Source organism: Trachypithecus francoisi, unplaced genomic scaffold, assembly GCF_009764315.1.
Source record: "Trachypithecus francoisi isolate TF-2019V2 unplaced genomic scaffold, Tfra_2.0 Contig01585, whole genome shotgun sequence".
NCBI lineage: Eukaryota > Metazoa > Chordata > Mammalia > Primates > Cercopithecidae > Trachypithecus > Trachypithecus francoisi.
The window spans coordinates 6,094,820-6,203,582 of record NW_022681444.1 but is presented as its reverse complement, the minus strand read 5'-3'; the positions used below and the strand labels follow the sequence as shown (position 1 = coordinate 6,203,582).

General features: G+C 51.5%; 2 protein-coding genes and 1 pseudogene across 35 annotated transcripts; all 3 read right to left on the bottom strand.

Moving 5' to 3' along the window:
* Positions 1–3,050: 3,050 nt before the first annotated feature.
* Positions 3,051–54,448, bottom strand: ODF2 (outer dense fiber of sperm tails 2). Of its 27 annotated transcripts, none has more exons than XM_033192645.1 (22): positions 53,356–53,555; positions 52,193–52,432; positions 49,652–49,742; positions 48,340–48,456; positions 47,939–48,064; positions 37,677–37,847; positions 35,479–35,639; positions 33,906–34,035; positions 33,207–33,338; positions 23,188–23,259; positions 21,961–22,032; positions 20,775–20,891; positions 19,940–20,125; positions 19,354–19,463; positions 17,163–17,298; positions 12,379–12,489; positions 12,110–12,214; positions 10,278–10,436; positions 7,841–7,941; positions 5,753–5,915; positions 5,186–5,311; positions 3,051–3,948 (listed from the first exon to the last, which is right to left on the bottom strand). In XM_033192645.1, exons 2-22 carry the CDS (start codon positions 52,222–52,224, stop codon positions 3,760–3,762), a joined length of 2,607 nt encoding a protein of 868 aa, XP_033048536.1. In that variant the 5' UTR covers positions 52,225–52,432; positions 53,356–53,555; the 3' UTR covers positions 3,051–3,759. The 27 variants fall into 27 exon arrangements, with proteins under 27 accessions (XP_033048536.1, XP_033048638.1, XP_033048529.1 ...); XM_033192747.1 differs by having other exon boundaries at positions 48,340–48,493; positions 53,356–53,510; XM_033192638.1 differs by lacking the exon at positions 53,356–53,555 and adding an exon at positions 53,039–53,189.
* Positions 54,449–64,321: 9,873 nt separating this feature from the next.
* LOC117070637 lies at positions 64,322–68,433 on the bottom strand (annotated as a pseudogene).
* Positions 68,434–73,651: 5,218 nt separating this feature from the next.
* On the bottom strand, positions 73,652–100,813 carry CERCAM (cerebral endothelial cell adhesion molecule). Of its 8 annotated transcripts, XM_033192588.1 has the most exons (16): positions 100,322–100,813; positions 93,343–93,462; positions 92,384–92,473; positions 89,627–89,737; positions 89,341–89,458; positions 88,017–88,151; positions 87,674–87,878; positions 83,661–83,780; positions 83,248–83,324; positions 83,046–83,152; positions 80,603–80,735; positions 77,453–77,554; positions 77,079–77,206; positions 76,684–76,887; positions 75,382–75,634; positions 73,652–74,149 (listed from the first exon to the last, which is right to left on the bottom strand). In XM_033192588.1, exons 4-15 carry the CDS (start codon positions 89,698–89,700, stop codon positions 75,382–75,384), a joined length of 1,656 nt encoding a protein of 551 aa, XP_033048479.1. In that variant the 5' UTR covers positions 89,701–89,737; positions 92,384–92,473; positions 93,343–93,462; positions 100,322–100,813; the 3' UTR covers positions 73,652–74,149. The 8 variants fall into 8 exon arrangements, with proteins under 8 accessions (XP_033048479.1, XP_033048480.1, XP_033048466.1 ...); XM_033192589.1 differs by lacking the exons at positions 93,343–93,462; positions 100,322–100,813 and adding an exon at positions 92,998–93,117; XM_033192575.1 differs by lacking the exons at positions 92,384–92,473; positions 93,343–93,462; positions 100,322–100,813 and adding exons at positions 91,153–91,284; positions 91,583–92,376.
* Between the last annotated feature and the right edge of the window lie 7,950 nt (positions 100,814–108,763).

The window sequence follows — 108,763 nt, the reverse complement described above, 5'->3', positions numbered from 1 at the left end:
TCCGGAAGAGACAAATCTATAGAGCCAGAGAAGCTTTATGACTAGTTGCCAGGGGCTGGGGGAGGGGAATGAGGACTGCTAATGGGTATAGGGTTTCTTTTTTGGGAGTGATGAAATTGGTTGGCTGGGCGTGGTGGCTCACGCCTGTAATCCCAGCACTTTGGAAGGCCCAGGCAGGCGTATCACCTGAGGTCATGAGTTTGAGATGAGCCTAGGCAACATGGCAAAACCCTGTCTCTACAAAAAATACAAAAATTAGCCGGGCACAGTGCCATGCACCTATAGTCCCAGAGGCTGATGCAGGAGGATCCCTTGAACCTGGGAGGCAGAGGCTGTAGTGAGCCTAGATGGTGCCACTGCACTGCAGCCTAGGTGACAGAGCGAGACTCTATTTCGAAAAAAGAAAAAACTAGATCTAGAATTAGATGATGGTGATGGCTGTACAACTTGGTGAATCTACTACAAACCACTGAATTATATATACACTTTATTTTTTCGAGACAGAATCTCACCATGTTGCCCAGGTAAGAGTGCGGTGGCATGATGTTGGATCACTGCAACCTCCACTTCCCGGGTTCAAGTGATTCTCCTGCTTCAGCCTCTCAAGTAGCTGGGACTACAGGCATCCACCACCACTCCCGGCTAATTTTTGTATTTTTAGTAGAGACAAGGTTTCACCATGTTGGCCAGGCTGGTCTTGAACTCCTGATCTCAGGTGATCCACCCACCTCGGCCTCCCAAAGTGCTGGGATTAGAGGTGTGAGTGACCATGCCTAGCCTATATATACAATTTAAAAGGGTGAATTCTAGGCCAGGTATGGTGGCTCATGCTTGTAATCCCAGTAGTTTGGGAGGCCAAGGTAGGATTGCTTGAGCCCAGGAGTTTGAGACCAACCTGGGCAACATGATGAGACCTGCCTCTACCAAAAAAAAATGCAAAATTAGCCAGGCATGGTGGTGTGCAGCTGTGGTCCCAGCTACTCAGAAGGCTGAGGCAGGAGGATCCCTTAAACCCAGGAGGTTGAGGCTGTAGTAAGCCATGATTATGCCACTGCACCAGCTTGGATGACAGAGGGAGACCCTGTTTCAAAAAAATAAAAGGAGTGAATTTTATGTGAATTATATCTCAATAAAAATGAGTCACAGTTGTCCAGAGATGGCCCTAACTGGGACCCCAGACTTTCTGACCCTTCCATTGTCACCACCTCGTGAGATCTCAGTTTGAGATAGGAAAGATTCTCTCTGGAGTATGAGCAATGTGAACATTTTTCATTTTCTGAGTTTTTAAAAATTCCCTGGACTTCTTGTAATAAAAATATTTTAAAAAGAAAAATTGTTGGAAGAGTCCCAGCAAGGGACTCCAAGAGAGGTTATAGAGCAGTGCCCTGCACTGAGGTTTTCTTTAGTTTGGCAAAAATAATAATGAGTTATACAGATATATATACATGTTGGTGGAAGTCTGTCAATTGTCCTTTCTTGGGAAGGCCTTTCACCTATTATAAGTTCATGTCCATTTACGTTAAGAGTGTGAAAATGGGCTTGGTTTTTTGGCAGTGGTAGCTAGTTACCTTCGTTGGAAAATCTGAAAGCTGGAAACTATAAATATCCTCAAAATTTGGTGGAGAAAAGAGATTTCTGGTCTTTGAAATCCAGATGCCTAGGTGGATTCAAGAACACAGAGAAGGCTGGGTACAGTGGCTCACACCTCTAATCCCAGCACTTTGGGGGGCCAAAGTGAAAGGTTCGTTTGAGCCCAGGAATTCAAGACCAACCTGGGCAATGTGGTGAGATCTGTCTCTACAAAAAATAATAAAATTAGTTGGGCATGGTGGCATACGCTTGTGCTCTCAGCTACTGTGGAGGCTGAGGTGGGAGGATTGCTTGAGCTAGGGAAGTCAAGGCTGCAGTGAGCCATGTTCCCGCCATTGCACTCAGCATGGGTGACAGAGACCCTGTCTCCAGAAGAAAAAAGAACACAGAAGAAATTCTCTAGAGTTGAGTTAGAGTGGCTGAGAGGTGAGAAGACTGGACCAGCCAGGCTAATACTAGCTAGAATCAGAAGGGCAGAAGTTAGCACGGTATGAACAAAAACGGTGAACAAAAATGGCCCAGATTCTTATTCAGAAACCAATTCACATTTTAAAAATATATACTGTACACTCTCCCATCCTCTTTCTAACAGCTGAAGTAATCTACCCTAAAACACCAAGCAATCCTTCTCACAGTTTGTTCCCTCCTGACAGTTCACTGATTATAATGTGAAAGCACCAACCTGAGCTAAAATGAAATGAAAGCCCGATGTTTCAGGCACCAAGTACTTTAAAAATGTCTGCTGGTTGCCGGGCGCGGTGGCTCAAGCCTGTAATCCCAGCAATTTGGGAGGCCGAGACGGGCGGATCACAAGGTCAGGAGATCGAGACCATCCTGGCGAACACAGTGAAACCCCGCCTCGACTAAAAATACAAAAAACTAGCCAGGCGAGGTGGCGGGCGCCTGTAGTCCCAGCTACTTGGGAGGCTGAGGCAGGAGAATGGCGGGAACCCGGGAGGCGGAGCTTGCAGTGAGCTGAGATCCGGCCACTGAACTCCAGCCTGGGCGACAGAGCAAGACTCTGCCTCAAATAAAAAAAAAATGTCTGCTGGCGGGGCCGGGCGCGGTGGCTCAAGCCTGTAATCCCAGCACTTTGGGAGGCCAAGACGGGCGGATCACGAGGTCAGGAGATCGAGACCATCCTGGCTAATACGGTGAAACCCTGTCTCTACTTAAAAATACAAAAAACTAGCCGGGCGAGGTGGCGGGCGCCTGTAGTCCCAGCTACTCGGGAGGCTGAGGCAGGAGAATGGCGTAAACCCAGGAGGCGGAGCTTGCAGTGAGCTGAGATCCGGCCACTGCACTCCAGCCTGGGTGGCAGAGCAAGACTCCGTCTCAAAAAAAAAAAAAAAAAAAGAAAAAAATGTCTGCTGGCTCTCCTGCAGCATTTTACTTAATCATTTTTCAGACGAGGGATGAGGAGTGGTTGGGTAAAGGAAATCATCAAATGGAGCCTTAAATAACTGATTATAAAAGCTTTTTGTAAAATCACACAAATATTTCAAGAATAAATGCATTCTGGAGATACAAACCAGGCAAAAAGAAACAAAAATCAATGAAATTGGCATTACACTGGTAAAAGGCCAAATGGACACGAGCCCTCGAGGGTCTATTGTGAAGTGCTTGGGGGCAAGTGGCCTCAAAGAAACTTGGGAGTGAGAGGTTTGCACTGAGCTTGGGAAGGGAGCCTTGGGAAAACACCACACTTGTGAAATCAGAAAAAAAAAAAAAAAGCAAGTGATGGTGCTCACAGCCCAGGATGACCTCCTGCTGGTTTAGGTCAGAGAAAACCTGAGAGAGAGATTCCTAAAACAATGAGGGTTGTAAGGGGACTGGTGGAAAAAATCCAGTGGAAATATTTTCTCCGGAAAGGAGGGAGCAAAGTCATGGTAAGTTAAAATCTGGTACCCTACTGTAGTAGTAAACTTAAGGCCTGTTGAGGAAATTTTAAAACTTCCATCAGGTGACTGTATCAGGGAGGAGAAAACCAAGTGCTTCTTGCTTCACCTTCTGCTGCTTCTGGGACTTTTCTAGAGCTAGTACCTAAGGACAAGACCCTGAACCCATTTTATCACTGGGAGAGGAAAACCACCAGGCTTCCCAGCTATGGCTTGGCAACTCCGGAGTTCCCACGGCTTCCGTCAGGGCTCCAGGCCCTGATAGGTGGCCTCAGGCAGGAGGAGATCGGGAACGGATGGGAGAGCTGGTCAAGAAGGTGGTATAGGGACCATCCCCAAACACGTTGGCGTATGATGATTTGAGGAACTGGACATAGTTCTGCATGCTGCGGTTGGTGCTCTCGGACTGCTCCAGGCGATCTTTCAGGTCTTGCAGCCGGCTCTGGTAGCGGCGATCCGCCTATGAGGAGAAACAGAGCATGGGTCCGCTGTGCAGTGTCCAAAATAGAAATCCATGGAGACACAGGGACTTTCTTAGGAGTTGCCAGGGGGTTGGGGGGGGCAAGTGCAGAGTGACTTCTAATGGGTAGAGGGTTTCTTTCTGAAAATATTCTAAGAGCCAGACACAGTGCCTCATGCCTATAATCCCAACACTTCCGGAGGCCAGGACAGAATCATCACCTGAGCCTGGGAGTTCAAGACCAGCATAGGGCTGGGCATGGTGGCTCACGCCTGTAATCCCAGCACTTTGGGAGGCCAAGGTGGGCGGATCACAAGGTCAGGAGATCGAGACCATCCTGGCTAACACGGTGAAACCCCATCTCTACTAAAAATACAAAAAATTAGCTGGGCGTGGTGGCACATGCCTGTAGTCCCAGCTACTCGGGAAGCTGAGGCAGGAGAATGGATGAACCCAGGAGGCGGAGCTTGCAGTGAGCTGAGATTGTGCCACGGCACTGCCACTGCACTCCAGCCTGGGTGAGAGCGAGACTCCATCTCAAAAAAGAAAAAAAAAGACCAGCACATGGGCAACATAGTGAAACTCTATCTCTACAAAAAATATAAAAATTAGCTGGGTGTGATGGTGTGTGCCTGTAGTCCTAGCTACTCAGGAGGCTGGGGTGGGAGGGCTGCTTAACCCCAGGAGTTTGGAGCTGCAGTGAGCTATGACAGCACCACTGCACTCTAGCCTGGGTGACAGAGTGAAACTTGGTCTAAAAAAAGAAAAGAGTCTGGGTGCAGTGGTTCACACCTGTAATCCCAGCACTTTGGGAGGCCAAGGTGGGCAGATCATTTGAGATCACGAGTTGAAGACCAGCCTGGCCAACATGGCGAAACCCCATCTCTACTAAAAATACACACAAAAAAGTAGCCAGGGATGGTAGCGCATGCTTGTAATCCCAGCTACTCGGGAGTCTGAGGGTGGGGTGGGGATCATATGAACCAAGGAGGTGCAGGTTGCAGTGAGCCGAGATCGTACCACTGCATTCCAGCCTGCGTGAAACATGGAGACTCTGTCTCTATAAGTAAATAAATATCTACCCAGGATATCCTTAAGGGATAGGAAAGTGATTGGAGAAAAATAAAACCATGTCATATTCACAAAAACAGTAACAACAAAACACCTTGGCCCACAGGCCCCACAGAAGTGGGCTCTGCTGCCCACTCTCCTAGCCCGGCCCACCAGCCTGACTCACATCCTCACGGCTCCGCCGCAGCTGGCTCAGTTCAGTTTTGGTTCTGCTCAGCTGAGTCTCAAGGTCCAGGATTTTGTTCTGGGCTGCTCGCTCCTTGGACAGCGCGTGCTCCTTGGTTTGTTCCACCTGCACATTCAAAGGCCCAGATATGAGGCTGGTTTACTGGACATGGGGAACACTTGGCAAAGAGAAGGCTGGGCCCCTCCCACTATCTGGTCTCACAGACAGCACTTGCACATCATTGTGGACTGTGTTCTCTAGAATGTTGGGGCAGGAACTAACTATGGGGATGATGCCTGCCACCCAGCTTTGCCTGCCCTTTCCCAATGCTCCAGGAGTCACCACCTAAGATGTGGTAAGCCTATGTGAAGCTCAAGAGGGTAGTGAGTAAATGAGCAATCGTCAGATATCAAGCATTGAGCCCTCTACAGTGAAAATGTGATCCTTACAACTAATTCATGAAGTGGGTACAACTGTGTGCCCATTTTTCAGATGGAGAAATAGGCTGAGAGGTTAGGTGATTTGCCCAAGGTCACAGAGCTAGTCACTCATAAAATCGGGACTGACCTGCCTCCTCGCGTCTTCAATGGCGCTCTCCAACTGCCTTGCCAGGGTCCCGCATTCGCGTGTTTTCTCCTCCAGCCGCAGCTGAGACTGGTGGATTGCCTCTTCCCTCTTGGCAATCACCTGTAGGAACTCGATATTCTGGGCACTGGTCGCCTCCAGTTTCCTAGGTGGAAGCACTCAATCAGATCCTGGGCATACCACAACCTGTCATGTTCCACCCCGCCAGGGGGCTGCCAGCCTCTCCTGGACTGGGGATCTTATCATGCCAAGAATCTCCAAGGAGCCACAGGAATAAGCCAAAGAAATCTGCAGATCAGTAAGGTGGCCAAAGAACTGTGCAGCTGGTGCAACTGGTTAGAGAACAGAGTGAAGGGTGGGAACGCAAGCAGAGACTGACCATGGACTGTGTTAAGTGTGGATAGCATCGCATGGAACACAGCAACTTGCAGCTCAGAAAAATGGCACCACTATTATCCCCACTTTAGAGATGAAGAGACCGAGCCTCAGAGAGGGGAATTCATTGGTCTGAATTCAGCACAGCTGGCAAGTCTGTAACCGAAACCTAAGCCCTCAACTTCTGCTGTTCACTGCTGCCTCCCACAGCAAAGGGACTTCAGCTACACCACTCAACATCTTGTGTGACCAGCCATAGGGCAGCTGTGGCCATTCTAATATACACACACTGTCCTCAATGCACTTCCAGGATGCCTTCCAATTTAAGGAGCTCTGCAGGGCCTGCAGGATCTAGCTGCATTTCCAAGGCCGGGAGGGCAGAGCGGGGGTGGAGCCTGGAAGGAGCCCACTTGGTTGTAGCCTCTTTGCAAGTGCACTGGTCACCTGGGGCACTTAGGGCCTCCTAGGACCTCAGGCACCTTCACCTCTGAAACTAAGGCTGGGATCAGGGCTGGAGGACTCTTGCCCACCTCTTACAGATGCTCATATAAGCTCTCAAGGAAGACAGTCATGGGTCTAAGTCATGCTTTGCCAGGTACCAACAGTGTGATGCTGGGAAAGTCACTTAACTTCTCCCCAAGCTCAGTTTCCTCATATTTAAAACTGGGATAATACCAGCTAACTAATAACATATGCTAAGCTATACTGAGTGCTCCTCTATGCCAGGTAACATGCTAGGACCTTTACCAGGATTGTATCATTGAAGATTCACACTACCACCATGAAAAGATTATTATCAGCCAGGTGTGGTGGCTCCTGCCTGTACTCCCAGCACTCTAGGAGGCCTAGATGGGTGGATCGCTTGAGCCCAGCAGTTCAGGAGCAGCCTGGGCAACACGGCGAAACACCTTCTCTACAAAAAATACAAAAATTAGCCAGGTGTGGTGGCGTACGTCTGTAGTCCTAGCTACTTGGGAGGTTGCGGCAGGAGAATCGCTTGAGCCGAGGAGGTCGAGGTTGCAGTGAGCTGAGATTGCACCACCGCACTCCAGCCTGGGTGACAGAGTGATTGATTGATTGATTGACTGATTGATAGACAGACAGAGAGATATAGATAAATTAACTCTACCTTGATCCTTTCCTCAAAAAGAGGAAATTGAGCTTCAAAGGAATTAAATGATTTGCTCAAGATCACAATGCCGGTAAGTGGCAGAGCTGGGCCCCAAGGCCAGGGCTTCTGATTCCCAAAGCTGTACCCTTCACCTCTGACTGCCTCCAACAATCCGTAAATAACAGAGAAGGGTCAGATCAGAAAGGTCTTTGGAAGGTTGACTGGCAAGAAAGGGCAGAAAAGAGTGGGGAAGTGGCCCCACCACAGTATACTGGCTGCTGCATTCAAACTGGGCCCTGCTGACATGCTTGGACCAGGCATGCCTTTTGGGACAGGTGGTGCCTACAGGTGGGCTGATCCTGATCACGCTGTCATGGAGTATCTCCCCAGGCTGAGAGGCCCCCTTGCTCTCTCCCACAATGCTTACCACTGAAAAGGAAGCAGCTTTTCCTCTGAGGTCTGCCTAGTACCTTCCAGGGCCTTGAGTCCCTCAAACACTTCCGCACACTAAGCAAAAAACAGCTAAGTGGCTGAAAGTCTCAGGTCCTAGGAAGAGGACAGAGATGGGACCAAGTGCCTCTAACCTCTCCAGTTCATCCACCTTCAGACTCAGCTGTTTATTTTCCTTCTGGGAAGCCTGATGTTTCTCTCTCGCCATCTCCAGCTTGTCCCCCTGGTGTTCGATCTAAAATGACAGGAACACAGACTGGTTTACAAAGGAATTTCCCGCTAGAGCCCTCCCCTCTCCCTATGACCTGTTGTCCACACCCAGGAAAGGGGTACAGTGCCCTCAGCAGGCGTCCAAGTCTCAACGCACAACCTAGAGGAGAAAGGACAGCAGGGATAGGTTAGGCCCAACTCCAAAGACAAAAGGCTCTCCCCACACTGGGAGAAACCAGGTTTGATGCTAAAGAATGACAAAAATGCTTTCTTGATCAGGGGAGGCCACTCAGAGAGGCCCAGCTAGGATCCAGGAAAGACATGAGAAGGCAGAAACAGCTGACAGGGCTAACTGGCCCATACAAACCAACCAGAGAGCTTTACCTGTTATGTTGCTGGTACTATTGATCTCAAACTCCTCTTAACTGGGGACAAGTGCAGGCAAGACCACAGGAAATCTGTCAATCCTTTTGAGTTGGCAAGTTTGAGAATGTACCCAGACCCAGAGGACTGCTTTATGCAGAAGCCTCAGCTATCAGGGCTAAAAGGCCCTGAGAATGCTCAGGTTCAACGGAGAAGGCAGGCACTGTAAGGTTACAGTACTGAGAACATCCGGTTGGGAACCAGACAGAGCTGGCTGGGTTCCAATCCCTGCTTACTAAGTACTAGCTCTGTGATGGTAGGGAATTACTTCTCTCTATGCCTTGGGCTGCTTTCTGTAAAATGGGGAAAATAACACATGCACCTCACAAAGTTCCTGATGGAATTACATGAGAGAATGCAGGAACACAAAAGAGGTGCTCAAAAAATGGTAGCTCCTTTTCTAATTATCACAAGTACACGTCAGGAGTGGGGAAGGGGCCAGCTGGGCGCAGTGGCTCACACCTGTAATCCTAGTACTTTGGGAGGCTAAGGCAGGCGGATCACGCGATCAGGAGATTGAGACCATCCTGGCTAACACGGTGAAACCCCGTCTCTACTAAAAATACAAAAAATTGGCCGGGCGCGGTGGCTCAAGCCTGTAATCCCAGCACTTTGGGAGGCCGAGACGGGCGGATCACGAGGTCAGGAGATCGAGACCCTCCTGGCTAATACAGTGAAACCCCGTCTCTACTAAAAAATACAAAAACTAGCCGGGCGAGGTGGCGGGCGCCTGTAGTCCCAGCTACTCGGGAGGCTGAGGCAGGAGAATGGCGTGAACCTGGGAGGCGGAGCGTGCAGTGAGCCGAGATCACGCCACTGCACTCCAGCCTGGGCGACAGAGCGAGACTCTGCCTCAAAAAAAAAAAAAAAAAATACAAAAAATTAGCTGGGCGTGGTGGCTCGCACCTGTAGTCCCAGCTACTCGGGAGGCTGAGGCAGGAGAATGGCGTGAACCTGGGAGGCGGAGCGTGCAGTGAGCCGAGATCACGCCACTGCACTCCAGCCTGGGCGACAGAGCGAGACTCCATCTAAAAAAAAAAAAAAAAGAGTGGGGGCCGGGCGCGGTGGCTCAAGCCTGTAATCCCAGCACTTTGGGAGGCCGAGGCGGGCGGATCACGAGGTCAGGAGATCGAGACCATCCTGGCTAACATGGTGAAACCTCGTCTCTACTAAAAAATACAAAAAACTAGCCGGGCGCGTTGGCAGGCGCCTGTAGTCCCAGCTACTTGGGAGGCTGAGGCAGGAGAATGGCGTGAACCCGGGAGGCGGAGCTTGCAGTGAGCTGAGATCCGGCCACTGCACTCCAGTCCCGGCGACAGAGCAAGACTCCGCCTCAAAAAAAAAAAAAAAAAAAAAAAAAAAAAAAAAAAGACTGGGGAAGGGGCCTTGCCCAGAGTCATGCTGCAAATGAGTGGTATATAATTTCTTGGACACTGTAGGACACTGTAGGCATGGTTCTAGAAACCCAGAGACAGACTGCTTCTGGGAGAAAGGGACTGCTTGCTTCTTTCAAGACAGAATCTCAGGCAGTGAATCTGTTAAGAGTCAGGAGAAGCAGCTGAAGCAAGAGAAAGAGAAAAAGAAATTCTACAGCTCGGTGTCTGCTAGCACCTCCCAGCTGTAGGTGTGGAGCTGAGGACAGCAGCAGAGCATACAGGCAGAGGCCGGCAGAGGCAGCAGTCTTGGGTGGCAGCAACAGCAGGAGGGCCCAGTGACTCCACGCAAGTGACGGCTCCTATAACTACAATCACTTTGTGCAAACACATGGCATTTGGCACACCAGACTTTTATTTCACAGCACTGATGATAGCTCATTCCTTTTAAAAAGCGGCAGCCAAGAAAAAGGAAGTAGTCCTCCCTTAGGGGGCATGCAGCTCATCTTGGTATGCGGGCCCCTGCTCGGGTCAGTTCGTGGGACCCTTTCTGCCAGTCCCTTACCCGGCTGCGCAGGTCTGATATGATGGCTGTGAGGTCGATGTTCTTCCGCTCATAGCCCTGCAGTTGGTCTTGGCACTCAGCCAGCTTCGCCTCCGTGATCTTCAGGATGTCAGGGAGCTGCTGCAGGTCAGCCAGCTGAGACTGGAACTGCCTTCGTGCCTGAAGCAGGAAGGAAAGACCCACAGTTAGGAAAGGCCTGGCTCCTAGTGGAGCCGGGCAGAGTCCTTTAGAGTTAGGGCAGGGCTGACACAGTCCCCACTGGAGGATCCTGCAAAATCCACAGCAGAAGTGTGGCCTACACTCCCTGCTGGCCACTGAGCAGGTGGCTTGCCATTCATTTAGTTATCCAGTAACAATGGCAACCACACAGTAAACACCAAGACCCAGGCGTTGTACTAGGGGCTCTGCACACTTGCTCATTTAATTCAGACAACCTGTAAAACAGGTGATGCTGTCCCCATATAAAGATAGTAAGGCTCAAGAGAACTAAGTCATCTGCCCAAGGTCATTCAGCTACAAACTGGTAAACACAGGATTAAAGTCTAGTCTAACTCCAAGCCAAGCACAGTGGCTCACGCCTGTAATCTCAGCACTCTGGAAAGCTAAGGGGGGCAGATCATTTGAGGTCAGGAGTTCGACACCATCCTGGCCAACATGGTGAAACCCCGTCTCTACTAAAAATACAAAAATTAGCTGGGAGTGGTGGCACATGCCTGTAGTCCCAGCTACTTGGGATGCTGAAGCAGGAGAACTGCTTGAACCCGGGAAGTGGAGGTTGCAGTGAGCCGAGATCACGCCACTGCACTCCAGCCTGAGTGACACAGCAAGACTCAGTCTCAAAAAAAAAAAAAAAATTTAAAAAGTCTAGTCTAACTCTAAAGCCCCTAGGAAAGCAGTCACAATGCTACAGGTTAGAGGGAAAGGTGAGAAATATCTGGTCTCAGTCCCTCCTTGTACTTAACATGGAGACTGAGGATCAGAGAGGAGCTTGACTTGCTCAAGATTATGAAACAAATTAGTGGCTGAGCCTGGACTCAGCCCATCTCCAAAGTAACCATTAAGATAATCCCCCTGCTCTAATCAGCCAAACCATCTGTAGAAGAATAAGGCTTTTTGGGAAGAGGATGGGAGACATATTTTCTGGTTGGTACAAAATAAAGACACCATATAGAATGAAATAGGCATGTCAAAGACCTGGCATAACTGTAGATTTCTGTCTACTTGAACGCTCCAAGCAGGAGTTTTTTTTTTTTGAGACAAGAGTTTTACTCCTGTTGCCCAGGCTGGAGTGCAATGGCACGATCTCGGCTCACTGCAACCTTCGCCTCCCAGGTTCAAGCGATTCTCCTGCCTCAGTCTCCCAAGTAGCTGGGATTACAGGCAAGTGCCACCATGCTCGGCTAATTTTGTATTTTAGTAGAGACAGGGTGTTTCGCCATGTTGGTCAGGCTGGTCTTGAACTCCCAACCTCAGTTGACCTGCCTGCCTCAGTCTCCCAAAGTGCTGGGATTACAGGTGTGAGCCACTGCGCCTGGCCAGGAGGGTTTTGTTGTTGTTGTTGTTTTAAGGAAATTGAAAAGGAGATAGAAGAAAACCAAGAGGGGGAAAAAAAAAAAAGACAAAGCAGCAGCATGAGAGAGAGAAGAGAGGAGACAAGAAAGACACAAAGGAGAGAGAGACACAGGGTAGAGTGGATCAGTCCACCAATGAGAAAATGAGCTCATCTTTGTTGCCCAAATCAGATAGGGTCAAAGCAAACAAGGGGAACAGACTCACAGTCATTGAGTTAGATATGGAATTGGGTAGAAGAAAGCAAGGAAGGAAAGCAGTACCGCCTCAATCTCTTTGTTCATCTCATCTTTAAGGATCTTGTTCTCTTTGTCACAGCGTTCTAGCTGGGCAGCTACTTCATCAGCCTCCAATCTGGTCTTCATCACCTAAGGACCAACAACACTGTGGTTCATCTTAGGCAGAGCCACGTTTTGGTGAAAACCATCTTCCATACCCAACCCTTCCTGGGGTTGGCCTGGTAGGGAGCCCCCAGTCTCATGGGGGCAGGGTGGGCACTGTTTGGAAGGGCCAGGGCCCCAGTGAGTCCTACCTGACTCTTATAGTTGTCAATCATCCCCTCATAGTTCTTCACTGAGGCCTTCAGCTGCTGGACCTCGAGGTGTGCCTGGTTGAGCTTGTCCTCCATTGGAGCAAAGCTGGCCTAGAAGGGATGGCTCATGAGTAACCCACAGGAAGGTTCTGCAACAGGTGGACCTCCTACCCTCAACTCTATCCAAGGAACCAGCAAAGGAAAGGCCCCCTACTCTAACCCACAAAGCACTTTGCCTGAGAGAAGCACCAAGAAGCAGGTAAGACTCCTAATGTTACCACCTCAGGTGAATAGAGATGCAAATCAATTACTTCTGTTTTTTCTTATTCCAAAAGCAATATATAATCATTAAAGAAAATGGAGATAAAACCAATACACACTAATCCTAATGCTTAATGACTTGGGATATGGCTTTATATCTATAGCTGCATAACTTTTTCGTTTCTGTCAAAAAGAATGAGACCATACTATACTTACTGCTATGTAATATACTTTTTCCCCACCAGGGGATCTGCCAGGTTGTATGTAACATACTTTTTGTTTAAATTTGTTTATTTATTTATTTATTTATGAGACAGAGTCTCGCTCTGTCACCCAGGCTGGAGTGCAGTGGCCTGATCTCAGCTCACTACAACCTCCGCCCCAGAGTTCAAGCAATTCTCCTGCCTCAGCCTCCCGAGTAGCTGGGACTACAGGCATCCGCCACCACGCCTGGCTAATTTTTATATTTTTAGGAGAGACAGGGTTTCACCATATTGGCCAGGCTCATCTTAAACTCCTGACCTTGTGATCCACCCGCCTCTGCCTCCCAAAGTGCTGGGATTACACGCGTGGGCCACCACGCCCGGCTGTTTATTTTTGAGATGGAGTCTCGCTCTGTCGCCCAGGCTGGAGTGCAAAGACACAATCTCAGTTCACTGCAACCTCTGCCTCCCAGGTTCAAGCTATTCTCCTGCCTCAGCCTCCGGAGTAGCTGGGATTACAGGCACACACCACCACACCTGGCTAATTTTTATATTTTTGGTAGAGATGGGGTTTTACCATGTTGGCCAGGCTGATATCAAACTCCTGAACTCACATGATCTGCCTGCCTTAGCCTCCCAAAGTGCTGAGATTATAGGCGTGAGCGACCATGTCCAGCTGTAACATACTTTATAAATTAACAATATGTTGTGGGCTGGGTGCGGTGGCTCATGCCTGTAATTCCAGCACTTTGGGAGGCCAAGGCGGGAGGACCACGAGGTCAGGAGTTCGAGACCAGCCTGGCCAATACTGTGACGCCGGGTCTCTACTAAAAATACAAAAACCAGCCAGATGTGCTGGCGTGCACCTGTAGTCCCAGCTACTTGGGAGGCTGAGGCAGAAGAATCGCTTGAACCTGGGAGGTGGAGGTTGGTTGCAGCGAGCCGAGATTGCACAACTGCACTCCAGCCTGGGTGACACAGTGAGACTCTGTCTCAAAAAAAAAAAAAAAAAAAAAAAAATTATGTTGTGAATTTCTCTCAAGTCAATAAATGTCCTCTCAACTTATAATGCAGGTGGGAAATTTAAAGAATAAAATAAATGTCTTCCTGTAACCAAAATACGCATCTTAGATGGAACAATATAAAATGGTGTATCAAATGAATAAAATAAGTAGTAGTCACTTAAAAGAGAGATAAAGCTCAAAAATCCAACCTTAACAGATGTCTGTAAATATGGTTAAATCAGAAAAGCAAGTGAAAGAATAATGGATGGATAAGTGGATGTGTATGTGCTTGATTATGTTAGTACCGGGGGAAAATCTAGAAAAATACATGTTCACGGCTAGTGGAGATCTTCACGTCTATATCACGTTTCTGTAATGTTTTGAACTTTTACTATGAGCATATTTAACTTTTATAATCATACTGGGAAAGGCCAGGTGTGGTGGCTCACGTCTGTAATCCCAACACTTTGGGAGGCGGAGGCAGGTGAATTATTTGAGGTCAGGAGTTCAAGACCAGCCTGACCAACGTGGTGAAACCCTGTCTCTACTAAAAATACAAAAAATTAGCTGGGCATAGTGGCAGACGCCTATAATCCCAGCTACTTGGGAGGCTGAGGCAGGAGAATCGCTTGATCCCGGAAGGTAGAGGTTGCAGTGAGCCGAGATCTGCCACTTCACTCCAGCCTGGACAACAGAGCAAGACTCTGTCTCAAAAAAAAAAAAAAATTAAACTAGGAAAATATACTTCTACAAACATCATTTTGAATGGCCACAATGTAATACACTACACAGATGCACCATACTATAACTAATCCCCTAAATAATTGTTGGCTTTTAAAATTTTTTTGTAGAAATGGGGTCTTCCTGGGGTTGCCCAGGCTGGTCTAGAATTCCTGGCCTCAAGCAGTCCTCCCGCATTGGGATTACAGGTGTGAGCCACCATGGCTGGCCTCCTAAATAACTGTTAAGACTTACATGTTACTTTTAATTTATCTGACAATTACACTATATAATGAGATACTAGTACACTCCCACCAGAGTAGCTAACATAAAATAGACACTCAGTACCAAGCATTGCCAAGGAGGCCAGAGCGACTGTTATCCTTTTTTTACTCACCACTGACAGGTGTGGAGATTTGTTCAACTACTTTACTATTCAGTAACATCTACCAATAACTACTTTACTACTTAGTAACATGCTTTACTATTCAGTGACATCTACCAAATATAGACTTATGCACACCCAGTGATGACCTGGCAGTTCTACTTCAAGGTATATAGACAATAAAGATGCACCAAATGTGTACACCTAAAGACATACAGAGATGTTCACAGCAACACTATGGAAACCCAAATGTCCACTGACAGTAGAATGGACAAATGTACTGTGGTGTATTCATATAATGGCATACCGTGGAGGGCTGAGGATGAATAAACTGCTACAAACAATGGGGCTGACTCAGCAAACTTGCGGAGTAGAAGCCAGGCCCAAGGGTGTTCAAACTACTCAAATCTCTAAAGTTAAAAGCAGGCAACTGGCCGGGCTCGGTGGCTCAAGCCTGTAATCCCAGCACTTTGGGAGGCCGAGACGGGTGGATCACAAGGTCAGGAGATCGAGACCATCCTGGCTAACCCAGTGAAACCCCGTCTCTACTAAAAAATACAAAAAACTAGCCGGGCGAGGTGGCGGCGCCTGTAGTCCCAGCTACTCGGGAGGCTGAGGCAGGAGAATGGCGTAAACCCGGGAGGCAGAGCTTGCAGTGAGCTGAGATCCGGCCACTGCACTCCAGCCCGGGCGACAGAGCAAGACTCCGTCTCAAAAAAAAAAAAAAAAAAAAGCTGGCAACTAACTTGTGGTGACAGGAGATGGGCTAGCAGTTACCTTTACAGGGGTATTAGTAACAAGAAAGGTCACTAGGGTGCAGGCAAGGTTCAATCAGAATGACTGATAAAGCATATTCACTTTATGAAGATTCTAGGATCTGTGTACTTTTTTCCATATGTTATTCTCCCTTACAATCAATCTTAACAAGAAAAAACAAAATCAGTGAAAACATAAAGCTAGATATTATTGCCCAGATCAACAAAAAAGCAAGATAAAACCTGTCTCTGAAATGTCAACCTCTGCTCAGGTGCCTCTCGCCCCGGCAGGCTTTGAAAGGAGGGTATGGTGAGGTTAAGAGCTAGGGCTCCAGAGTCAGACTCGGGTTCAAATCTCAACTCCGATACTTCCTCGGGCAAAATCTTGACAAGAAACTTGACCTCTCTCTCGGCCTCAGTTTCCTTATTCTCATTTCTTTTTTTTTTTTTGAGATGGAGTCTCACTCTGTTGCCCAGGCTGGAGTGCAGTGGCGCGATCTCAGCTCACTGCAACCTCCACTTCCCGGGCTCAAGCAGTTCTCCTGCCTCAGTCTCCTGAGTAGCTGGGATTACAGGCACACGCCACCATAGTAGAGATGGGGTTTCACTGTGTTGGCCAGGCTGGTCTTGACCTCCTGACCTCAGGTGATCCGCCTGCCTCAGCCTCCCAAAGTGCTGGATTACAGACGTGAGTCACCACGCCCGGCCCCTTATTCTCATTTCAAATGGAGATAATCATCATGTTACTGGCAGATTTTTTTTTTTTTTTTTTTTTTTGAGACGGAGTCTCCCTCTGTCGCCCAGGCTGGAGTGCAGTGGCGCGATCTCAGCTCACTGCAAGCTCTGCCTCTAGGGTTCACGCCATTCTCCTGCCTCAGCCTCCCGAGTAGCTGGGACTATAGGCGCCCGCCACCTCACCCGGCTAGTTTTTTTGTATTTTTTAGTAGAGACGGGGTTTCACCTTGTCTGCCAGGATGGTCTCGATCTCCTGACCTCGTGATCCGCCCGTCTCGGCCTCCCAAAGTGCTGGGATTACAGGCTTGAGCCACCGCACCCGGCCTACTGGCAGATTGTTTTCCAGGCTGGAGTGTAGCGGTGCGATCTTGGCTCACTGCAGCTTCAACCTCCCAGGCTCAAGCGATTCTCCCACCTCAGCCTCCTGAGTAGCTGGGATTATAGGCACATGCCTCCACACCTGGCTACTTTTTGTATGTTTTGTAGAGACAGTATTTCGCCATGTTGCCCATGGCTGCTTTCAAACTCCTATGCTCAAGTGATCCACCTGCCTTGGCCTCCCAAAGTGCTGGGATTACAGGCCTAAACCACCACGCCTTGTCAAATCCAGGCTTTTCTGACTCCCTCTTAGTCCGATGCCCCCAGGCCCACTTAAGACAAGACCCGGTCATCAGTTCGCTGGGCCCCACCCAGATGCCTGGTTCCCAGCTCTCATGCGAACCTTCAGTCTCTCATTCTCCAGCTTGAATGCGGAATACTCAGCAGTCTGACGGTGTAGTCTCTCCACCAGGCTATCCCGGTCTTCCCGCATCTTCTCCTCCAAGGTTTGTTGTTGGTTTACGAGATCTGTTACCCGGCTGGAAGATCACAAAGTGAAAGCAGACAGAGACAATCAATTACACAGGTTCTAAAGAACCCAGGTCATTGTGTGGTGAGGGACCAAGTGTTCTCACCACTCAACATACTGCCTGCCTGCTCCCCAGTCTCCATACTGAGAAGCAACTCTGCTGCCCTGCCTCGGCATTGCTGCTGTGGCACTCCCATGCCTGTGCCACCTCCGAACAACGTCCGTTAAGATGTGTCTCCCATACCTCCCCCTCCAACAAACCATCTACAATTCAACAACAAGCAATGACTTATTAAGAGAAGTGTGGGCTGGGTGTAGTGGCTCACACCTGTAGTCCCAGTGCTTTGGGAGGCCAAGGCGGGAGGACTGCTTGAGCCCAGCAGTTGAAGGTTGCAGTGAGCTATGCTGGTGCCACTGCACTATAGCCTGGGTGAAAGAGCAAGACCTTGTCTCCGCTTTAAAAATAAGAGAGAGAGAGGGATGTGTACCCATCTTGATCCTCTCATGAGACCAAGACACTCTTTGAAGGCAAGGACCAGGGACATGATCCCTTCCCAACTCCCTACGACACCTCCCTGAATCTCTCTGCTTATCAGGTCTTGGTGTTAGGACAGTCTCTTCTGGAATCCCGTCCTGGACTCCCAGGCTGGTGGGCAGGGATTATCACCTAGGCATTCCTCTCCAGCCAGGCCCTGAGCACCCTGGGCTTTTGTGCCCCCAGCAGGGGGCTGGTGCCATGATTGGCTCATTCACATATGAATACCCACCTAGCACAGGCAGGAACAGCAATGAGTGTGGTGTGGGAAAAAGGCACAAATAGAGAGAAAGACGCCAACTTAGGACGCCCGCCCCACCCCCAGTCCCTTCCGCTCCCTGCTGCTCCCTCAGTCACTCAGCAAAGCTATCATCAGTCAAAGAGCAGAGATTGTGGCCTCAAGAGGAGCCCTGGGGCTCACAGGTACTTACTCCTCTATCTTGACCACAGAGCCATCAAAAAACTTTTGCACAATACGTGCTCTCAGTATTGACCAATTACAGTCCACCACTGAACACTGACCAGGCCCAAGCAAACACGTCAGTTTGCTGGCAACTCAAGTTCACCTGGCAAACTCCTACTCACACTTAAAAACCCAGTTCAGACATCTTGTCCCTGACCCCTCCCCTGTACCATGTATGCTTCTGTCTTAGGTATCTATGTTCTCCTACTAGACAGAGAACTCCCTAAGGACAGCAGCTGGCATACAGCCTGGCACATAGTGGGTTCTCAGAACATGTTTGCTAAGTTGAGGTGAATATAGTAAGAGACTTTCCCGACCTGGGAGATTAAATGAGCTCCCCCATGACCTATCCTTAGTCCAGGGAGTCCGAGCCTCTTGTAGCCCTATCTCCTCTACAGAGTAGAGGGCAAGGCATGCATTTGTCTTCTTACTGCTATAACCCTGATGGCCAGCACACAGCAGCTTGGTATATGGTAGATGCTCAATACATATTTTTCCAATAAATGAAGGAACAAATGAGAATGATGGAATGGTCACTGCTCACAGTTCGCCAGTGGCAAGACAGGTGTCAGCTCAGTTACTTGCAACGTGGGGCCACTTTTGCCCCCTACTCCCATGCCATACCACTGACCTACTGACTGGCAGGCACTGGCAAACAGCTGCTGTCCCTGGGCAGACAACAGAGAGAAGACACTTGGGTCACCATCTGCCCCATTCCCCAAGAATAGGAATGAGGACACCAGGGTGCCCATTTCAAATGCTGTGTAGACTGGGGACAGGCTCAGGCCCAGGTGCTGAAGTCAGAGTCACACCTCTGTGACTAGAGACCCGGCCCCTACCCAGTGCCTAACAGTAGTGTAGGACCTCAGGACTAGGGCCAGAGCCTGCACCCCAGCTCCAACCAGAAAGCCCAGCTCAGGGCTACCCACATCACAGCCCAGTGCAGCCCCCAGCCCGGACAGTACAAACAGCAGTCATGTGGCCTTCCCTGAGCCACCAGGCTCCTCCCACCTGCACACCCAAATCCCTCAACAGCCCCACATTCCCTCTCCTACTCTAAGACGTACTCATTCAGGACAATAATTTCCAGCTCGAGGTCTCCCTTGTCTTTTACAACTTGGTTGTAGCGGCTTCTCCAGGACTCCAGAGTGGATAAAGCTTCAGCAACATAAAGATCCTGGGAACACGGGACAACAGCGCCTGTCAGCCTAGTGTCAGGGCTGAGGCTGCCAGGAGCTGGGAGCAGGCTCATCCTAGGTGGTTTCTCACCCTGGTAACCTAAACCTCATTCTGGAATTCACCTTTCTAGAGGGTGCTGGGAGTGACAGTGGGAGCTCAGCTAGTGCTCCCAGATTTCTAGCAATCAAATGTGTCCTGTTTGTAAATCCCTCCTTAACCATCATTCTCACCCACAAAGTTGACGTGGCTGAACTCTCCTACAAAGCCTCCAATCATCTCCAGCCACCCACCCATCCAGCTTTTATCCATTTGATCCCCTTAACTCCCTCTCCCTCCTCCCCAGTCATCTATCCTTTCCACCACTACCATCCCTCATCCACCCACCCCTCCACTACCCATCTGGCCAACCACCCCTCTGCCATCACGCAGCCCTCCTCAGGGCAGGTGAGGAGCTGGGCACCCCAGGCCTGCGACCTTGTCGGCGAGTTGCACGTGCAGCTGCTCAGCATACTCCTCGCTCTTCTCGGCTCGCTCCTTCTGGGCTCGGATGGCCTTCTTCAAGCTCTCTTTGTCTCGGTCTCCCTTCTGCTTCAACTCCTTCAGCTGCTCCATGATGGCCTCCACTTCTGCCTTGTGCTGATTCCCGCTGCGCTCCAGATTCTGGAAGGGGGGAAGGGGTGAGACAGAGAGGGAGAAGAGAGACAAGGAGGTTGTGGGAAGGCAAAGCAGAGGGTGAAGGAGAAAGGGAGGAAAAGGCAAGAGCAAAGAGGAAACGAGGAAGACAGAAACAGATGCTCAGCTGTGTGAGAGGCTCCCTTAACTCGGACCAGAGACACGGTCCCTCCCAGCTCCCCACGATACCTCCCTGGATCTCTCAGCCCATGGGGTCTTGATATTAGGTCAGAACTGCTCTGGAATCCTTCCCTCAACTCCCAGCCTTGTGTTCAAAGATAATTCCTTGGTCACTCAGCAGATGTATGACCTCAGAGGACCCCTGGGCTACAAAGAGACCATTCCTTTCTCTTGGGTAATTAGGAGAACTGAGGGCCTAGGGGATTAAGTGATAGGCCTGGGGACATAGCACACAACCCCGTCACTGCTGGGAAGGATGCCCAACACCTCCTGGGTCTCTGTCCATTGCTCATGCCACTATCCTAGAATGTCTCTGAGGCCTGAGTATTTTGTCATCAGCTGTCTCAGAAACCTTTGGAGGCACACTTCCTGAGTGTGAAACCTGGGCCAGGCCGCCACCACCATCAAATTGGCAGGCCTTGCCTCCTCTTTCCCCACTTGTGGGGCCAATAGGTACCTTGATCTGCATGCACAGGCGACTGTTCTCAGCTTCTTTGGACCGAAGCTGTGCCTGCAAATGCCCACGCATGGACTCCATGGATTTAGAAAGCTCAGAGGCTGTCTTTGCTTGAGCCTGTGGAGAGACAGAGAAAGTGATGGACGCACAGTATTTTTTTTGTTTTTTTCAGACGGAGTCGCGCTCTGTTTCCCAGGCTGGAGTGCAGTGGCGCAATCTCGGCTCACTGCAACCTCCACCTCTTGGGCTCCAGCAATTCTTCCGCCTCAGCCTCCTGAGTAGCTGGAGTTATAGGCACGTGCCATCAAACCCAACTAGTTTTTTGTATTTTTAATAGAGACAGGGTTTCACCATGTTGGCCAGACTGGTCTCCATCTCCTGACCTCAAGTGATCCACCCTCCTCGGCCTCCCAAAGTGCTAGGATTACAGGCGTGAGCCACCGTGACTGGTCAACAATTTTTTTTTTTTTTTTGATACAGGGTATCACTCTGTTGCCAAGGCTAGAGTGCAGTGGCGTGACCACGACTCATTGCAGCCTCAGTCTCCCAGGCTCAAGTGATCCTCCCATCTCAGCATCCAGAGTAGCTGGAACTACAGGTGCATGCCACCACACTTGGCTGATTTTTTTTAATTTTAATTTTTATTTTGTAGAGATGGGGTCTCCCTGTGTTGCCCAGGATGGTCTCGAACTCCTGGCCTCAATCAATCCTCCCAAACTGCTAGGGAGAGGCCTAGGCTGGTCTCAAAAAAAGTGCCAGACATGAGCCACTGCACCCGGCCCAAAGGCAGGATTTGAACCCAGCTCTCTGCATATCCATTATGTTCTACTGGCTCATAAAAATGCACAACTGCAGCTGGGCGCAGTGGCTCATGCCTGTAATCCCAGCATTTTGGGAGGCCGAGGCAGACAGATCACGAGGTCAAGAAATCAAGACCATCCTGGCCAACATGGTGAAACCCCATCTCTACTAAAAATACAAAAGTTAGATCGGCGTAGTGGCGCACACCTGTAGTCCCAGCTACTTGGGAGGCTGAGGCAGGAGAATCGCTCAAACCCAGGAGGCAGAGCTTGCAGTGAGCTGAGATTGCGCCAGTGCACTCCAGCCTGGCGACAGAGCGAGACTCTGTCTCAAAAAAAACAAAAAAAAAAGAACAAAAAAAAAGCACAACTGCTGGGGACAATACCTTCTCACATTGTATTTCCTGAAGGAGCTCTTCCACCTCCTTGTCCTTGTCTTGCAGCAGTAACAGCAGGCGCTGGAAGAGAACACAGGCTGTCAGGTGCCTCCTGGGAAGGGCAAAGAGGCCCAGCCCAGGGAGGACAGAGACTTCTGAGTGCCTGGCCACTGGGGCCCAAGGTCCTACGTATATTGGCCCATGTCAGATATCCTGGTAGGAAGCACCCAACACATGGATTTAAAAAATTTTTTTAAACAATGAACCTGTATTTATTTTACAATTTAAGAACAGTAATGTTAATTGTAGAAAACATTGAGAACACACCAAAAAACTCCTCCAAAGAAACCCCATAAACCCCCATGTAGAAATAACCAGTTAATGCATATTAAAAGTCATATGCTCAGCACCCTTTAAAAAAAAAAGTCATATACCTACTTTGTTCCATAGCCTAAAATCTCATTTTGACCACAATATGATTAAATCTTCTGTATCTTTCTAAGGAGCTGCTTGACGTTTCAAGTTACTGATGTATATCATAACTTAACAAGGGTTCTTGAGCTGGGAATGCATTATCGCCGAGCTTGCTGCATCTCCACTCCTTCCTTGACTAAGCATCAGAGGCACAGGCCACACCTTGGGAAACTGGGCCTCCATCTCCCTCCCCTCTCTTGGAGACTTACAAAAGCATTAATACAGCAGACACTCCAAAAAAGTCTTGGGAAAAGCTGTTGAACTTTATGTTTAGGCCAGCCTATGGTTTCCCAAATTTAACTGGCTATGGAACCTCCCCTTTGGTTTCTTGCACTCATTAACATCTCAAGGAACTTAGGGTTCCATAAATAGACTTTGAAACATGCTGCTTTGGGAGAGACTCCTAGAATTAGGATTACTGAGTCCAAAGGTGTGTACTTTTTGATGGCTTTCAATCCATAATATAACTAAGGAAATCCAGCTTTAACAGACACGGATGATTTACAAATCCAACATCATTATTACCTTCCCTCATGTTGGTGTCCAGCTTTGTGGTTCAAGGTCTCAAGTAACTAACTACACAAGCCTATCAGAGAACAGGCAGGACAGGAGGACATCAGCCCATTTTACGGATCATGAAACTAAGACCCAGCGAAATCCTCCAGCCCCTCCTGCCTTGATCCAAGCACCTCTACACTTTGTAGCAGAACAACACCCTTGCCACCTGTACCCACTAGGGTAGACAGGGGGAGCCATAGTTACCGCTTTCTCTGAGTCGGCCTCCGCCAGCCGTTTCAGTAGTGCTCCTTGTTGCTCCATTAGTCTTTCAGAATCCTTCAAAGAAAGGCAAAGGAAAAGGTCAAGTCATTAAGCAATAAACCCAGATGTCTACATTTTATTGATTCTTTACCTTTTCCAAAAATTGTATTTTTTTAATTAATTAATTTATTTATTTATTTTTTTTTTTGAGACAGAGTCTCGCTCTGTCGTCCAGGCTGGAGTGCAGTGGCCGGATCTCAGCTCACTGCAAGCTCCGCCTCCCGGGTTTACGCGATTCTCCTGCCTCAGCCTCCCGAGTAGCTGGGACTACAGGCGCCCGCCACCTCACCCAGCTAGTTTTTTGTATTTTTTAGTAGAGACGGGGTTTCACCATGTTAGCCAGGATGGTCTCGATCTGCTGACCTCGTGATCCGCCCGCCTCGGCCTCCCAAAGTGCTGGGATTATAGGCTTGAGCCACCGTGCCGGCCTTTTTTTTTTTTTTTTTTTAAGAGTCTTACTCTGGGCCGGGCACGGTGGCTCAAGCCTGTAATCCCAGCACTTTGGGAGGCCGAGACGGGCGGATCACGAGGTCAGGAGATCGAGACCATCCTGGCTAACACGGTGAAACCCCGTCTCTACTAAAAAAAAATATACAAAAAATTAGCCGAGCGAGGTGGCGGGCGCCTGTAGTCCCAGCTACTCGGGAGGCTGAGGCGAGAGAATGGCGTAAACCCGGGAGGCGGAGCTTGCAGTGAGCTGAGATCCGGCCACTGCACTCCAGCCTGGGCGACAGAGCGAGACTCCGTCTCAAAAAAAAAAAAAAAAAAGAGTCTTACTCTGTTGCCCAGGCTGGAGTGCAGTGATGCAATCACAGCTCACTGCAGCCTGGTCCTTCTGGGCTCAAGCCATCCTCCCATCTCAGCCGCCCTAGTAGCTGGAACCACAAGCATGCACTACCATGCCCGACTTTTTTTTTTTTTTTTGAGACGGAGTCTCGCTCTGTCACCCAGGCTGGAGTGCAGTGGCCAGATCTCAGCTCACTGCAAGCTCTGCCTCCCGGGTTCACGCCATTCTCCTGCCTCAGCCTCCCGAGTAGCTGGGACTACAGGCGCCTGCCACCTTGCCCGGCTAGTTTTTTGTATTTTTTAGTAGAGACGGGGTTTCACCATGTTAGCCAGGATGGTCTTGATCTCCTGACCTCGTGATCCGCCCGTCTTGGCCTCCCAAAGTGCTGGGATTACAGGCTTGAGCCACCGCACCCGGCCTCCATGCCCGACTTTTTAAACATTATTATTATTTGTAGAGTTGGAGGGTATCTCTGTTTGCCCAGGCTGGTCTTGAACTCCTGGGTTCAAACTATCTGCCTGCTTTGGCCTCCCCAAGTGCCAGGACAACAGGTGTGAGCCACCACACCTGGCCCAAAAAACTGTATTTCTAATTTGAAAAGTAATAGATGAATATATTCTCACTATGAAATACTGAATGCTAATAAAGCTACAGTTCCTCCTGTACCCACCTCCAAACCCTACTCTACTACTATTAGTTTGAGGAGTATCCTTCCCATCCTTTTTCTCTGCATCTACAGAGAGAAATACTGTATTTCTCTGTACTGAAAATACTTTACAGGCCGGGCGCAGTGGCTCACGCCTGTAATCCCAGCACTTTGGGAGGCCGAGGCGGGCGAATCATAAGGTCAGGAGATTGAGACCACGGTGAAACCTCGTCTCTATTAAAAATACAAAAAATTAGCCGGGCGCGGTGGCAGGCGCCTGTAGTCCTAGCTATTCAGGAGGCTGAGGCAGGAGAATGGCGTGAACCTGGGAGGCGGAGCGTGCAGTGAGCCGAGATTGCGTCACTGCACTCCAGCCTGGGCCACAGAGTGAGACTCTGCCTCAAAAAAAAAAAAAAAAGAAAAGAAAATACTTTACAGAATTCAATATTGTATTCAAATACTGTTTCTCTGTAATGAAACAGTATTTTGCTACATCAAGAGAAATACTGTTTTTCTCTGGGGGAAGGGAGAAGGGATTCAAGTGTAACTTTAGGAAAATAATATCATATTGTATTTATGTGTTACTTAATTTTTTTTTTATTTTTTTATTTTTTAGAGACATAGTCTCACTCTTGTCCCCCAGGCTGGAGTGCAATGGCATGATCTCGGCTCACTGCAACCTCCGCCTCCCGGGTTCAAGCGATTCTCCTGCCTCAGCCTCCCGAGTAGTTGGGATTACAGATAACTGCCACCATGCCTGGCTAATTTTTGTATTTTTAGCAGAGATGGGGTTTCACCATATTGGCCAGGCTGGTCTCAAACTCCTGACCTCAGGTGATCTGCCTGCGTTGGCCTCCCAAAGTGCTGGGATTACAGGCCTGAGCCACCATGCCCAGGCGTTACTTAATTTTTAAGAACAGCTTCATTGAGATATAAATTTGAACACCATTTTTTTTTTTTTTTTTTGAGACGGAGTCTCACTCTGTCGCCCAGGCTGGAGTGCAGTGGCCGGATCTCAGCTCACTGCAAGCTCTGCCTCCCGGGTTTACGCCATTCTCCTGCCTTAGCCTCCCGAGTAGCTGGGACTACAGGCACCCGCCACCTCGCCCAGCTATTTTTTTGTATTTTTTTAGTAGAGACGGGGTTTCACCGTGTTAGCCAGGATGAACACCATTTAAAGTGTACAGCATGGTGACTATAATTAATGATGTATTATACACTTGAAGTCTGCTAGGAGATCTTAAGTGTTCTCACCACACACAAAAAAAAGGTAACCATGTGACGTGATGGATGTGTGAATTAGCTTGATTGAGGTAGTCACTTTACAATGTATATCGGCATCAAATCATCACAATGAACATCTTAAAATATATACGACTTCTGTTTGTCAAATATACCTCAATAAAGCTATAAGAAAAATAAAGGGTACAATTAAATGACTTTGGTATATTCCATTATTAATTTTTTAAAATTGTGGTAAAATATATGTAACATTAAACTTGTCATTTTAACCTTCCTATTTCTTTTAGAGACACAGTCTAGCTCTGTCACCCAAGCTGGAGTACATGTTGTGATCATGGATCATAGCTCACTGCAAACTTGAAATCCTGGACTCAAATGATCCTCCCACCTCAACCTCCTCAGTAGCTGGGACCACAGGTGTGCGCTACCACACCTGGCTAACCATTTTTAAGCGTAAAATTCAGTGGCATTTAGTACATTCATCATACTTACAACCATCACCACTATCTAGCTCCACAACATTTTCACCATCCGAAAAAGAAACCCTACACCATTCGGCAGCCATTCCCATTCCCTCCCACTCCTGCCCCTAGCAACCACTGATCTGCTTTCTATCTCTAATATGCCATGGCATGTTGAACCTCTCCCTGTCTCTAATATGCCACTGCCATTTTTTTTTTTTTTTTTTGAGACGGAGTTTTCGCTCGTTGCCCAGGCTGGAGTGCAATGGCACAATCTCTGCTCACTGCAACCTCCACCTCCTGGGTTCAAGCGATTCTCCTGCCTCAGCCTCCCGGGTAGCTAGGATTACAGGTACCCGCCACCATGCCAGGCTAATTTTTGTATTTTCAGTAGAGACAGGGTTTCACCATGTTGACCAGGCTAGTCTCAAACTCCGGACCTGGTGATCCGCCCACCTCAGCCTCCCAAAGTGCTGGGATTGCAGGCCTGAGCCACCACGCCCGGCTGCCATTGCCATTTTTGACCTCTCTCCACAACCTTTGGACAATGAGGCTGTTCCCATGTTTTGCAACTACAAACGCTGCAGCAATAGATGTTGCTGGGCATATACAAAGTGCTTCTCTAGGTATGATACCAAGAAGAGGAATGGCCAGGTCAGAAGGTTTGAGAATTGTGGCTGAAATGCCTTGCAAAATGCCTGCACCAATTTGCTGGGCTACAAGCAGGACATGGGAGGACTCACTTCCCTGCACTCACCAGCACCAGGCAGCAGCCAACCTCTGCCTCTGTTGCCAGTATCTGCTAACAGCATTCCTGCGAAATGGTTTCATTTGCACTTTTCTAATTACCAGTGAGGATTAGCATCCTCTCACATGAGTCATTTGGGTTTACTCTTGCCTGAACTTCCTGCTCCCACCCTGGCCCATTTTCTCACTGGGCTGTGTCTTTGTGACTGTCCCTATTTTTTCTTGGCACCTGAACAAAGTATCCCTTGAGGGAGGGACATCTTGTTCACCCTCTTTCCCTCTCAGACCCACACATCCCCTTCATAAGCCAAGAGAAAAGGGCTCTCTGGTTCCCAAAGTTTCCTGGGGACCTAGCAACTGATAAAAGACAGTATTATGGTTTCTCTGGCAACAAGAGGCAAAGAACATGGGACAAAAGGCTTGGCCACGGATGCAGAACCTGAGGCTGTTCTCACTGCCCTCCAGGCCTCCCCTGGGGCACTGAAACCACTGCCCAACTCTTCTGCCATCCTATGTGCATGAACTCACCAAAGCCCCCTACTCTAAGAGCCATGCACTATCACCACTCCCGTCTCACAGAGGAGGAGACCGAGTCTGGAAGAAGTGAAGGCAAGTGAGGTCACACAGCTAGAAGGGGCAGCACTGGGCCCTGAGCCGATTCAGACTCCAGAGCCAGAGCAGTTCCCCACCACACTGAGCACTCCCCAGCAAACAGCGAGATGGTGAGGCAGCCCTGAGCACAGGCAGGCGCCAAGGAGCTGAGCCTGGACTAAGCAGGAAACACCACTTTTGGGTGGGAATTCAAATTAGCTGACCCTTCATCTCCAATTGAAGATGGGACTCCAGGATGATAGAAGCTACAAAATCAAAAAAGGAGAAAACTGGCTAGAGCAAGAGGCTTTTTTTCCCCCCCTTTTTGAGATGGAGCCTCACTCTTGTCACCCAGGCTGGAGAGCAGTGGTGGGATCTTGGCTCACTGCAACCTCTGCCTCCCGGGCTCAAGCGATTCTCCTGCCTCAGCCTCCCGAGTAGCTGGGACTACAGGAGCGTACCACCATGCTAGTGAATTTTTTCTATTTTAGTAAAGATGGGGTTTCACTGTGTTGCCCAGACTGGTCTCAAACTCCTGAGCTCAGGTGATCTGCCCACCTCAGCCTCCCAAAGTGCTAGGATCACAGGCGTGAGCCACCACACCCGGCTTTTTTCCCTTTTTGAGATAGTGTCTGGTTCTGTCATCCAGGCTGGAGTGCAACCCTTTCAGAAGCCAAGGCAGACAGATCACTTGAGGTCAGGAGTTCAAGACCAGCCTGGCCAACATAGCAAAACCCTGTCTTTACTAAAAGTACAAAAAATAAGCCAGGCGTGGTGATGCACTCCTATAATCCCAGCTACTCGGGAAGTTGAGGCAGGAGAATCGCTTGAACCCGGAAGGTAGAGGTTGCAGTGAGCTGAGACTATGCCACTTCAGCCTAGGTGACAGAGCGAGACTCTGTATCAAAACAAACAAAAAACTTAATAAAGTTTACCTCTGAGGGGAGGGAGACAAGGTTATTGCAAAATGACACACAAAAGGGATTCAACTATGTAGACACTTATTTTAAAAGCTGGTAGTGAGTGGCCGGGGGCAATGGCTCATGCCTGTAATCCCAGCACTTTGGGAGGCTGAGGCAGGTGGATCACCTGAAGTCAGGAGTTTGAGACCAGGCTGGACAACATGATGAAACCCCATCTCAACTAAAAATACAAAAATTAGCCGGGTTTGACACCTGTAATCCCAGCGGCTCAGGAGGCTGAGGTGGGAGAATCTCTTGAACCCGTGAGGGGGAGGTTGCAGAAAGCCGAGATTGTGCCACTGTACTCCAGCTGGGGCGACAGAGCGAGACTCTATCTCAAAAAAAAAAAAGCTGGGCAGGGAGTATACCACTTTACATTACTTGTTTTACATACATATGTAATTTTTTTTTCAGATACTCTTACTGTGTCACTCAGCCTGAGTGACACAATCACAGCTCACTGTAGCCTTGACCTCCAGGGCTCAAGCGATCCTCCCACCTCAGCCTCCCGAAGAGCTAGGACTAAAGGTGTGCGCCACCACACCTGGCTAAATTTAAAATGTTTTGTACAGATGAGGTCTCACTGTGTGGCCCAGGCTGGTCTCAAACTCCTGGCCTCAAGCAATTCTCCCACCTCGGCCTCCCAGAGTATGGGGATTACAGACGTGAGCCACCACACTCGGCCTTATTTTATATATTAATGGGTTTTTTTCTGAGACAGAGTCTCACTCTGTCACCCAGGCTGAGGTATAGTGGTATGATCTAGGCTCACTGCAACTTCTCCCTCCTGGGTTCAAGCAATTCTCCTGCCTCAGCCTCCTGATTAGTTGGGATTACCGGTGCCCACCACATTTTTGGATTTTTAGTAGAGACAGGGTTTCACCATGTTGGCCAGGCTGATCTTGAACTCCTGACCTCAAGTGTTCCACCTGCCTTGGCCTCTCAAAGTGCTGGGATTACAGGCATGAGCCACCACACCCAGCCAACATATTAATTTTTAAAGACAAGGCTGGGCGCGGTGGCACATGCCTGTAATCCCAGCACTTTGGGAGGCAGAGGCAGGCAGATTGCCTGAGCTCAGGAGTTCAAGACCAGCCTGGGCAACATGGTGAAACGTCGTCTCTACTAAAAATACAAAAATTATCTGGGCATGGTGGCATGCATCTGTAATCCCAGCTACTCAGGAGGCTGAGGCAGGAGGATTGCTTGAACCCAGGAGGTGGAAGTTGCAGTGAGCCGAGATCGTGTCACTGCACTCCAGCCCGGGCGACAGAGCAAGACTCTGTCTCAAGAAAAAAAATAAATAAATAAAGATAAAAATAAGGTTGACAATGTTTAAAACAAAACAAAACAAAACAAAAACAGGGCTTGGCGCGGTGGCCTATGCCTGTAATTATAGCACTCTGGGAGGCTGAGGCAGGTGGATCACCTGAGGTCATGAGTTCAAGACCAGCCTGACCAATATGATGAAACGCCATCTCTACTAAAACTACAAAAAGTAGCTGGGTGTGATGGCATGCACCTGTAATCCCAAGTACTAGGGAGGTTAAGACAGGAAAATCACTTGAACCCAGTTAGTGGAGGTTGCAGTGAGCCAAGATTGCACCACTGCACTCCAGCCTGGGCAACAAGAGCAAAATTCGTTCTCAAAAAAAAGGCAAAAATAAGAAAAATGTCACCATTTCATTAGCACTGGCATTTTGAGACTATTGTCATCTTTTGCTTTGAACCAAACAGGAAGACAACCATTTATACTGTCAGTCTTTTCTGAAATATTTGCTAATATATCATTATTCAGCAAGATACGGAATCAACCTAAGCGTCCAAAAACAGATGAATGAAGAAAACACAGTAGAGATACACAATGGACTACTGAGTCTTCAAATAGGAAATCCTTTCACAACATGCAAAAAACTAGAGGACATTACACTCAGTGAAATAAACCAGGCACAGAAAGACCACATGATTTCATTTATATGTGGAACTTAAAGAAGTCGAACTCGGCCGGGCGCGGTGGATCACACCTGTAATCCTAGCACTTTGGGAGGCTGAGGCGGGCGAATGACAAGGTCAAGAGATCGAGACCAGCCTGGCCAACATGGCAAAACCCCGTCTCTACTAAAAATACAAAAATTAGCCAGGCATGGTGGTACACGCCTGTAGTCCCAGCTACTTGGGAGGCCGAAGCAGGAGAATCACTTGAACCCAGGAGGTGGAGGTTGCAGTGAACCAAGATCGCGCCACTGCACTCCAGCCTGGGTGACAGAGCAAGACTGCATCTCAAAAAAGAAAAAAAAAAGAAATCGAACTGACAGAAGCAGAAAATGCTGGTTGCCAGAGATGGAATTGGGGGGCATTGGGGAAATATTGGTCAAAGGATGTAAGATTTCAGTTAGACAAGGAGAAATTGTTCAACATGGTGACTATAGTTACTGATCCATATACTTGAAAATTGCTAAGAGAACATTTTAAGTGTTTTCACCACAAATATCTTAGTATGTGAGGCAATGCATATGTTGATTACCTTGATTTAGCCATCTACATTGTGTACATGTCAAAACATGTTGTACATCATTAATTTTTATTTGACAATCAAAATAAGAAAAGAAATACAGTCATCCGTTGGTATTCATGGAGGACTGGTTCTAGGACATTCTGTGGATACCAAAATCCAAAGATGCTCTAATCCCTGATATAAAATGGCACAATATTTGTATATACCTATGTACCTCCTCCCATACACTTTAAATCATCTCTAGATTATTTATAATACCTCATACAAGGTAAACGCTATGTAAATAGTTGTTATATGATTCAGGGAATAATATCAAGAAAAACAGTCTATAGGTATTCAGTAAATATGTAATTTTTTTCAAATATCTTCAATCCAAAGTTGGCTGAATCCACAAATGTGGAACCCACAGATACAGAGGGTCGACTGTATTTGCTAACATATAATGTTCCGACAACTTTTTCTTTTTTTTTTTTTTTTTTTTTTTTTTTTTTGAGACGGAGTCTGGCTCTGTCACCCAGGCTGGAGTGCAGTGGCCGGATCTCCACTCACTGCAAGCTCCGCCTCCCGGGTTCACGCCATTCTCCTGCCTCAGCCTCCCGAGTAGCTGGGACTACAGGCTCCAGCCACCTCGCCCGGCTAGTTTTTTGTATTTTTTTAGTAGAGACGGGGTTTCACCGTGTTAGCCAGGATGGTCTCGATCTCCTGACCTCGTGATCCACCCGTCTCGGCCTCCCAAAGTGCTGGGATTACAGGCTTGAGCCACCGCGCCCGGCCCAACTTTTTTTTTTTTTAAAGAAAAGTCTCACTCTTGTCCCGTAGACTGGAGTACAATGGTACAATCTTGGCTCAATGCGACCTCCACCTCGTGGGTTCAAGAAATTCTCCGGCCTAAGCCTCCTGAGTAGCTGGGATTACAGGCGTCTGCCACCATGCCAGGCTCATTTTTGTATTTTTCAAGTAGAGATGGGGTTTCACCATGTTGGTCAGGCAGGTCTCGAACTCCTGACCTCAGGTGATCCACCCGCCTTGGTCTCCCAAAGTGCTGGGATTACAGGCATGAGCCACTGCACCCAGCCCAGACAATGTTTTTTTTTTGAGATGGAGTCTCGCTCTGTCACCCAGGCTGGAGTGGAGTGCCTCAATCTCAGCTCACTGCAAACTCCGCCTCCTGGGTTCAAGAAATTCTCCTGCTTCAGCCTCCCGAGTAGCTGAGATTACTGGCGCCCACCACCACACCTGGCTGGCTAATTTTTTTTTTTCCGTGATGGAATCTCGTTCTGTCACCCAAGCTGGAGTGCAGTGGCGCGATCTCAGCTCACTGCAACCTCCGCCTCCCGGGTTCAAGCAATTCTCCTGCCTCAACCTACGAAGTAGCTGGGATTACAGGCACATGCCACCATACCTGGCTAATTTTTGTATTTTTTTAGTAGAGACGGAGTTTCAACTTACTGGCCAGGCTGGTCTTGAACTCCTGACCTTGTGATCCACCCACCTTGGCCTCCCAAAGTGCTGGGATTACAGACATGAGCCACTGTGCCCAACCTAATTTTTGTATTTTTAGGAGAGACGGAGTTTCACCATGTTGGGCAGGCTGTTCTCAAACTCCTGACCTCAAGTAATCCACCATGCCCAGCCTCAGAGAACATATTTTAAGAAAACAAAATGAGACCACACGATGTGTGTCTGCCAGCCATTAATCATTCTCCTACCGAATAAAAAGCTCAAGTCTGGAACTCTCTTTCCTTTGCCCTGGGCTAAACCCCTCCCTGACTCCCCACTGCCCCTCTCCTGACTTTCAAGGTCATTCCGGTGCTTCCTGGCTCGGATTCAACACCATCTAAGACGGTACTTGTCTACTGGGGGCTGAGCACTTCATGTGAATGATTTCATTACATCTCTCTAAGGCCCTCTCAGGTGGGGCACCAATCTTACTTTCTTTTTACAGACAAAGAGAAAGGCTCCGAGGACGGGCATGCAGGGCTGGAGGGATAGAGCCGGACCCTGAGTTCACCTCTTTGCAGTGCTGTTCCCTCAGGAGGTCTCGGAGGGTGCGGTTGGTCTCCTCAAATGTGCTCAGCTTCTGCAGGAGAAGTTCCTTCTGCCTCGTCAGGGTGTTGATGTCCGTGCAGGTCATTTGTTTCTCCTGGAAGACAAGCAGGCAGTCTTATAGATGCAGGGGAAGAAGGGAAGAAGCAGGCCCCATGGGCACTCAAGAGGGCTGGTGCCAGAAAGCCCAGACAAGGAGAAACAGGCTGTGTACAGTGCCAAGGTGATCAAGGGCAGGCTTCCTGGAGGCGGTGGACCTAAAGAGACAAGCAGGAGCTAAGCCTGCTCTGAGCAAAGGTGGAGAAAGGGGTGGGAGGGCTCAGTGCAGGTGAGCACAGTCAGGGCAGACTTCCTGGAGGAAGCAAAGCAGGATGACAAGACCTGGTGGCTGATACTTGCAGGAATCAACCACATGCCTTGACTCACTGTGATCCCAGGTGACCCATGATGAGGTCTCCTTAGAGGCCCTGGTGACCAGAGGTCATCTTCAAGGGTCAAGGACCGGGAAGTGAGAGTGGTGGTTGGGGGCCTAGTTAAGCATGCCCTCCCCCAGCCTGAAGATGTCATAAAGTCTGCCTGATGATGTGTAAAGACCCTGCCCAGCCTGCAGCTGCCCCTTCCCTGGGTCAGTTCCATGGCTGGGGTCCTCCCACCTGCCACCTACCGTTTTCAGCTTCCCGATGGTATCCTTCAAGGCCATGACCTGCTTGGCAGCCGCAGCCCCGTCCATTTCAGCCTCCACCAGCTTGGACATGAGGCACTCCTTCTCCTGCTGTAGGTGTTTCTTCTGAAGTCTGGGGCCAGAAAGACAGGGCTCTGTGAGCCCTCCCAGGCCCCCGCATGCCCAGAGCTCCAAGGCTTGCCTCACAATGCCCTAGGGTGCTCACCTCTGGTCAGGGAAAAGTGGGGGAGGGGGCAGGGACAGCCCTTCTGGCCTGGGTGGCCTTCAGAAAGGACCAGAGCCAGAAGTTACATCTGCCTAGGCACCAGACCAGGGCCTCCACACCAGGAGACATTAACTACCTGTGGCCCTCTTTCTCTCAAACAGCCACCACTGTCATCTCTTCGCTGGCCCCCTACTGTCACGCCCTCCTACCCACCATCTTCAGATATGCTTTTGAGCCCTTCTACCTCTTCTCTACACTGGAGCCAAAGCTAGTCAGGCCACCTCCCTGCTTTTAAAACCTTTCCGTGGCTGTAGGCTGGGTACAGTGGCTAACGCCTGTAATCCCAGCACTTTGGGAAGCCGAGGCGGGCAGATCACTTGAGATCAGGTGTTATAGAGAGCCACCTGGCCAACAGGTGAAACCCCATCTCTACTAAAAATACAAAAGTTAGCCAGGCATGGTAGTGGGCACCTGTAATTCCAGCTACTTGGGAGGCTGAGGCAGGAGGATTGCTTTAGTCAAGGAGGTGGGGACTGCAGTGAGCCAAGATTACGCCACTGTACTCCAGCCTGGATGACAGAGCGAGACTCCATCTCAAAAATTTTGAGACACCTCCCAGGATCAAGCAATTCTCCTGCCTCAGCCTCCCGAGTAGCTAGGATTATAGGCACCCGCCATGAAGCCCAGCTAATTTTTTGTAATTTTAGTAGAGACGGGGTTTCGCCATGTTGGCCAGGCTGGTCTTGAACTCCTGACCTTGTGATTCACCTGCCTTGGCCTCCCAAAGGGCTGGGATTACAGGCGTGAGCCACTGTGCCTGGCTAAATAAATTAATTAAAATAAATCCTTTCCATGGCTTCCAAATGCCCTCAATGGAAATGCCTCAAAGTGGCTGCTGAGAGCTGAACCCCTGCCAACCTGTGTGGCCCCCTCATCCTCTGTCCACCCACTCTGGCCTGCTTTCCATTTCTCAGCTACAAATACCTTCCCACCTTCGGGCCTTCGCCTAAGAAGTTCCCACTGAGTAGCGTGTGTTCTTCCCCAGCACCCACCTGCCGAACACTTAACCATCCTGCAGGACACCCCTTAAATATCACTTGTTCCAGAAAGAGTTCCCTGCTACTCAGCCCCACACCGCAATCCACAGGGTCCTCCCTTTCCCTCATAGTATGAATCATAAGCACAATCAGGTAATTAACTGTAATTAACTGTGTGACTGTTGAATAAGCTCCAGGGCACAGGCACAGTACCTCTGCCCGCCCCCTCTGTTGCTTTCCATTATTGCCCAGCACTCAGGGCAGCCTAGCAGGGAGGAATAGATCAGCGGGGGCAGGGCAGGTGCCGCCTTACATGGTGTAGTCCTTCTCCTCCTTCATGCGCTCAATGTTGTGCCTCAGCACTGTGTTCTCATGTTCAGTCTCGGCCAGTTCATTGGCCACCTCCTCCAGCTCTTCCTTCCGCTCCTCCAGGAACCTTTTGGCCATCTGGCGCTCACCCTTCTGCATTTTGACCTGCGCAGGGGGACCCAGGCAGGAGCCACTGAGGGGAGGAGGTCCTTCCTCTATGCCACATTGCTAAGCTCAATGCTTTGGACGAAAATAAGGTCGCGGCCAGGCATGGTGGGATTACACGCCTGTAATCCCAGCACTTTGGGAGGCCAAGGTGGGTGGATCATTTGAGGTCAAGAGTTCAAGACCAGCCTGACCAACGTGGTGAAACCCTGTCTCTAGTAAAAATTAGCCAGATGTGGTGGCGCGTGCCTACGATCCCAGCTACTCTGGAAGCTGAGGCAGGATGGAATCACCTGAACCTGGGAGCCAGAGGTTGCAGTGAGCCGAGATCATGCCCACTGCACTCCAGCCTGGGCGACAAGAGCGAGACTCCATCTCAAAAATAAATAAATAAAATAAGGGGCCCTCCAATTGAGAACTACACAGGCTGTGTGCCAGGGCCTTATGGGGGCAATCTCAATTAACTGACATGAAGACTGACTCTCCTGGGATTCACCTGCCTTGGCCTCCCAAAGAGCTGGGATTACAGGCGTGAGCCACCGCTCCTGGCTAAATAAATTAACTAAAATAAATCCTTTCCATGGCTTCCAAATGCCCTCAATGGAAATGCCTCAAAGTGGCTGCAATGCTGATTCTTTTTGTAGATGAGGAAGCTCAGTAGAGAGAGCCCCAGTGACTTGTGGGTTGGGAACGAAGCCAGGTTGCAAACTGTGGTTTGGCTGGCACACCAAAGGAGGAGAGACGTCACAAGAAGGCTCCTGCACTTTAAGTTATAGGGGAAGAAGGGCTTTTATTGTTTTTTCTTTTGAGATGGTGTCTCACTCTGTCATCCAGGCTGGAGTGCAGTGGCACGATCTCAGCTCACTGTAACCTCCGCCTCCCAGGTTCAACAGATTCTCCTGCCTCTCCTACCCCAAGTAGCTGGGATTACCGGCGTGTGCCAACATGCCCGGCAAATTTCTGTATTTTTAGTAGAGACGGGTTTCACCATGTTGGCCAGGCTGGTCTTAAACTCCTAACCTCAAGTGATCTGCCCTCCTCAGTCTTCCAAAGTGCTGGGATTATAGACGTGAGCCACCGCACCCAGCCAAGAAGGGCCTATTGCCAGGCAGCTAGCCCTAGGTTCTCCAGGAGGTTTTCTGGACCTCAAGTACAGGGTGGAGGATTAAAGACACAGGTCGTGTTAGCAGTGAAGACATATGCTGAGACAGCAATCCAAGCTCAAGGCCTGGATTTTAATGACAACTCTGCCAACTTCCTAGCTGGGGACCTTGGACTTCCAGGTTCTATTTCCAATTTCATTGCCACATCCCACCCCAAGAGACAGCACAGCAACTGAGGACACACTTCCGTGGCCTCTTTGGGGCTTTGTTTTTGTTAATTTTTTTTTTTTTTTTTGAGACAGAGTCTCTCTCTGTTGCCCAGGCTGAGTGCAATCGCGCGTCTTGGCTCACTGCAACTCTGGCTTCTGGGTTCAAGCGATTCTACCACCTCAGCCTCCTGAGTAGCTGAGATTACAGGCGCATGCCACCACGCCTGCTAAGTTTTGTTTGTATTTTTAGTAGAGATGGGGTTTCACCATGTTGGTCAGGCTGGTCTTGAATTCCTGACCTCAGGTGATCCACCTGCCTCAGCCTCCCAAAGTGCTGGGATTGCAGGCGTGAGCCACCACGCCCAGCCTGTTTTTGTTAAACTTTATATAAAGTGGAAGGCATAGGCCCTAGTTTCCCAGGTGTTTCATCTCTAATGAGGACAATACCACCACTGGCTTCACATGCTGTTTTAAAAAGTCAAATCAGACCACCCATGTAGAGCACCAGGACAGCTACGTGCTCAATAGAGAGGGCCCTTGTTGGTGGGATGGGATCCCATGCTGCCCCAGCTACCTCCCTGGGTAGGCACCTGAAGCCCAGGACAACCCTGCAGAGGAGGTCAGAAGGCCTGCAGAGGCAGGCTGAGGGACCAGGCAGGAAATCCACCTGGGTGCTCCTGCACATCCTCAGGGTACCAGCTGTCCCAGCCCCCTACCTCCCTCACCTCAGACTTCAGACAACCAACTGCATTCATTAGACTATCAATCTTCTTATCATAACGGTTCATTTTACAGTGACCTGAATCATCATCTTCTGTAGAGAGGTCACTTAACCGCATCACTGAGACCAGCTTTTCTGAAGATGGTGGCGTGATCTCCAGGCAATGAGGTGGATTCTGATGTAGAGGAGGGAGAAACACATGAACTCAGAAGGCAGAACCTTGACCATGAGTTCCACCACTGGAGGCTTATTTACTGATTAGACGGGAAAAGCTGTAACAGCTAACTTGGGGGCTCCAGGAAGAACCATACTCTGAACCGTCGTGATGGACCATTACCTATCCATGTTCAAATGATGGTGTTGGAGAATTCCCAACATCAAAATTAAAAGCTTGGGTTACAATGTTATGTTTAAAATAAAGAACATAGGCTGGATATCCTGTAAAGTCAGTATTTTGGGAGGCCAAGGTGGGAAGCCAAAACCAGCCTCAGCAACATAGCGAGAACTTGTCTCTACAAAAGTAAAAAACATTAGCTGGCGCTGCCACAGTGGCTCACACCTGCAATCCCAGTGCTTTGGGAGGCCGAGGAGGGGTGGATGACCAGAGGTTAGGAGTTCGAGACCAGCCTGACCAACATGGTGAAACCCCGTCTCTACTAAAATACAAAATTAGCCGGACATAGTGGTGCATGCCTATAATCTTAGCTACTCAGGAGGCTGAGGCTGGAGAATCGCTTGAACCCGGGAGGTGGAGGTTGCAGTGAGCTGAGATCGTGCCATTGCACTCCAACCTGGGCAACAAGAACGAAACTCCGTCTCAAAAAAAAAAAATCAGGTGGGTGTAGTGGTGCATGCCTGTGGTCCCAACTACTCAGGAGGCTGAGGCAGGGGATTCCTCTAGTCCAGGAGTTCAAGACTGCAGTGAGCTATGATAGCACCACTGCATGCCAGCCTGGGTGACAGAGAGAAACCCTGTCTCTAACAATGACAAGACTAATAAAGAAATAATATAACAAATCAGCAAAAATATTAATACCCAAAGTTGGCAAAAGTTTAGGGCAATACTTTTTTTTATACTTAGGGTAGAAATGAAATATGTCAAAAGTCTTTTAAATGAATATGAATACCTGATAGTGGATTAGTTACAAAGGTACATTAATGTGCTGAAAAGGTATTTTAGAAACAAGTGGGTAAATTGAAAAAGGACCAGATATTGTATGATATCAAGAAATGTTCTTAGGAGTAATCATTGTTATTTTGATGATATAGAAAAACATTATAAATGCACATGGTACAATACCTGGAAAATACTTTTTTAAATACGTCAGTATAAAAAAAATTTTAGCGGCCGGGCGCGGTGGCTCAAGCCTGTAATCCCAGCACTTTGGGAGGCCGAGATGGGCGGATCACGAGGTCAGGAGATCGAGACCATCCTGGCTAACACGGTGAAACCCCGTCTCTACTAAAAAATACAAAAATCTAGCCGGGCGAGGTGGCGGGCGCCTGTAGTCCCAGCTACTCGGGAGGCTGAGGCAGGAGAATGGCGTAAACCTGGGAGGCGGAGCTTGCAGTGAGCTGAGATCCGGCCACTGCACTCCAGCCCGGGCGACAGAGCGAGACTCCGTCTCAAAAAATATATATATATATATATTTTAGCTTTGGGAGGCCAAGGTGGGTGGATCAGGAGGTCAAGAGATCGAGACCAACCTGGCCAACATGGTGAAACCCCATCTCTACTAAAAATACAAAAATTAGCTGGGCATGGTGGCACGCGCCTGTAATCCCAGCTACTCGGAAGGCTGAGGCAGGAGAATCGCTTGAACCTGGGAGGCGGAGGTTGCAGTGAGCCAAGATCGCGCCACTGCACTCCAGCCTGGCAACAGAGCAAGACTCCATCTCAAGAAAAAAATAGGCCGGGCGCGGTGGCTCAAGCCTGTAATCCCAGCACTTTGGGAGGCCGAGACGGGCGGATCACGAGGTCAGGAGATCGAGACCATCCTGGCTAACACAGTGAAACCCCGTCTCTACTAAAAAATACAAAAAACTAGCCGGGCGAGGTGGCGGGCGCCTGTAGTCCCAGCTACTCCGGAGGCTGAGGCAGGAGAATGGCGTGAACCCGGGAGGCGGAGCATGCAGTGAGCTGAGATCCGGCCACAGTACTCCAGTCGGTGGGGGACAGAGCGAAACTCCGCCTCAAAAAAAAAAGAAAAATAAATTTAAAAAAATATTTTAGGGGCCGGGCACAGTGCATGCCTGTAATCCCAGCACTTTGGGAGGCCAAGGCGGGCAGATCATGCCCCAGCTGGGCATGGTAGCAGGCGCCTGTAGTCCCAGCTTTTTAAACATTTTAAAAAATATTTTTAAATGCATGTATGCTTCAGGAAACTTTATGCAAAGCTGTAAACACTTTGTTGTTTTTTTTTTTTTTGAGACAGGGTCTCACTCCACCGCTTAGGCTGGAGTACAGTGGTGTGATCTCGGCTCATTGCAACCTCCACCTCCCAGGTTCAAGCGATTCTCCTGCCTCAGCCTCCCGACTAGCTGGGATTACAGGTGCCTTCCACCATGCCCAGCTGATTTTTGTATTTTTAGTAGAGATGGGGTTTCACCATGTTGGCCAGGCTGTTCTCGAACTCCTGACCTCAAGTGATCTGCCTGTCTCAGTCTCTTAAAGTGCTGGGATTACAGGAGTGAGCCACCGTGCCTGGCCATATATTGCTTTTTTTTTTTTGAGACAGTTTTGCTCTTGTTGCCCAGGCTACAGTGCAATGGCACAATCTTGGCTCACTGCAAACTCTGCCTCCTGGGTTCATCAAGTGATTCTCCTGCCTCAGCCTCCCAAGTGGCTGGGATTACAGGTGCCCACCACCATACCCAGATAATTTTTGTATTTTTAGTAGACGTGGGGTTTCACCATGTTGGCCAGGCTGGTCTTGAACGCCTGATAAGCCCACCTCGGCCTCCCAAAGTGCTGGGATTTCAGGTATGAGAGCCACCATATACAACTATATATATATATATATATATATTGCTTTTTCTTTTTTTTTTTTTTGAGACAGAGTCTCGCTCTGCCGCCCAGGCTGGAGTGCAGTGGCTGGATCTCAGCTCACTGCAAGCTCCACCTCCTGGGTTTACGCCATTCTCCTGCCTCAGCCTCCCGAGTAGCGGGGACTACAGACGCCCGCCACCTTGCCCGGCTAGTTTTTTGTATTTTTTTAGTAGAGACGGGGTTTCACCGTGTTAGCCAGGATGGTCTCGATCTCTTGACCTCGTCGTGATCTGCCCGTCTCGGCCTCCCAAAGTGCTGGGATTACAGGCTTGAGCCACCGCGCCCGGCCTATACATTGCTTTTAAAAGAAAAAAAGTTACTTTTACTACGTAAAAGGACAAAAATAGGAAAATGTATAAACAGTCATGTGCCACGTAACATTTCAGTCAGCAATGGACTGCATATATGACAGTGATCCCAGAACACCATATTTTTACCATATATGACAGTGGTCCCAAAACACCGTATTTTTACCGTACCTTTTCCATATTTACTATGTTTCAATATGCAAGTACTTACCACTGTGTTACAGTTGCCTACAGTATTCTGTATGGCATCATGCTGCAGAGGTCTGCAGCCTAGGAGCAATAGGCTACACCATACAGCCCAGGTGTGGAGCAGGCTCTACCAATCTCAGTTTGTGTAAGTACACTCTATGATGTTTGCACAATGATGAAAGTGCCTAACAACACGTTTCTCAGAATATATCCCCATTGTTAACTGATACATGACTATTTATTTTTTAAAATGACAAAAAATATATATATAGGAGAAAGTGTGACTAGTTACTCCTTGTGATTGGGAGGCAGTGACATAGATAAAAGTCAGGGGCAGCTTCTAGGATGCTGGGTGATCGTTACATAGGTAACTTCAGTTTGTGAAAATTCATGGAGCAATACACTTCTGATGGGTGTACATCCCTGCACTTTTCCATTTTTTTTTTTTTGAGATGGGGTCTCACTCTGTCAACCAGCCTGGAATGCAGTAGCACAATTTTGGTTCACTGCAACCTCCGCCTCCCAGGATCAAGCGATCCTTACACCTCAGCCTCCCAAGTAGCTGGGAACACAGGCGCACACCACCACACCAGACTCATTTTTTGTATTTTTGGTAGAGGTATGGTTCATCACATTGTCCAAGCTGGTCTCCAACTCCTGAGCTCAGGTGAACCGCCTGCCTCAGCCTCCCAAAGTGCTGGGATTATAGGCGTGAGACACCAGGCCCGGCCCATCCTCTTTTCATTTTTCCTTTTTTTTTTTTTTTGAGATAGAGACTCGCTTTGTTGCCTAGGCTATAGTGCAGGCGCATGATCCTGGCTCCCTGCAACCTCCGCCTCGTGGGCTCAAGCAATTCTCCTGCCTCAGCCTTCTGTGCAGCTTGGATTAGTGGCGCCGACCACCACGCCAGGGTAATTTTTGTATTTTTAGTAGAGACGGGGGTCTCGCCATGTTGGCTAGGCTGGTCTCGAACTCCTGACCTCAGGTGATCTGCCTGCCTCGGCCTCCGAAAGTTTTGGGATTACAGGAGTGAGCCATTGCTCCCGGGCCTGTACTTTTCAACAAGAAGTTTTTGAAACTTAACAGCAGCCAGATTTGAGTAGATCTTTTTTTTTTTTTTTTTTTTTTGAGATGGAGTTGCCAGGCTGGAGTGCAGTGGCACAATCTCAGCTCACTGCAACCTCCGCCTAAAGGGTTCAAGCAGTTCTCCTGCCTCAGCCTCCCAAGTGGCTGGGACCACAGGCACATGCCACCATGCCCAGGTAATTTTTGTATTTTTAGTTGAGATGGGGTTTCACCATGTTGGCCAGGATGGTCTCAGTCTCTTGACCTCATGATTTGCCTGCCGTGGCCTCCCAAAGTGCTGGGATTACAAACATGAGCCACCGTGCCCGGCTGATCACTTTTAGTAACAGAGGCAAGAAAAAAACCTAGACCTTCTTTCTTCCAAAGATGATCTTATATTCCAGGAGTTGTAAGATATCAAACAAGAACCCCACATGCATACAGTAGCTTTTGGTCTTCATTTCCATATCTTCCCCAAACTTCCACCTCCAGGGGCTGTTCACCTTCTGTCCATGATGGACAGGGTTGAGTTAGGGCCTCTCAGGGTCACAGGAAGCCACTTGAAAGTGGAAAGGGGCAGACAGACCCAAGAATGAAAGCAGAAAAGACAGCTACTGTTTCAGCTGCCGAGAGAACCTGGGCAGGCCACCTCTCTGGGACCTTCCATCTCTAGGATTTGGCTGTGGGGCTGGAAGTGGCATTATGCTTTCCAGAGGGGATTATTACCCCTAGCAACCCACATCAACAGGAAAGTTTTTCATAGCAGCATCTCTGTGATGTGTACTTTGAAAACTACCAAGGAGGCCAGGCACAGTGGGTCACGCCTGTAATCCCAGCACTTTGGGAGCAGATCACTTGACATCAGTTCAAGATCAGCCTGGCAAACATGGTGAAACCCCATCTCTACGAAAAATACAAAAACTAGCTGGGTGTGGTAGTGCATGCCTGAGTCCCAGCTAACTCAGGAGGCTGAGGCAGGAGAATCACTTGAACCCGGGAGATGGAGGTTGCAGTGAACCAAGATCAGGCCACTGCACTCTAGCCTGGGCAACAGAACAAGAATCTCTCAAAAAAACAAAACAGAAAAACAAAAACTACCAAGGCTTTTTACTTTTTTAAAAGGCATTTTTGGGCCAGGAGCAATGGCTCACACCTGTAATCCCAGCACTTTGGGAGGCCGAGGCAGGCATATCACCGGGTCAGGAGATTGAGACCATCCTGGCTAACATGGTGAAACCCCATCTCTACTAAAAACACAAAAAATTAGCCGGGTGTGGTGGCGGGCACCTGTAGTCCCAGCTACTCAGGAGGCTGAGGCAGGAGAATGGCGTGACCCTGGGAGGTGGAGCTTGTAGTGAGCCGGGATCACACCACTGCACTCCAGCCTGGGCGACAAAGCAAGACTCTGTCTCAGAAAAAAAAAAAAAAAACAGAAAAGAAAAATTAGCCGGTCGTGGTGGCGCACACCTGTAGTCCCAGTTACTCAGGAGGCTGAGGCAGAAGAATCGCTTGAATCTGGGAAGTAGAGGTTGCAGTGAGCCGAGTTCGTGCCACTGCACACCAGACTGGAAGACAGAGCAGGGCTCCGTCTCAAAAAAAAAAAAAGGCATTTTTGGCTGTGCGTGCTGGTGGCTCACGCTTGTAATCCCAGTGCTTTGGGAGGCTGAGGTGGGTGGGTTACTTGAGGTCAGGAGTTTGAGACCAGCCTGGCCAACATAGCAAAACCCTGTCTCTACTAAAAATACAAACATTAGCCAGGTGTGGTGATGCATGCCTGTAATCTCAACTACTCGGGAGGCTGAGGCAGGAGAATCGCTTGTACCCAGGAGGTAGAGATCGCGCCACTGCACTCCAGCCTGGGTGATAAAACGAGACTATGTCTCAAAAAGTAAATAAATAAACAAAAATAAAGCATTAAACCTTGCCATACCTCAGAGGCAATCACTGCTTACCACTACTTGCATATTCTCCCAGAAAATGTTCTGTACATATAAACATATGCGTTTATACATGGATACAGACGCCCCTTTTCTTCACAAATAGGGCCGGCCAAATGTTATATGTTGTGCAGTTCCATGCTTCATTATCATGCATAAATATCTTCTCAATCTTTTTGTTCCTGAGACAGGGTCCTGTTCTGTAACCCAGGCTGCAGTGCAGTGGCATAATCACAGCATACTGAAGTCTCAACCTCCCCACCCCAAGTAACTAGGAGGACTACAGGTGCGAGCCACCACACTCAGCTAATTTTTTATCTTTTGTAGAGGCAGGATCTCGTTGTGTTGCCCAGGCTGGTCTTGAACTCCTAGGCTCAAGTGATCCCCCTGCCCTGGCCTCCCAAAGTGCTCGGATCACAGGTATAAGCCACGGCAACCGGCCTCGACCTCAGTCTTTGCATGGCTGCATGGTATTCCATTGTATGGATGTATCATATTTCTCTTTTGTTTTGTTTTGTTTGAGACAGAGTCTCACTGTGTCACACAGGCTATGCAGTGGCATGATCATGGCTCACTGCAGCCTTAACCTCCCCAGCTCAAGCGATCCTCCCACCTCAGCCTTCTGAGTAGCTGGAACTACAAGTGCATGCCACCATGCCCAACTAATTTTTTATTTTTTGTAGAGATAGGATCTCACTATGTTGCCCAGGCTGATCTCAAACTCCTGGGCCCAAGCGATCCTCCCTCCTGGGCCTCCTAAAAGTGTTGGGATTACAGGCATGAGCCCACCACGCCCAGCTGGATGTATTATAATTTAACCAACACTCTCCTGATGGACATTTAGGTTGCTTCCAATTTTTCTGTTACAAACAATGCTATAGCAAAAAATCTACAAAAAATCCCTGTACTTGTAATCCCAGCACTTTGTGAGGCTGAGGCAGGCAGATCATGAGGTCAGGAGATCAAAACCATCCTGGCTAACACGGTGAAAACCCGTCTCTACTACAAAAAAAAAATTAGCCAGGTGTGGTGGCGGGCACCTGTAGTCCCAGCTACTCAGGAGGCTGAGGCAGGAGAATGACGAGAACCCGGGAGGCGGAGCTTGCAGTGAGCAAAGATCGCGCCACTGCACTCCAGCCTGGACGATAGAGCAAGACTCCATCTCAAAAAAAAAAAAAAAATCCCTGTACTCTTCTGTGATATTTTTAGGACAGCTTCCTAGATTAAAAATTACAGAATCAATGTTTAGACAGGGGCTGCCAAACTGACTCCAGAACAGTTGAATCAGGTTCACAGTCCTATAAAAAATGTTTTAAAAGATTCAGGCCGGGCGCAGTGGCTCATACCTGTAATCCCAGCACTGTGGAAGCCCGAGGTGGGCTGATGGCCTGAGGTCAGGAGTTTCAGATCAGCCTGACCAACATGGAGAAATCCCATCTCTAATAAAAATACAAAACTAGCCGGGATGGTGGTGCATGCCTATAATCCCAGCTACTTAGGAGGCTGAGGCAGGAGAATCACTTGACCCAGGAGGCGGAGGTTGTGGTGAGCCAAGGTCGCGCCATTGTACTCCTGCCTGGGCAACAACAGCGAAACTCCATCTCAAAAAAAATAAAAATAAAAATAAAAAGATTCATTGATATCTCATATGCTTGCTGGCAGGAAAAGTTGTCATTTTTTAAACTTTTTCCATTCAAGAAAAAAGCTCATTGTTTTTGTTTTAAAAAAATATATACTGCCGGGCGCGGTGGCTCAAGCCTGTAATCCCAGCACTTTGGGAGGCCGAGGCGGGCGGATCACGAGGTCAGGAGACCGAGACCATCCTGGCTAACATGGTGAAACCCCGTCTCTACTAAAAAAAGACTAGCCGGGAGAGGTGGCGGGCGCCTATAGTCCCAGCTACTGGGGAGGCAGAGGCAGGAAAATGGCATGAACCCGGGAGGCGGAGCTTACAGTGAGCTGAGATCCGGGCACTGCACTCCAGCCCAGGCCACAGAGTGAGACTCCGTCTCAAAAAATATATCTATATATATATACATATATATATATATATATACTGCAGGCCGGGCATGGTGCCTCAAGCCTGTAATCCCAGCACTTTGGGAGGCCAAGACGGACGGATCACAAGGTCAGGAGATCGAGACCATCCTGGCGAACACGGTGAAACCCCGTCTCAACTAAAAAATACAAAAAAAAACCAGCCGGGCGAGGTGGCGGGCGCTTGTAGTCCCAGCTACTCGGGAGGCTGAGGCAGGAGAATGGCGTTTACCCGGGAGGCGGAGCTTGCAGTGAGCTGAGATCCGGCCACTGCACTCCAGCCTGGGCGACAGAGCGAGACTCCATCTCAAAAAAAAAAAAAAAAAATGTATATATATATATATTATATATATATATACATATACATACACTACTGCGGCTTTTAATTTATATTTCACTGATTATTAGTGAAGTGTATGTAGTAAAAAATGTAAGGCAGCATTTTAATCTCAATCCTTGTAATTTATTGTACTGGTCAGAGCAGTTTCCATTTAATCCTAAGAAGGCCCCCCATACTCCCTTTATCTCTAAGGGGGACAAAGGAGTCTCCTTTGTCTGGTAAGTCAAGGAGTCAAAACTATGAGGTATGACTATAAACTTTAAGAAGTTACTTTTGTTTTTCTTTTTTTTCTTTTTTTTTTTTTTGAGACGGAGTCTCGCTCTGCCACCCAGGCTGGAGTGCAGTGGCCAGATCTCAGCTCACTGCAAGCTCCGCCTCCTGGGTTTACGGCATTCTCCTGCCTCAGCCTCCCGAGTAGCTGGGACTACAGGCGCCCGCCACCTCGCCCAGCTAGTTTTTTTTGTATTTTTTTAGTAGAGACGGGGTTTCACCATGTTAGCCAGGATGGTCTCGATCTTCTGACCTCGTGATCCGCCCGCCTCGGCCTCCCAAAGTGCTGGGATTACAGGCTTGAGCCACCGCGCCCGGCCTTGTTTTTCATTTCTATTTTTTTTTCTTTTCGCTGCTGGTGTGAAAGATTTCTAATGTAATAAAGCTATAAGAAAAACAGGCTGGGTGCGGTGGCTCACACCTGTAATCTCAACACTTTGGGAGGCCGAGGTGGGCGGATCACCTGAGGTCAGGAGTTCGAGACCAGCCTGACCAACATGGTGAAACCCCATTTCTACTAAAAATACAAAAATTAGTCGGAAGTGGTGGCGGGTGCCTGTAGTCCCAGCTACTCGGGAGGCTGAGGCAGGAGAATCACTTGAACCTGGGAGGTGGAGATTGCAGTGAGCCAAGATCTTGCCACTGCACTCCAGCCTCAGCAACAGAGCAAGGCTCTGTCTGAAAAGAAAAGAAAAGAAAAGAGAAAAGAAAAGAGACAAGACAAGACATGTGATGTGGCTCCTCACAAGCAAAGCAGAGAGGCTAAGAGTACTGCCTCTAGAAAGAATCTTAACTCCAGCTCTGCTACCTTCTCTGTGACTCTGGGAAAATCACTTCTCTCTGAGGCCTGGTTCCTCATCTCTGCACTGGGACAGCAGGACTTCCCACACAGCAGTGTCATAAGAACTCAAGAAGATTATTCACACAGTTTCAGGGTTTAGCAAGGCCCTCAGTAAATGGGGTCTGCTAGGACATTCCAGTAGCTACAGCTGACCCTGAATCATACCGAGGCTGAGGCCTGCTAGGATCTGAGCAGTCCGAGAAGAAAAGCCTGGGCAAGGGTGAGCCTACCTCCCACTTGCATCCCACGGGCCGGGCAGATGATTTTCCAGGGGGCATCCAAGGTACCTTGGTTTTCACCCGGACACTCCGCCGCACATTCACAGTGTCCCCTTTCATTCCTCGCTTGTGAGATTTCTGTGGAAAGGGACAAATCCAGGGTCACTTCCACACCCAGCTGGCCATGGTGCCATGCTAGTGACATCCCTCTCCAACTGGCAGAGTTCCTCTTCTGACTAATGTTACTGCTGCTGCTCCTGGATGACAGGCCTGCCTACCTTCTAACCAGGAAACCGGCCTCCGAAAGAGTGTGTTTGTCTCCCAAACCTTTGGAGTCAGAGTGCGAGGAGGCTGGGCTTAGCAGGATCACCCAGATCCACAGCTGCTACCTCACCCCACTGGCATGCTCCTACCTGGCTGCTGGTCGCTGATGGTTTCGGGAGTTTTTTTATGTGGACGTGGACAGGGGTGTTCTCATCCACGTGAACATGTAAGGGGGGAGTTGAAGAGCGGTCCTTCATGGTTGGCTTCTGGCAGGTGGGGGAGGACAACACAAAAATGGTTGATCTGTGGATGAGTAAACTGGGCATAAAAACGGAGCTCACAGCCTCTGGGGGCCACCGAAAAGCCTAGCCAGCAAGCGAGCAGGACAGCTACCAACTACTGGCATGCAGGCAGGCAGCAAGGCGGGAGTATCATTCAGCAGGTTCCTGCAGAGATCCCAGCAGAAGACCACCAGGGAGATTCTGGTCCACTCAAGAGAGGGTCTGCAAGACCCACCCGTTCTAGAATAGATCCCAGACACAGGCCCCAGGGTCCTCAGGGCTGGATCTCCTCTAAACCTGCTGGAATGCATGGCTCCTCCTTGGATTTAGTGAAGCACAGCGGAAAGCAGGCGGATCCTTCTACACAGTGATCTCAAGCGGGCATGCAGATTGGCATGGGAAACACACAAAGTGCTCAGGGTGCAGAATAAATCAGACAGCAGGCAGATCAAAGACCATGAAAACAGAAAGCTGGAGAAAATCCTAAGGATGAGAAAGTTGTCTAGATTCTAAAGAAAACATGAGCAAGGCAGAACCGCAGCTACAAACCCCTCAACCACCACCAGCTCTTATCCTTCCACCCATTCTTTTTTTTTTTTTTTTTTTGAGACAGAGTCTCGCTCTGCCGCCCAGGCTGGAGTGCAGTGACCAGATCTCAGCTCACTGCAAGCTCCGCCTCCCGGGTTTACGCCATTCTCCTGCCTCAGCCTCCCGAGTAGCTGGGACTACAGGCGCCAGCCACCTCGCCCGGCTAGCTTTTTGTATTTTTTAGTAGAGACGGGGTTTCACCGTGTTAGCCAGGATAGTCTCAAACTCCCGACCTCGTGATCCGCCCGTCTCGGCCTCCCAAAGTGCTGGGATTACAGGCTTGAGCCACCGCGCCCGGCCCACCCATTCTTTAAACTTTTTTTTTCTCTTCTCTTTTCCTTTATTTTAAAACTCTCAAGATTTTAGGATTTGGCTGGAAGAATACGTCTAAGACAACTTCCTCACACCCGGCAGCCTTACCGCAGACAAAAATGATCATAATTAAAAATCAGCAGGCTATGCATAACAGCACCTAGCAGAGTAACTGGGCAGCGATGGTGCCCAGCAGGGTAAGGCATCTCCTGGAAATGGTGTGCAGAAGCATTTTTAGCACGGTGACCAAAGAGGGCTGCTACATGAGTGCATCACCTACCGTTACAGTTACACTGGGTGCGCCACAAGGTGCTCTCAAGACCTTTTTCTGCGTGAGACTCGTTACTCCGTTCTTCCCACACGATGGAAACCTGCACCCAGGCACAAGAACCAGATTGTAAGCAGAAAACTAGGGCTCTCTTATGTTTTAGATCTCATGAAATTACACACTGACTATGGTAGCCAACATGTTCAAGGCTAGGAAAACCAGCGTGGAATTCCTTGACTCCCCTGAGATGAGCACCAGATGTGCGTGGGAGCCCAGCAGTGGGACAGAAATAGGGTGACGGGCATTTGCAGGCTGGACTTGTAACATATCGTCACATCACATGTATTATGACCCTTACTGAAAAGCCAGGCGGACAGCCTGTCAGATGACAAAAAGCAAGCAGCACATGAACACAGCCAAGGTGCTGGTTTGGTTGAGGGTAGAAGCACCCAGGACAGTGCCTGGAGCAGAGGCGGCCCTGGAGAAAGGTGGAGTGAGTGAATGACAAAAATAGAGCATTAGTGACCACAAACCATGGCTCATGCCTGTAATTCCAACACTTTTGGAGGCCAAGGCGGGCAGATTGCTTGAGCCCAGGAGTTTGAGACCAGCCTGGGCAACATGGCAAGACCCCATCTCTACAAAACATACAAAAATTAGCTGGGCTTGGTGGCGTGTATCTGTAGTCCCAGCTATTTGGGAGGCTGAGGTGGGAAAATCACTTAAGCCTGGGAGGTGGAAGCTGCACTGAGCCATGACCGCGCCACTGCACTCCAGACTAGGTGGCAGAGGGAGATCCTGTTTCAAAACAACAACAAAAAAGAAAAAGAATTTTTTTCAAAAAGCATTAGGCTCAGGCACGAGAAGTCACTGTAACGCACACTCATCAAATTAAGGCTCAAATATTCCCCTAAGAGAATAAAAAAGTATCTGTTTCCCAAAAGATTCTACTTCCTATCCTTTAAGCTCCTAAGCAGCAGGGATTTTTTTTGTAATGCCATGTGTAATTCACATTGCTTACACATATACTGTACAGCCCCATCACCAGATCTGCAAAGACAGAAAAAAAAAAAAAATAGAGAGCAAAAGTTTAAAAGTTTAATTTGCTCCAAAATCTTTCAGCGGTACATCCAAGAACTCCAGGATGGGAAGGGACTTGGAATTACCATCTGATCCATCTCACTGCCCTTTTTTTTTTTTTTTTTTTTTTTTTTGAGATAGAGTCTTGCTCTGTCGCCAGGATGGAGTGCGGTGGCCCAATCTTTGCTCACTGCAAGCTCCGCCTCCCAGGTTCAAGCAATTCTCCAATTTTCCTGCCCCAGCCTCCTGAGTAGCTGGGATTACAGGGGTGTGCCACCATGCCCAGCTAATTTTTTATATTTCTAGTAGAGACGGGGTTTCACCATGTTGGTCAGGCTGGTCTCAAACTCCTGACCTCAGGTGATCCACCCACCTCGGCCTCTCAAAGTGCTAGGATTGCACAGACATGAGCCACCGCAACTGGCCCCCAAAGTGGGGAGAGATCAGAGAGGCTGAGCAACCAGGGGGAGGCAGGGAGGGTGGGGCAGAGACGGGGCGGTCCCAAATTATCATCCTGCCCTCTCTACAAATACTTGGGGAAAATAATGCAATATCAAAATGCAATGAAAAAATACTTGAGCACTGTGGTATGCGTTTTGCTGTATGTGTATTACATCCTGATTTTAAAAAGAGGGAATGGCCAGGCGCGGTGGCTCAAGCCTGCAATCCCAGCACTTTGGGAGGCCGAGACGGGCGGATCACGAGGTCAGGAGGATCAAGACCATCCTAGTTAACACGGTGAAACCCCGTCTCTACTAAAAAATACAAAAAAACTAGCTGGGCGAGGTGGCGGGCGCCTGTAGTCCCAGCTACTCGGGATGCTGAGGCCTGAGAATGGCGTAAATCCGGGAGGCGGAGCTTGCAGTGAACTGAGATCCGGGCACTGCACTCCAGCCTGGGAGACAGAGCGAGACACCGTCTCAAAAAAAAAAAAAAAAAAAAAAGAAGGGACTATGTGTGTGTATAGAGAGAGAGAGAGAGAGAGCGCGCGCTCTACTGATCCTTTAGCCAAGGAATACCAAAACTGAGAAGACAGGCTTTTTTCCCTAATCATTCAGAACACTGTTCACGTAAAGCCAATAGTTTTGGGAAATCTCTCAGTGGGTTTCTTGTCAAACCACCTGGATTCCATCATCTTGCTAACTGCCACATCCACCTCCTACATGTTATTTATTTACACCTCGACTCCCTTCAAAAAGGCTCTGAACCTAGTACTCTATTAAGACAACAAGAGTGACCCTGTTTGCTTCCAGGAAGCTGTGACATTTGGGGAGGGAAGGAGCGAGGGAGGTAGAGCTGGGATTGTGTAAACATTTCGTTCCCCCTTCCCTTTAAAAATGATTTTTAAATGTTTTGGTCCAGACTTTCAGCAAACACAATGAGGAAGCTGGAAGCCTCAGGCGAGCCTGCCCTGGGGACCCCTGGCCACCTTTCCCTGCCCTCCGGCGCAGGCGCCTCCCACATCGGCAGTACCTGGGGGAGCCGCCTGAGGATGAGGCAGACATGGCTAGGCATCAAAGCCGCAAAGGTGGGCAATTGGGTCAGCAGGCTCTGCTCAGGGGGACCCAGAGGGGCGGGCTTGTCAATGAGCCTCTCAAGGGGCCTGGCATCAAACGTCCTCTCTGAGGGGAGAAGGGTGGAAGCTTTGGGGTTGGCAGTTGGATGAAAACTTGGGAGGCGCTCCTCTACTGTCCAAGTCGCACAGCAACTGTCCTGCCAAAGTAGGGGGAGATAGGAGAGGCTGAGCGACCTGGGGGCAGAGGGGAGGAAGAGGAGGGGACGGGGCAGAACGGCGAGGGAAAGTACCACCGCGCCCAGGCCCCACGCGGAAGACGGCCGGTGGCTACTGGGGGAAACCTGAGGCGCCGGCGGACGTGCGGAGAGGGCAGGTGAGAACTGCTCCGCCCCAAGTGGGCCCCAGAGGGCCGGAACCGCGCAGGGAGCAGCGGGGATGCTGGGCGGGGTCGGCAACTGTCTCCTAGGAGAAGGGGCGTTCCCGGAAGAACAGGTGCCCGAGAGGACCAATAGTGTTTGAAAGAGGGAGGCGCGGGGCCGGGGGCCCCGCCGCGAGGGAAAACCGAACAACCGAGTTCTAAGCAGGTTAGACACCGGGCTGGGAGGGGGCGGCGGGGAACCCCGCGGGCGAGGGCCCTGGTGACCCGGAGAGGGTGCCCGGGGAACAGCGCTGCCTGCGGAGGGTGGGCAAGTGACTGCCGTGTGGAGGCCCGCGGAGAGGACGAGGCGGTCGGGGCGAGGCCGCCGGCGGGCAGCAGAGCGAGGGACAGCCTCTGTCGGCGGAGAGAAGGGACGGCCACCCACCAGCAGGCAGAAGGGTACCGGTTTCTGCCCATAGAAAGGCGAAGCCCTGCCCGCGGGCGGCAGAAGAGGGGCAGAGCCCCGCGGTAGCCAGGAGAGGAAGGAGGCGGCCGGCCGCCCGTTAGCGGGAGGAGGAGAGGCCCCGTGCCGGTGGGCGTGGCGGGGGCCCAGGTTCTGACAGGAGGGGGACGAGCGCGACGCGGCGGGGAACGCAGGACCCGACGGCCCCGCGGGGCCGACCGCGCCGGGGGTACGAAGGCGACGGTCTCGCCCGCGGTGCCCCGGAGCGCGCTGGATCCCGCCTGCCGGCGGCCTCTCACCAGGAGCGACACGGCTGAGCCCAGAAACGCCGCCTTATGAAGTCGTTGAAGTCGGAGGCCAGGGTCGTGCCATGGAGACGCCGCGGCGGATGCAGTCTGGCTCTGGCGGCCGCTCCTCCCGGCTTCCGCCTCCTTTTCCGACACCCGGTCGGCAGCTCGCCCATTGGCCAGTTCAAACCCCCCCGGGAGCCGCTTGGGTTTCGCCATCTAGGCGCAGCCCCTAGCGTCACAGAGATGCCCCGCCCCGCCAGAAGCACCGCCCACTTCCGGGCCAAGCGTCCCGTCACCAAGGAGACGTGCGACGCGTCCAGCGGGCCTGGCCTGGTCTCGCCCCCTGTTCAAGGGCTTTCCCGCTCGGCCCTGTTTCCCCTGCTTTGGGTCCTCCCGGATTCCCCTCACTCAAAGGAGCGTACGGTTCCGACGCGCTCCCCTTGGTACTCACCTAGGCTCACAGAGGACCCTAGGCTCACAGAGGACCCACGGAACACGTTATTGGGAGCTGCACACTGCCTCCGAAAATCCAACTCTGCCCCTAGTCCACTGTTAGTGCAGAGATGGAATCGGCTTCTGCGCATTCCCCGGCCTCTCTCCCCTGCCTACATCGCCTCTGTCTTGGCCCCAACAGGAAAAAGGGTCGGCATTCCCCTTGGGCTTCACTACCCTCCTGCACTCTTTTTTTTTTTTTTTTTTTGAGACAGAGTCTCTCTCTGTCGCCCAGGCTGGAGTGCAGTGGCGCGATCTCGGCTCACTGCAACCTCCGCCTCCCGGGTTCACGCCATTCTCCTGCCTCAGGCTTCCGAGTTGCTGGGACTACAGGCGCCCGCCACCACGCCCGGCTTTTTTTTTTTTTTTTTTGTATTTTTAGTAGAGACGGGGTTTCACCGTGTTAGGCGGGATGGTCTCGATCTCCTGACCTCATGATCCGCCCGCCTCGGCTTTCCAAAGTGCTGGGATTACAGGCGTGAGCCACCGCACCCGCCCGGCCTACTACCCTCCTGCACTCTATGCCGCTCTGTGTACAGACCTATTCTGATGAGGTCCTTGCTGGTCCGCCATCTTCTCAATTATGCTTCGCTGTCAGCCAGTCAGGGGAGGTCTGTCACGTGGCTCATAATGCCGCCCTGGAATCTGGGAGACCTGAACAACCTCCGAGCCACCTGGGCCACAGTCCCTTGACCTTTCTCCAGTGACCCCGCAGCACCTTAGCCACACACCTCCAGGGTCACACAAGTTTTTCACCTGCAATCCTAAAGTCAAACTCGCAAACAAAACCTGCTTTTCCGCCTCGCTTTCACAGTATTCTGCATACTGAATTTGTTCTGTAATGTCAGGGAGCTCCCCGATCCTTTGGTCCATTCATTGTCTCTCTCTCGAATAACTGACAGATTTCCTAATCCTCATTGTAACCCAACCTTTTAAGACTCTGCGGTGGCTCACGCCTGTAATTCCAGCACTTTGGGAGGCTGAGGCAAGCGGATCACGTAAGGTCAGAAGTTCAAGACCAGACTGCCCAACATAGTGAAACCCCATCTCTACTAAAAATATAAAAATTAACCGGGCATGGTGGTGTGTGCCTGTAATCCCAGCTACTAGAGAGGCGAAGGCAGGGAGAACTGCTTGAACCTGGAAGGCAGAGGTTGCAGTGAGCCAAAATCACCACTGCACTTCAGCCTGGGTGACAGAGCGAGACTCTGTCTCAAAAAAAGAAATACAGGTTCAAGGAAAAGAGGACAGGAAAAGGAGGACCCAGTCCTCCTGGCAGGCAGGAGATGGTTCCCAGAGGTGATGGCATTGGAACTGAGCCATGAGAGATGAGTGGAAGTTCGCCAAGCAAGCAGCAAAGGGAATTCTAAGCAGAGGGCAATAGGTACACAGTTACCACATGCAGGTACAAGAGAACACAGCATATTCTATGATGCATCATTACTGCAGTCCCTTGAAGTGTTACAGAGCCAATGATGAGAGAAATCCTGCCAAAGCAGGACCAGACTATGCAGCATCTGGTAGTCCAGCCTAAGGTGTTGGACTTCATCCCTCAGAAGCCTGGAAAGCCATGAGAGGGTTTTCAGTATTTCACTCTAGGTCGGGTGCTGTGGCTCACACCTGTAATCCCAGCACTTTGGGAGGCTGAGGCAGGTGGATCACTTGAGGTCAGGAATTCGAGACCAGCCTGGCCAACACGGTGAAACCTCGTATCTACTAAAAATACAAAAATTAGCCGGGCGTGGCAGCCGGCGCCTATAGTCCCAGCCACTCAGGAGGCTGAGGCAGGAGAATCACTTAAACCCAGGATTTAGAGGTTACAGTGAGCCAAGATCGCACCACTGCACTCCAACCTGGGCAACAGAGCACAACTCCGTCTCAAAAAAAAAAAAGTGGCCGAGCGCAGAGTGGCTCACACCTGTAATGCCAGCACTTTGGCACTTTGGGAGGCCGAAGCGGGCAGATCACCAGATCACCTGAGGTCAGGAGTTCCAGACCAGCCTGGCTGACATGTGGAAACCTCATCTCTACTAAAAATACAAAAATTATCCAGGCGTGGTGGTGCATGCCTGTAATCCCAGCTACTTGGGAGGCTGAGGCATGTGAATTGCATGAACCTGGAAGGCAGAGGTTGCAGTGAGCCAAGATTGCAACACTGCACTCCACCCTGGAGGATAGAGTGAGACTCCATCTCCAAAAATGCGGAGCATGGATCGGAAAGACAAGAAAGCATGTAGAGAGAGGAGGCCTTTGCAATATTAACTGTAAACAAAATTTGCCGGGGAGGGGGGTGGCAGGCATGGTAGCTCATGCCTGTAATCCCAGCACTTTGTGAGACTGAGGTCGGAGGATTACCTGAGTTCAGGAGTTTGAGACCAGCCTGAGTAACATGGGGAGGCCCCATCACTTAAAAAAAAAAAAAAAAAGGGTGGGGGGCTGTGCACAGTGTCTCACATCTGTAATCCCAGCACTTTGGGAGGCTGAGGCGGGCAGATGACTTGAGGTCAGGAGTTCCAGACCAGCCTGGCTAATGGGCGAAACCCCGTCTCTACTAAAAATACAAAAAAATTAGCCAGGCGTGGTAGCAGGCACCTGTAATCCCAGCTACTCAGGAGGCTGAGACAGGAGAATTGCTCAAACCCAGAAGGCAGAGGTTGCCGTGAGCAGGAATCCCGCCACTACACTCCAGCCTGGACCACAGAGTGAGACTCCGTCTCAAAAAAAAAAAAAAAAAAAAATTGTCAGGCATGGTGGCTCACGCCTGTAATCTCAGCACTTTTGGAGGCTGAGGTGGGAGGATTGCTTGAAACCTGGAGTTTGAAATCAGCCTGAGCGGCCGGGCGCGGTGGCTCAAGCCTGTAATCCCAGCACTTTGGGAGGCCGAGGCGGATGGATCACGAGGTCAGGAGATCGAGACCCTCCTGGCTAACACGGTGAAACCCCATCTCTACTAAAAATACAAAAAACTAGCCGGGCGCGGTGGCGGGCGCCTGTAGTCCCAGCTGCTCGGAGGCTGAGGCGGGAGAATGACGGGAACCCGGGAGGCGGAGCTTGCAGTGAGCCGAGATCGCGCCACTGCACTCCAGCCTGGGCGACACAGCGAGACTCCGCTCTCAAAAAAAAAAAAAAAAAAAGAAATCAGCCTGAGCAACATAGGGAGACACCATCTCTACAAAACATTTTTAAAAATTAGCTGGGCACGGTGGCACATGCCTGTAGTTCCAGCTATTCGGGAGGCTGAGGTGGGAGGGTCGCTTGAGCCTGGGAGTTCGAGACTACCGTGAGCCATGATTGTGCCACTGTACTCAAGCCTGGGTGAAACAGTGAGACTCTATCTCAAAAAATAAACATCAATAAATAGACATAAATACACACATATTTTTATACATATACATTTTTATACATATAGACACACACACATATATATATAAAACATACCCAGACTAGAGTACAGTGGCATGATTACAGCTTACGGCAGCCTCAAGCTCCTGAGCTCGAACGATCCTCCCTCCTCAGCCTCTTGAGTAGATAACACTGCTGGTGCAGGTCACCACGCCCGGCTAATTTTTTTTTTTTTTTTTTGAGAGAGTCTCACTGTGTTTCCCAGGCTGGTCTCAAACTCCTGGTGTCAAGTGATTCTCCCACCTCCCGAGGAGGTGCATCAGTCTCCCAAGTAGCTAGGATTACAAGCACAAGCCACTGCACCTGGTTGTAATAAAAACTTTTATGAGATTGCTCTATCACTGCCTGGTGGCCACCCTAATGTCCCCACTGGACCGTGGATTCCTTGTGGACTAGGGTGATATCACAGTCATTTCTGTATCTCCAATAGCCAAACCAACCTGTATACGGTAGACAATCAACAAAAAAAAGTTGTTGAATGAATGTATGGATTAATAATACTAATATGCCACCTAGTACATGAAGTGGGAGGGAGGTAGCATTCCAGAGAAGGCCCTGGGTACCCCTTGCAGACCTCATCCCCTCCCTGCAGGAGAGGATGTTAGCCAAACAGCATCCCAGCTCCCAATCCTCCCGTGAGCCATCAGTCAGGAACAGCTTCAGCCTCTTGGAGGTGAGCACGGAGCAGTCAGGAAAGGTGGACAGGGGTCGGGGGAGCCCAGGCTGGGCCCCGCTTCCCTGGGTCACCTGGAGTAAATATCACTATCAGTGGTTCTCAAACCAGAGTCACAGGCTTGTTAAAACACAGATTATAGGAACCAATTCTCTAAAAGTATCTGATTCAATAGGTTTAAGATGGGGCCAGAAAATTTGCATTTCTTTTTGTTGCTGCTGTTGCTGTTATTTCTGAGACAGAGTTTTGCTCTTGTGGCCAGGCTGGAGTGCAGTGGCATGATCTCAGCTCACTGCAACCTCTGCACCCCTGGGTTCAAGCGATTCTCCTGCCTCAGCCTCCTGAGTAGCTGGGATTACAGGCGCCTGCCACCACGCCTGGCTAATTTTTTGTATTTTTAGTAGAGACGGGGTTTCATCATATTGGCCAGGCTGGTTTCAAACTCCTGACCTCAGGTGATCCACCCGCCTCAGCCTCCCGAAGTCCGGGAATTACAAGAGTGAGCCACTGTGCTCGGCCGAAAATTTGCATTTCTAATAGATGTCCAGGTGATGCTGGTGCTACTGGCCAAGGATCACACTTGGAGAACCACAGAAGAATTCACCAGACCCACAGGCCACCCTGAACCTCTGAGGCTATGAGTCTGTCTGATATCTGCATCCCCCACCTCCCCGGTCCCCATGGAGAGTTGAGAGGAACTCCTGCTTTGGCCAAAATGGAGCAGATGGTTTACACAGAAACATCCAGGAGTATGTGCGTTTCAGAAAATAAGGGCAACCTGAGAAATTCCCTTGCCCCAGACACACAAACCACCCCAAACCAGAAACAGGGTTGATCCTCCACTCATCTCTAGAGTGTCCACTTCAGGAGCACAGGGGCTGGGCCTGGGCCAGGATCTCCAGTCCCTGCAACTGTGGGAACCCTCCAGGCCAAATTCAGATGCTGCCTCCTCCCTGAGGCCTGCTGTGGCTTCCGCTTCTCAGGATGCATTGATGGCTCCCTCCTGGGTATGGGTCCCAGTATCCCTGCTGTGGGCACTCGTGTGTGTGTGGAAATCTTGTGCCACCTCCTACTGGGTGCTCTCTTCAGGCAAGGGCCACTTCCTCATGTCCCACAGAACCTAGCCAAAATAGATGCTTTGAGAGTTTCACTTTAAAAGTTCCGGCCGGGCACAGTGGCTGAAGTCTGTAATCCCAGCACTTTGGGAGGCTGAGACGGGCGGATCACGAGGTCAGGAGCTCGAGACCGTCCTGGCGAACATGGTGAAACCCCATCTCTACTAAAAAAAATACAAAAAAAAAAAAAAAAAACTAGCCGGGCGAGGTGGCAGGCACCTGTAGTCCCAGCTACTGGGGAGGCTGAGGTGGGAGAATGGCGTAAACCCAGGAGGCGGAGCTTGCAGTGAGCTGAGATCCAGCCACTGCACTCCAGCCTGGGCAACAGAGCAAGACTTCGTCTCAAAAAAAAAAAAAAAATTCAATGAAGGATCAAACTTTAAAGACTTCTTTTGGGGGGCCGGGTACAGTGTGGCTCATGCCTGTGATCCTAGCACTTTAGGAGATGAGGCAGGCTTGAGCCCAGGAGTTCAAGACCAACCTGGAAACGTGGTGTCTCTATAAAAAACACAAAACTTGAAGCCAGGCGCAGTGGCTCATGCTTGTAATCCCAGCACTTTGGGAGGCTGAGGCGGGTAGATCATGAAGTCAGGAGATTGAGACCATCCTGGCTAACATGGTGAAACCCCGTCTCTACTAAAAATACAAAAAAACTAGCCAGGCGTGGTGGCGGCGCCTGTAGTCCCAGCTACTCAGCAGGCTGAAGCAAGAGAATGGTGTGAACCCAGGAGGCCAAGCTTGCAGTGAGCCAAGATTGTGCCACTGCACTCCAGCCTGGGCAAAAGAGCGACACTCAAAAAAAAAAAAAAGACAAGAAATCTTGCCAAAAGGGTTAGGCCAGTTTATACCCAATCAACAGTTTCTTTTTTTTTTTTTTTCAGATGTTAACCGCTGTTTTATTATTATTTATTAATTAGAGACGGAGTCTTGCTATGTTGCCCAGGCTGGTCACGAACTCCTGAGCTCAAGCAATCCTCCCGCTTCAGTCTCCCAAAGTGCTGGGATTACAGGAATGAGCCACTGCACTGACCTATTAACTGCTGTAGAACTTTTAATGTCCTCCTTACTGACTTTTCAAGGCAAATGAAAATATTTTTCACTTAAATCAACTCATGTTACACTTATTATTCAACAACCTTTTTCTCTGATTTAACATGGCACAGGTACAGCTGTCTTTCCATGTTGGATCCCCAACCAACAGTTTCTGAGACTGCGTGAACTCACCCAGTGTTTACTGTTATAAACAACAAGAGGGATTTTGCCAGTCTTTCAAGCAACAAATATGCCCTCTGCTAGACAAACTATCCCCGCGTACAGAAAACTGAAAGTCTCTCAATTCTCTTTAAGAGATTAGTTTCTTGGCCAGGTGCAGTGGCTCACGCCTGTAATCCCAGCACTTTGGGAGGCCAAGGCAGGTGGATCACGAAGTCAGGAGATCGAGACCATTCTGGCGAACACGGTGAAACCCCGTCTCTACTGAAAATACAAAAAAATTAGCCGGGCGTGCTGGCGGGCGTCTGTAGTCCCAGTTACTCGGGAGGCTGAGGCAGGAGAATGGCGTTAACTCTGGAGGCAGCAGAGCTTGCAGTGAGCGGAAATCGCACCACTGCACTCCAGCCTGGGCAACAGAGCAAGACTCTGTCTCAAAAAAAAAAAAAAAAAAGAGATTAGTTTCTTTGTATTGTTTTGTTTTGTTTTGTTTGAGACAGGGTCTCGCTTTTTCACCCAAGGTAGATAGGAGAATTGCTAGAACCTGAGAGGCAGAGGTTACAATGAGCTGAGATGGCACCACTGTACTCCAGCCTGGGTGACAGAGCCAGACTCTGTCTCAGAAAGAAAAAAAAAAAAAAGGAAATGTATGGCAGTTCTGGAGGCTGGAGTTCAAGATCAAGGTGTCTGCAGGGCTATGCTCCTTCTGAAGGTGCCAGGGAAGGATGTATTCCCAACCTTGTTCTAACTTCTGGTGGTTCCCTTGAGCGTAACTCCAAACTCCATCTGGTGCTCTGTGTGTGTGCCTGTGTCCAAATTTCCCCTTTTTGTAAGGACATCAGATATGCTGGATTAGGGACCCACTCTACTTCAGTAGGGCCCCATCTTAATGGATTACATTTATGATGACCCTATATCCAAATGAGCAGCTGGGCACAGTGGCTCACACCTGTAATCCCAGCACTTTCGGGAGGCGGAGGCGGGCAGATCATGAGGTAAGGAGTTCAAGACCAGCCTGGCCAACACGGCGAAACCCCGTCTCTACTAAAAATACAAAAATTAGCTGGGCGTGGTGGCATGCACCTGTAGTCCCAGCTACTTGAGGAGGCTGAGGCAGGAGAATTGCCTGAACCTGGAGGTGGTGGTTGCAGTGAGCCGAGATCGTGCCACTGCACTCCAGCCTGGGCAACAGAGCTAGACTTTCTCTCAAAAAAACAAAACAAAACAAAGTAAGGTCACATTCTGAGGTACTAGGGGTAAGATCTTCGACACATGAATTCAGGGAGGATGCAATTCAACCCGTAACAGAATGTGTAAGTTTAGTTTAAGAATCTATAATAAAATAAACACTAACATAGCCAGGACGCAGCTTAAGAAAGAAAAGAGGTGGCCGGGCGTGGTGGCTCAAGCCTGTAATCCCAGCACTTTGGGAGGCCGAGACGGGCGGATCACGAGGTCAGGAGATCGAGACCATTCTGGCTAACCCGGTGAAACCCCGTCTCTACTAAAAAATACAAAAAACTAGCCGGGCGAGGTGGCGGGCGCCTGTAGTCCCAGCTACTCGGAGGCTGAGGCAGAAGAATGGCGTAAACCCCGGAGGCGGAGCTTGCAGTGAGCTGAGATCTGGCCACTGCACTCCAGCCTGGGCGACAGAGAGACTCCGCCTCAGAAAAATAAAAAAAGAAAGAAAGAAAGAAAGAAAAGAGGCTGGGCGCAGTGGCTCAGGCCTGTAATCCCAGCACTTTGGGAGTTCAAGGAGGGCAGATCACTTGAGGTCAGGAGTTCGAGACCAGCCTGGCCAACATGGTGAAACCCCTGTCTCTACTTAAAAAAACACAAAAATTAGCCGAGCGTGGTGGCACGTGCCTGTAGTCCCAGCTATTCGGGAAGCTGAGGCAGGAGAATCGCTTGAACCCAGGAGGCGAAGGTTGCAGTGAGCCGAGATGGCATCACTGCACTCCAGCCTGGGCGACACAGCAAGACTCTATCTCAAAAAAAAAAAAAAAGAGAGAGAATAAAAAATCATTTCAGGCTGGATGTGGTGGTACACACCTATAATCGTAGCACTTTGGAGCCAAAGAGGGCAGATCACTTGAGCCCAGGAATTCAAGACCAGTCTAGGCAGCATAATGAGACTTCGTCTCTACAAAAAAATAAAAAACCCAGCCGTCAACCGGGTGCGGTGGCTCAAGCCTGTAATCCCAGCACTTTGGGAGGCCGAGACGGGCGGATCACGAGGTCAGGAGATCGAGACCATCCTGGCTAATACGGTGAAACCCCGTCTGTACTAAAAAAAACAAAAAACTAGCCGGGCGAGGTGGCGGCCACCTGTAGTCCCAGCTACTCGGGAGGCTGAGGCGGGAGAATGGCGTAAACCCGGGAGGCGGAGCTTGCAGTGAGCTGAGATCTGGCCACTGCACTCCAGCCTGGGCGACAGAGCAAGACTCCGTCTCAAAAAAATTAAAAAATTAAAAAAAAAAACAAAAACCCAGCTGTCACGGTGTGTGCCTGTGGTCCCAGCTACTTGGGAGGCTGAGGTAGGAAGATCATCTGAGACTGGGGAGTTGGAGGCTACAGTGAGCTGTGATCAAGCCACTGCACTCCTGCCTGGGTGATAGAATACTGTCTCAAAAAATCCAATTTTTTTTTTCTTTTTGAAACAGAGTTTTGCTCTTGTTGCCCAGGCTGGAGTGCAATGCCGCATGCGATCTCGGCTCACCACAACCACCACCTCCCAGGTTGAAGCAATTCTCCTGCCTCAGCCTCCCAAGTGGCTGGCATTACAGGCATGCGCCACCAAGCCCAGCTAATTTTGTATTTTTAGTAGAGATGGGGTTTCTCCACGTTGGTCAGGCTGGTCTCGAACTCCTGACCTCAGGTGATCTGCCCACCTTGGCCTCCTGAGGTGCTGGGATTACAGGCGTAAGCCACCAAGCCCACTCGGCTATTTTTAACTTATTTATTCATTTATTTATTTTGAGATGGAGTCTCGCCCTGTCACATAGGCTGGAGTGCACTGGTGCAATTTTGGCTCACTGCAACCTCTGCTTCCCAGGTTCAAACGATTCTCCTGCCTCAGCCTCCCAAGTAGCTGGGATTACACGTATGCACCACCATGTCTAGTTAATTTTTGTACTTTTAGTAGAGATGGGGTTTCACTATGTTGGCCAGGCTGGTCTCGAACTCCTGATCTCAAGTGATCCACCCGCCTCAGCCTCCCAAAGTGCTGGCATTACAAGAGTGAGCCAGGGTGCCTGGCCCTTGTGCGTCCTTCTTTATAAGGAAAGGTAGGTTCCTGGCTGTTATCAGGAGAATGTCAGTTGCTTGCTCTGTGGAGAGGAAAGGAAGAATACTGGCAACCATTCTCTTCCCTTTTCGGATACACATGATCTGCACAAAGTGGTCATCACTAGGCCTCTCTTGTCCAGGCAATTTCCCCCTTAAGTTGTCATACATGCTACACATTTTGTGCTTTCCCTCATCCATTCTAGCTTCAGGCAATAATGACTTTCACAGTCCTCCACATCAAGGAGTAATCTGTAGGTTTTCTCAATTATGACAGGGTTTTGTTTGTTTGAGACGGAGTCTCCCTCTGTCACCAGGCTGGAATGCAGTGGCATGATCTTGGCTCACTGCAACCTCCACCTCCCAGGTTCAAGCGATTCTCCTGCCTCAGCCTCCCGAGTAGCTGGGATTACAGGTGCCCACCACCATGCCCGGCTAATTTTTGTATTTTTAGTAGAGACGGGGTTTCACCGTGTTAGCCAGGATGGTCTCGATCTCTTGACCTCATGATCTGCCCGCCTCAGCCTCCCAAAGTGCTGGGATTACAGGTTTGAGCCACTGCGCTCGGCCATGACAAGGGTTTTCTCCTCTTGTCTCGAACTTTTCTTCTGTCTCATTATCCTCACTCCAAGATGTCACAAGAGCATCAATCATTTTTTGCTAATTATTTACACTAAAAACAGTCAGTTTTCCCAAAGTGCCCGCAAATTGCACTGGATTATAGGCGTGCTCAAGTTTGGCCACCTGAGGGGTGATGAGCTTGGTGCACTCCTTTTTAGGGCCATCACCTTATTTTTCTTCAGCAGCTGACAGTTTTTCCAAGTAATTCTGGTAATAAAAATCATCCAGGTAGGGATCAGTGGTTTGCAATTGCATCATCTGGATTTTAGGGACCCAATCCTTTTCCCGCTGCAACATGAGATTGGCATATGGATCCTTTCAGAGATTATCTTTTTTTTTTTTTTTGAGATGGAGTCTCGTGCTGTCACCCAGGCTGGAGTGCCGTGGCTGGATCTCGGCTCACTGCAAGCTCCGCCTCCTGGGTTTACACCATTCTCCTGCCTCAGCCTCCCGAGTAGCTGGGACTAGAGGCGCCCGCCACCTCGCCCGGCTAGTTTTTTGTATTTTTTAGTAGAGACGGGGTTTCACCGTGTTAGCCAGGATGGTCTCGATCTCCTGACCTCGTGATCCACCCGTCTCGGCCTCCCAAAGTGCTGGGATTACAGGCTTGAGCCACCGAGCCCGGCCATAGAGATTATCTTGATGAGTGTTCCATTGACTTCCTCTATCTTTTGCACCATTGAGATTCCCATGCTGATTTCTATTCTGTTGCTATCTCTGAAGCAAGAGTCAACAATGCTGTGGATGCAAGTGAGTTGTGTCCAGTATAAACATTGGGGCCTGAGATCTTAGGTTTTGCAGGTGAAGTCCTGGGCCAGGAGGGTGCTGCTGTGGAGGTAGAGCAGCAGGAGTGGAGCACTAAAGAAGGCACAGAAGCCTGGTGCTGGGGGAAGCATCTGCCCACTGGCCCTTGTAGTAACTTGGGATTCATGGCGGCAAACAGACTACCAACAAATCCAGGGACCCATGCGAACTGGCTGGGAGACATACATCCAGGCTGTAGCGGGACAAGCAGAGCTGGCTTGGAGATGTCCTGTCACCATAGGGAGCAGGATAATGCGGTGGTACTGGGGGCTGAACATGGACAGGCTTGGGACACAGAAAGTGTTGGGCAAGACTGGGTACAGTCATCTGCTTAGGTGGGGCGCCTATGGGGACAGCTCTAACAGGAGGACTACCAATGATAGATGAAGTTGACCGCCTTGGTAATGCATATTCAGAAAGGTCCTGAACATCTTCTGGACCCTGGGGGCCTCTGAGGCAAGGCACTTTTTTTTTTTTTTTTTTGAGACGGAGTCTCGCTCTGTCGCCCAGGCTGGAGTGCAGTGGCCGGATCTCAGCTCACTGCAAGCTCCGCCTCCCGGGTTTATGCCATTCTCCTGCCTCAGCCTTCCCAGTAGCTGAGACTACAGGCACCCGCCACATCGCCCGGCTAGTTTTTTGTATTTTTTAGTAGAGACGGGGTTTCACCGTGTTAGCCAGGATGGTGTCGATCTCCTGACCTTGTGATCCGCCCGTCTCGGCCTCCCAAAGTGCTGGGATTACAGGCTTCAGCCACCACGCCCGGCCTAGGCACATTCTAATACAGACACTGTAGGCACTTCCTGAGTGAGCAGTAGTCTTTGGATTCCCCTCAGAACTTCAGATTCATCCCAGATACTGGAATTCAGACTTCCTGATGGGGATTATAAAACTGGCCTGGTTTGCACTCTCCTCATGATTGCCGATCTTCTAGTTCATTTTCAATCACCATCTTACTGAACCTTTCTACCAGATTCTCCTCGTGGTCACCCAACAAGTCCATTTCATCCCTCTCTTTTTTTTTTTTTTTTTTTTTGAGACGGAGTCTCGCTCTGTCACCCAGGCTGGAGTGCAGTGACTGGATCTTGGCTCACTGCAAGCTCCGCCTCCCGGGTTTACGCCATTCTCCTGCCTCAGCCTCCCCAGTAGCTGGGACTACAGGTGCCCGCCACCTCGCCCAGCTAGTTTTTTTGTATTTTTTAGTAGAGACGAGGTTTCACTGGGTTAGCCAGGATGGTCTCGATCTCCTGACCTCGTGATCCGCCCGTCTCGGCCTCCCAAAGTGCTGGGATTACAGGCTTGAGCCACCGCGCCCGGCCATCCCTCTCTCCATTGCCTTTTTGTTCAATAACTGCCACTGGTTGCTTTTCTTCCAGTTCAGCCAGGCACTCATGTGCTTCCTGCCAATGATCATCAATTGCACCTGACCCGAATGTATTATCACTGAATTGATCAATTTCCTCATCTTCTTTTCCCAGGCCCTGAAATGCGTCTTCAACTTCATCCACAGGACAATCCTCCAAAGACTCTTGGGGAGGGAGGGAGTGGGGAGAAAAGTAGGAAAGAGAGGGAAGAAGCACGGACTCCCCGGGCTCGGGCCCTCCACCAACTCGGGACCTCTGGCCGCTGCCATACCCCCAGTTGCAATTATATTTAAAGACTTGGGCCAGCTGGGCACGGTGGCTCACGCCTGTAATTCCAGCTACTCCAGAGGCTGAGCCAGGAAAATTGCTTGAACCCAGGAGGCAGAGGTTGCAGTGAGCCAAAATCGCGCCACTGCACTCCAGCCTGGGTGACAAAGCAAGATTCTGTCTCAAAAAAAAAAAAGACAGGCCAGGCACGGTGGCTCACACCTGTAATCCCAGCACTGTGGGAGGCCAAGGTGGGTGTATCACTTGAGGTCAGAAGTTTGAGACCAGCCTGGTCAACACGGTGAAACTCCATCTCTACTAAAAATACCAAAAAAAAAAAAAAAATTAGCCAGGCGTGGTGGCACATGCCTGTATTCCCAGCTACTTGGGAGGCTGAGGTGGGAGGATTACTTGAACTGGGAGGCAGAGGTTGCAGTGAGCTGAAACTGCACCACTGCACCCCAGCCTGGGCAACTGAGTGAGGTTCCATCTCAAAAAAAAAAAAAAAAAAAAAAAAGCTGTCACAGATGCCAGTAGGAGAACAGGTTAGTTGCAAACGGATGGGAGGTATTAAAATTTGTGAAGATGGAGCTGGGGAACTACCCCCAGGAGAAATGCACACCAGCCTCCTCCTTCCTGGGCCAGCTGCACCTTGCACACACGGGACCAGAACTCCTCTAGCAGGAGGTCCATGGGTCCCCTGTCCAAGACAAGCAGTGGCACCCTCTGCAGCTGACGGCTTAAGTGGATGTCCAGGGTGTGGACCCCCACCTTGGCCGAGCCGGCTCATCAGAACAACATGTTCACTTTCCACAGGAACCATGGACATAAAATAGAACCCTGCCCCACATAGGCCACCATAGGCCCTGCCCAGCTGCCCCAAAGAGGGTGGTGATCAACATTTATTGGCTCACTTGCCAATAAATCACACTGAGTGTCCATGGCACACTGCTGCAAAGGAGGCTGAGCCCAGCCTGGTTCTGGGGATGAGTCTGCTTGGCCTGTTGATAATCTCACCTCCTTGTCAGTGATGGTCAACACTTGGTTCAGAAATGGACACGTGACTCCATTTGGGCCAATGTGGAGAGGCTGGCTGGGGTTCTTTCTTCAAAAGTATCTAGAAGTGAGTCTTTTTTTTTTTTTTTGAGATGGAGTCTCGCTCTGTCGCCCAGGCTGGAGTGCAGTGGCGCGATCTCAGCTCACTGTAAGCTCCGCCTCCTGAGTTCACACCATTCTCCCCCTCAACCTCCCAAGTAGCTGGGACTACAGGCACCCGCCACCACGCCCAGCTAAATTTTGCTTTTGTATTTTTAGTAGAGATGGAGTTTCACCGTGTTAGCCAGGATGGTCTCGATCGCCTGACCTTGTGATCCGCCCACCTCAGCCTCCTGAAGTGCTGGGGTTACAGGTGTGAGCCACCATGCCCAGCCTAGAAGTGACTCTTTTTTTTGAGATGGAGTCTCGCTCTGTCATCCAAACTGGAGTGCAGTGGCGCAATCTTGGCTCACTGCAACCTCTGCCTCTCGGGTTCAAGCGATTCTCCTGCCTCAGCCTCCTGAGTAGCTGAGATTACAGGTGCCCACCACCACGCCCAGCTAATTTCAGTATTTTTAGTAGAGATGGGGTTTCCCTATGTTGGCCAGTCTGGTCTCAAACTCCTGACCTCCAGTGATCCATCCACCTCAGTCTCCCAAAGTGCTGGGATTACAGCTTTGCACTCTGTGTTATGTCAGCCTGTACATGGTCTTCTTAAGCCAGTTTGAGTTGGTTCCTTAGAGCAAAAAGCATCCTTAGTCATGGCTCTGGGACAATCAGAAGACCAGATAATCAAATACCATTCACTGTGCCTTACCTGCATTCTACGAAGTAATATTGTCCTCACTTGAAGATGGAGAAATGAAGGTTCAGAGAGGCTAAGTAACATGCCCAAGGTCACACATTCCCCACGCCATGTCAGGACTACAGCCCACGTGGGACCCACTCCAGATTCCATGTTCTTTATCCTGGCAACATGCCAGCAAAGGAGGAAGCAAAAGAACTTTAAGCCGGGCGCGGTGGCTCAAGCCTGTAATCCCAGCACTTTGGGAGGCCGAGGCGGGTGGATCACGAGGTCAGGAGATCGAGACCCTCCTGGCGAACACGGTGAAACCCCGTCTCTACTAAAAATACAAAAAACTAGCCGGGCGCGGTGGCGGGCGCCTGTAGTCCCAGCTACTCGGGAGGCTGAGGCAGGAGAATGGCGTAAACCCGGGAGGCGGAGCTTGCAGTGAGCCGAGATCGCGCCACTGCACTCCAGCCCGGGCGATAGAGCCAGACTCCGTCTCAAAAAAAAAAAAAACTTTAAAAGCAGACAAAGGAGCTCAGGAAACTCCGCAGTTTGGGGCACTCAGCAAAGGGGCCAATAGCCGCTGACTTCAGCAGACAGGGAGCCAGAAGCACTTACAATTGGAGTTTACAAGAGAAGGTATTACTTGCTACTTAAAAAGTCAGGGAACAGATTTCTATAAAAGCCATCACCTTGGCAAGGCATGGTGGCTCACATCAGTCTCCAATAAAAGTTCAAAAATTAGGGGGACGTGGTGTCTCACACCTGTAATCCCAACTACTTGGGAGACTGAGGCAGGAGAATTACTTGAACCCAAGAGGTGGAGGTTGCAGTAAGCTGAGATCTTGCTACTGCACTCCAGCCTGAGCGACAGAGGGAGACTCGTCTCAAAACAAAACAGAACAAAACACCAGCCTGGGTGTGGTGGCTCACACCTGTAATCCCAGAACTTTAGGAGGCTGAGGCAGGAGGATTGTTTGAGCTCAGGATTCAAGACCAGCCTGGGTAATATACTGAGATCTCACCTCTACAAAAAATTTAAAAATTAGCCAGGGTGGTGGCAAGGGCCTGTAGATCCAGCTACTTGGGAGGCTGAGGCAGGAGGATCAGTTGAGCCCAGGAGGTCAAGGCTGCAATGAGCTGTGGTACAGAGTACAGAGCACCACTGTACTCTGGTGAGTACATCACTGCCTGGGTAACAGAGTAAGACAGAGTGATACTCTGTCTCAAAAATAAATACATAAAAATAAAAAAGGCTCATGCCTGTAATCACAGCACTTTAGGAGGCTGAGGCAGGAAGATCACTTGAGCTCAGGAGTTTGAGACCAGCCTGGGCAACACAGTGAGAACTGTGTCTCTACCAAAAAAAAAAAAAGAGAGAGAGAGAGTAAAAAACGTCAGGCCTCACCCATAGCCTACTAAATCAGAAACTTCAGAGAATTGGGAGGGGGCAGGAATGTGCCTTTTAACAGGGTCCCTGGGTAACTGGTGGAGGAGTATACAGCTTGAAGGGTTCCAAGCTTCTGTCTCCAGCCCAGACTAGGGCCCTGAATTCCAGACTTATGTATCCAACTACTTACCTGACATATCCTTTTGGATCTCAAATTTTATTTTTTCTTTTTGAGACAGTCTTACTCAGTCACTCAGGCTGGAGTACAATTGCATGATCACAGCTCACTGCAACCTCCGCCTCTGGGTTCAAGCGATTCTCCTACCTCAGCCTACTGAGTTGCTGAGACCACAGGTGCCCACCACCACTCTCACTTAATTTTTTTTTTTTGAAACTAAGTTTCACTCTTGTTGCCCAGGCTGGAATGCAGTGGTGTGATCTAGGCTCCCTGTAGCCTCTGCCTCCCAGGTTCAGGCAATTCTCCTGCCTCAGTCTCCCGAGTAGCTAGGATTATAGGCATCCGCCACCACGCCTGACTAATTTTTGTATTTTTAGTAGAGATGGGGTTTCACCATGTTGGCCAGGCTGGTCTCGAAATCCTGACCTCAGGTGATCCACCCACCTCGGCCTCCCAATGTGCTAGGATTATACGCGTGAGCCACCGTGCCCAGCCATGCTTGAATTATTACAGTGGGTTCCTAACTGGTCTCCCTGTTTCTTCCATAGACCTCCCTACAGTTTATTCTCAGCACAGTAGCCGGTGTGATCTTATAACACTATGTGAGATCATGCCACATCTCTGCCAGGGTGATCATGTAAAAATGTAAGTTAGATGGTTACTTCTTCGCCTCCATCTCTCTGGGGGCTCCATCTCAGAGTAAAAGCCAAAATGGCCTTCATGACCATCCCTGCTCTGGCCCCAGCCTTGGCTCTATCAACTCTAGACACTGGCTCCTCCTCTCTCTGTACTGTCAGTCCTGCTCCTCCCTTAGGACCTTTGCATATGCTGTTCCTTCTGCTTGGAAGCTCTTCCTTTTGCTATCCCCAAGGCTCAGCCCCTCCCCTCCTGCAAGTCTTTTTTTTTTTTTTTTTTTAGATGGAGTCTCGCTCTATCACCTATCACCCAGGCTGGAGTGCAGTGGTGTGATCTTGGCTCACTGCAACCTCCGCCTCCCACGTTCAAGCAACTCCTGCCTCAGCCTCCCAAGTAGCTGGGATTACAGGCGCCCACCACCATGCCCAGCTAATTTTTGTATTTTTAATAGAGACAGTGTTTTACCCTCTTGGCCAGGCTGGTCCTAAACTCCTGACCTCGTGATCCACCTGCCTCGGCCTCCCAAAGTGGTGGGCTTACAGGTGTGAGTCACCCCGCCCAGTGAAGTCTTTTGTTTTTGAGATGGAGTCTCACTGTCGCCCAGGCTGGAGTACAGTGGCACAAGCTCCGCTCACTGCAACCTCCACCTCCCGGGTTCAAGCAATTCTCCTGCTTCAGTCTCCCGAGTAGCTGGCATTACAGGCGCTCGCTACCACACCTGGCTAATTTTTGTATTTTTGATAGAGACAGGATTTCCCTGTGTTGGCCAGGCTGGTCTAAAACTCCTGGCCTCCAGTGATCCATCTGCTTAGGCTTTCCAAAGCGCTAGGATTACAGGCGTGAGCGACTATGCCTGGCCCACTCCTGTGTCTTTGTTCAGTTGTTAACTTCTTAGATCTTACTTTGTATCTCCCCCCTCCTCATTTTGCTCTATAGCAATTCAAACCCTCTAATCTTTCCTTGTTTTTGTCTGCATCCCTCATTAGGATGTCAGTTTTGGCTGGGTGTGGTGACAGAAGGTGACAGAATGAGACTCCGTCACAAAAAAAGAAAAAAAAAAGAATGTCAGCTTAATGAGGTCAGGAGTTTTTGTCAGTTTCATTCACTGCGGAATCCCCAGGGCCTGATCGTGGCCCATGGGAGGTGCTTAATAAAGGTTAACGAATGGGCCGGGCGCGGTGGCTCAAGCCTGTAATCCCAGCACTTTGGGAGGCCGAGATGGGCGGATCACGAGGTCAGGAGATCGAGACCATCCTGGCTAACACGATGAAACCCCATCTCTACTAAAAATACAAAAAAACGAGCCTGGCAAGGTGGCGGGCGCCTGTAGTCCCAGCTACTCAGGAGGCTGAGGCAGAAGAATGGCGTAAACCCAGGAGGCGGAGCTTGCAGTGAGCTGAGATCTGGCCACTGCACTCCAGTCCGGGCGACAGAGCGAGTCTCCGCCTCAAAAAAAAAAAAAAAAAAGGTTAACGAATGAAGGGGACACCTGGAGCCTGGAGAGAAGTGAGTTGCTCAAATTCATAGCCATCAAGAATGAATGGCTTTCATCTTAGAACAAATAAAGCACCGAGTCCACAGCTCCGGCCCAAGGTCCTTCTCACAGCTGTGCCAGGTACTGGACCTCATGCCCAGGACAGAGCCAAGGGATACCCCAACCTCAGGGAGTGCCTCTTGGACTCTGCCAAGACCAGGGTGCTCACACAACCAAGTCCGGGGGCCGCCATAAAAGAGGAGCAGGAACGGGGAGCCTGGAGATATCGGTGCCACAGTCCTGCACGGGTAGAGGCCAAGGCAGCCATGGCCAAGGCCAGGAGCCATCTCCCCTCCCACCCCTCCAGCTGTCTGAGTGCAGGCATGACAGACAGTGGCTGGGCGCAGAAGCCCGACCCTCTGGGGGTGGGGGAGAGGCCTGCAGTTCCCATCAGCTGCTGCGGGTCGCCCCAGCACCAAGGGGAGCTTCCCTATGACCCACGCTCCCTTCCTGGTGTTGACCCCAACCCAGAAGGGAGCATCCTGTCCAAGTACAGGCGCTGCCTCTTCGCGCCCTCTGGTGGCCACACCGGTTAGCGCCAGAGGGGAACCCAGGATCTCCCCCAGCCCCTCCCAGAGGGTTTCTCTTCCCCTAAGTCAGGATTTCAGGTGCACAAGAGATGATCCGAAGAGCTGGGGGATATCAGCAGCCCTTGGACTGGCTGGGCCCACCCTGACCAGCAAGGTGAGGCTGGTGATGACTTCGGGGATGACCACATCTGCCCCACTGGGTGAGCACTCACTGTGGGCCGGACTCAGGCCAGGCCACTCTATACCCAACCAGCCACAATGACCAAAAAGTAGACTAAGGCCCAGGAAGGGATGATATCCACCCAAGATCACCCAGCACAGAGGCGATGCTGGATCGGCCTGACTCCTCGCCTGTCCTCCCGTCTCTGCTCCTTTAATTGCTCAACCATAGATCAGGAAGCCTCCTCCCATGCCAGCTGCGATGCAGAGGCTCAGCCATGAGTTTAAAAATATGAACTAAAAATACAAAAATTAGCCGGGCGAGGTGGCGCATGCCTGTAATCCCAGCTACAAGGAAGGCTGAGGCAGGAGAATCACTCGAACCCAAGAGGCGGAGGCTGCAGTGAGCTGAGATCATGCCACTGCACTCCAGCCTGGGTGACAGAGTGAGACTCCATCTTAAAAACAAACAAATATATATATACATATATAAAGTGGCAGGGTGCAGTGGCTCACGGCCTCTCATCCCAGCACTGTGGGAGGCCAAGTGGGTAGATTGCGCCCAGGAGTTTGAGACCAGCCTGGGCAACATGCAAAACCCAGTCTCTACAAAAAAATACAAAAAAAAATTTAGCCAGGCATGGTGGCACGTGCCTGCCGTCCAGCTATGTGGGAGACTGAAGCAGGAGGATCGCTTGAGCCCAGGAGGTTGAGGCTGCAGTGAGCTGGGTTTGCGCCACTGCACTTTAGCCTGGGCAATGGAGGGAGACCCTGCGTCAAAATATATACACACACACACATACACACACACACACACGTGTATATATATTTAAAGTGCAAATGGCTTTTATTGAGGGCCTACTGTGTGCTGGGCAACAGGTCTGCAAGGGTCCTCCTCTACCTCCCTGTACTTTGCACCGGCCAGGGAGGAGGGTGCTGGGGAGACCTAAACATCAAGCTGGGGGAGGGTGCTGAGGTGGAGGTAGAAGGGGGCAGAGGGGTCCCTCAGCTGAGTCCTTAGGTAGGGAAGGGCGCCTGGGGTATGCCCAGCTTGAAACAGAAGGCTGGGGGCCACCAGGCCCTGAATCAGGCCAGGCAGGGTCAAGGGGCCTGGAATTCCTGTTCCTTTGCTGTGAGACCATTAGGGAATGGGATCCATCTCTCAGTGGTTTCTCCAGACGAAAGACAGGTCCAGAGGGCAGAGTGGCCATGCCCAAGGTGATGGCCAGGTCTGACTGCGGTCCCTGCCAACAACCTCCTTCTCTGCTCTCTGGGGAGTAGTGGCCTGCTCCTGGGCACTCCTTTGCAGTCATCACCTGGACCTGGTGGGACAGGAGGCGCAGGAAGAGAAAGAGAATTAGACAGAATTAGAGAGAGACAGATACCGACAGATATAGGAAAACAGAGGCAGAGACAGGCAGAGAGAGGAAGAGCTAGAAAGGGATGCAGAGACAGCTGAAGGTACAATTAGAGACAGACACAGAGGCCAGGCACAGTGGGTCACGCCTATAATTCCCAGCACTTTGGGAGACTGAGACAGCCGAATCATTTGAGGTCAGGAGTTGAAGACCAGACTGGCCAACATGGTGAAACCTCGTCTCTACTAAAAATACAAAAGGCCAGGTGTGGTGGCTCACGCCTGTAATCCCAGCACATTGGGAAGCTGAGGTGGGCAGATCACCTGAGGTCAGGAGTTCAAGACCAGCCTGGCCAACATGAGGAAACCCCGTCTCTACTAAAAATACAAAATTTAGCTGGGCGTGGTGGCGGGCACCTGTAGTCCCAGCTACGTGGGAGGCTGAGACAGGAGAATTGATTGAACCCAGGACATGGGAGGCAGAGGTTGCAGTGAGCTGAGATCACGCCACTGCACTCCAGCCTAGGCAACAGAGCAAGACTCCGTCTCAAAATAAGTAAATAAATAAAAATAAAAATACAAAAATTACCCAGGCCTGGTGGTGGGTGCCTACAATCCCAGTTACTAGGGAGGCTGAAGCAGGAGAATTGCTTGAGCTCGAGAGGTGGAGGTCGCAGAGAGCCAAGATCACACCACTGCACTCCAGCTTGGACAACAGAGCGAGACTCCATCTCAAAAAGAAAAAAAAAACATGGCCGGGCGCAGTGGCTCACACCTGTAATCCCAGCACTTTGGGAGGCCAAGGCGGGTGGATTATGAGGCCAGGAGATCGAGACCATCCTGGCTAACACGGTGAAACCCCGTCTCTACTAAAAATACAAAAAAATATTAGCCGGGCATGGTGGCAGGCGCCTGTAGTCGCAGCTACTTGGGAGGCTGAGGCAGGAGAATAGCATGAACCTGGGAGGCGGAGCTTGCAGTGAGCCAAGATCATGCCACTGCACTCCAACCTAGGTGACAGAGCGAGACTCCGTCTCAAAAAAAAAAAAAAAAAGGACACAAAGGCAAAGCTAGAGATGGAGAGAGGGAGACAGAAGGCTGAGAAGGGGGAAAACAACCCCAGAGATAGTCATGCCATCAAAGGGGAGAGCAAGCCAAGGTCTACGGGGCTGGAGCCTTTTTCCACCCCGGCCTCACCTAGAGCTCATCTCGAGGCTGGGGTTGAAGGCTGTGCCCACTGCTGCCAGCCATGTCCAGGCGAGGGCTGCGCAGGGTCTTTTGGGAGCCACTCCAGCTAATGAGGTGGCCGCTGTCGTCATCCCATGGAGAGGAAGTCTCCGTGTCACTGAGCCACTCGGCGTCCCCGGCATAGTGGGTAGGGGCAGCAAGCAGGGGCCGGGCGGAGAAGGCCACCAGGTCCCTTGGCCAGAAGTGTGCCTTGTACTGCTCGCTGTAAGGTGAGAGGACAGCTCAGGAGGACTAAGGCGGGCCCCTACTCCCTGGTCACACGCCTGCCTGGAGCCAGGCACCTTGCCTGCCCAAAGCACCTCACTCCCCCTCATCTAGTCCTCACAACGGCCCTGAGCAGTGGGACCTCTACTATCTCCATTTTCCAGATGAAGAAACGGAGGCTGAGAAGAAACGGAGCGAAGTCATCTGATTAAAAACTGCATGCAGCCGGGTGTGGTGGCTCATGCCTGTAATCCCAATACTTCGGGAGGCCGAGACGGGCAGATCACCTGAAGTTGGGAGTTCGAGACTAGCCTGATCAACATGGCGAAACCCCATCTCTACCAAAAATACAGTCGCTCACGCCTGTAATCCCGGCACTCAAGTGATCAAGCGGATCACTTGAGGTCAAGGAATTCGACACCAGCCTGGCCAACATGGAAAAACCCCGTATCTGCTAAAAATACAAAAAAGTTAGCTGGGTGTGCTGGCAAGCACCTGTAATCCCAGTTACTCAGGAGGCTGAGGCAGGAAAATGACTTGAACCTGGGAGGCAGAGGTTGCAGTGAGCCAAGATCGCACCAAGGCACCAAGATCTTGCCACAGCACTCCAGCCTGGGCAACAGAGCAAGATTCCGTCTCAAAAATAAATAAATAAATAAATAAATAAATAATAGCAGGGTGTGGTGGCATTTGCCTGTAATCCCAGCTACTTGGGAAGCTGAGGCAGGAGAATTGCTTGAACCTGGGAGGCAAAGGGTGCAGTGAGTCCAAATCACACCACTGTATTCTAGCCTGGGCAACAGAGCAGGACTCCATTAAAAAAAAAAAAACAAATAAAAAGCCTGCGTGCGCTGTGCAAAATACACACCGAGACTGGTCTGACTCTAAGGTTAGGCTGAGCCACTCCTTGGTGACCTGGGCCAATGACTTGGCCTTGCCAGTCCCAGTCTCCCCATCTGCCCGGTGAGGGGACTTCCTATTGATTGAGGTGAGTTCCTGGAGGGGACGCCCCTGCCCTGCCATGCCCGGCCCCCATCAGAGCCTCACTTGGGGTGCTGGTCGAACATGATGGGCAGGAACTCGTCCACAGGCAGCATGCGGCGCAGAGGCTGCGAGGCCAGCAGCTTGCGGGCGCCCGCCAGGCTCAGGGCGTAGGCCAGCGTCCAGTAGGAGTACCCGGCCACCACCAGGCCCGGCAGCCCCTCCACGGCTGCCTCCTTCTCAGGGTTCACCTGCTTCCGCCCGAGGTAGCTGAAAGTGACACCAAGAGGCCCAGGACTCTCTTAGGTCCTGGGTATCATGAGACCCCACCAGCCCGCACCCACTCCTACAGGGCCAGGCTCTTGGGGGAGGGGCTGGCCAGGGTCCCAAGCAGGAAAAGGCAGACTCCGGAGGCCCACCCACCCCCCCACCCCCCGTCCCTGAGGGCGCAGGCTGCCTACATCAGGTCCCATGGCAGTTTCTCTGCCTCCACGTCCTCCATCAGCCGCTCCAGCCTCCCCCTGAAGTTGCTCTCAAAGCGCACGTCATCCTCAAACACCAAGACCTGGGACAGGCCCCTCGCAACCACCTGTGATACACGATGGGGTGGGAGATGGCTCTTCAGAGTTCAGCTGTCCCCTCCCTCCACGCTGCAGCCCACAGCCTCTACCTGGCCTCGGTTGGCCTGGGCACATCATGCAGTTGCCCCAAAGCCTGCTGGGGGCCCCACTGCCCGGGACCTGAAATCCCAACCTCACTCTGGCATTTGAGGCTCTCCAGATAGAATCATGATGGTAACCATGGCCCCTGCTACATTCCCTGAGTGCTACTGTACCGCAGGGCTGTGCCACTGCGTATCTCCAGGGGCCCTCAGGAGGCAGGAAATGACGATCCTCAATTGCAGGAGGGAGGTGGACACGCAAGGATGGGAAACTGCCTGTCCAAGGACACACAGCCAGGAAGTGGCAGAGCTGGGATATGAACCCGCATCTGCTGAACGCCAGGGCCCAGCTGGCCACTTTGGCCTTCTGCAATTTTTTTTTTTTTTTTTTTTTTTTGAGACGGAGTCTCGCTCTGCCGCCCAGGCTGGAGTGCAGTGGCCGGATCTCAGCTCACTGCAAGCTCCGCCTCCTGGGTTTACGCCATTCTCCTGCCTCAGCCTCCCAAGCAGCTGGGACTACAGGCGCCCGCCATGTCGCCCGGCTAGTTTTTTGTATTTTTTAGTAGAGACGGGGTTTCACCATGTTAGCCAGGATGGTCTCGATCTCCTGACCTCGTGATCCGCCCGTCTCGGCCTCCCAAAGTGCTGGGATTACAGGCTTGAGCCACCGCGCCCGGCCAACCTTCTGCAATTTTCTTTTCTTTTTTTTCTTTCTTTCTTTTTTCTTTTCTTTTTTTTTTTTTTTGAGACAAAGCTTCACTCTTGTTGCCCAGACTGGAGTGAAATGGCCTCCCAAGTCAGGGGGCTGCATGGAAGAGGAGCAAGAATGGTGGAGGCCAAGGCAGCCATGGCCAAGGCCAGGAGCCTCTCCCCTCCCACCCCTCCAGCTGCCTGAGTGCAGGCATGATAGACAGTGGCTGGGCCCAGAAGCCTGACCCTCTGGGGGCTGGGGAGAGGCTTGCAGTTCCCATCCGAAGATGGTCTCGGCTCACTGCAACCTCCGCCTCCTGGGTTCAAGTGATTCTCCTGCCTCAGCCTCCCAAGTAGCTGGGATTACAGGCACCCGCCACCACACCAGGCTAATTTGTGTATTTTTAGTAGAGACAAGGTTTCACCATGTTGGCCAGACTGGTCTTGAACTCCTGACCTCGTGATCTGCCCGCCTCAGCCTCCCAAAGTGCTGGGATTACAAGCATGAGCCACTGTACCTGGCCTGGCCTCCTGCTATTTTCTTTTTTTTTTTTTTAAGGTGGAGTTTCGCTCTTGCTCAGGCTGGAGTGAAGTGGCGCGATGACTCACTGCAACCTCCACCTCCCCCGTTCAAGCAATTCTCCTGCCTCAGCTTCCCGAGTAGCTGGGTGGGATTCTAGGCACCCGCTACCATGCCTGGCTAATTTTTGTATTTTTAGTAGAGACGGGGTTTCACCATGTTGACCAGGCTGGTCTCGAACTCCTGACCTCAGGCGATCCACCCACCTCGGCCTCCCAAAGTGCTGGGATTACAGGCGTGAGCCACTGCGCCCGGCCTCTCCTGCTATTCTGTAAAGGAAGCTGGGCTGGGTGGGGATTGGGAAGACTCCAGCCCTGAATATCCCAAATAAAAAGTACTTTTGATAACTTTTAGAAAAGTTACTTCAGAATAACTTTTGGAAAACTACTTTTGATAACTTCTGTGAAAAGAAAAGGAAATAAGCTCAGAAATAGTGAAGCTGGGAGTGCTGGCTCATGCCTATAATCCCAGCACTTTTGGAGGCTGAGGTGGGTGGAATCACTTGAGCTCAGGAGTTCGAGACCAGCCTAGCCAAACATGGCGAAACCCTGTCTCTACAAAAAATACAAAATTTAGCTGGGTGTGGTGGCACGCACCTGTAGTTTCAGCTACTTGGTGGGGGCTAAGGTGGGATAATTGCTTGAGCCCAGGAGGTCCAGGCTGTGGTGAGCCAAGATCACGCCATTGCACTCCTGCCTGGGTGCCAGAACAAGACCCTGTCTCAAAAAAAAAGTAGTGAACCATGTTCTGAGATGGTAAAAAAGTCAACATAGGCTGGGCGTGGTGGCTCATGCCTGTAATCCCAGCACTTTGGAAGGCCAAGACGGGCAGATCACCTGAGGTTGGAAGTTAGCTGGGCATGGTGGTGCATGCCTATAATCCCAGCTACTCAGGAGGCTGAGGCAGGAGAATCGCTTGAACCCAGGAGGTAGTGGTTGCAGTGAGCCAAGACTGCACCACTGCATTCCAGCCTGGGCGACAGAGCAATACTCCATCTCAGGAAAAAAAAAAAAAAAAACCATAATGCTCACATACACATGCACATAGATTTGGCTATAGCAGAGAATAAAAACAAGGAATCCATGTCCCATCTCCTGGAGGGGCTGCCCTTGGAGGGCTTAGTTCCCCTGTTCTCTCCATCATGTCCAGCAACCTCTCCCCTGCGCTCACACTCCCAGCCCCTGGGCTGAGGCTTCCTGGCCAAGTACTGAGCACATGCTGAGTCCCAGGCTTCCTTCTTTCTGTTCCTAAACACCTTCCTGCCTCAGGACCTTGGCACCCACTGTTCTCCTCTGCCTAGAAGGCCCTTCTCCCTGCCCCTCAATGGTGATGCCCACTCTGACCCCTCCCACAACAGGCGCCTTTTAAAGTGGCCCATACCTAGGCCGGGCGCGGTGGCTCAAGCCTGTAATCCCAGCACTTTGGGAGGCCGAGATGGGCGGATCACGAGGTCAGGAGATCGAGACCATCCTGGCTAACACGGTGAAACCCCATCTCTACTAAAAAATACAAAAAACTAGCCGGGCGAGGTGGCAGGCGCTTGTAGTCCCAGCTACTTGGGAGGCTGAGGCAGGAGAACGGTGTAAACCTGGGAGGTGGAGCTTGCAATGAGCTGAGATCCGGCCACTGCACTCCAGCCTGGGCGACAGAGCAAGACTCCGTCTCAAAAAAAAAACAAACAAAAAAAAGTGGCCCATACCTCTCCCCTCCACTGCAAGCTTGGTTTTCTTGATTTTTTCTTGATTTCAGTAACCCCCCTCTAGTCCCTGAGCCCCAGGGGGATCCCTTTTTTGGAGGAAGGAGCAGACATGCATTGTTCCTGTCCTCCTCTGTGTTCTCAGAGCAGAATATCTCCTAGCACACAGTATGTGCTTAAGACTGACTGCAGAATGCAAACGGGCACCGCTGGGGTGCTGAACACAGAGGAGACTGAAAGCTGCTGGCCAGGTTTTGATGCATGTCTTCATTCATTCACTCGTTCACAGAGCAGTGAATAGAACAAACTGGCCCCGTTCTCCCCAAAGGCCGCGGGTGGAGGAAGCAGGTGCCCTCACCTCTTCCCAGATGGAGTAATGGCTGAGGAAGCAGCCCACCTCGCCCTTGGTCAGGGTGCGTCCTGAGTAGGGGTCCTGATAGCCCGGGAGCAGGTCTACGCCGAGGCTCCTGATGGCACTGCTGTTGAGCATCCTGAGGGACACAGGTGTAATGGGTGAGGGGTGCCTGCCAGAGACCCCTCTAGAGGGGCCAGGCCTGTGCATGGTGGGGACAGTCACACTGGAGTCGGGTTTGAAGAAGGTTTCTGCCTGGTAACTCTTTTGTGTGACTCGAAGCTGTCAAGGGACTGGACCTGGGGAACTGGAGCCACTGTTGCCCAGGTGGACTGCAGTGGCACGATCTCAGTTCACTGCAACCTCTACCTCCCGGGTTCAAGCAATTCTCCTGCCTCAGCCTCACAAGTAGCTGAGACTACAGGCACACACCACCACACCCGGATAATTTTTTTTTTTTTTATAGTAGAGACGGGGTTTCACCATGTTGGCCAGGCTGGTCTCAAACTCCTGACCTCAGGTGATCTGCCCGCCTCAGCCTCCCAAAGTGCTAGGATTACAGGCGTCAGCCACCTCAGGAGTTCTGAGCCACCTCAGGAGTTCTGAGAGGATAACTATTAGGATGTGTCCTAATAAGATAGGATAGGGGTGACCCTTGAGGAAAGGGTGGGATGGTAGGGGGCTGCCTGAGGGGGAGGCACTCTAGGAAGAATGTGGGAACATGAGAGATACTTCTTGGGCAGAGGCCCAAGCAAAGGATGGATAGCCTATGGTCAAGAGACCTCGGGGGACACGGTGTCTCACACCTGTAATCCCAGTGCTTTGGGGGGCCAAGCTGGGAGGATTGCTTGAAGCCAGGAGTTCAAGACCAGCCTGAGCAACAGAGAGAAACCCCATCTCTCCAAAAAAAAAGTTTTTTTGAGACAGAGTCTCACTGTTGTCGGCCCAGGCTGGAGTGCAATGGCACGATCTTGGCTCACTGCAACCTCTGCCTCCCAGGTTCCAGCAATTCTTCTGACTCAGTCTCCTGAGTCGCTGAGATTACAGGCGCCCACCACCACGCCCAGCTAATTTTTGCATTTTTAGTAGAGAGAGAAAAATTTTTTTTTTCATAGAGTCTCGCTCTGTCCCCCAGGCTGGAGTGTAGTCGTGTGATCTCAGCTCACTGCAAGCTCCGCCTCCCGGGTTCACGCCATTCTCCTGCCTCAGCCTCCTGAGTAGCAGGGACTACAGACGCCAGCCACTATGCCTGGCTAACTTTTTGTATTTTTAGTAGAGACAGGGTTTCACCGTATTAGCAAGGATGGTCTCAATCTCCTGACCTCACGATCCACCCGCCTCGGCCTCCCAAAGTGCTGGGATTACAGGTGTGAGCCACCATGCCCGGCCCTGCCAAAAAGTTTTTTTAATTAGCTAGGCATGGTGGTGCATGCCTGTAGTCCCAGTTACTCAGGAGGGTGAGGCAGGAGGGTCACTTGAAGCCAGGAGTTCAAGACCAGCCTAGGCAACAGAGTGAGACCCTGTCTCTATGAATAAAAAGTATTTTTTTCAGCTGGGTGTGGTGATGCAAGCCTGTAATCATAGCTACTTAGGAGGCTGACAGAGGAGAATCACTTAAAACCCAGGAGGCGGAGGTTGCAGTGAGCCGAGATTGCGCCATTGCACTCTAGCCTGGGTGACAGAGAGAGACTCTGCCTCAAAAAAAAAAAAAAATTATTTGTAATTAGCTGGGTGTGATGGTGCACGCCTATAGTCCAGTTACTCAGAGGCTGAGGCAGGAGGACTGCTTGAACCCAGGAGTTTAAGGGTTCAGTGAGCCATGTTTGTGGCACTGCACTGCGCCTGGGCAACAGACAGAGACCCTGTCTCTAAAAAAAAAACAGAGCTGAGCACTTGAAGCAAATAGCAGCAGATGACATATGGGACCACAGGACCCCTGGTGGCTGGAGGAGCCTGGCCTCTGGATTCCCCAGGGGAACATGGCTGGCCTTTCCGATCTCCGTCCACCAGGAACTCAAGTCCAGGATGGAGAGGAATAATACTGAAAACACCTAACCCTTTGGAAACTTACTATGTGCCCGGCCCTGGCTAACTTCACTAAACTCACAAAACCCTAAGAGAAAGGCACAGTTATCTGCTATTTATACAAAAGGGCTGAGAGATGGGGGTAGCTGGCTGGAGGTCACACATTCAGTAACTGGTAGAGCTGGAACCCAGGCCCTGGAGCCTCAGCCACTGTGCTCTCCGCCTCTGGTGAGCAGCGGGAGGGTGGCTTCTCCCACATGTGTCTGCTCCCGAACTCCCTGAGAGAGTATTACTCAGACCCTATTTGGATACTTCCTGGGACAGGAACTCATTCAACCTGTCTGCTTTTCCCAGTCCTAGGGGACTTGGAGATGGACCACACTGCTCCCCCAAGAGCTCAGGTCCCCGTCCCAGGCAGCCTTACCGGCCGTCCACAGCGTCCACCACCCGCCCAGAGATCTCCATCTCCCAGAGGGAGGCGAGCATGCGTTCTCGACGGTCAGGCCTGCGAGCCAGGCTGATGACAAAAACCTGGAGGAGGCAGGGGGTGGGCGGTAAGTGCAGGGGAGAGGGAGGGGAGGGCCCATTCACCTCCTAACCGCGTGCCCACAGGCGGGGGGACTTACCTCATCAAACCCTAACTTGCTGGGCCTCTTGGAGGGCCGAGTCACATGAGCTGAGGCCTGCATGGGGGGGCCGTCCACTGCAAAGGGAAGCATACCCCAAGCATGAGTCCCTACTGACTCGTTAGCAGTCACCCTGAAGTCCCAGCCCCCAGCCTCATTCCTGCCCCCAGCCCGGCAGAACACCCCACAGGATGGGACCTCAGAGATCACAAGATCCACCTGTCCCCGTTGTAGGGATGTGAGACTGAGGCCCAATAGGGAAAGGGACTTTCTCAGAATCATGGAACGACTTAGGGGTAAGGCTGGAACCCCAAGGCCAATGCCCGCTCCAGTACAGGGCCTAAGGAAAGGGGCACCATGGGGAGGCAGGGAGCCCTGGCAGCAGGTGGGTGGAACAGTTCTCCAGCCCTCACCTAGTGCTTCTAAGATCAGGTGGATGAAGTTGACCCTTTCGTCTTCCAGCCCCTGGTGGGATTTCACGGGCACATTGATGTACCCATAACGGTGCTCATTGCACACGTGGACTGAGATCCCTGCAGAGACAGGCTTAGTGAGAGCTACAGTGGAGGGGGGTGCTCTCAGAACCCAGCTGAGAGGTCCTAGGCCCCAGTAATGCCAGTTACCCAACGTGTCAGTCTTCTCTGGGACTCAGTTTCCCCACCTGTAGGACCAGAGGGAGAAAGGGCTTGACTCACACGATATCTAAGGATTCTTTCTGCTGAGATGGTTCATTCATTCAATATACCTGTCCAGGGCACCCACTGGAAGTTACGGCAGTGAGCAAGACTGAGTCCCTGCCCTCAGGGTATCAAGGTGAGGCAGGAGCAGGCAGACTCCCACCCACCACAGCCACAGGATGCCAGTGAGCCCCACTGCTCTGTTCCCTAAATCCCCCCACCTCTCCCGATCCCCACCACCCCACCTAGATCCAAGGGCCATCGCCTTTTCCCCAGACCCCTCCACTTCACCCCACACCCTCTGGGGCTCCCTTCCACAATGTCTTTCACCTGGCAGCCAGAGTGGCCTTCCTCCGGCTTCAATATTTGTCACTTTTTTTTTTTTTTTGAGACGGAGTGTCGCTCTGTCGCCCAGGCTGCAGTGCGGTGGTGTGATGTTGGCTCATTGCAAGCTATGCCTCCCAGGTTCACACCATTCTCCTGCGTCAGCCTCCCTAGTGGTTGGGACTACAGGCACCCGCCACCATGCTCAGCTAATTTTTTGTATTTTTAGTAGAGACGGGGTTTCACCATGTTAGCCAGGATAGTCTCAATCTCCTGACCTAGTGATCCGCCTGCCTCGGTGTGATCTTGGCTCATTACAACCTCTGTCTCCCGGGTTCGAGTGATTCTCCTGCCTCAGCCTCCTGAGTAGCTGTGAATACAGGTGTGCGCCACCACACCTGGCTAATTTTTGTATTTTCAGTAGAGATGGGGTTTCGCCATGTTGGCCAGGATGGTCTCAAACTCCTGGCCTGAAGTGATCCACTGCCCCCCCCAGGCCACCCAAACTGCTGGGATTACAGGCGTGAGCCACTGCACCTGGCCAATATTTGTTACCTTTATTATAACTATCCTCAGGAGCAGGCACACGGTGCCAATTAAAAAGCTAACCCAGGCAGGGCACAGTAGCTCACGCTTGTAATCCCAGCACTTTTGGAGGCCCAGGCAGGCAGATCACTTGAGGTCAGGAGTTCAAGACCAGCTTGGCCAACATGGTGAAACTCCATCTCTACTAAAAATACAAAAATTAGCTGGGCGTGGTGGTGGCTGCCCGTAATCCTAGCTACTTGGGAGGCTGAGGCAGGAGAATCACTTGAATCTGGGAGGCAGAGGTTGCAGTGAGCCAACGTCACACCACTGCACTCCAGCCTGGGTGACAGAGCAAGACTCTGTCTCAAAAACAAACAAACAAACAAACAAAAAACAAATGAAAGCTGACCCTATTCCCAGCATTGAGCACGGAGCCTGGCCCAGAGCAGGGATGTAATAGCTGGCTGTTAGAGACTGAATTCCTTCAAATCATTGACCGATTAACAAGGGCTGTCGCTTGAAGCAGGGATAGCACATGAAAAATAACAGAATGCTTTTGTTTCCGCTTGTGTTTTCCCCTCCAATTCTTTCACCTTCACTCACTTTTTCCACTTGATAAGATTTCTTCTTGCATGTCTGCACACTGCAGATTTCTCCAGCACAAAACAAAGACTCACAACACCCTCCTTACCGGCTGCCACTGATTACTTGATTAAATCGTCACCTCTAATTTACCCTGACCACCTGCAAAGTTCTTCTCCATGCACCAGATAGTCTTCAAGGTCAGAATTACACATTCTTTGCAGCCTTCTCAAGAGCTTCACTCCAACATGAGTGTTTCCACCCCTCCCTCTCATCCACAGGACTGGATTTTTTTTTTTTTTTGAGACGGAGTCTCGCTCTGTCACCCAGGCTGGAGTGTAGTGGCGCGATCTCGGCTCACTGTAAGCTCTGCCTCCCACGTTCACGCCATTCTCCTGCCTCAGCCTCCTGAGCAGCTGGGACTATAGGCACCCGCCACCACGCCCGGCAAATTTTTTGTATTTCTAGTAGAGACGGGGTTTCACTGTGTCAGCCAGGATGGTCTCCCTCTCTTGACCTCGTGATCCACCTGCTTCGGCCGCCCAAAGTGCTGAGATTACAGGCGTGAGCCACCACACCCCGCCAGGATTGGATTTATTCCACTCACACCCAAACACTTTCTTTCTCTCTCTCTCTCTTTTTTTTTTTTTTGAGGCAGGGTCTCATCCTGTGTTGCCCAAGGTGGAGTACAGTGGCATGATCACAGCTTACTTCAGTCTTGACCTCCTGGGCTCAAGCGATCCTCCTGCCTCAGCCTCCCAAGAAGCTGGGACTACAGGTGTGGGCCAACACACCAGATTAAGTTTTAAATTTTCTTGTAGAGATGGGGTCTCACAGCCAGGGGTGGTGGCTCACGCCTGTAATCGTAGCACTTTGGGAGCTGAGGGGGCAGATCACTTGAGCCCAGGAGTTCAAGACCAGCCTGAGCAACACGGCAAAACCCCATCTCTATGAAAAATACAATAATTAGCTAGGCATGGTAGTGTGCACCTGTGGTCCCAGCTACGCGGGAAGCTGAGGTGGGGAGGTCAACACTGCAGTGAGCTGAGATTGTGCCACTGCACTCCAACCTGGGCCACAAAGCAAGACTCCATCTCAAAAAAAAAAAACAAAAAAAAAAACGCTAGGTTGGGCTCGGTGGCCCACGCCTGTAATCCCAGCACTTTGGGAGGCTGAGGTGGGCGGATCACCTGAGGTCAGGAGTTCGAGAACAGCCTGACCAACACGGAGAAACCCCGTCTCTACTGAACACACAAAATTACCCAGGCGTGGTGATGCATGCCTATAATCCCAGCTACTCGGGAGGCTGAGGCAGGAGAATTGCTTGAACCCAGAAGGCAGAGGTTGCAGTGAGCCAAGATTACGCCATTGTACTCCAGCCTGGGCAACAAGAGTGAAACTCCATCTCCAAAAAAAAAAAAAGCAGAAAAGTGATGAGGTCTTGCTATATTGTCCAGGCTGGTCTCGAACTCCTGAGCTCAAGTGATTTCCCCTCTAGCTTCAGCTTCCCAAGACTTTGAAATTAAGGTCTGAGTCACCTTGCCTGGCCATACCCAAACTCTTTCTAGTAACTTTCATCTTAAAAGTAACTACTAGCTGGGCGCAGTGGCTCATGTCTATAATCCCAGCACTTTGGGAGGCCGAGTCGGGTGGATCACAAGGTCAGGAGTTCGAGACTAGCCTGGCCAAGATGGTGAAACCCCGTCTTTACTAAAAATAATAAAAAAAAAATTAGCCAGGCGTGGTGGCATGCACCTGTAGTCCTAGCTACTCGGGAGGCTGAGGCAAGAGAATCCCTTGAACCCAGGAGGCAGAGGTTGCAGTGAGCTGAGATTGTGCCATTGCACTCCAGCCTGGGCACAAGAGCAAATCTCTGTCTCAAAAAAAAAAAGAAAAAAAAGTAACTATTGGCTGGGTGTGGTGGCTCACACCTGTAATCCCAGCACTTTGGGAGGCCGGGATGGGCGGATCACCTGAGCTCAGGAGCTTGAGACCAGCCTGGCCAACATGGCGAAACCCCATCTCTACTAAAAACACAAAAATTAGCTGGGTGTGGTGGCGGGTACCTGTAATCCCAGCAACTCGGGAAGCTGAGGCAGGAAATCATTTATACCCAGGAGGCAGAGTTTGCAGTGAGCCAAGATCACACCAAAAAACAAAGAGAGAGAGAGAAAAGAAAACTCGTGGCCCAAAGTTGTAACTCATGAGTTAACAGGATGAAATGCAGAGTAGAGAAGGGCATGGTAAGCAGCCGGAATAGCATGTGCAAAGGCATAGAGGCCTCCAAGGAATGTTCAAGGAGGGCTGGTCCTCACCAGCAGCCTGGCAGGCATAGGCGAAGACAATGATGTCATCGAAAGGCCAAGTGTAGTTGGGATGTGGGGGGTAGAAGGCAAGCTGGTCTGCCCCTTCAGCCCGCAGGGATACCAGGAAGGTGGAGTGGACCATGGGGACGCGGAAGCAGCCCCGGCGCTGGCGGTTCTTGGTGGGGAAGTACTCGGCTGTGCGGCGGTAGTAGCCCTGGGGAAAGGGGATGCTTTGGGCTGTAAGAGGGCTCCCCTGCCCCTGCCCACAGACCCCAAGGCCTTCAGGCTCTCTGCTCTCCACGTCCCTCCTTCCAGGACCTCAGTCCACCCAAGGCCCCCATCCTGGCCTCACCTGGGGGGTGATCCCACACCAGAAGTTGGAGTAGTAGGTCTGGGAGTCCAGCATTGGGGCCACCACTGGAAGCCCCTGCCCCATGAGAAGCCGCAGAGTCTGGTTGTTGGTCAGAATGTTGTCTGTGTCTGCAAACTTTGGGGAGGGGATGTCACAGGCTCCAGCCCTGCCAGGGCTGCAGCCCCCCAAGGAATTCACTAAGGGGTCCTGCCAGAGACCCAGCGTGACTCCTAGGACCCAATGGGAATGCTCTTACAGAGGTCTAACTAACTCAGTAGATCCCTTTCTGGACCAAGGCTCTAGTGGGGCACTGATTTAGGGATTGGGTCCAGAGATTATACCTGAGTTGCTGATCTAAGACCTTTATCTGGGATCTGGCTTAGAAAATGGATCCAAACACCTACTCTGAGCTCTAGTTCAGAGATCCAGCCTCAGTTTATACCCTAGGCTCTAGCCCAGTAATCGAGGCTTAGTGTATAGTATATACAATGGGATCTATCTGAGGGGTCCAGACTTAGTACCTAGTCTGAGCTTTTAACATAGGGATCCAATCTGAACATCTGGTCTGGGCTCTGGCCCAGATAGCCTGCTGAAGGACCCAGACTTCCAGTGGGTCAGTCACACCCAGATTTTTCTTTTTTTTTTTTTTGAGACTGAGTTTCACTCTTGTCACCCAGGCTGGGGTGCAGTGGTGTGATTTCAGCTCAGTGCAACCTCCGGCCCCCAGGTTCATGCGATTCTCATGCCTCAGCCTCCTGAGTAGCTGGGATTACAGGTGCCTGCCACCATGCCCAGCTAATTATTGTATTTTTTTTTTTTTTTTTTTTTGTTGAGACGGAGTCTTGCTCTGTCGCCCAGGCTGGAGTGCAGTGGCCGGATCTCAGCTCACTGCAAGCTCCGCCTCCCGGGTTTACGCCATTCTCTCGCCTCAGCCTCCCGAGTAGCTGGGACTACAGGCGCCCGCCATCTCGCCCGGCTAATTTTTTGTATTTTTTTTTTAGTAGAGACGGGGTTTCACCGTGTTAGCCAGGATGGTCTCGATCTCCTGACCTCGTGATCCGCCCGTCTCGGCCTCCCAAAGTGCTGGGATTACAGGCTTGAGCCACCGCGCCCGGCCTAATTATTGTATTTTTAGTAGAGACGGGGTATCACCATGTTAGCCAGGCTGGTCTCGAACTCCTGACCTCAGGTGATCCACCTGCCTTGGCCTCCCAAAGTGCTAAGATTATAGGCATGAGCCACTGCGCCCAGCCTATACCCAGATTTCTATCAGGGACAGATACTACCATCTTTCAGAAGCCCAATTCTAGCCAGACTTCCTTACCAGGATATAGTCGGCCCCCCAGTCCCTGGCAAAGGTGAGGGCTTCCTGCTTCAGCTCCATCAGAAACTGGTGCCTTTCTTTGGTCCAGTGCTTGGGACCCTCTTCATCTGGGTAGAACCTGAGGGGTAGAGAGGTGAGATGTTCCCATGGGGTACATGCCCCTCCCTCTCTGCAAGGCAGTGGACAGAGCCCTGGCTTGGAGGCTGTGGCGCTGGGCTGTCCCTTTTCCTCTCTGGACTGCAGCTGTTCTCCATCTTCCCCAGTACCCTTCCCCTCAGATCACCACCTGGGCTCCCCCTCGGGCCTCCAGACCACAGCGGCATAGTCATCGCCCACAGCTGCCAGCCACTCCTGCAGCATCTCTGTGGTGTTGTCCACATTGTGGTCCGTGGCACACCTGGGGACGGGAAGAAAAAAGGCTGAGGGGGCACAGCCACAGAAGGATTGAACCCCAAGGCAGCCTTGACTCCGAAGCACCAACACCTTTGAGGCCAGGCTCTCTTTGGAACAGTGAAGGGTAGGCATGTTACAGCAGAGGGGCTGGAGGCAGCACAGCCAGGTCCCCATCACAGTTCTGTGACCTGCTGTGTGACCTCAGGCAAGTCCCATCTTTCTCTGGGCTTCACGTCCTCCCTCTATAACTTAAGCTTTCTTGCCTATGTCATGGACCAAGAGAAGAGAAGACGAAAGCATATGTGTGTGTGTGTGTGTGTGTGTGTGTGTGTGTGTGTCTGTGTATATATATATATATATTTTTTTTTTTTTTTGAGACATAATCTTGCTCTGTCACCCAGGCTGCAGTGCAGTGGTGTGATCTCGACTCACTGCAACTTCCATCTCCCGGGTTCAAGTGATTCTGCTGCCTCAACCTCCCAAGTACCTGGGATTACAGGCACGCGCCACCATGCCCAGCTAATTTTTGTGTGTTTAGTAAAGACGGGGTTTCACCATGTTGGCCAGGCTAGTCTTGAACTCCTCACCTCAGGTGATCTGCCCACTTCAGCCTCCCAAAGTGCTGAAATTACAGGCGTGAGCCACGTTGCCTGGCCAACAAATGCATTTTGAAAGATGAAAAGTACCTCGACTTTAAGGATCACACCTGCCGCATTCCCTGGTTACCTTCGTTAGGTGGGCAGATACCTACCTGTGTGACCTGTGGCTGTGTGACCACAGGCCAGCTCCTGTCCCTCTCTGAATGGGGACTAGACAGAAGAGCTGCTGCTTTCTTCCACCCCCAGGTTGTAATAAGGACCAAACCATGCTTTGCGAGTCCCTGAGAAGGCAGATGGGCCCAAGCTCCGCTGTCATGGGGCACACCCTCCCCTCTCCTGGGGAAGGGGCTCCCATAACAGAGGTGGGGGCTTTAGCCAAGTGCCCAGGTTTTGGGTGATGCTGCCCCTTTAAGCCAATTCCTCAGAAATGAAGACTACGTGTCAAGTCTTACAGGGGTGGGAACTAACAAACTCCCAAACTGTGGTCATTGTGGGCGGCCTCCCCAGGCCAGGGCTCCACCCCCCCAGCCCAGCTGGGGTGTGTTGTAGAGGGTGGCTTGTCATTTTTCTCAGTTTACCCCCAACCTCAGCCAGGGACTCCTCCCTGTTCTGGTGTCTACAGACCTGGGGTTGTGGCCTCCGATCCCAGTGCCCTGTGGGCACAGAGATGCCAGAGGGGACAGGCTCCAGGAAGGGGGACTGCCCTTGGCTGACAGGATCCTGCCCCTCTACCAAGGGAGCTGGCCCCAGCCCAGAGGGAGAGGGAGTCGGTCTGACTCCCCTGCACAGCCTGGAGCCCAGTGCTGATGGCACCCCCCACCTGTGCCTGGAAGCCTCCAGCCTGGCCGATCCCTGCCACGCTGGGCCCCAGGAGACTTCAGAGGTTCCTGTCTGCTTCTCTTCAAATCCAGCCAACCACAGGTCCCACCGGGGTTGAGCTGGGCCCTGAAGGCTGGGGTGAAAAGGGCTGGCTGCGCCCAACCTACACCCAGGGAAGGCCCCAAGAGGAAGGAGTAGGGGACCAGAAGGAGGGGTGGGTGTCTCGCGTCGGCCTGTGGCCTCAGAGGTCTCCCAGTAGGGGGCTCAGGGTCCTATCTGCGGGCTCGGGCTGGCAGGGCCGTCTGTGAGGGGAGGGGCCTATCTAGGTGGTGTCTGGGCAGGGAGCGAGCAGACAGGCCCGCTGGGGGCGGGCGCCATCTGCGAGGCTGGGGGTTAGGTGCCCACTGGGTGCCAATGCCCGTGTCTCTCACCAGAGGGCCATCCTGGCCCGGGGGTAGTCCAGCCGCTCCAGCGCGCCCAGGTAGTGGGGCAGCGAATGTTCGGCATTGCGGGCCAGGATGGCAAGGACCACGGCGGGCAGCGGCGACTCTGCAACGCCTGCAGCCTCCAGCCACAGCCCCAGCAGGAGCAGCAGCTGGAGCAGCGGCGCGGCGGGGGCAGCGCGCATGGCGGGCGCTTAGGCGGCTGCGGCGGCCCCCGGGGCTCTCCGGCCGGCCGAGGGGAGGGGGCGGGGCTTGGGGCCCAGGCGGGGCCGAGGCAGACCCGGAGAGGGCGGGGCAGTGCACCCCCAGAGTGGGATTCCCCTCCCCACCCCTGCGCGTGGATGCTCAAGTTGTCTGTCCTTGGCCTGGGGTACCAGAGGGCCAGGGCCCGGGGACCCGCGCCAGCCGCGACCCTGGAGCGGCCCCGCCCGGCTGGACCCCGGAGGGGCGACGGGGGAGGGGCTGGAGGATGGGGACGGGGGAGGGGTGCTGGGACGAGTGCGTCGGGGCCGGCCAGGCATCCGAGAACAGTAGGGGCTCATGGAACCCCTGGGCGTTGAACCCCCGGAATCCGGATTCCCCGGCCCATGCAGCCGACCCTTAAGACCTGAGCCGCAGACCCCGCGGGGCGGCGCCGGCTCTGCCACCACCTCCCCGGGCTTCCCCGGCTCCCGCCCCCTCCTCCGCCCCGGGCGCCCTCTGGCGGCCCCGGCGCCAGCTCCGCAGACCAGACTGGCCACGCGTGGGCCGGAGACCCAGTGTGGGGGTCGCAGAAGGAGTCCCCCTGACCTGGGCGCGTCCTCCCGCGGCGGTCCGCTCCTTAAGTCCCCTGCGCGTCACCTCCTTGCCTCGGTCGCTAGCACTCGCATTGCTTCGGCCCTTTAAGAGAGCACAGTCAGGCCGGGCGTGGTAGCTCAAGCCTGTAATCCTAGCACTTTGGGAGGCCGAGGCAGGCGGATCACCTGAGATCCATTCAAGACCAGCCTGGCCAACATGGTGAAAACCCATCTGTACTAAAAATACAAACATTAGCCGGGCATGGTGGCGGGTGCCTGTACTCCCAGCTACTTGGGAGGCTGAAGTAGGAGAATCACTTGAACCCGGGAGGCGGAGGTTGCAGTGAGCCGAGATGGAGGCACTGCACTCCAGCCTGAGTGACAGACTCCGTCTCAAAAAGAAAAAACAAAAAAAGGCACAGCCCTCAGCTCTCTCTTGGTCTGAGTGTAGAACTAGGGCACACCACGCCCTCCAAAGCAGGGGATGTTGGCTCCCCTGGAGCACCGCCGGGGTCCTTAAGACCCTGCTAGGAGGGAAAGGACTCTCCAGCCTCTCGGGAGAGAAGCAGAAAAGAGAAAGGCCTGACGGCACCACAGATGGGATCAAACTGGGTGTCTGTCACCAACCTCAGACAGATCACTTTCCCTCAGCAGCCTCTCCGTAAAATCGGGCTGATAACACCACCTATCTGGGAGGGCTTGCAGGGATTCCTCGAGAGAATGAATGCACTGGCAACTTTTCCGGCGTGGAGGCTGACACACAGGAAGAGCTCCGCCCTGGGGCTGGGAAGACAGGACTGGAGGAGAGGGAGGCTCCCCCTTACCCTCCCACCGCTGGGAAGGGCTCCTTTCCTAGGAACACCACGGGGTCTCCCTTCAGCCTTTTCCCAGGCTCAGGGAGGGGAGCTAGGGCTGTGCACACTATCTCCACTGGAAGGGGAGGGCTGGAGATCCACAGAGGAAGGGACTTACCTAGTGCAGGAGCAGCACGTGCACACTGAACCCTGGACTCCTCATCTCTAGCCTAGCTCCAAAACCTCCACCAGGATCCGGTCGCAGCTTCCATTTGAGGCCATTTCTAGGCCAGCGGCCCTGCAATGAGAAGCATCCTGGAGAGATGCCAGATTCCTCCTCCCTTGCAGGGCAGTCCCCTGTGGGAAGCCACTCCCAGCTCCAGAAGAGGGATTCCCTTTTTAAAGCAAAGCAGTGTTCCCTACTTCACCCACCCCAGTCATTCCACAGCCTCTGCCTGTCCTATTGGTCCAAGGGTGCTATGGTCTGAATGTCCCTGACCCCCAAAACTCACATGTTGAAACCTAATGTTAATGTCAGGGTATTAAGAGGAGGGCCGGCCTGGCGCGGTGGCTCAAGCCTGTAATCCCAGCACTTTGGGAGGCAGAGGTGGGCGGATCACGAGGTCAGGAGGTTAAGACCATCCTGGCTAACACGGCGAAACCCAGTCTCTACTAAAAAATAGAAAAAATTAGCCGGGCGTGGTGACGGGCACCTGTAGTCCCAGCTACTCAGGAGGCTGAGTTGGGAGAATCGTTTGAACCCCGGAGGCAGAGGTTGCAGTGAGCCAAGCTCATGCCACTGTACTCCAGCCTGGCGACAGAGCGAGACTCTGTCTCAAAAAGAAAAAGAGGCCTGGGGAGCTTGTCCACAACTTCTGCCACAAGAAGACATACCTAGAAGGCCCCGTGTATGAGGAACAGGTGAACCTGCTGACGCCTTGATCTTGGACCTCCCAACCCCCAGAACTATAAGCAATAAATTTCCTTTATTTTTTGGCAGGGGAGGGGCGTGGGTGTGGAGCGTTCAAGCCATTATCTTGCTTCAGTCTCCCAAGTAGCTGGGATTACAGGCGCACACCACCATGCCCGGCTAATTTTCTGTATTTTTAGTAGAGATGGGTTCTCACTATGTTGGTCAGCCTGGTCTCAAATTCCTGACCTCAGGTAATCCAGCCGCCTCAGCCTCCCAAAGTGCTGGGATTACAGGTGTGAGCCACCGCACCCAGCTGATAAATTTCTGTTGCTTATACATTATGCAGTCTAAGATATGTTGTTATAGCAGCCCAAAGGGACTAAGATAGGGGGCTTCCAGATTCCTCCCTGGCCTCAAGTCCTCCTCTTCCCCCTAGTCCTCCCATCCTCCCCAGTAGTCCAGCCTGTCACTAACTTTCTTGCCTCCAGGTTTTTCCATCACACCTGCCTGGAAACCCCAATAGCCATCTTGTTTGGGGGTAGGTTGGGGCTACTGCAAACTCAGGGTCTCTACCCTCAGTTGGGCTCTCTCACCCAGCCCAAGAATCCTGTTTCTCTGTGTCCCCTGCCCATTCCCCTCAGGGCATTTCAAATGCCTCCAGTCATTGAGGCACAGTGGCTCATGCCTGTAATCCCAGGACTTTGGGAGGCTGAGATGGGCAGATCACTTGAGGCCAGGAGTTCAAGACCAGCCTAGGAAACACGGTGAAACCCTGTCTCTATTAAAAATACAAAAAAAGTGGCCCGGTGTGGTGGCTCACGCCTGTAATCCCAGCACTTTGGGAGGCTGAGGTGGGTGGATCACCTGAGGTCGGGAGCTCAAGACCAGCCTGACCAACATGGAGAAACCCCGTTTCCACTAAAAACACAAAATTAGCCAGGCATGGTGGTGCATGTCTGTAATACCAGCTACTCAGGAGGCTGAGGCAGGAGAATCACTTGAAGCCGGGGGGCGAAAGTTGCAGTGAGCTGAGATCACGCCATTGCATTCCAGCCTGGGCAACAAGAGCGAAATTCCATCTCAAAAAATAATAACAATAATACAAAAAGAAATTAGCCAGGTGTGGTGGCACATGCCGGTAACTCCAGCCACTTGGGATTCTGAGGCAGAAGAATCAGTTGAACCTAGGAGGCAGGCATTGCAGTGACCTGAGATCATGCCACTGCACTCCAGTCGGGGTGACAGAGTGAGACTCTGTCTCAAAAAAAAAAAAAAAAAGCCTCCAGTCTTCTCAATCCCTCATTCCACCACTCCTCTCCCCCAGCAAAAATCTCCCTACTACTTTTTGGAGAAAATAGAAGCCATTACCTGGGAACTCTCATTTCCAGCCTCCAAACCTTCCACCTCTTCCCTCAGCCAGCCTCAGGAGGCGCACCCTCCTCAACAGAATGGCCCCTGTGAAACCGCCTTTGCAAAATCAGAACTCAGGAAATTATGACAGTGAAACAAATCAGACCTCCCTGACTCTGTCTTGTTTCTAACCCTTAAACTGTCCTTGTTCACTCCTGGGCGTAGGCTGAACTAACTTTGGGAAGCAATTCAGTTCATGGTTTGACTCTGAAACAAAATGTATAACAGCCCTTTCCCAAAAAGACCCCCCGGCCGGGCGCGGTGGCTCAAGCCTATAATCCCAGCACTTTGGGAGGCCGAGACGGGTGGATCACGAGGTCAGGAGATCGAGACCATCCTGGTCTACACGGTGAAACCCCGTCTCTACTAAAAAATACAAAAAACTAGCCGGGCGAGGTGGCGGGCTCCTGTAGTCCCAGCTACTCGGGAGGCTGAGGCAGGAGAATGGCGTAAACCCAGGAGGCGGAGCTTGCAGTGAGCTGAGATCCGGCCACTGCACTCCAGCCCGGGCGACAGAGCTAGACTCCGTCTCAAAAAAAAAAAAAGACCCCCCTTCTTGCCTAGGGTGCAGTCTGCCTTTGCAGGACTAACAAATTAGCTATAAGATTAGAAATTACAATTTAAGGCCGGGCGCGGTGGCTCAAGCCTGTAATCCCAGCACTTTGGGAGGCCGAGACGGGCGGATCACGAGGCCAGGAGATCGAGACCATCCTGGCTAACACGGTGAAACCCCGTCTCTACTAAAAAATACAAAAAACTAGCCAGGCGACGTGGCGGGCGCCTGTAGTCCCAGCTACTCGGGAGGCTGAGGCAGGAGAATGGCGTGAACCCGGGAGGCGGAGCTTGCAGTGAGCTGAGATCCGGCCACTGCACTCCAGCCTGGGCGACAGAGCGAGACTCCATCTCAAAAAAAAAAAAGAAAGAAAGAAATTACAATTTAAGGGTCATGCAGCCTTTGGATCCTCCCCAAATTGGTCCTGGGGTAATATCACTATTGTAAAACCTAAAGTCAGTGCTTGAGATATTTTGCAGACCCTGCACTCGATGGATCAGCTGACACCACCCAGACCGGTAATCTGGCCCAACCAGTTCTACCATCGCACCCAGGAACAGAAGACATTAAGAACACCTAACTTCCACCTCCTATGATTCCATCTCCAACCTGACCAGTCAGCATTCCCCACTTCCTGACCTCAAGTGATCTGCTCGCCTCGGCCTCCCAAAGTGCTGGGATTATAGGTGTGAGCCACTGTGCCCAGCCACCCACTCCCTCTTTTTGGAAACCTGACATCTCAGCTTCTCACCTGGACCCAAACTCTTTCTGTCCCAAATGGTACCCCAGTCTTTTCTCCAACTCTGCACCCTGTCCTGTACTCCTCTTCTCTAGGGAACGGTACTTCGGCCCATCCAGTCCCTCAGGCTGGAGACCTGGATGTTGCTGATGAAGAGGCCTTCTCTCTCTCCATCCCTGCTCCTGGCCAGGCTGCCTCCTTAGCATCTCCTGCAGGTGGCCAACTCTTCCCTTCTGCACCACCCATTTGCCTGGCTCAGGGTATCAGCGTCCCTCAACCTGGGCCACTGTATCTTCCAGCCCCCATCCCCACCCCATCCTCCCACCACCAGACTCTCTCCCTGGAGACCATTCTGTATGCAGCAGCCCTTTCTTTTATTTTACCTTTTTTAGCGATAGGGTCTCTTTCTGTCACCAGCCTGGAGTGCAGGGGTTTCATCATAGCTCACTGCAGGTGTGAACTCCTGGGCTCAAGTGATCCTCCCACATCAGCCTCCTGAATAGCTGGAACTGCATGAGGCTACAGGCATGCACCACGGGGTCTCACTATGTTGCCTGGGCTAGTCTTTTTTTTTTTTTGAGTCGGAGTCTTGCTCTGTCGCCCAGGCTGGAGTGCAGTGGCCGGATCTCAGCTCACTGCAAGCTCCGCCTCCCAGGTTTACGCCATTCTCCTGCCTCAGCCTCCCAAGTAGCTGGGACTACAGGCGCCCACCACCTCGCCTGGCTAGTTTTTGTTTTTTTTTTGTTTTTTTTTTTTTTGAGACGGAGTCTTGCTCTGCCACCCAGGCTGGAGTGCAGTGGCCGGATCTCAGCTCACTGCAAGCTCCGCCTCCCGGGTTTACGCCATTCTCCTGCCTCAGCCTCCCGAGTAGCTGGGACTACAGGCGCCCGCCACGTCGCCCGGCTAGTTTTTTGTATTTTTAAGTAGAGACAGGGTTTCACCGTATTAGCCAGGATGGTCTCGATCTCCTGACCTCGTGATCCGCCCGTCTCGGCCTCCCAAAGTGCTGGGATTACAGGCTTGAGCCACCGCGCCCGGCCAAGATAATTTCAAGGAATGGTAAATGCCATGAACAAATTGAAACACGTGATCAAGAACTGAGAGTAGGCTGAAGGCAGTGGCTCACACCTGTAATCCCAGCACTTTGGGAAGCCAGGGCAGGCACATTGCTTGAGCTCAGGAGTTTGAGACCAGCCTGGCCAACATGGTGAAACCCTCTCTCTATAAAAAATACAAAAATTGGCCGAGCATGGTGCTGCACACCTGTAGTCCCAGCTACTCAGGAGGTTGAGGTGGGAGAATCACTTGAGCCCAGGAGGCAGAGGTTGCAGTGAGCTGAGATTGCACCACTGCACTCCAGCCTGGGCAACAGAGCCAGACCCTGGCAAAGAAAGAAAGAAAGGAAGGAAGGAAGAAAGAAGGAAGGAAGGAAGGAAGAAAGGAAGGAAGGAAAGAAAGAAGACAGAGAGAGAACTGAGAGTAGTTGGGAGTAGAGCAACATTCAGACAGAGGGGTCAGGGAAGACGTTTTGGAACAAAAGGAAGAGCTAATCAAGGAGGGATCTGTGGGAAGAGTGTTCCCCGGATGCAGGAACAGGTAGAGCAAAGGCCCTGAGGTGGGAACACGCAAGGCGGCCAGTGTGATTGGAGCAAGGTGAACAAGGGGATATGGTAAGAGGTGAGGTCAAATAGGTGGGAACGGCCAGGTCACCCAGTGCCTTGAAACTATGGTAGAGTTTTGGTTTTGGTTTTGGTTTTGTGTTTGAGAGGGAGTCTCTGTCACCCAGGCTGGAGTGCAGTGGTGCGATCTCAGCTCACTGCAACCTCCACCTCCTGGGTTCAAGCGATTCTCCTGCCTCAGCCTCCCGAGTAACTGGAATTACAGGCATGCGCCACCACACCCAACTAACTTTTGTATTTTTAGTAGAGACGGGGTTTTGCCAGTGTTGGCCAGGCTGGTCTCAAATTCCTGACCTCAGGTGATCTGCCCACCTCAGCCTCCCAAAGTGCTGAGATTACAGGTGTGAGCCACTGCACCTGGCCATGTGGCAGGGTTTTGGATTTTCTTTTTCTTTTTTATTTTTTTTGAGACGGAGTCTCGCTCTGTCACCCAGGCTGGAGTGCAATGGCGAGGTCTCAGCTCACTGCAACCTCCGCCTCCCGGGTTCAAGCAGTTCTCCTGCCTCAGCCTCCAGAGTAGTTGCAATTACAGGCACTTGCCACCGTGCCCAGCTAATTTTTGTATTTTTAGTAGAGACGGGGTTTCACCATCTTGGCCAGGCTGGTCTTGAACTCCTGACCTCGTGATCCACCCACCTCGGCCTCCAAAATACAAAAATTAGCTGGGCATGATGATGCGTGCCTGTAATCCCAGCTACTCGGGAGGCTGAGGCAGGAGAATTTCTGGGACCGGGACCCAGGAGGCAGAGGTTGCAGTGAGCCGAGATCGCGTCACTGCACTCTAGCCTGGGCTACAGAGCAAGACTCCATCTCAAAAAAATAAATAAATAAATAAATAAAAATAAAATTTAAAAAAGCCTGGGTGCGGTGGCTCACGCCTGTAATCCCAGCACTTTGGGAGGCTGGGGCGGGTGGATCACCTGAGGTTGGGAGTTCGAGAGCAGCCTGGCCAACATGGAGAAACCCTGTCTCTACGGAAAAATACAAAATTAGCCAGGCGTGGTTGCAGGTGCCTGTAATCCCAGCTACTCGGGAGGCTGAGGCAGGAGAATCGCTTGAACCCAGGAGGCGGAGGTTGCAGTGAGCTGAGATTGTGCCATTGCACTCCAGCCTGGGCAACAAAAGCAAATCTGTGTCTCAAAAACAGAAAAAAAAGTGCTGTCCTGTGGAGCCTAAGACCTCATTAGCTGGGTCATGCCTGGAAAAAAATGATTGCTTGGGCGCATCTGGCTGAGCCGGATCCGGATCCTATGGGGCTGACACCTGGGGGGGCTGCTGGTTTCTACCTGCAGCATCCTCACCCACTTCAGCCATTGTAGTTCTGACCAAATCCAGGTGGTGGCGCCAGCACCTCAGGCTTGACTCTGGCTTCCCGGAGTAGAGACCCTGCAAGAACTGTCCCCCTCGCCAGTGCCTTCTTCCGTCTTGGGAGCCTCAGTTCCAAGGCCTGCCTGCTCCTGGTAAAGGCTTTGTAGCATGGCTTCACCAGGGAGAGGGGAGCCAAGGCTGGCAGACTCAAACTGGGGGCCCACCCCTACTCCTGGAGGTTGGGGAGGTGGGCTACAAGAGCCCCTCTGGGCCAAAGAGAAACTAGGGGTATCAGGCCACTGGGAGTTGGGGGTCAGGAACCCGGGTAGGCTGCTCTGGTTCAGTGGACTCTGGCCACACCCCTATTAACCCTCTGCGTACCCTACCCCACCTCATTTGAGGTCCCAGGTGCTGCTTCCTTGCCAATGGGTAGGGGCAGCCTGGGGGTGCCCCAGGGCCCAGGTAGGGCCCACGGATTGGGAGTCCTCATGGCCTGGCAGCCAAACAGGCTTGAAATGGGGACCCAAAGCAGAGAGGATGCTTGGATGCTCTTACCAGCTGCCAGCTTCACGTCTCCTGAGTTGGGGGATCTCTGGTCCCCTGTCCTGCTTTGTGGCCAAGGGAGCCCAGGATCTTGGCCAGAGGGTGGGCCTGCGCCCCACTCCTGGTTCTGGGTGCAGCTCGGCAGATGGGAATCCAGGAGCTCAGCTTGGGCACCCTCCCCACCTCCGGCCCCAAGCCCGGTTCCCAGAGGACCCAGGGCTGAGCAGAGGCTTGTCCCCAAGATCCTCCCCTGCCCCTCATCTTTCCTATTTGAGGGAAGACTGAGACCCTCAAAGTCCAGCTGGAGGCATCCCTGCCCATTCTGCTTGGACTTAGCACACCCTGGTCTCTGCTCTAGGAATCTGCCCTCGACCCCCCCATTCTGGGGGTCCCCCCAACACCCACACACACTTCCACAGACCACCCTCTCTCTCCCTTTTGGCCATGCCCTCCTCTCCCAGGATCCCAGATGTGCAGCTGTCCTCCTCTGAGGCTCTGCCTCTGTTCTCAGGAGGCTGGGGCCAGGCCAGCTGTTTTCTCTGGGCAGCCAGCTGTTTTGCCCATCAGGAAGCAGTCCTGGCTCCTCTGCTAAAATCGTTGCTGTGGCTGCAGCGTGGCAGCCCTACTGAGCCAGGTCCTGGGAGCTGTTAACTCCTCTGGGCCCAGGCAGCCCCTTCCCTCTCTCAGCCCTGATCCCTTCTGCCTCCCCCTGACCCACAGAACTAGCCCATCTCGGGACTTCTAGAGACCCCAAGAAAACCAAGTTTTGCTATCCCCACCCCCTTCAACAACTCCTAACCCCCGCCCTCCTCCACAGAGCCTTGTCCTCAGGTGAACCCAGCAGGAAGCTCAAAGGGATAAATGTTAACCTTATTCAGAATAATAATAATAGCTATCATTAACCGTTTGCTGTGTGCCAGGCATCTGCTAAGTGCTTTTTCTTGGGATAGGCAACAGAGTCTCACTCTGTCACCCAGGCTGGAGTGCAATGGCATGATCTCGGCTCACTGCAGCCTCTGCCTCCCAGGTTCAAGCGATTCTCCTGCCTCAGCCTCCAGAGTAGCTGGGATTACAGGCATCTGCCACCACACCCAGTTGATTTTTGTATTTTTAGTGGAGTTGGGGTTTCGCCATGTTGGTCAGGCTGGTCTCCAACTCCTGACCTCAGGTGATGTACCTGCCTCAGCCTCCCAAAGTGCTGAGATTACAGGTGTGAGCCACCGCACCCAGCCTGCTAAGTGCTTTAAATGTATTATCTAACTTGATTTTCGCAACAACCCTGTGAAGTCAGGAATTCTTTTTTTTTTTTTTTTTTTTGAGACGGATTCTGTTGCTGTGTCACCTAGGCTGGAGTGCAGTGGTACTATCTTGACTTACTGCAACCTCTGCCTCCCCGGTTCAAGCAATTCTCCTGCCTCAGTTTCCCAGCTTGTAGCTGGGACGACAAGCACGTGTCACCATGCCCAGCTAATTTTTGTGTTTTTAGTAGAGACAAGGTTTCACCATTTCACCATGTTGACCAGGCTGGTTTTGAACTCTTGACCTCAAGTGATCTGCCCGCCTTGGCCTCCCGAAATGCTGGGATTACAGGCATGAGCCACCATGCCTGGCCAGTTGGGAATATTTTTACTTTACAGAAGAGGAAACTGGGAAACTGAGGCACAGATAATCTAAATAAATCACTTGCCCAAGCTCATCCAGAGTTGGGGTTTGGGGTTTGAAACCAAGTCTGCCTGTCTCACTCTGGCCAGCCCTGGTGGCTCTGGAACTGCTGTTGGTGTTACTGTTTAAGTTCCCCGGAGCTTTTGCCCCAGGCTTTCTCTCCCTGTCCTCAGTTGCCCCACCTGTAGAATGGGGACACTCTAGCATGGAGTTAACACCACCAGTTCCGAGTCTGGAGCTGTGTCAGCTTCTGTGCTCGATTCTTTCCAAGTATTCATTAGCGAATTACTCCTCCTGGTGGCTACGGTCGGCCTGGGCTAGAATCCTAGCTCTGCTGCCTCCAGACTGCTGGCTTTGGACAAGTGACTGGACCTCTCAGAGTCTACCAGTCTCTAAAGCTGGAAAATGGAGACAGGAACAATGCGTCTGCATCTCTGATTTTGTTATGGAAAGGTTGAGATGATGCAGGTAAAGTGATTAGCCCAGGACCGGACCCAGAGGTAGTAGGTGGGAAATGCTCCCTGTTACTATTCTATTTAACCACAATGGTCAAGGACAGGATCCGAGTGGCCCATCCACCATGGCGTGCCCCCATGCTCAGCTCAGAGCTGGTACGTAGGAGGGCTCTGTCATTACCTGTGAATGAATGAACCTGGTCTATGGTCCCCACATGGGGAAAGCAGGCTGGGAGAGGGCCATACTTGTCCAAGATCACAGTTACCGGGTGGCGCTGGGATTCAGCCCTGTCCGTGAGTCTGCCAAGGCCCCCTGGTCCAACTCCTGTATCCCTAGGGCCTTCTCTCTTGAGGCCAGGACCTGGACTAGGGAGGGGACAGGGGAACAGGGACAATCCCATGGCTAAGTAAGACAACCCAGAAGGTGACTTGGCTGTGGCTGGGTGGGATCTCAGGGTCTGGGAGCGACCCCTCAGGATGCAGTGACCCGTGCTCTCCCTTTTTGTCCCCTCCCCCCTGCCCACCATGGGTCAGTTCCCTGGTCCCAGCCTAGACATCTGGAACTGGGGCAGACAAAGGGCTGCGGGAAGGGACAATAACCTTCTGTCCATTTTCAGATGTCGGGCCGGGCCTGGCCAGGGCTGGGGGCCGGAGCCCCGGCGAGGCGGTGCCAGGCCCCCCGCGGGCAGCGGACAATGTTGGCAGTGATGGAGAGGAGGCATTTCAAAGCGTTTTGTTCCCGCTGACCCCCTCCCCGCCAACATCTCGCCCCAGCTCGGGGCGAGGCCCCATCCCCACCCCCAGCCACCCAGGCCTCTGCTCTGGGCGGCTTGGGGACCAGCCACATTCTTGACCTCAGGGGAAAAGTTTAGACTCTTTGCGCCCTGGGCAACAATAACAGTGTCACAGAACTGATTTAGGAGCAGCACTTACCATCACAAAGCGGCAGACAAAGAGCCGGGCTGAGAACGCGCCGGGCTGCAGCAACTACTCCACCAACTACGGCTCACTTCTCTCCAGGCTCTGCCAGGCAGGACTTCTCTCCAGGCTCTGCCAGGCCCCACACCCTAGGCACACCAGGGGAGGACTTGAGGTGAGCAGTGGTCAAGAAGAGACAGGGAAAACCAACTGGGAATGTGGAGGCCTGAGAGCCGTTCCTGCTCCACCACCAATTTGCTACGTGACCCTGAGCAAGTCCTTCCCCACTGTGGGCCTCAGTTTCCCTATCTGTAATAGAAACGCTAAACTACAAGGCCAAAAGCACGAGGCTCTGATCTTGCAGGCAGAAGGGTTTCAATGAGATTGATGATAGTGGTGATGGTAGTGCTACCAAGCCCCCTCCTCCAACTCCTGTACCCCTAGGGCCTTCTCTCTTGAGGCCAGAACCTGGACTAGGGAGGAGACAGGGGAACAAGGACAATCCCATGGCTAAGTAAGACAACCCAGAAGGTGACTTGGCTATGGCTGGGTGGGATCTCAAGGTCTGGGAACGACCCCTCAGGATGCAGTGAGAAGTACGGATGCAGTGAAAAGTATTTGCCACTTGGTCCTGGGCACTTAGGTGCCAGGCACGGTGCTTACTAAGCCCTTTCAGACCTTCATATCCTTTTATCATGTAAACTTTCTCAGACTCACAAAGCAGATGTATAATTAGCTCCACTTTACAGTTGATAAGCTAAGGTTCAGAGAAGTTGAGTCATTTGTCCAGCGCCACACAGCCTGGAGGTTGTGGAGCCAAGACTCAAGGCGGAGCTGCTTCCTTCCTGAAATTATACTCCAGTGGGAAGGAGAGAGGAACAACGAGGCAGCTGGACATGGTGAGTTCTGGCTGGGAGGGCCTCCCCTCCCAGCCAGAAGGCTATGAATAAAGAAATGTCTGCTCATCCCCAGGGGAAATTCCACCCTTGGAGCAGGTGCCTTTATTTTTTTTTTTGAGACAGAGTCTCGCTCTGTCACCCAGGCTGGAGTGCAGTGGTGTGATCTCAGCTCACTGCAACCTCCGGCTCCTGGGTTCAAGCAATTCTCCTGCTTCAGCCTCCTGAGTAACTGGAACTACAGGCGCCCACCACCACACCTGGTTAATTTTTTTTCTTTTCTTTTTTCTTTTCTTTTTTTTTTTTTTTTTTTTTTGAGATGGAGTCTCCCTCTGTCGCCCAGGCGGGAGTGTAGTGGCGTGATCTCGGTTCACTGCACGCTCCGCCTCCCAGGTTCGCACCATTCTCCTGCCTCAGCCTCCTGAGTCACTGGGACTACAGGCGCCCGCCACCATGCCTGGCTAATTTTTTTGTATTTTTAGTAGAGATGGGGTTTCACCGTGTTAGCCAGGATAGTCTCGATCTCCTGACCTCGAGATCTGCCCGCTTGGCCTCCCAAAGTGCTGGGATTACAGGTGTGAGCCACCATGTCCCGCACGCCTGGCTAATTTTTGTATTTTTTTGTAGAGACGGGGTTTTACCATATTGGCCAGGCTGGTCTCCCAACTCCTGACCTTGTGATCCACCCGCCTCCAGCCTTCCAAAGTGCTGGTATTACAGGCGGGAGCCACCACCCCCCGGCTGCAGTTGCCTTTAAAAACGAGTTTGGACCAGCATGGTGGCTCCCACCTGTAATCCCAGCAATTTGGGAGGCTGAGATGAGTGGATCACTTAAGCCCAGGAGTTTGAGAACAGCCTGTGCAACATGGCAAAACTCCATCTCTACAAAAAATACAAAAATCAGCCAAGCATGGTGGCCATGCACTCCAGCCTGGGCGACAGTGAGACCGTGTCTCAAAAAATAAAAATAAAGTAAAAAAAAAAAAAGCTTGATTGATCCTTATCTGTGAGCAGAGGTGGGCCTGGGTGGACACCCAGTTGCAGGGGATTGAATGCAATGACCTCCAGTGGAGGCCCCCTAGGAATCAGAGGCACTATGGAAGAACATTTATGGGATCGGGCTCTGCAGCCAAGCTATGGGCTTGAATCCCAGCTCGTTTTCTCGCAGTATGTCCCCAGATGAGTCACTTCAACGCTCGGTGTCTCAGTTTTCCAATCTGTAACACTGACTCCACATTGCAGGAATGTGGTGACCATTCAGCAAGGTACGTGGACGACCTCAGAACAGAGCCTGACCCGATGAGGAAGGCCTGTTTCTACTCGGCAGGGTCCCCCCAGCCGGATCCCACCTCAAAGCAGGCACCACTGGGGTGCTGTGGTATGCAGTCAGCTGCTGACCTTGCTTTTTGGGAAGTGGTTGGGCTTTGAAGACAACATGCGGGACTATGGTTAGACGCCAAGAGCAAAGGGGTCCCCATTCTCTGGGGGATGTAAGGTAACCATGACTTCCCAGGGATAGTTAGAGGAGACTGTGGCTTCTCTGAGGCCCAGGCAGGGGCTGCTCCTGCTACTAGGCTGGGCCCTGGGCATGGTGCCTGGAGAGAGAACAGAAAGGAAAGGCCTGGAGGTGCTGGGCAGAGTTGGCTCCCTCCATCCCTCAGCCTCTTCAATTCAGGGGGAAACTGCACGTGGAGCGGGAGAGAGGTGGTCAAAGGTGGCTTTCGTAACACAAACAGCCTGCGGTGTGATGGGGAGGCCTGGTGGGTTTGAGTACCACCAGTCTGCTGTGTCACCCGGGATGAACTGCTAACCCTCTCTGAGCTCACTCCAAAGGTCTTTTAGAATCCAAAGTGTTAAAAGAAAACCATTACAGGAGCCTCTGTGACCTCACAAATCTAATCAGGAAGTTGGCTAGGCTGGGTGCGGCAGGTCAGGCCTATAATCACAGCACTTAGGGAGGCTGAGGTGGGAGGATTGCTGGAGCCCAGGACTTCAAGGCCAGCCTGGGCAATATAGTGAGACCTTATCATTTTTTTAAAAATATAAAGATATATTCCATACAAGAGATACCTTATCTTTTAAAACAGAAATTAAAAAATCATACAAATAAAAATAAAACACAAAAAGGTGGCTGGGAATCCAGGTGTCCTATACCCTGGACTCCAGCCCCTCTTGCCTCCTCACAGGCCCAGCCCTCTCCTCTAGCTTCTCTAACCATCCCGTCAGCTCCCCGCACCCAGCCACCAGTGACACAGACAGAGGGTGAGACAGTCACAACAGAAAATGCCACAGAACCATGAGTACTCACGGAGATTGTGGGGGTCTCGGGGAGCCCCAACGTGGACAACCTCTCCCTCCCTCACTGCCTGGCTGTGGGGCCAGAGGAGCACTCACCCGGGCAGAGCCTCTTGGGGTTACTCCTCAGCCCAGGAGGTGGATGGCACTGCTGGGGCGTCTCTGGCATAAGGTGACTCCCACCCAGCTCCTGCTGCTGAGAAGGGCTGGTCAGGCGGGGCCCTCAGGGGCCAGACCGCCCTTCCCGGGCACAGATTTTCCTGGCATCTTCTGGGCAGGAAGGGCACTGGCTGGGGGTTGGGCAGAGGAGCAGGGAAAGATTTGAGCAAAGGTGTCTCACAGAGGGCTTGCTCCAAACCTTCACCCCACTCTCCTTCTGGACACTGTTGGCCAAGGGTCCAGGGAGTCAGGGAGCCTCAGGAGTGGGGAGAGGTCTGATCAAGGAGGCTGAGAGGAACCCAGGCCCCTGCCCCTCCCCACTCCCATCCACTGCCAACAGGGCCTACACGGAGGTGTTTGCTTTTCCTGCCTCTACACTGACTCCATTCAGAGTGGCCGATCCCCACCCCCGGCCAACGTCCAGCAAGCCAGGGCACCAGGGAGCGAGATCACGGCCCCCGCCTCCCCCTCCACAACCCTTCCTGCCTTCTTCACTGCAGGGGATACCTCAGCCACAAGGGCTTCCTAGTTTCACGGGCAACTGGGGCATGGGGGGCAGGCAGGAGGAGAGAAAGAGGGAAACCAAGTGGAGAAGAGGCTGGTGGGAAGGAGCCGAGGAGAGGGACGCAGAGGAGAGGGCTCCTGATGGAGGAGGTCCAGGCAGAGATGGGGCAGGGACGGGATGGGGTAGCCACAGAGCACAGCACTGTCTAGGAGGCAGGCAGGGCCGTCTCTAACGGGTCCAGGGCCTCACAGCCTGGCTCTGCACCGGTCACAGCCAGCAGGGCCTGGAGTGGACACTGAGGATGGGAGCTCCTGGTGCCCACCTGGAAACCAGTCTCCTCCTCATCCCTGGAACAGGGGCCCTGGCAGGGCTGTGACCTGGTCTGGGGCCAGGGGAAGGAGGAGGGTGAAAAGTTTCCCCAAGTCAGAAGGCCATGGGGGAGGTATCTCAGGGGGTCCTGCTCTTTGCTGTCTCTGACTGTCACGTTGGTACATAAAGGGGGTAGAAAGGTCAGATGCGGCCTTTCAGGCCCGTGGGAAAAACTCTGCCCATTTCCCTAATCCATATTTATTGGTGTGAGACACTGGAGAGGGAGGAAGCCCGCCGCCCCCACCCGCCGCCCCAGCCAGGCCAGGTTAGCACTAAGAACAGGCTCCATGTCACCCAAATCCTACTCTTTGTCTCCAGATTGGCTCCAGAGTCCTCCCCCATCCCTCCTCCCCTTGGTCCCCCCCACCCAACCCCCTTTGGGGTTGCCAAGCAACCATGGAAGGGTAGCTGAGATATTTTCTTTATTACAAGCAAAAGCAAGACAGCATCATGGCCCCAGGAGGGGAGCAGGGTGGGGGCTGAGGGAGAGGGCGTCCTGTGCTCCGGGGGGACTCAGCCACCTCTGCTTGTTTTGAGAGTGAGCAGTGGGGAGACAGGGCCCCAGAGCCCAGGAGAAGGAGAGAGATGGAAGACACTGTTGGTGAAGGGGTGGGTGAAGTGTGTAGACACTGGTCCACTCTACACAATGCTAAAAGATGGGGTGGTGCCATGAGACCCAGGCCCAAGTCTCTCACCTGCCACCCACCAGCTGTGCCATCTGCAACCAAGTCACTTCCCTTCTCTGGGCCTGTTTCCTCCTTGATAAAATGGGAATAACAACATGTATTATCTCATTTAATCCTCACAAAAGACCCAGGAGATGTTTATTTTTCCTATTTTACTGGTTAGGAAGTTGAGGTTGGGAGGCGTGAAGTCATAAGCCAAGCAGGTAAATGGCAGAGGTGGAATTCCTGACCCCATCTCTCTTTTTATCTCTTTTTTTTTGAGATGGAGTCTCCCTCTGTCACCCAGGCTGGAGTGCAGTGGCGTAATCTCGGTTTACTGCAACTCCGCCTCGCGGGTTCACACCATTCTCCTGCCTCAGCCTCCAGAGTAGCTGGGACTACAGGCGCCCACCACCACGCCCAGCTAATTGTTTGTATTTTTAGTAGAGATGAGGTTTCACCGTGTTAGCCAGGATGGTGTCGATCTCCTGATCTCATGATCCACCCAGCTTGGCCAGTGCTGGGATCAC

Excerpts from the sequence above, each read along its gene's own strand:
- ODF2 (XM_033192614.1), bottom strand. The coding sequence starts at position 53,519 with ATGGGCGAGCTGCCGACCGGGTGTCGGAAAAGGAGGCGGAAGCCGGGA. Across the intron at positions 49,743-53,355 it reads GCTCAGCCGTGTCGCTCCTG|GTTTCCATCGTGTGGGAAGA; the intron begins GTGAGAGGCCGC and ends GCCTGGGTGCAG. Across the intron at positions 48,065-48,339 it reads CATCAGCGACCAGCAGCCAG|AAATCTCACAAGCGAGGAAT; the intron begins GTAGGAGCATGC and ends CCCTTTCCACAG.
- CERCAM (XM_033192575.1), bottom strand. The coding sequence starts at position 91,779 with ATGCGCGCTGCCCCCGCCGCGCCGCTGCTCCAGCTGCTGCTCCTGCTG. Across the intron at positions 83,781-87,673 it reads CTATGCCTGCCAGGCTGCTG|GGATCTCAGTCCACGTGTGC; the intron begins GTGAGGACCAGC and ends CTGTCTCTGCAG. Across the intron at positions 77,555-80,602 it reads ATTACTCCATCTGGGAAGAG|GCAGTTTCCCATCCTTGCGT; the intron begins GTGAGGGCACCT and ends GTCCTTGGACAG.